Below are 121,896 nucleotides of genomic sequence, written 5' to 3' on the forward strand. Positions count from 1 at the left end.
ATGAAGATCCGTCACGTATAAACTACATCAACGTCATGATTGATATTTTTTCTTAATATTAATGATGTTGACTAAATTAGTACCTGTTCATTTCTACAAAAAATAGTTTGTAAATCAAATGTAAAATCGGATCGTGTGAATCTCCCCCCACCTATCGACTCCATTCAACTAACCTGAGCAAGTCGAAAGAAAATCGAATGAAAAATCGCATTGTGTGACCGCACCTTGATAAAAGAAATCTTCAATGGTCAAATTTTTGGACACTGGAATGAATTGATCGAATCTGACGCGCAAGGACTAAATGCAAATCATCAAATCAGAGACTTGTAAAGGGGCTGATCAACAAGAGATCGGAACAGACACATAAATTTCTTTTTAAAAGCTGTTTGATGTCCAATATATCAATATTTTGATCAATTGCACGATATTATTCCTGTTTGCCGAATACTTTAGTACTGTAGTGGAAGCGCAACGTGTGACGGATGCAAATAAATTTTACCATGTCATAATTTCTCGTTTTATTCCGTGTCTCACAAAGCTTTTTTATATTATCAAAATGTTTTTTGGTCTTTTTACGTATATGAAAGAAAATACAAATTGATAATAAAATTTCAGAGTGCATTCTGACAATATGCATGGATACGACAACACAACCAAAAAAACATCATTTTCGCTATAGCCAAGGGTTTTCGGTTCGCTTTGCTTCCCAGATTTGACATTAAAGCATTTGTTCTTCTGTACATGAGATCGTCTTCCAAATGTCTTGAAAATAATTAATATATACATGTAAGTTGTTTAAGAGAGGCATTTTTGCATTTTCGATAGCAATGGGTAGATGTAAATAAATTGAAAGTATTGAAATACGACGTACATCTATACGGACTCCAATGTTTCTCTTATACTAACAGGGCTTAACTAACCCTTTTTAGTACATAATTCTGTTGTCTTTCAATTGCAAGTTATAAATCGAAAAGATAGCAAAACTCCTAAATACTGCTCAAGATGTCACATTTCAAGTAAAGAGTAGTAATAAATTTGATGGCTTATTCTTTCTTGGTTATTCAAATCTTAAAATTGGGATTTTATTTGTTGTAAAAACTATTAAGACGTGGATGTAGAAAATTTTCAATTCCTGAATCAAGAAGCCATACAGATAAGTATCAATCTACAATGTAATGTCAAAGCATTCTAAAATGAAAAACCAGCCTATAATTGGGAGCAGTTATTTACTACATGAATGTTATCAACAGAAGACAACTGAGGCGTTCTGATGTTGTAAGAGGTTTGTTTAACGTCCCTTTGAAGGTTCTTTCACTCGTAATGAGATGCCACCACTTGCCGACTGAGGATAGCAAAGTGCTCTTTGGACCTATATAATCATACATACATACTTATCACTCAGAGTCATTGAGCAGTGAGTAATTTCAATGTTTTTCAAAAGACTGGTCGGAATGGTATTCAAACGTGGGAGGTAAGGCTCAACTCTCGCTCCGCGACTCTAAAGCAGACGCTTTAGCGCTTTAGATAACCATTGCGTCACCCGTGCAACGCGTTCAAAGTAAAAGACGCGTAGTGTTGGAATTCTTGTTTCTACATTCGTAGCGAAATGCACTAGAGATATCTGGAAATTGATTTTATTCAATAAAACGTAAAATAAATCAAGTCGTTAAATATTACATTTCCTTGCGGCCCATTTTAATAATTAAAAATTTCATAAATTCGCTACTTCACTTTTTCTCTGTTTACATAGATAAAAGTTTTCATCAGAATATAAAATACCATTAGGAATTAACGTTGTCTCTAGTTATATCTCATACGTTTGGCTCTAGTTTTTCATTGTAGTTTCAGAAAATTGGATTTTTTGTTTAAATATACATTTGGGAAAAAATTAAATATTGGACACTTTGATTTTGTTCAAGATAAAGCAATAAAAAACGATGTGTTGTAATTAACAAAAATAAAACAAGGTTTTGTAACCACTCGAAATTTAATTATACGAGTGCAGTGTGAAAGTTTAACAACTACAGTACAACCTCAACTCATTAAAACAAAAATTCGATACTGAACCCCAATTAATCTCCCCGCAATTGATGTTTTAGCTCTACTAATCAGATACCAGAAGAACTTACCCGAAAGTTCAAAATGTTCAAAATAATAATTCTCTTACAATTTTGGTTTGATTTAAATATAACTTGGCACATATGTATACTACACTGTACGCTAAGATACAATTGAAAATGATGCTGTGTATTGTTTTATATTTCGATGAACTATGTTGTCATGGTAACTATACATAGAAATTTCTGTAAAATACTTTACAAATGCTACTTTTCCAAAAGTTTTGGTCTGATTTCAATATAACTTGACACCCAAGTAGACTTCTACACTAAATTACAGAAATCGGTATGTAAGTTTTTAATTTCAATAAATGGTATTGCCATGTATTGTGGCTTCTAAAAATAGAAAGAACTTTATCCGGTAATAACCAATATTTGCCCCCTAAATCAAACTTTGATGGATATATATTTAATTAAGTTCTTAAACAGGGGAGTATATGCTGACTTCAAAGCACTGAATATTTTCATAAATAATGATGACATATGTACGTAATGACGTCACAAACATGACGTAAAATTCAGTTTTTTATGAATTTTACAGAAAAATGTACATATTTCGTCGATATTTTGAGTAAAAGTAACCGACCGCATGTGTGTTCAGGATCAGTATTTTGATATAATGTGTAGAATGATAATATCAATGAAATATGTCAATATTGTTCCCGAACAAACTTGCGCTCTATAAATTTAAAGCTAAAATTGTTGAAATTTTGTCCATTTTGTCCTCTTTCTGAAAAAGGATATAAAATCGGACTAGTTTGTGAAGTCATAAAATCAAAAATTGTGAATACACTGCTTTGACACTATAATATTTTCTGTTAATTCATATTTCTCATACAATTTATTGAATTCAGTACATTTCAAGAAGTTTTCAAAATTTGACTTTTGTAGGGGCAAATATATGCAATATACCACTATACCGCATATAGTTCTTTCTGTGAAATACTTTCAAAAAGCTACATTTCCTACAGTTTTGGTCTGATTTCAATTTTACTTGACATACAAGTAGACTACACTAAGATGCACAATTCTGTATATTTGGTTTTTGATTTCGATCAATGGTATAGTTGCCATGGATTCTAAAATTAAAAATTTTTGTGAAATACTTTCAAAATGCTACTCTTTCTTCAGTTTTAGACTGATTTCAATGTAACTTGGCACCCAAGCACATAATTCTATATCTGTTTTGGATTTTGATGAATAATATTTCCGTGGTAACTAAAAATAGAAATTTCTGTGAAATACTTTCAAAATGCTACTCTTCTTACAGTTTTGGTCTGATTTCAGTATACATGTATCTTGGCACATAGGCAGAAAACACTAAGATACATAGTTTTATTTAATGGTTTTTAATTTCGATGAACGGTGTTTTCGTGGCTTCTAAAAATAGAAAATTCTGTGAAATACTTTTAAAAAGCTATTCCTCTTACAGTTTTAGTCTGATTTTATTGTAACTTGGCTCACAAATAGACTACACTAAGAAACATAATTATGTGTATCGGTTTCTGATTTAGATGAAAGGATATTGGACATCAATCGACAAGTATGGTATTTTTTATCAGCCCTTCATCTTCAAAAAAGAATCGGACTTATGCAACCTATACCGATTACCTTAATTCAATCACTTAATCAAAATCTGCAGAATTATGGAAAACGTCCTTTTTATGAAAACATTAATTGCTTTCCCCCAAATCCCATTCGTTCAAAGAAGATTTATGTATTCTATTCCACATTACAAAAGAATAATTATGGTCTTAAATTAAAAATTGGGAAATTTGCTTTTATAAGAAACTTATATACAATAGACAGATTTACGACGTTTAATTTTCATGGCTATCAGCATTGTTTGCGATAAAGAACAAATTCTCTTTCATTTCAATAAAAAAATTCAATTAATTCTTACACACACTGTTCCGTTTTATAATTGCTTCACTTGAATGCAAAAGTACGGAATAAAACGGTATAAACATACACACATGTTAACAGCAGGAAAAAAGGCACATTCTGTAAATAATTATTCAACATATTTTGCTACTAAGAGGCAGATGTGTTTTAAAACGTGAAATATTAACTAAAGACGTTGTCGAAACTCACGGCTAAGTCCTTAATGTGTCTTCTCTATGCAGAATAGAATGTTTCTGAAAAAATGTATTAAACTATGGCATAGAGTATATTAAACCTTCCAGTAGCGGTTACTGTTAAAAATTGGTCCCAAGTCAGTAGATTTTAATTGTTATGATATTGGTTGTTGGTCTGATTTATTTTTTTTCACAATGAAATAGCTGCAGAACTGAAGCGTTGTTTTATATTTTAGTCCTTGACTATTTCTTATGGTCAAAGACTAAATATAAAATATAACACAACAGTTCTGCCGCTAATGGTGAACAAACAAAATAAACACGGGTCAAGTTTTCAAAACAAATTATCACTTACACCAAAACATTAGATGTTTCTAAAATCAAGCCGAGCTAAATTTTTTTATTATTAAAATATATTCCTAAAAATATCTTCCCAATGCGATGTCCTTAAGAATTAGATGATAAACTTGTTTTTAAAATTTGTCAGACCAAAAAAAAAAAAACCTATTTTTTGTTGTTTCTCTCATTCCTAAAAAAGGTGTTGGTCACTTAGACATTAACTTGACCAGTTTTGATAAAAAAAAAAAAATAAAAAAAAAAATAAAAAAAATATAAAAAACCAGTTACTACCTACCGGATCGTAGTCCTCAGTTTTATTACCGCTAAATCCATATGTTTCACTGCTATTATCCTTATATATAAAACTATAATTATAATCTTTTTTTGAAAATTCGATTAGAGAAAGATTCATTTTTACTATTCCAGAAATACAGATCTTTACGTCTCCAATATACTTGTCTGTCAATGTCTTTCTTATTCATGCGAGAGTCTTTAAAACATTGCTACAGATAATGCTCCCTACGATGATCGAACTGTAGCTTCAATGATTCAGAAGATTGTAGGATTGCATGATATATACGTCTCCAAGAGCTATCAATAGCTATGTATAAAAAATCTGTTTAACAAGAAATTCAACGTTTGTAGGAATAATACGTTTAATTATTGTATAGCACGACTCAAACATTTTCTCAAACGGTTATGGTAAGTGGGATTTAAATGTTACATCTAACGTTTAAATACCAATTAGATATCGTTATAGGCAATTATAAGTTTTAATTATAATTTTAATTATTAATTCAACAAATGACATGCATATCTCTTTGTATATATGTTTCAATTATAACGGTGTTGAACCCAATGAGATTTGATAATATGGAATTTTTAAATTTCTTGTTTGAATGTTGCAAAATTAATGTATCCGGTTTCAAATTGCACGCTTAACTGCTGGTAAATTTAAAATTTCTTGTTTGTTAATAATGCAGTACATTTACGAAGGTTATTTTTCAAGGTACAACAAATAAATGTTAAAAATTAATTAAGAAAATCACTGGACCCAGATAATTTATATGCGAGTGCTGATCTGTGGCAAAACATAACATCTACTTTTATAGCAATTATGAAGAAGTAGAGTTTCTTAATGGTGCGTGTAATAACAAAAAAATTCATTAATATATATATCAGTGCACGTACATCAACTAAATACTTGACTTTTTTTAAATTGTAATAATTTTGCTGTGATGGTTTGTTTATAGCTTATGATACTTAATTTAAATTTTGCTGATTAAGTTCTTTAGTTTATTATAGAGTTTTTAAAAAAAAAATTAATTGTTATTTACATGTTATCTATAATTGTTATTAATATTAATTAATCAAACTATCGTGTTATATGCTGTTATTTTTGTTTTACATACATATAATTTTGCAATATCCATTCAAGCCTTTTTTGGGATAAATTTTGGACTTCTAGATTTCATTCTAATGTTATTTTAGGAAAACAACACTTTTCCACCATTTTCAATGGCATTGTTCTTGATGAGGTGTATACTTTGTTGTCCTCTGCTATCGCGAAAGCGAGGGAACATTAAATCTCATTCGTCTGCCAGTCTGTAGTTCTGTCCGTTCGCCAAAAAATCCCCCCTTTAACCTTGGTCAGATCTTTTGAATGAGAAGAGATAGGGCTCTCATATTTAAGATGTGTATTATCTTTGAATAGAACTTTTTGTATACAGTATGATTTTGATGTTGTCCTTTAACTTACTTTTCAAAAACCTTTTCTATGACTTTTGATTGAAAAAATACGGTTTTAAAAATCTGCGTACTGCTTGTTACAATACATTTCTAAATGCACTATGATTTTTGATCTTGTGACCTTGTCCTTTAACTTTAAGTCTGACCTTATTTTCAAAATAAGTTAATTTTTCTTATAACTTTTGATTTAGAACAGAAAGGGTCTTCATATTTGACATGTGCATTTCATGTGACATGTTATTTCCGAGTATGCTATGATTTCTGACCCCTTGACCATTGCCTTCATCATTGACCTAACTTTGAAAATAATCAACTTCGGTGACGACTTCTGAATGATATAACCATGAAAGGGCGTTCATACTCCTACCCCATTTATTTAGTAGACATTTTACAAATAACGCCATGCCCAAGAACTACTTGCTTGATTTATCCCATAGATTGCAGATGTTCTTTTTGTATGGTGGCATGTTACTGCATCGTTCAAAAAATGTTTGGCTTACTTAAAAAATGTTTAATTTGATTTTGTTGAAATGATGTTTTACAGTATCTTTACTTTGTATGTTGTTTAAGGGACAATGCAGTTAATAGAACTACAGATAGGGCCATTATTTCTTTTTTCATGAAAATTTCTGTGCAAATTAAATATAAGAGATCTCAAGATTGACCTTAGTTTGGATTTAAGCCATTGCAAGTATGGTCTGTCAAATCTAATCAACATCATTTACGTTTTTGGTATAAATTGAAGGATAGCAGGGGACCTCTGCTATGAATATGATATCAATACATCGGGAGTAAGATATATTATTCTTGTCATCTTTTTTTGTTTCATCTTTGTTTTTTCATCCAACAATTTTATGAACCCAGAGTAATATGTTGCTACATTTCACCATGTCAATAGGAATAGTTGAAGGAAAAAGGGGAGGGGGCGAGGGACTGTTTTCCATAATACGTTCGATGAAAATTGATCCTTGTAAAACATGGCATGCCATAAGTATTAACGTTTATAGGAGTACTGGCAACGCATCCTCCAGAATATTAATAGTCCATGGATTTAAACCAATTGAAAGTAAATTCGGTTTGAAGTGGATTAAATATAAAGTACACTTAGAACAAAGATACCCTAATGTGTACAACTTTCCTGAACAACGTCCTTAAGGAAAAAAACGAGGCCTGTAATAATCTTTATTTCTATCTTAAAAGATGCCATTTCAGATTCATCAAATTTGTACTTCATCTTGAATAAATATACATGTAGTATGAATAAATCTATAATAAGCATTGAATTACACCAAAGCCATAAACATAAAAATCCCGAACCATACTATGACATGAATGCTATCAATCTCATAAAATTCGCCAATATCTCTATTAAATTGGTATCCATATAAATGAGATTGTCTGTTCCCATGATACGTTTCACTCAGACTGCATTCATCAAAGACATCAATATTGGCCACTTAGCACAAGACAAAAGAGAATCATATATTCTCATAATAAAAATTGACAAATTTTATACCAATTTATCTTATTTATACATCATGTAAATATAACAGGGCCAATTTTCACAGTATGAAATCTAGATTGTTTTCCTGAATGTTAAAATTAACGGCAAATTCGGCTTTTGGATGTAAAATAGTCTATTACCGAGATTAAACTGTGTATATTTATATTTTTTAATAAGGTATTTAACTGTCAATTTTTAGTTATACCATGGAGCGTAGATGCTTGAACACGAAATTCATGCAGGAAATGAAATATGGATATACATGTATGTGTAAAAATATTCCATATATGCAATTTGATCAAAGATCTTTTACCATAGATTATTCTCTACAGCAAATCTCTAGAAATGAAGCTGGTGGTCGACCAACTAATTGTGTCTTTAGATTAAAAGCCCATAAGCGCTTATAGCTACCCAAGAGATAATAATTATTACACTCGGTAAACAGATGTCATCGATATTATAAAGAAATATCCATTAAAGTGGCAGATATTACAAATTCCAAAGTTTTTCAAAAGCAGCATTAATAAAAAAAAAAGGAGTCTTCCGTCGAAAAATGACTATTGATCCTATTTTTTCAGTTGTAGTTCCAACACCTTAAGACAAGTAACCATAAATCACCAACATTAAGGTGGTGTTTCTCAGATGTTCTAATGTGCTCTGGGTAATAAGAAGCTTTTATCAGCCTAAGTCCATAAAAAAAACTGTAATAACATTAGAATCTTTCAAGAGAAAGATTATTTAGAGACCAATTAGTAGACAAGCAGATAAAAAATATAACCAACAGTGAACTTGTATTTTTTAAGGATAATTCAACATTTGATGAACAATCGCGAATGACTTGGACAATAATGTTTTGGCTTCATAAAGTAAAGCTCTGAGGAATACTAGTCAAATTAATAATTTGATTTATTTTAGATACAATTCTATTTTTAATCTTGATATCTACATGTGCGTGTATGCTACTAAAAAAATTAATTATGCTAACTACAGGAAATCCAGACAATACTCAGGGAATTAATTTATTTTAATTGAAAGGTCATTAAACTTTGATATTTTGAATTTGAATAGAAATATATGATTCATAATGGAGTAAGTACGTAAAGTCCCAGTAATATTGATGTTAACTGAATGATACGAATGATGAGAATATAATGCGAGAAATGCCACAGCAATGATCCAGTTTTAAAAAAAAATCGATCAAAATGATCACGTTTGCTCGTTGCAAGGAAATGGACTATAATCACACAAAATTATAGGTTTAATAGCCGATAATTTTTGTCTTTTTGACATAAACTTATTGGAATATTTGCTGCAAATGAGAAGTAGAGGACAAAATTGGACAGGAAAAAAATTAAATACATAAAAGCAGTGCGAAGCTGAGCATCCCCTCGAAAAAAAAAGCAGGTCCATAAATCAAGGCAGCATTGAACATTTATCCTGAAGCAAATAACGTAAATCTGCTAAACTCACCATGCCCCCCCCACAACAACAACAATAAGAAGTCTCTGTCGAGACTGTAGCTCTACTGGTTTGTACTTATCAAAAACCATTGCACTATTTTATGTATCTTTGTGTAGTCTACTTGTGTGTACAACGGCGTATTCGTGCCATTTTAACAATGTAGAATTTTTTTTAAAATCGTTTGTACGATTTATTAAACCGTTTGTACGATTTAATAAATCGTGTGTACAATTTAATAAATCATTTGTACAATTTAATAAATCGTTTGTACAATTTATTAAATCGCTTGTACAATTTAATAAATCGTTTGTACAATTTAAGAAAACGTTTGTACGATTTAATAAATTGTACAAACGATTTAATAAATTGTACAAACGATTTAACAAACAAATTGTACAAACGATTTAATAAATTGTACAAACGATTTACTAAATTGTACAAACAATTTATTAAATTGTACAAACGATTTAAAAAAAAAATTCTACATTGTTAAAATGGCACGAATACGTCGTCGTATGTGTGCCAACTTATTCTGAAATCTTAATTAAAAACCGATGCACTATTCTATGTATCTTAGTGTAGTCTACTTGTGTGCCAAGTAATACTGAAATCAGACCAAAACTGTAGAAGGAGTAGTGTTTTAAAGGAATTTCACAGAGAATTCTATTTTTAGTAACCATGGCAACATCGTTCACCAAAATCAAAAACCGATGCAATATTCTATGTATCTTAGTGTAGTCTACTTGTGTGCGAAGTTATATTGAAATCGGACCAAAACTGTAGAAGGAGTAGCGTTTTGAAGGAATTTCACAGAAAATTCTATTTTTAGTAACCATGGCAACACCGTTCATCGAAATCAAAAACAGATGTACTATTCCATGTATCTTAGTGTAGTCTACTTGTGTGCCAAGTAATATTGAAATCAGACTAAAATTGTAGGAGGAGTAGCGTTTTTAAAAATTGTTTACAGACGGACAGACAGACAGACGGACGGACGACGGACACCTTACTATCGCATAAGCTCTTCTGGTCTCTGACCAGTAGAGCTAAAAAACCGATGCACTATTCTATGTATTTTAGTGTAGTCTACTTGTGTGCCAAGTCATATTGAAATCGGACTAAAATTGTAGGAGGAGTAGCGTTTTGAAAAATTGTTTACAGACAGACGGACGGACGGACGCCGGACGCATTACTATCGCATAAGCTCTTCTGGTCTCTGACCAGTAGAGCTAACAACAACAACATGTATGTCCGCTCCAACTTCCTTATGAGAGGATTTTAAGCCTCAAATACTACTATGATTCAAACAGATTTTTTAAGAATAATTTAATTTTAGTTGTAACAAGTCATTTGATTGGGTGAAAGATATAATTCATACTGTATAACATAACTTGCCTACGTCACAATGAGTAACGTCAAAAACGTATTACTCCGCTTGACGTTTAAAATATATTTGTATATTTGAAGCCAATTTTCGGAGGAAAAATTGTCTCATTGTCTACACTGATATTAAATTATAAAGAATATAATGAAGCTTATTTCAACTTTTGTTATACGATATATTAACAGAATTTGGGGCAGTTTACCTTCTTTTGCTGTTTATGAAGCGTAAACTGCCCCAAGTTATGTTTTATTGAATAACAAAAGTTGAAATAAGCTTCATAACGTTTTATTTGCATGTTTTAAATAAGAATTGATTTGATTGATTGTAAACTATGTTATACGTCCCGTTGGAGAATTTTTCACTCGTGTAGAGACGTCACCATGCAGGTGATGGAGGGCCTCAAATTTTGACCTTTTTTTTATCATTCCTCGGCACTCAGTCAGGGCTATTTATCTTTATCGTGACGCAATTCGTGACACGGGATCTCGATTTTTAAGGTCTCATCCGGAGGATGGAATTGGAATTGTTTCCACACACACACACCTACAACCCCTTGAAAAAAAACCCTGGACTGTTTATATCCTTGATTCGTCAGCTAGTTGCAGAGGGGATACAGAACAGCCGCTGTGCAGATATGTCCGTTATACAGCTTTGGGCATTGTAAAAGGGCGAATCAATACAGTTTACTTTTCTTTACGTTATTTTTGATTTAACAAGATGATTGTATCATCAGAAAAAAACGAGATTTTTATTAAGACATTGCCATAACAATTGAAGTTCCCAACGCGAGGAGATGCTCCGTTTAGCGGTTTCCTTGTTTCTCATTAACTTGCCTTATTATAGAATTTTCGATACGTAGAACATGCTCTTGAATATCGAATCAACTTAGAGACATTGCAGATATGTTACTACTCACGTAAGGGAAGTTGAGAACGTCAACCGTAATATTTTGTTGTTAAATTTACATTAACGTCCCCTCTCAATGAAACTATTAATATCAGGCAGATTATTCAGACTATGTGGTGTCTTTTATTTCAAGTTCACAGGAATATATCGTGTCGACAAATGAATAGATGTAACTATTGTTTATTCAGTTAAGCATTTGAAAATATTTCGATATAACTAAATGTCGAATAAGAGGCAACGTTAAGTTTTTTGTTCTTCTCTTCATGCATAATTCGTTTAAAAAAAAAATCTGCTTCAAATGAACACGAACACAGTCAGTGTAATATTTGAATACACAATAAGATGAATAGGACAACGTTGGTCGTATCAAACACAACTTAATCCAGACAGTGATATGCAGACATGGCGGTGAAATACAAGGACAGATAACCTTATTACAGAAATGATCTCCAAAAACTACAAAAGAAGAATTTTTAAAGAAAAAATTAATTTTATATAAAATCAACGACAAAGTACTATATATAGTAATTAATTTTCCGTGTTTATTTTTAAAGCAGCTGTCTATCATGTCAAAAAACAGGATTTTAATTTTATACACGAGAAACGATTAAAATGCATACTTTTTTGATTCTGATGAATTCTTTCCAAAATAAATTCTTTTATGTTCCTCTGTTCTTATGCAAGACCAAAGCCAAATCAACTGAGCTAGTTTTTTGATGGATTAAAATTAAAATAACTACAGTAGTGAAAGTGAAAAAATGTCATTTATTGAAGTAAATGACGTAAAACAAAATAAAAACATATTATAAGGGGTTCAGGCAAGACTAGAAAAAACTTTGAAAGAATACAAAAATCTTTGGTAACATATTATGCAATCTGACCCCCTAAAATTACATTATATCATAAAGCACTGATATGCTTGTCGTCAAAAAAGGGTGGGTTAAAAGAAAATAAACGCCAAACAAATAAATATGAACACTAATACACGTACATATATAACAAATATAATATAAGACGGTGGAAGAAAGGGGGATAGATGGAGGGTTTTTCGATAAAAAATTTTCTTGTAAATTTGTGTGGCGTTCTCCTTTGATAAAAAGTAAAACAATGGTCACGTGATTAGGAGAAGCCACGCTGATTGGCTGTAAATTAAGACAATAAATTCTTTGACTTTTAAAGCATCCACATCTGGTTTATACCAATCCTATAATATATATTGTACAGTACATCCAACATTTCTCCTTCACTGCTCTCAATATTTTAGTGAGGTGTAAAGAAAGACAGGCTTTTTGAACGCCAAATTTCATTCCGAAGTGAAATGTGGTACAGTCGATACAGGGATCCTAGGTTTGCAAATTTTCAATCACTCCGCGTACAATATGCTTGGCTTGTTCAAATTCTTGAAAAGAAATACCAAAAATCGTTAAGTCCTGATCTTTCTAACATCAAACTTACGATTATACATGAGGTAATAATACAACATCTGTGTTAAAACAACAAATTAATGTAAGAATAACTTTAAAAAAAATATTTGTAGCAACAAAAATAAATCGAAAAGCTACAGTCGAGCCCTGAAATGAATAAAATATTTGAATTATGAATATATGACTAATCTATGACATATTCAAAGAAGAAAATCCTGGATGTTAAGCGTTAAAAAAAAATCTTTAGCAGCTGAGGTGTTAGACAACAATTTACAATGTATACACACGTTAAACGTTCCTTTTTTTCTTTTTATTGAATCGGAAGTTTGCACTAAAGATGACTTGGAATAAATCGTAGGTGTAAATCTTTATTTATTTATTTTGGCACAATTCTTTGTCTTGCAGTTTAATGATGTAGTAAATAGCAAAATTATTTGGATCAGTGAAAAAGAAATTAGAAACATTTTTAAAGTACTCATTTTTTTTATATTCAGTGATGTAAAAAAAATGATGGATCATTAAAAAAGTTACATGTATTTCAGATCGAAATATGGTTAGTAAGCATTAACTAGAAGGATGAGCAATTTGAGAAGACTGTGCTACACTAATGTCATCAATTGAAATGTAGAGATAATATACCGTTCTAAACTCAAACGCCTATTGAAACAATACAGATTGGAAGAAGAACATTTTACGGACATTTAAAAAAAACAGGGTTGGAATCAGGGGAGTCCTCTTATTCAATTTCTGTAAAGGAAAAAATCATAATTGATCGTGCCTCATTACTGTCGAACTTCATTTTTTTCCACATGACGAGATGTATTTATTTTGGAATCTGGTAAAAGATATAAACCCGGAAAATGCAGTTTTATTGTATCATCCCAAAACATTCTGCACATCTGCAATTTGTATTTTTTAACAACTGAATTATATTATTCCTCCCAAAAGGAATTAGAAGCTTGCAATATAAATCTTAATAGGGAACAAAACTCTTTTTGAGCTTTTGGTGCTCTTCGAAAAATAATGTACATCTAAAATTATACATTCTCAATGATATTGGAGTTTCTATGACAAAGTTACTTTATAAGCATGTGGCCGATTCGATATATAAAACAAACTATAAATGGTCAATTCAAATAGAATACATCAACATCATTTTTTTTCTTAAGAAAAAAATCGGAAAACAGAAAAATCCTTGGAGTCTGGCAAAAAGACCCTGAAAACAACATATCTGATCTCTCTTTTAAATTAACTAAAACTTGTCACAGCTACAAAGCTTTTACAGTGTACCTCGTCGAGCGTTAACATTTGAACATTTTTCAGCTTCTTGTCTGAAACCGCTAAACCGAATTCAACCAATTTTGGCATATAGCATTTATGGGTGATGGGGAACAAAAATTTCATAGTCCCTGCCCGCCTGGGGGATGAGCCCAAAACCACTAAAATAAGTGCAATCTTAAAAATCTTCTTTACTCTTGGACATCAAGCAGTATAACTGTTGGTATGATTCTAATCAGCACTGAGTCCTCTATCAAAATTGTGAAATTCATGGCCTCAGGGTCAGGAGTTCTAGTGCTAGGGCGGGGCTAATTAGGTTATATTGTAGAAATGCATTATTTCTTGGAAATTATTTTTTCTGCTCCTAGGCATTAATTAACCTAACTAACTGCATAGTGAAGTTGAATATGACTGCCTCTTCCAAAAGGGAGAGATCTTTTTTTCGAGTCAGCACCTACTGCGACACGGGACCTCAGTTTATACGGTCTTATCCGAAGGACCGGTCTCCACGTCCCACCCTCGACGTAAAGATCAACTCCTTATCTCGCGACTCTAGAACAGACGTTCTTACCATTACGCCACACGATCGACTGAGTTTATGTAGATTCAAATCTGTTCAAATCAAGACTCTTTGGGTAAGGTGGACCACACTGGACGGTCAAAGTTTTACATAAGAATGAATATGGAAGACCTTCAAAAATTTTCTTCTCAAGAAAAGCAGAGCCGTGATAAGTCAGTAATATTTATATGGAAGCATATGCAGGTGGTGTTGATTCAAATCTGTTCAAATCATGACCACCGAGGGTAGGGTGGGGGCACAATGGTCGATCAAAATTTTACATAGGTACATATTAAAATATTTCAAATGTGTATTTCTTGAGACAATACCTTTCTTTGAGTACCACCAAATTTGAATTTTTGACCTTGACCTTGGAATTTGACCCATTTTACAAAAAAATTCAAACTTTTACTTTGGCCGTATCTTTTGTACAGCAGATACCAGGACATTTATATTTCACATATGTATTCTTTGTGGAAAGACCTTTGATTACATGTAGATACCAACAATCTTGACCTTGGAAATTTCCGTACTTATGCCAAAACGTTAACCTTGGCAATAATTTTAAACAATAAGGGATAGGGCTTTCACACGTCACATATGTAATTCTTGTGAGAATACCCTTCATTGATTACCAAGAACTTTGACTTTGTGTTTGACATACTCTTAAAAAGCAAACCTTATCCATAACTTTTAAAGAGTTAGGGATGGTTCTTTCATATTTAAATCTTCTGACAAGACCTTTCATTTGATAGCAAGACTTTTGATTTTGGAGTTTGATCCATTTTTAACCTTGGTCATAACTTCTGAACGGTTAGGGCTTGGGCTTCCATACTTTACATATGTATTTTTGGCAAGACCTTTCATAGGATACCAATTACCTTGACTTTTGACCTTGATGATTTCCGTACTTATGTTAAATCTTTAATCTTTGACATAACTTTTGAACGCTAAGGGCTAGTGATCTCATACTTCACATATGTAATCCTTGTTATAAGACCACTCATTGGATAACAAGAACTTTTATTCTTTGACCTTGACGTTATACCTACTATAAAAAACCAAACATCGACCATAACTTTTTAAGGGTTAGGGCTAGTGTTTTCATACTTTACATATTTTATCCTTGTGACAAGACCTTTCATTTGAAATCAAGAACTTTTGACCTTGGAGTTTTCATCCTTTTAAATAAACCTTGCCCATGTAAACCTATGAACAATCGCGAATGACTTGGACAATAATGTTATGGCTTCATAAAGTAAAGCTCTGAGGAATACTAGTCAAATTAATAATTTGAATTATTTTAAATACAATTCTATTTGAAACTTGATATCTACATGTGCGTGTATGCTACTAAACCAGAAGTCTCTGTCGAGACTGAAGCTCTACTGGTTTGTACTATAGCAAAGGAAGACAAAAGTTCTTAAGCAGTTGGGAATTGAAACTACCACAGCAATAAAAAGAATTATGATTCTTGTTTAAGTCTCTTTATGTTCTTAGTGTAGTCTACTTGCATGCCACATTATATTATAATCAGACTTTAACTGCAGGAGGAGTAGCATTTTAACAGAAATTTCTATTTTCAGTTACCACGGCATCACAGTTCATTGAAATTAAAAACCGATATCCAGAATTATGTATCTTAGTGTTATCTACTTGTGTGCCAAGTTATATTGAAATCAGACCAAAACTGTAGGGAGAGTAGAATTTTGAAAGAATTTCACAGAAATTTCTATTTTTAGTAACCACGGCAACATCGTTCATCGAAATCAAAAACCAATACAAAGAATTATGTATCTTAGTGTAGTCTGCTTGTGTGCCAAGTTATATTGAAATCAGACCAAAACTGTAGGAGGAGTAGCATTTTGAAAGAATTTCACAGAAATTTCTATTTTTAGTAACCACGGCAACACCGTTCATCGAAATCAAAAACCGATTCACAGAATTCTGTATCTTAGTGTAGTCTACTTGCATGCCACATTATATTATAATCAGACATAAACTGCAGGAGGAGTAGTATTTTGAGAGTTTTTAACAGAAATTTCTCTTTTCAGTTACCACGGAAACACTGTTCATCGAAATCAAAAACCGATACACAGAATTATGTATCTTAGTGTAGTCTACTTGTGTGCCAAGTTATATTGAAATCAGAACAAAACTGTAGGAGGAGTAGCATTTTGAAAGAATTTCACAGAAATTTCTATTTTTAGTAACAACGCCAACACCGCTCATTGAAATCAAAAACCGATACACAGAATTATGTATCTTAATGTAGTCTGCTTGTGTGCCAAGTTATATTGAAATCAGACCAAAACTGTAGGAGGAGTAGCATTTTGAAAGAATTTTACAGAAATTTCTATTTTTAGTAACCACGGCAACACCGTTCATAAAATACAGAATTATGTATCTTAGTGTAGTCTACTTGTGTGCCAAGTTATATTGAAATCAGACCAAAACTGTAGGAGGAGTAGCATTTTAAAAAATTGTTTACAGACAGACGGACAGACAGGCAGACGGACGGACGACGGACGCATTACTATCGCATAAGCTCTTCTGGTCTCTGACCAGTAGAGCTAGAAATTAATTATGCTAACTAAAGGAAATCCAGACAATACTCAGGGAATTAATTTATTTTAATTGAAAAGTCATTAAACTTTGATATTTTGAATTTAAATAAAAATATATGATTCATAATGGAGTAAGTATGTAAAGTCCCAGTAATATTGATGTGAACTGAATGATACGAATGATGGGAATATAATGCGAGAAATGCCACAGCAATGATCCAGTTTTTTTAAAAAATCGAGCGAAATGATAACGTTTGCTCGTTGCAAGGAAATGGACTATAATCACACAAATTATATAGGCTAAATAATCGATAATTTTTGTCTTTTTGACATAAACTAATTGGAATATTTGCTGCAAATGTGAAGTTGAGGACAAAATTGACCAATTGTCAAATTTTATTCAACTAAGACATTATAATTTGGACAGCAAAAAAGACTAAACAAGAGCAGTGCAAAACGGATCCCCTTAAAAAAGAGCATATCTATAAATCAAGACAGCATTCTACATATATCCTGAAGCAAATTACTTTAATCTGTTAAACTCACCCTGCCCCCCCCCCCCCCCACACACACACAACAACAACAACATGTTTGTCCCCTCCAACTTCTTTTTGAGATGATTGTAAGCTTCAAACACTACTATGATTCCTACAGATTAAGAGTGAATAATTTAATTTTAGTTGTAACAAGTCATTTCATTGGGTAAAAGATATAATCCATTTTTTATAACTTAACTTGCCTACGTCACAATGAGTTACGTCAAAAACGTACGATATGCTGTATATTTGAAGCCCTTTTCCGGAGAAAAAAATTGTCTACACTGAAATTAAATTAAAAGGAATGAAGCTTATTTCAACTTAAGTTACAAGTATATACGATATAACATAACTTGGGGCAGTGTACGACTTTTTTTTATAAACCGCTTCGCTGTTTATTAAGCGTAAACTGCCCAAATTAAGTTATGCTATATTGTAAAACAAAGGTTGAAATAAGCTTCATTCCTTCAATAACGTTTTATCTGCATGTTTTCAATAAGAATTGATTTGATTGATTGTAAACTGTGCGGTTATATGTCCCGTTGGAGAATTTTTCACTCGTGTAGAGGCGCCACCATGCAGGTGATGAAGGGCCTCAAATTTTGACCTTTTTTTCTATCTTTCCTCGGCACGCAGAGCTGTTTATATCCTTGATTCGTCAACTACATGTAGTTGCAGAGGGGATACAGAATATCCGCTGTGCATATATGTCCGTTACACAGCTTTGGGCAAGAATTAAAGAGAGCCTTTAGAATATCAGTTCTCAGCTTCCACGTACTTAAGTGGCATTGTAAAAGGGCGAATCAATATAGTTTACTTTTCCTAGCGTTATTTTTAATTTAAGGGCAGATGATACAAACAAACTTTTGTCAAAAATTTTGAAAATAACGACTTGGTCATGTTTTAATGAATAAAATGAATATGTTTCACCGCGTAGTTTTTAAATTTTTATTCAAAGTTGTGCAAAAATGGAATTTGAAGTGAAAAATATTTGTATAGAATAATAAGGATGGTTTCAGAAGGGTAGAATTTGAACGTCACAGAAAGTTTACAATTTCTTTATATTCTAGAAATTTATTATTTGCATTATTTACAATGAAATTATGTCAAAAAATATATACCAATCCAGGCATCCATATTTTTGTTTGTATCATCTGTCCTTAATAAGATGATTTTTTCATCAGAAAAAAAAATTGAAATTTTTTTCTGCCGTATTAAGACATTGCCATTACAATTGAAGTTCCCGCCGCGAGGAGATGCTCCGCTTGTTTCTCAATACCTTGCCTCTTTATAGAATTTTCGATTCGTAGAACATGGTCTTGAATTTTGAATCAACTTGGAGATATTGCAGATATATTACTACAGGAATAAGGGAAGTTGAAAACGTCAACTAGTAAAAGTTTATTGTTAGATTAACATTAACGTCCTCTCTTAATAAACTATCTAAATATCAGGCAGACGATTCAGGCTGTGTTTTGTCTTTTATTTCAAGTTCACAGGGATATATCGTGTCGACAAATGAAGAGATGTAACTATTGTTTATTCAGTTAAACATTTGAAAATATTTCGATATATCTTAATGTCGAATTAAAGGCCACGTTAAGTTTTTTCTCTTCTCTTCCATGCATAATTCGTTTTAAAAAATTCTGCTTCAAATGAACACAAACACAGTCGGTGTAATATTTGAATATACAATAAGATGAATACGGACACCGTTGGGTGTATCAAACACAATTTAGTCCAAACAGTGACATTCAGACATAACGGTGAAATACAATGGACAGATAACCCTATTACAGAAATGATCTCCGAAAACTACAAAAGAAGAATTTTTAAAGAAAAACCAATTTTGTATAAAACCAATGACAGGTACTATATATAGTAATTAATTTTCCGTTTTTTTGTTTTTGTTTTTTTTTTTTTTTGTTTTTGTTTTTTTTTTTGTTTTGGTCCATGATGCTAAAAAACAGGATTTTAACTTTATACATGAGGAACGATTAAAATGCATACATTTTTGATTCTTGTGGATTCTTTCTAAAACTAATTCTTGGAGTTTTAAAGCATCCACATCTGCTTTATACCACTCCTGTAATATATATAAGTACAGTACATCTGACATTCTCCTTCACTGCTCTCAATATTTTAGTGAGGTGTAAAGAAAGACAGGCTTTTTGAACGCCAAATTTTATTCCGAAGTGAAATGTATGGCGATATAGAGATCCGATGTTTGCATATTTTCAATCACACCGCGTACAATATGCTTGTTTAAATTCTTAAAAAGAAATACCAAAAAAAAAACGATTAAAACTGATCTGACTTATTCATTTAAGAATAACTTTAAAAAATATTTGTAACAACAAAAATAAATCGAATAGCTATACAGTGTAACCCTGAAACAAATAAAATATTTGATTTATAAATATATGACAATTTACAATGTATACGCAAGTTAAACGTTCCTTTTTTTCTTTTAATTAAATCGGAAGATTACACTAAAAATTACTGGGAATAACGCCGCAGGTGTAAATCTTTATTTATTTTGGCACAAGTCTTTGTCTTGCAGTTTAATGATGTAATACGAGTAAAGTGCAAAATTATTTGGATCAATGAAATAAAAATATTAGAGACATTTTATAGTACACATTTTATTTTATTGCCATTTCAAAAAAAATATTCATTGATTTAAAAAAAAAATGATGTTGGTTAATAACGTTACAAGTATTTAAGATTGAATTATGGTTAGTAAGCATGAATCGTTTTTATAGAGCTAGAAGGAGAAACACTGTGAGAAGACTTTGCTACACTAATGTGATAATATAAAAATATAGAGATAATATTTAGTAATAATCAAGCTCAAAAGCCTATTAAAACAATGCGGATTGGAAGGAGAGGACATATGAATTTTTCTAAATACAAGGAATGGGATCAGGTGCCACACAGGAGTAAGTCATCTTATTCAGTTTCTGCAGAGAAAAAAATCATAATTGATTGTGCCTCATAACCGTTGAAATTCAATAATGAATTATTATTGCGTATTATTATTTTTTTTAATTTTGTATGGCAGTCATCATTTAAACCTATAAACATCTAGCTTATATATGAGCATGACCGGCCAAAAAAAATGTAAAATTCACTACATTTTGTTTCCATGAGTACATGAATGTTCAAAAGCAACCTTCAATGAATTGTTTGAGATTCATTACTTTCGGCTTCAAGTGCTCAACACATTGTTTGGCGTATTGCATGCTATAATTATGCAACATGGAATTTATCTCAGAATTTTTTTCTCTTAACACCCAATAAGCAATCTCTCCACAGAAATAAAGCAAACAATGTGATTTGTTGTCTACAAAATTTCCCCCAAAAATTACTTTTTCTCGAAGTATAGGATTCATGTCATCTTGCAGATTAATCATTTTATAAACCGAAATATTTGCCTAGGGTAATGAAATAATCAAATCCGTATACATTTGTTAGCAACGCAGTTTTAAGGGGAATGAAAATAAATATACTTGTGGCCAATTACTATGAGAAAATTAAACGTCAGATATTTACAGTTCCTCCATGTCTAACGGGCTGCAATAGCAAGCATCCGGTGTCACCTATGAAGAAGTCAACGATATTGAAAAGAAAATAAGAGCAAGGGTCAATTTAGTAGAAGAGGAGTGTCTATCGAACAATTAGTCATACTACTAGAATTAATGTATGATACTGTAAGATGGGTACTTTTGTAACTTCTTAACATGGACGGTAATTTTGAAGCAGATTCATAAATATAGCATCGTGTTGATGTACCCGAGTAATTTTAAGTGTTTAAAATAGAAGATGACTTTCAAAGCCATTAGGGCTTTATTTGTATCAAAGTGAAAAGAATCCAAAATGACGGAATTACTGAAGACTAAAACAAAGATCATTGTGCTTCTTTTTTCTAAAAAAAAAAACCCAGAGAATAAGAGAAATACTAGTTATGTTCTCCAGTGTAATTTTGCAAGTTCACTGAAGCTAGTTTTTTTTTTTGCTCATACTTATAACAATATATAGTTAATATCATATCCATATAAAAGTAACACAAAAAACAGATCTGATGGATAAATTTGTCATTTATTATACATGTATAAACAACAAAAGAAAATCAAAAGATAAATCAGTCTTACACCACTCTTACACAATACATTACTAAAAAGTTATGTGTAAATACAAAACATTAGTTAATCTCCCCAAATATATCAAATTACATTAAGAATATCCAAATTAACAATCAAGTATCCTAGTAGCATAAGTTCACATAATGAATTATGGTGAGAAACTTTGGATTTTACTTGCATGTTTTAATTAAAACTGTTATTATCTATTATACGGGTCAAATAATTTCGTGTCTTATATCCATTTTAGCTCTTAAGTATATCCTACAATGTTTGATTTAGGATAATCATACTGTAGATTTCCAAATTTCGCAGCACTTTTTTTTCGCGAGAAAATTGTTAACTCTTTATTGGCGAGTCTAATTTTTTTAGGAATTGTGGTAAGTTCTCTATATTATTTTAAAGATAAATAATTTCCGCGAAAATGATATGTTTATTAATTTTCGACCAAACTAATAACGCGAAAATAAAGTTCTTGTTTATTGAGAATGATTTACAGATTTTTTATTTATTAAAAGCTTACTTGTCTATTAAAACCTCAGCTTAAAATTCTTTTTTTTTAAACTGATAATTACATTAATTAAAAAATTAATTATAAGTAATGAAAATAATATCTTTAATTCAACAAGGGATACTTTCTTCTCCAAGGCACCTAATCCCACCTCTGGAATTTCAAAAGGTCCATGTTTTATGTTTTGTTCACATATTTGTATTGTTTATTTATCTTTTAAGATCGACCACGGATCATTATCTTCATCTTTTACATCATAATACATGTATAATTAATAATTAAATAATTAATAAATTAAAAAAGAATAATGATAAGATGCAGTGCCCCTAGTTTCCAGGGTTTTTTTTTTCATGTCGATAATTTTTGTTTGAAATTGAACCCATTTCGTTTCAAAATATTTATATCTTTATTAATGATTATAGACATGTACCGACCTTTTCATAGATGAAGATTTTTTTTTTAACTCTACAAGCATTAAATTTCAAGCTTAAATGCTTCTCCTGAATCACTTTAAATTCCTTACTGATGAAAATAACTTATTGCATGGCTAATTTTTGATCAATTCTGATAAGTTTTGCCTTTATGATGTCGTATATGAAAGAACTCATAAGAAACTCCTGAATTTGTAAATGTATTTTGTAATCTCCCTTTCTTTCGTAAGAGACCATTTTTTTTTAAAACATCAATTAAAATTGTTATATTTAAAGATATTTTGTGTCAAGATAGGTTTGAAAAAGCCAAGGGGTGTTCAACAAGTCAAATACATAAATAGATAGTAAGTGAGAGGAAATAGGGGTATAATAATATGTCGGTAAACCTAATTATAAAATAAGAGTATGTGACAGTCCTGGCAGGTCCTATAGCCTCCTTCAACCTGATGAATATAGTACCTGTATTGATAAAGTTAACATGAAGAATACAACTTCTTATGATTATGACCAGCTTCTACCCTATGAAAGTTACATGTATGAAGACTACAATGCTATCGAAATATTTTATCAATATGTGAAGACTTGGAAAAAATATATTGATGGACATTTGTATTTTATATTTGGAATACTGACAGTGTTTTCAAACTTCGGACTAATTTACGGAATAGTCGATCGGAAGAGCGTCGCTCCTACGACAATACTATTGCTTTGTCTAGCAGTGTCCATTTCCGTGAGCTGCCTGTCTATATTACCGACTTCCGTGTTTCTGATGGTGTGGGGGAACGAGATCGGGAATCCCCCAGACTGGTGGTGTAGCGTGTTTGGTATAGCGGACACGATAGACGACATTGCCGTGGCATTCAGTAACTGGACAACCGTCAGTCTTGCTGTGCAGAGGTGCATTGTTGTACTGCAACCTTTTAAAGCTGCTACTTTGCTTACGGTGAAGCGTGTGCTGATAACACAATTTTGTATTTTTACTGCGTGTGTTGTTCTACAAATTTATTCATGGGTAACATTGGATTTACTAAATGCAGAAATAACTACATTTGGATTGACATATTATTCATGTCTTTTCAATTTTCGAAAAGATTTGCCTCTTACATCGTCTAGAAAAGCAAATTTTATCAATGAATTGGCAAAACATGCATTGCAGTATGTGTTTCCGTGTCTAATTTTGATAGTATCTACAATCATACTTCTTTATAGGTTATATAAGGACCAACCATTAATGAAAGGATTTTCAGATTCATGGATCGGCGGATCTAAAATGAAAAACACTCGTGTGACAAAAATAACCAAATTTGTTTTGGTGACCTTGATGCTGTTTCTAATCAATCAAGTACTATACACTGCCATATTCAGTATTTATATGCACGAATTTCTCTTCGATGAAGTAATAATTTCAGAGGAAACTGATTCAATCCTTCAAACATTTTTAAATCTTGTTAACCTCATTACTTATCAAGCAATCTTTTGGATATTTGTGTTCATGAGTGAACGGTTTCGTCGAGCCATTAAAATGCGATTTAATAACGTCTCACTGAAGAAATGTCCATCACACTGTGTGCACCTACCAAGTTAAGACGACTGGGTGGTTGTGGCCATTTAAGACAAATATTTATATCCTTTAGAAGAAGATCGTCATATAAAGATATAACAAATTCATTGCCAAATGATGTTTAGACAGGTAAAAATGTCAGATCTAAAATAAAATCAGTTATATCTGATGGTTTATATGTTGATCGATCCCAGCCTCCTTAATTCAATGGTTTAGAATACTTAGTACAATTAATGTATGTACATATATCGACAAATATGTAGGAAGATTGATATGATTTTTTTACGGACAGGGTGTTGTCGTTTAGGTAATTTTCGTCGATTTAAATAACCTTAAATTCGTTATTTTACTGAACCAAAAAATGAAATAAAAGACTTAAAATGAAAAATGGAAACGTTGAAAAAAATGCTTGCAATTAAATGCATGGAACCAAAGGATATAGCAGATATATTCAGTACCAATTAGATTATGCAAATAATGAATACCAAATGGCGTGTTTTATGATTTTCTTGAAGCTAGAGGGAAATAAAAACCCGTTGTCCTGCAGAGCCAGTAAGGGACAACTAACAGGAATGAGAATCAAGACTGACATTTTTTTAAATGTCCTAAAATCTTAGAAGTAATAACTTTTGCATCTATTAAAAAGTATTTTTAGGTCATATTTACAAAAAAAAAACTGCCTTAAAGAAGAGATAAAACCTGTGTACTTAGATCCTTAACTGGCCTTATACAGAGAGAAAGACGGGACTAATTACTAGTATCCACTAAATCCTTTAATGGTTTTTAATTTGTCTGATATTTGAAAAAAAGAGTAGAAACGGTGAATTAGGATCCTAAGTTGACACAAGCATAACCTGCCTGACATATGATAAAGAAACTTTAAGGTAGAACAAGTCTGCTTGGATCATACACTGACATGTCTGACTGAGAAAAATTCAACAGAGACAGTCAAAATCCGTTTTACGAGGGTTGATCCAAAAGTAATGTCACAGTGTCCATATCTTTTATATTTGGCGTCTTAATATCAAATACAATATACCAAAAGATGCACAAATATAAATCTAATTAACACTGAAATTTGAATTTAATAAAAATAAATGTTTATTTGAATTTATTTTATAGATGTTTGAATTATAGAGCATTGGATGTGTCGCCGCGTCACAACGGAACGTCACTTTTTAAAGTTTTTTTTTTCTTAGAATGAAAAAGACAAACACATTAAAAAGATTCTAAAAAAGCACCTAATCTCCCAATATCTTAAGACACAATTCTCGTCATTTTCTAGTCTTTAATTGAAAATTAAATGACGGCATTGGTATTGGTGATCATCAACATTGTTGTTTTACTCTCACTGTGAATTAAACAAAGGGATTTTTGAAATGGGAAAAAAAAAAACGCCTCAACGAGTTGTAATGCATTTTTGCTTCAAATAGGGGAATCATCACAAGCGACACTTATGTTTCTTAATCATATTAATCTATATTTTAATATAACTTGGCACACAAGCAGACTACACTACGATACATCAAATATTGCATCGGTTTTTGATTTCGATGAACGGTGTTGCCATGGTTACTAAAAATAAAATTTCTGTGAAATTTCTTTATAATGCTACTTTTTTTTTTTACAGTTTTGGTCTGATTTCAATATTATAACTTGGCATGCGAGTAGACTACACTAAGATTCATAAAATAGTGCATCGGTTTTTGATTTTGATGAACGGTGTTGCCATGGTTACTAAAAATAGTATTTTCTGTGAAATTCCTTTAAAACGCAACTCCTTCTACAGTTTTGGTCTGATTTCAATATTACTTGGCACACAAGTAGACTGCACTTAGATACATATAATAGTGCATTGGTTTTTGATTTCGATGAACGGTGTTGTCATGGTAACTAAAAATAGAATTTTCTGTGAAATTCTTTTAAAACGCTACTCCTTCCACGGTTTGGTCTGATTTCAATTTTACTTGGCACACAAGTAAACTACACCAAGATACATAAAATAGTGCATCAGTTTTTGATTTCGGTGAACAGTGTTGCCATTGTTACTAACCAGAAGTCTCTGTCGAGACTGAAGCTCTACTGGTTTGTACTTATAGCAAAGGAAGAGAAAAGTACTTTTAAAAGCGAGACTTAACAACAGCAATAAATAGAATAATGATCCTTGATTATGTCTCCTTATGTTCTTAGTGTAGTCTAATTGCATGCCACATTATATTATAATCAGACTAAAACTTAGCTGCAGATCTGTAGCTCTCCGAAAAAAATTATTGATAGACCGGAGAGCTACAGTGCCACCCATTGAAAAAACTGTATATTTATTGCGCACCAAAAAGTGCACTCGGTTCTTGATTAATTCTTCCAAATTCTTACCTCAATTGCTAAAAAAGGAAGATTTTTAAAAAATTCTTTCTCCTCTATCAAGTATTCTCGTAGTTGACATCTAAACGAAGCATATTGGACCGAATTATCTTTGAAACCAAAATGGCAGTATAAATAAGCGAAATGGTCTATGATTACAATATCAGGGTTAGGAGGACTATTAACAACAATTATGAGGAATGTTTGGTTCTGGAATCAGCAAAAGAATATGTAAGGAACATACGGTTAGTAATATTTTGAGTTCACAATTTTAAAAACATTGAGAAATAAATCGAGAACCGAGCGCACTTTTTCGTGCGCAATAAATATAATAGTTTTTTCAATGGGTGGCTCTGTAGCTCTCCGGTCTATTCAATATATTTTTTGGAGAGCTACAGAACTGCAGCTAACTAAAACTGTATTTGGAGTACTAAACATTTTGAGAGCATTTAACAGAAATTTCTATTTTTAGTAACCAAGGTAATAATGTTCATCGAAGTCAAAAACCAATATACAGAATTGTGCATCTTAGTGTAGTCTACTTGTCAGGCAAGTTATATTGAAATCAGACTTAACCTGTAGGAGACGTAGCATTTTGAAAGAATTTCACAGAAATTTCTATTTTTAGTAACAACGGCAACACCATTCATCAAAATCAAAAACGGATATACAGAATTATGTACCTTAGTAGTCTACTTGTGTGCCAGGATATATTAAAAACTGACCAAAACTGTAGAAGGCGTAGCATTTTGAAAGATTTTCACCGAAATTTCTATTATTATTAACCACGGCAAAACCGTTCATCGAAATCAAAAACCGATACACAGAATTATGTATCTTAGTGTAGTTTAGTGTGCCAAGTTATATTGAAATCAGACCAAATCTGTAGGATTAGTAGCATTTTAAAAGAATTTCACAGAAATTTCTATTTTTAGTAACAACGGCATTAACACCATTCATCAAAATCAAAAACCAATATGCAGAATTGTGTATCTTAGTGTCATCTACTTGTTTGCAAAGTTATACTGAAATCAAACCAAAACTGTAGGAATAGCATTTTGAAAGAATTTCACAGAAATTTCTATTTTTAGTAACCACGGCAACACCATTCATCGAAATCAAAAACCGATACACAGAATTATGTATCTTAGTGTAGTTTTGTGTGCCAAGTTATAATGAAATCAGACCAAATCTGTAGGAGTAGTAGCATTTTGAAAGAATTTCACAGAAATTTCTATTTTTAGTAACCACGGCAACACCGCTTATCAAAATCAAAAACGGATATACAGAATTATGTGTCTTAGTAAAGTCTACTTGTTTGCCAAGAAATATTGAAATCGGACCAAAACTGTAGGAAGAGTAGCAATTTGAAAGAATTTCACAGAAATTTCTATTTTTAGAAACCACGGCAACACCGTTCACCGAAATCAAAAACCGATACACAGAATTATGTATCTTAGTGTAGTCTACTTGTGTGCCAAATTATATTGAAATCAGACCAAAATTGTAGGAGGAGTATCATTTAGAAAAATTGTTTATGGACGGACGGACGCCAGACGCATTACTATCGCAGTAGTAGCAAGTTTTGGTCTGATGGCAATGACTTCTTTTCTCATCCTTTGTTAGAAGTACAAACCAGTAGAGCTACGGTCTCGACAGAGACTTCTGGTTAAGTTTGTCTGATGCTACTGTTAAAAAAATTGACAGAGGGCTTTATTATGAAAAGAGTGAGTGTATAATGATACCAAAAATTTTTAAAGAAAGGGAAATTGGTGAAAGTGTTTGAAAATCACAAATATTTTTTAATGAAACGAAGGGGAAACGCTTAAAAGTATGACGGTGCTTATCTGTTATATTCAAGTGTGGCGACTATCATAAACGCACATTGTTTAAAATACGATATTTTGGAAGGTAAACACGATATTCCTTTGAATTTTGCAGGAAACTAAGAAATCCGGCCCATACTTCACCGATGGAGTAACTTTGGGTAACGGGTGTGCATTGACCTTAAGCCATGTTTGTAGGTCAAAGGTCAAAGTCATAGCAGATTTGTATGAACATTCTTGCTCGAAGCATATTTTCTCTCCTATAAGTCCCATGTTGCTCATAATTCACTCACAGGGTGCCTTTGGTCAGTGAATGTGCAGTGACCTTCACCCACGGAGTGCTTTTGGGTAACCGGTGTGCAGTGATCTTGAACCATATTTCAAGATCAAGGTCATAGCTGAATTATATGAAAAATTCTTGTCCGGAGCATATCTTCTCTCTCCTTGGCCCAATCTGGCTCATACTTCACCCACAGAGTGCCTTTTTGGTAAAGGGTGTGCAGAGACCTTGAGCAAAGTTTTAAGGTCAAGTGTCAGGGTCAAATATAGCCTTTTTTGTTTAAATTCTTGTCTGGAGCATATATTCACTTGGCCTAATCTGACCCATACTTCACAAACAGAGTGCCTTTTGGGTAAATGATGTTCAGTGACCTTGAACCATGTTTCAAAGGTTAAGGTCATAGCAAATTTCTATGAAAAATCCTTGTTCGGAGCATATCTTCTCTCCCCTTAGTCCAATTAGGGTCATACTTCACTCACAGAGTGCCATAGGGTGAAGTGTTTGCAGTGACCTTGCATCATGTTACTAGATCAAAGGTTAAGACCATAGCAGAATTATGTGAAAATTCTTGATCGGAGCATATTTTCTCTCCTATTAGTCGGATGTTGCTCATACTTCACTTTACAGAGTGCCTTTGGTCAGTGAATGTGCAGTGACCTTGAACAAATTTCCTAGGTCAAGGGTCAAGGTAAAAAAAGCCTCTCATTTTAAAGTCTTTGTTCGCTGCATAATTTCTTTCCCTTAAGTCCACTCAGTCTCAAACAAATTGACTGGGTATGGAACATTTGTGATTTCCTTCCATATTATGATAGAGGATATGCAACAATTTTCATAGAGGATACATTTCTAAAAAAAATATTGTATTATTTTTCAGGGAGTAATACTTTTTGTCCCCTTTAATCTCAAACACCTTCAAAATAAACCCTTTTAAGCTATGTTACATTTTGAAGTTCATTGCTAAAAGCGGGGCCCTTTGAGATGGCCACGCTCGAATAATTATGTCATTTTACAGTATTGCAGAAGTTGTGAGGGTGCTTTGTTGAATAAGTTTTTCTGTCTGTAATGATAAGTTATGGAATTATGTTGCTGTCATCTTATATATTTAACAAAACTTCAAAATGTTCACTTTAATAAATGCATTTATTTAAAAACAACTTTAGAGAATGGTATGATATTTTCAAATTATTTCAATAAATATGTCTTCTCAACAATTTTAGAAAGAAAATAAAATATCACCGACGAAAACCAAAGTTCCGTGACGAAGCTTAAAAACAATAAATCTGTACTTAGCTGCACGTGTATTGTGTAATTGGTATCTTTTTATGATCATTATCAAATTTAAAGACTGGTTTCACTAAAAAACACAAAACATTGGCAAACTGACCATTAGGATAGAAGGGAGAACCGTTGGAATGGTGATATCTGTACCACGTTTTACTCATTTCTATTTTAGTGTTTAATTGTCCTTGATATTACTTTTAGAAATTAACAACCAGTTTCAAAACCCATTTAAAAACATTTTTTCTATTATAGGCTGTGCGTCATTTTCATCGCCAATTTATCACAATTTGAAAGTTTTGGACAAAATTTAACTAGACCGGAAATGACCTTAATCTTCGACTGAGGCCAAAATTTCGCGTCAGACCAGGTTAAATGCGTGTTAAATTGTCCCGAAATAATCTTAGAAACACGAAAACAAACAATTTCAATCGTATGAAAATGATAAGAAATCGGTGCTCATGACAGTCTAATATTAGCTCGCAAGTAATCTGAATCATCCTTAAAGCGGTGCACTTACGTGCAAAACTAGTATAGTTTTTTTTAATTTAGCCCCCTTCTTGGTCTTATCATTTCAGTAAAATCCGTAGCACTGAGTATCCTGATCCCCCCAACAAGGTCTGTGCTATTTTTAATACTTAATTTACTCACACATACACGTTTAAGTGTGGAAAGTATCATAAAATACCCATAAATTATCCCTATTTATTAATTTCATATGGATCTTAATTCACTGTAAAATTTTATATTACAGTTTGTCCTCTTATACTTCATTTTATTTAACGACAAAAATGCTTACCACTGTGTGTATTTTTTTTTTTAGAAGCCATTTCAAAAACTTCGCGAAATACTAACTGTATCACAATTCAAATCATCCGCCAAGAATTCTTGGGTTTTTTTTCCAATAATCTATGAAAGTCAACGATGAACAAGTTGTCTAAAATCGGCGAAACTCTTAACTTCCGGCCGAGGAAATGTGATTTGCAGAGAAATGTTGGAAAACGCGTGCTTGCAGCGAACATACTGCAAGATTCAGCCCGATTAGATTTTATTTCAATAAATCAGAGCTTCTGATGTCTGAGAAAGACCCGATTTTGGCGAGAAATTCTCGTTATTAGCCAGAAAATGCCCCTAAGCGGATTCTAACATCGAGGCTAGTTTCCTGCCTTGTTTTGTTCATAGTATAGTAGATATATTTTTTTAACAATTAAGATGGGGAGTGCCTATGTTTTTTACCATAGATTAAAGAAATTATTTATTGTATGCATTTGTTCTTTAAAACTTAAAAAAATATTCGGTGAAGTTTTGTTCAGTGTATACATGCGGTATTACCCGATTCCCCTGTAGAAAAAGCCACAAAACTTTATCTATCTATACAGCGTTATCAACATAACTAAATTAAACCTTATCACTGAAAGGTCATGGAATTAGCCTAACGGAAATGGTAAGGTTGGACATTTACATTGTTTCTATACTCACCTTAATTTTCGCTGGAAGAATTTAAAATTTTCATAGATGATGAAAAAATCTCTACCTAATGATAAAACACTTGAACTTGAAGAGAAATGTTTTTGTTACATTTATGCAATTGGTTAAACAATGAATCATTAATATAAATAACAGAGTGTTGCAGAGACACAGATACTTTAAAGAGGAGAAACGCAATATATTGTCTCGGCTCAAGACTTTTTTAGAGGAAAGAATTCTTTTGAGTGTGTTATAAATAAAATGGTTCTGATACACGGTGGCAGAAAGATGGCATGGATTTTAATTGTCTGCGACAGAGCAATTCAAGTTGATAACTTTTCTTTGTTACGTAACTGTAAGTGTTTATTTCCAGCATGACATAAATATATTTGAACAGAATGCTTCCGCAATTAATCATTTTTATGTAATATTCATTATGTGAATGCTGTGTGCTGCATACATATCAGCAAGAACAGGAAAAATAAATTATCCTTTTAGTTTATTTTTTGAAATTTTTATTGAAGAAAAATGGATCATACTTGAGATTTAAACTCGAGGATTTTACAATGCATAAAATTGATCTATTGTAGATAATAAATGTATACAATGTAAATTTTGCACAGCAGTTCGAGTAAAGTAATTTGTGAGGTAGACGAGAGACAAATTAACTTAATTATGTAATACATTATTTTAGAATACTATTCAATGCAGAATAATTTGATTTAAGAGGAAATTACTCCTCGATCCAAACTGCGTTCCCGAATCATTTAAACAAAGCACAAAATTTAAGTAATATACAAATTGACACTGATTGTAAGAATGAAATGGTTTGCTGGGAATAAGCAGACTTCTAAGGAATGCTCGCAATTACATCTTGTATACGTCCTCAGCGAATAGTGTACCAGGTCGACGGGGTATGCTTACTTCTCCACAGCACTTTATTCCAACTTTGATGTTTTTAAAAACACATCAGTCTGTGCTCTGCTTCCAATGCGTATCGTTTCAATTAAAATTTTAACTTGCTTAGCGTTAACGTTCTTATTATGTTCCCCAAACGGAGTTTGGGAACATATTGTTTTTACTCGGTTTCTTACTATTATTATGTTCCCCAAACGAAGTTGGGGAACATATTGTTTTTACTCTGTTTCTTATTATTATTATTATTTTTCTTCTTCTTCTTCTTCCTGGAACTTTTTTGTCCGGGAATGATCTTGTAAACTGTTCGTCCGATGTAGGTAAAACCTTTTTAGGGTTAGTAGACATGTTATGTAGATTTGCGGAATCAAGGTCATTTTGCGTGCACGTGCTTGCAAGAGCGTGCACGTGCAACACGTGAAATGACCAATATAATAGATATAGCCACAACTGTTCTATTTTTAGATGAAATGCTTTGAAACTCATCATGTGAGGATATATTAGTAGTATAGACATGACGACATGGTGAAAATAGCAAGATCTCACGCGCATGCACGTGCACTTCGCTCTGATTGGCTGCAACTAAAGTCTCAATATCTTTCTTGTTTTTTGACGAAATCCTTTGAAATTTTGAACATAGCCATGTATTAGGATATCCTACAACTTGAAATAAAGCAATTATCATGAAAACACGTGCATGCAAATGCGCTGCAATCTGATTGGCTGAAACTTCAAACAGCTATAACTCCCTTGGTTGTCAACCAAACAGGATGGGATTTGGAACATAAATAGATATAATGGACTTCTACAAGTAGGTATGGTCACCATGCACATGCAAACACGTGCGTGTACATGTGCTGCAATCTGATTGGCTGAAACTTTAAACAGCTATAACTCCCTCGGTTTTCAACCAAACAGGATGGGATTTGGAACATAGATAGATATAATGGACTTCTACAAGTAGGTATGGTCACCATGCACATGCAAACACGTGCGTGTACATGTGCTGCAATCTGATTGGCTGAAACTTTAAACAGCTATAACTCCCTTAGTTTTCACCCAAACGGGGTGGAATTTAGAACATAGATAGATGTGATGGACTTCTACAAGAAGGTATGGTCACCATGCTCAGGTATGCACGTGCGTGCACGTGAAATGAGTAAAATCAAACATACACTTGAATGAGAGTATTTTTTAAATAATTTTGGATTAAATACTTTAATATTCAGTGTATTAAAAATATAGATTATGTAGACAAGATGATATGGTCATGATGCAAACGCATTCACATGTGCACGCGTGCAATGCTTAAGATTAAATGATTTTTGTACACTTCTTTGTAAATGTTGTTAAAATCTCAGATGCATAGAGTTTGTCTTATTTAATGAAGCTTACAGGGAATATAGCACCAAAAGGGAATTGGGGAGCGTTTGGGGAACATCTGTAACGGTCCCCGTTACAATTAGCACTAGTTATTAAGGTCTTCCGTCTCCAACGGAAGACCTTCTTGTTTTCGTTCGGTTTCTTTTTGATATTATTATTATTATTCTTCCAACCGATTTTGTGCAAGCGATTTCTCAGAGATGGCTCGTCCGATTTCTACCAAACTTTCAGATCTGAAAGATATTCAATTGATCTTGATAGGTTTTTTTCCTTTTTGATTATCTCACTTCCGGTCGTGAGATATGGACGATTTTCTGATTTTCAGAGGGTCGGCTTGTCCGGGAAACTCCTCCGAAACGACTTAAGATATGGACTTGAGATTTTTAGGGAAAATAGAGGAAGGTTTGGTGAGTTGTAATTGGGTCTCCAAATCTTTCTAGCGCAAAAGGCACCGAAGTTCGGTAGGGCCGAAAAAATGTCTCAGAAATATCTCACAAAATTTGACGCATTTTGTCTCATATCTTCACTCCTGTTCATAATTTGTTAAAACATATTGAAGACAAAATATTCAATATCGCAAGACCTTTCATTTGATATAAAAAAAATAGGGCTGACCCTTCAAATTAGGGGCTAAGAGGGGCCAAAAGTTTTTTATCTATAACTCTCTAATGATCAATTCTTTGTTATACATTATTGATCAAAAGTATTCATCTGAACAATTAGATTATAACTATCTAAGTTGTTTGAAAATTGGCTTATCTGAATTCTAGATATTAATATTTGAAAATCTGAAGCGGGCCCCAGATGGCGGCTGTCTTTGTCAATTCCGCCATTTCGCAATTGGGGTTTATGGAGGCAGCTGAGCGTTTGATTAAACCATTCTGACATACGAATGCATGAAATGTAAACAAAACTACTTGGACTTTCACGTAGTAGTACGTTGCAATTCAGTGTGGATCTTAACACTTAATTTCCGTTTCACTACTTAAGTGTAACTGGGCTAGATACGATATATGTAATGTGTACAAAGACTTTTTAAACGTCGAAATAAAATAAAGGCGATAAGAACGTTTTATTTATTTTATTTCATAAAAGTTCAAAGAAAATGCGCGAATATTTACTCCTGGCGTTTGGCGCAAATTATTAATAGTGACCCGCCTTTTATGATTCTTAGACAGGTGTACTGTTGCAAAAGTATACACACAAGTATATTTAGAGCAGTACTCCCAAAAGCTTAATGGTTTGCGCGTTGGGGATAAAACAGAAAAAGGCGACATGGGTTCAATCCTCTTTGCGACCAAAATTTTGAATCTTTTTCTGTGATATTCATGGCATAAGTAAAGGCCCCTATTTGCTGACTTAACGTATAATCAGTTTCTTGATTTGATAAAGAAGAAATTAAATATCTTTGAATGTCTTAGAACTTTCGCAAGCGTAGGTTCAACGTTTTCTTAAACACTAAAAAATATTCATTTCATTTTCTCATAAATAGGCTGCGCGGGTAATACACATGGTGCCAATGTGCAGGTAAGGTCTTCCCCGTGATGGGCAATGGACCTGTAGAAAACCTTCTCTGGTTCTGCAGAGTCGAGTTTTTAGCAAATAAAATGTATGAAAATGCACGAATATTTACTCGTGGCGTTTGGCGCATATTATTGATAGTGACCCGCCTTTTATGATTCTTAGACAGGTGTACTGTTGCAAAAGTATACACACAAGTATATTTAGAGCAGTACTCCCAAAAGCTTTATGGTTTGCGCGTTGGGGATAAAACAGAAAAAGGCGACATGGGTTCAATCCTCTTTGCGACCAAAATTTTGAATCACTTTTCAGCTCGATTATACGAGATTTTTTTTCCTGAATCGGACGGAAGACCTCTCGTTGCTAGCAACGAGATCGTTTCTAGTTATTATTCTTATTTGTTCTCCGGTACTTTTTTTGTCCGCGAGTGTTCTCAGAAACTGTTCACCCAACTGAGCTAAAACCTTTTTAGGGTTAATAGGTGTGTAGTGTAGGTGTGCGGAACGAAGGTCATTTTGCGCGCATACGCCTGCACGTGCGTGCGCGTGAAATGAGTGAATTGACTGATATACTTAGTATAGCTATAACTTTTACATTTTTTGATGAAATGCTTTGAAACTCATCATATAAGGATATATTAATAGTGTTAATAATATGACGCTGTCAAATTAGCAAGAACTCACGCGCATGCACGTGCGCTGCAATCTGATTGGCTGAAACAAAAATCTCAATATCTCTTTTGTTTTTCGACGAAATGCTATGAAATTTTAAACATTGTCATGAATTAGGATATCCTACAACATAATATAGAAAAAAATTCATGAAATCACGCGCATGCACGTGCGCTGCAATCTGATTGGCTGAAACTTTAAATGGCTATATTTCCTTTGTTTTTTGACGAAATGCTTTGAAATTTAAAACATAGTCATGCATTAGGATATCCTGCAATATGATATACAAAAAAATCATGAAATCACGCGCATGCACGTGTGCTGCAATCTGATTGGCTGAAACTTTAAATGGCTACATCTCCTTTGTTTTTTGACAAAATGCTTTGAAATTTAAAGCATAGTCATGCATTAGGATATCCTGCAATATGATATACAAAAAATTTCAAGAAATCACGCGCATGCACGTGTGCTGCAATCTGATTGGCTGAAACTTTAAAAGGCTATATCTCCTTTGTTTTTTGACGAAATGCTTTGAAATCTAAATCATAGTCATGCATTAGGATATTCTACAATATGATTTTGAAGAAAAAAAATTGAAATCACGTAGATGCACGTGTGCTGCAATCTGATTGGCTGAAACTTGAAATGGCTATTATTCCCTTGGTTTTCAACCAAACAGGATTGGATTTAGAACATAAATAGATATAAGAGCTTCCTACAAGAAGGTATGGTAATCATGCACGTGCATGCACGCGCGTGCATTTGGAATGAATACACTTGAATGAGTGATTTTTAATACTTTTGGACTAAATGCTTTAATATATAACGTATATTTAAATATATAGAAAGTGTAGACAAGATTATATGATCACTACGCACGTGCATTCACATGGGCACGCGTGCAATGTTAAAATTTGAATATAATTGGTATCCTTTTGGGAAAACGTTGTAAACTAAAAAATGCACAGATGTTGTCCTATTTAATAAAGCTTACAGGGAATATGGCACCAAAAGGGAGTTGGGGAGCGTTTGGGGAACATCTGTAACGGTTCCCGTTACAATTAGCACTAGTTATTATTATTCTTTTTTTTCTTCTTTGTTCTCCGGTACTTTTTTTGTCCGCGAGTGTTCTCAGAAACTGTTCACCCAACTGAGCTAAAACCTTTTTAGGGTTAATAGGTGTGTAGTGTAGGTGTGCGGAACGAAGGTCATTTTGCGCGCATACGCATGCACGTGCGGGCGCGTGAAATGAGTGAAATGGCGGATATACTTTATATAGCCATAACGTTAACATTTTTTGATGAAATACTTTAAAACTCATTATATGAGGATATATTAATAGTGTAGATAATATGACACTGTCAAATTAGCACGAACTCACGCGCATGCACGTGCGCTTCGCTCTGATTGGCTGAAACAAAAATCTCAATATTCTTTCTGTTTTTTGACGAAATGCTATGAAATTTAAAATATAGGCATACTTTATGATGTACTACAATATGATTTATAACAATTTACATGTAAACACGCGCATGCACGTGCGCTGCAATCTGATTGGCTTAAACTTAAAATGGCTATAACTTCCTTGTTTTTCAACCAAACAGGATGGGATTTAGAACATAGACAAACATAACAGACTCCTACAAGAAGATATGGTCGACATGCACATGCATGCACGTGCGTGCACGTGAAATGAGTAAAATTACAAATACACTAAATTAAAACGTATTTTTTAATTCTTTTGGATAAAACGCTATAATTTCTAGTATATAAATAGTGTAGACAAGATGATATGGTCATTACGCACATGCATTCAAATGCACACGCGTGCAATGCATAAATCTGAATATACTTAATATACTTCTGGGAAAACAGTGTTATAGTCTAAAAGGCATAGAGTTCGTCTTATTTAATGAAGCTTACAGGGATTAAGGCACCAAAAGGGAGTTGGGGAGCGTTTGGGGAACATCTGTAACGGTTCCCGTTACAATTAGCCCTAGTTTCCCATTGCATTCCAGGCCTATTTTTTGTTTATTTATTTTTTGGTAGTCTGGGTTTTTAAAAATTATTTATAACAAGAGGCCCAGGGGCCACATCGCTCACTTTAGTTCTGGCTATGTAATTTACTAAAAGCAAAAATCAGTTAAGTATTGAAAAAATTAAATAATAAAGTGGGTTCAAGTGGGGTCATGATTTGAACAAACTTGAATCTACACCACATGAGGATGCTTCCATATAATTATGACCAATGATGGCTTTGCAACTGTTCTTGAGAAGATTTTAAAAATTTTCCCTATGTATTCCTATGTTAAAATTTGAACCCTGACCCATCATCATGGCCCCACCCTACCCCTTAGGTCATGACATGAACAAACTTGAATCTGCACTACCTGAGGAAGCTTCCACATGACTTTCATCTTTCCTGGCCAACTAGTTCTTGAGAAGATTTTTAAAAGATTTTCCCTATGTATTCCTATGTTAAACTTTGACCCCTCCAATCATGGCCCTACCATACCACTGGGGGTCATGATTTGAACAAACTTGAATCTACACTACCAGAGGATGCTTTCACATGAGTTTCATTTTCCCTGGCCCAGTGGTTCTTGAGAAGAAGATTTTTAAAGATATTCCCTGTGTATTCCTATGTTAAACTTTGACCCCCATTGTGGCCCAATCTTACCCCCGGGGTCATTATTTGAACAAACTTGAATCTACACTACCAGAGGATGCTTCCACATGAGTTTCATCTTTCCTAGCCAAGTGGTTCTTGAGAAGAAGATTTTTAAAACATGCCATTAATTTTTCATTAATTCATAATTATGTCCCCTTGGAAAAAGGCTTGGCCCTTCATTTTAACAAACTTGAATCCCCTATACCCAAGGAATAGGCCAAGGATACTTTGTTGCAAGTTTGGTTGAAATTTGCCCAGTGGTTCTTGAGAAGAAGATGAAAATGTGAAAAGTTTACGACGACAAACAACGACGACAGACAACGGACAAATTTTGATATAGCTCACTTGAGCCTTCGGCTCAGGTGAGCTAAAAATGGAATATGGCATGTGTACATATTAAAATATCCGTCTTAAAAAAACAATTCCCGTTGCGAAATTATTGATTTTTTTAAATAAAATAAAAATACAAATAAAGTGGGCGATTATCCATGTAAGAACTAAGCAAAAGAAGGACAATCCAAGTGTAAATGTATACAAACGACTATAAGCTAGAATGGACTTTTTCTATAAACCTTTTTTCGATTTATAATTTTTTATAACTTGGATCTAAAGAAATGAATTACAGACTTTGCCAAGCAGGAAACGCATATGAATATGTAAACACAAACTGTTCTTTAGCTCTTGTATTTTAAGATCTGAAGATTTAAAGCAAATATAATAATGATTTCTTAAATTTTAATGTTTTCATTTGTCTAGATTCTGACATCAGTTTTTACACTATTTTTCTTTGCCTACTTGAAGCCATGCGGAGGTAAGAAAATAAAAACTTTCCATGTAATTATTTATATTCATGTACATTGAATTAAGCTTTCTGTGCGTAAGAAAAGAGTCTAAATCTAAGTGTCATCAACCATTTTACAACTAATTTTACTAGTCATGAGCTCGTTAACAATTTGAAAATTGTAAATTAGTGAAAGAAACATGAGATGTACATGTACGGAAGATCAGCTAGTTTCAATGTAGAAAAAAAATCACGTGTTGACATGGTGAGATGTTGGAAAAAAGGGATATGGATATGCTGTTGTTACATGATTTGAACAGAAAATGAATACAAAACAAGAGTTGGAACATTTATACACATATTAAGATACAGAAAGTAAAGCTTTATGACAAACGAGATGACTTTAACTTTTCAGTCGTAAACTTCCATTTTATGCAGCAATTTCGTTATTCCCCGTTTATGACAACGAGCACACGGCGGGTTTGACCGGTCGGCAGGGGATATTCCTGCCTCCATGGCACCTGATCCCACTTCTGATGTTTTAGAGGTCCGTATTTGCTCTGTTCCTGTTTTTTTTAATTATTATTTATTGGACTTTGAGGTTGTATACCGTTATCCATATATTTTATTGTTCTTTTGAATGATCTTTTGTTGTCGTATTTTGGATTACTTTTTTAATAAGAACGGTTGAGCTTTTTTTATTTTTATTTTTTGACTACGGAATATCCGTCTCTTTAATCAATATTTGGGGCTTACTACAGGTGTCATCCGTCAGGGGATGCTCACTCCCCCTAGGCACCTGATCTCACCTCTGAAATTTCCAGGAGTTCGTGTTTTATGCATTGTTCTTAGTTTGTTTACTGCTGATCTCACCTCTGAAATTTACAGGAGTTCGTGCTTTATGCATTGTTCATAATTTGTTTACTGTTTTCATTGATAACTGTTAGATAATTTCATTTTAAAATGTGAGACATTCACTTCACATTCATTTCACATTTATGCAAGCGCTGAACGTAATTTTCGCATTTTCTGTTTTTATTAAACTTGAAATTATCAAGGAAAGTTGGCTTTGTTATTTAGTCCAAATTAAAAATTACTTTTGTTTCCCCTATCGCGACCGACCCAATTAAATCGCGCCGACTGAAAAGATTTTTTAGATAAGATGATTCAAAAAAAAATTTTTATTGTCAACCAAGTGTTATAAAATACAATTTCATCAAAATCAGTTTATATCAGAACGTCCGACATTGTTCTACTGTGATTTTCAAGCATTTGATGGAAACAAAATAGCGCCCAGATGTGATTACAGAGAAGTAGTTCATAACACAACGGCGATGTCTCAATCTTACATGCCTTTAGCTAGAATCCTTCACTCTTTAAACAATTTGAATAAAGGACGTTAAACAACGAACAAACAATTCTGTCTGTTGAATTTCAGGTACGTAATACATGGAAAGGCCAGCCTCATGAGCAGATGAGGGGTCCACCTTGTGAACACATCATTCTTTCACTGCATTTTATTTGAGTTTTGATCTAATAAACAATTCATCTATGTTCCCATGTTTACTATATGCCATTATGGAATCATAGGAGCTGTTGTAAATATGTCTGCATATTCATCCTAATAAATATTATTCAGTTCTTCTTTTTCATGCCTTTATTTACGGGTTAAATTTCACGACTATGACATTGTTTTATAACCCTAGAATTTTAATCATTTGTAGAATCGGTCTGGTTCATTTAAATATTGTTTAAATACTTTTTCCAAATAGTTTTAAAATAATAAGTTAGCTTCCTGAGACGTCCAGTGTATTTTTTTCTTTAATTAGGCCCTTGAAGATTGGTTGTTTCTTTGCTTTTGATCCCTTCGAGATTTGTTGGGACGACATTTGAACATTTCCCCATTGCTCCAAATTTAGACGTCCTACGCACTTTTTTGCCATTAACTTGATTAAGCAGTGGGGATCTTTTTGAATCAGCATACAACAACGCATCTGCGACACTGGAATAAGTTTTTATGGTCCCTTCTGAAGGACCGTTTTCAATGTTCCTCATTGGTATTTGAACCTGCGACTTAAAATTAGCAACTTACGTCTTAACTCCAAAGCAAAATGCTCTACAACCACGGCATATCTCATGGCCCTCAAAAAGTACACAGACTTTTTTTATTCGATTTATATAAATGTACTCTGGCGTGAGATATTTCATAAGTTCATCTAAATTACAGTTGTAAATTAATTAATCGTAAATTTTGCTTTTAAATGGCATATGTATGATACTTAGCATTTTGTTCACAATCGCTTTCTTTCGTACTTTTCTTACTTATAAATATAATTTTCCATTAAATTTTAGAATGTATTTTCAAAGCTACTGTCAGAAAATAAAATCGTTTACCTACCGACCGACCCAACTTGAGAATTTAGGGTCGGGTTAGGGGAAACAAAGATATTTTTAATTCCGGCCTAATAGCTATGGTCCTAATAAAGTCAAAATTATTTTTCAATCATAGAATTTTCAAATTTCCCAGCTTTCTGATTTGATATACCTGTAACAATAAAAGTACGAACGGATTTTTAGCTTCAAAATGTCATGATGACATCAACAACTTTTAATATTTGAGGATTAAAAATGTATCAAAGAATTTGAATCCCCCCATATGTTTCAACATTCGAGAGCCATGGCTTTAAGCACTGCCAATAATTTAGTTATTTAATTAGTATATGTAAGTGTACTTAAAGGTACTTATGTAATATGTTTTTATTCCCGTTTTGTTTTCCAGGAATTCTAGCCGTCTGCAAAAAGAATTCACAGTTCTTGTGCAATGATGAACAACCGACATTCCTTGTGGGCGCCAATCAGGCGTGGTTTAACTACGCCACGGGAGACTTCGGAAACCGTCTGTATTTTACTGTCTCCATGATCCCTCTTAAAGCGTATCTTACCGGACTTAAAGCGGCTGGCGGAAATTCCATCAGTTTGTTTTATTTTCTTCCATTCATTTCTCTCTTTCCCTCTCTCTCTCTGTTTTAATTTTTTTAGCTCACCTGAGCCGAAGGCTCAAGTGAGCTTTTCTGATCACATTTTGTCCGTCGTCCGTCCGTCTGTCTGTCTGTCTGTCTGTCCGCCTGTAAACTTTTCACATTTTCGACTTCTTCTCAAGAACCACTGGGCCAATTTTGACCAAACTTGGTACAAAGCATCCTTGGGTGAAGGGGAATTTAAGGTATTAGGGGTGTAATGGCCATGACCTTGAATATGACCTAATTAAGCATAGTTATAATGAACAACACTTTCGGCAATATTTCCCTTAGTTTCATGCAATTTTGTCCATACATATTTCTTATGTGCTCATTAATGTAACTGTACCCTCTCGCCAGTGGTGCACCCTTAATAGACAAAGGGTAGAGATGTAATTTTTCTAGTAAGCCAGAGAACAGTTTAATGTTTCATGTATTCATCTGTGAAAGTAAGCCCTAGGATTGTAGACATTCAATTTTTTTTAGTTCAGAGTCATCAGATGTGATATATGAATACTTGTAATCGAGAGAACTTGTCTGCTTTCAGTGAAAATTTTAGCAATATTGTTATAAAACCGTTTATATTATTCTGCCATAGAAAATTATGGTAGGGATGATCAATAAGAAAACATAGAAAATTTTGTGTGACATGTATTTGTGATAATATAACCACAAAAAAGAATTATTCTATCCACAATATTTATCTATATTCTACATCAGAGTGATGTACCCCCTAAAAATGTAAGCCATTATTTTTTTTGGTTCATGGTATAGGGTAGGTTGTAATGAAATAACTAATGAGCTTGAGCATATATAAACAAAAGATGATTGTCATACTAAACTCAATTCAGATTAGATTCATTTGCTCAGAAAATTGACCTCTTCTCACACTGACCTTGACCTAGATAGGGTTTACAAAATAAACTACATTTTTGCAGTTCCCATGTGTATAAAGTTCTTAATAGTTTTTATTTACTTTACAATGAAGGCTAAAATATATCTGACAGATCGCAAAACACTGATCAAAGGGTTTTAAAAACGATATTGTGCCTCACATATATTATAAATTAACAAAATATGCATAAATAAATATGTTGACCCACCCCCCCCCCCCCCCGTTTCTGACGCGGCTAAACTCATTCAAAAAATAAATAAATAAAAAACCCACACAGATAAAATTCACCCTGACCTTACCCAGAATATTTTTTTGTTCTCATAACTGATATAATTTTTTTTGTTAAAGTTCTAAACATATGATTACATTATTTTTACTGATCGATCTATTTAGATCATCTCAGATATTTCACGTACATGTGTGATAACATCATTACATGGATAATTGAACGTGACATTAATTTATGTTGCATGAGTATCTAGATATTTTAAGTCTGTTTTTTCAATTATTTTTCAAGAAACCATCAATATTTCAAAAATCCTGAGAATCATTTAGCACGGCCACAGGTTTGCACAATTCCAGAATATTACATTATGTAGAGATTATATGTACACAACATCTGTCGATTTATTGCAGATTCCACAATACACGCCATGCTATTAATATTGTAACATACATTATTCTCTCAAACAGTTAGCTGATACTAAGAGAATCACAAAATTACAATGAAAAGTTACTTCGTTTGTTTTTTCGAAATCGGTGCTATTTTTAGAAGTTGGAAAAACCCTTGTAATGTGTATATGAAGATAACATCGTTTTAACTGCATATTTTGCCAACCCAAATTATAGTATGGTGTTTTCTATTTAATATCATATCAATTCTTTCCTTTGATTAGTTATAATCTGTTCCTTTGGTGTATGTTTTATGATAGCGTCCTAGGCCGTCTTGACGACGCGCCATTTTTGTTTACGAAGATAGATGTTCCGAGAACTGCCGATGTCAAACACCTCGGCATTTTAACCGGAAGTGGCCTATTACACCGCTAAATCCTTAAATTGTTAAAATGAAGGGACATATCCCCTCGCAAGGGGAGATAATCAAGAAAAGACAAAAATAGGGTGGGGTCATTAAAAAATCTTCTTCTCAAGAACCACTGGGCCAGAAAAGCTGAAACTTATGTGAAAGCATCCTAGGGTAGTGTAAATAATAAATTGTTCAAATCATGACCCCCGGGGGAAGGGCGGGGCCACAATGGGGAATCAAAGTTTTACATAGAAATATATAGGAAAAATCTTTGAAAATCTTCTTCTCAAGAACTACTGGGCTAGAAAAGCTGAAACTTACGTGAAAGCATCCTAGGGTAGTGTAGATATTAAATTGTTCAAATCATGACCCCCGGGGGAAGGGCGGGGCCACAATGGGGAATCAAAGTTTTACATAGAAATATATAGGAAAAATCTTGGAAAATCTTCTTCTCAAGAACTACTGGGCTAGAAAAGCTGAAACTTACGTGAAAGCATCCTAGGGTAGTGTAGATATTAAATTGTTCAAATCATGACCCCCCGGGGGAAGGGCGGGGCCACACTGGGGAATCAAAGTTTTACATAGAAATATATAGGAAAAATCTTTGAAAATCTTCTTCTCAAGAACTACTGGGCCAGAAAAGCTGAAACTTATGTGGAAGCATCCTAGGGTAGTGTAGATATTAAATTGTAAAAATCATGACCCCCGGGGGAAGGGCGGGGCCACAATGGGGAATCAAAGTTTTACATAGAAATATATAGGAAAAATCTTGGAAAATCTTCTTCTCAAGAACTACTGGGCCAGAAAAGCTGAAACTTATGTGGAAGCATCCTGGGATAGTGTAGATTCTAAATTGTAAAAATAATGACCCACGGGGGTAGGGCGTGGCCACAATGGGGAATCAAAGTTTTACATAGAAATATATAGGAAAAATCTTGGAAAATCTATCTCTTAAAAACCACTGTGCCAGAAAAGTTGAAACTTATGTGGAAGCATTCTTGGGTAGTGTAGATTCTAAATTGTTCAAATCATGACCCCCGGGGAAAGAGCGAGGCCACAATGGGGAATCAAAGTTTTACATAGAAATATATAGGAAAAATCTTTGAAAATCTTCATCTCAAGAACCACTGGGCCAGAAAAGCTGAAACTTAAGTGGAAGCATCCTGGTATAGTGTAGATTCTAAATTAAATCATGACCCCCGGGGGAAGGGTGGGGCCACAATTGGTAATCAAAGTTTTACATAGAAATATATTGTAAAAATCTTTAAAAATCTTCTTCTCAAGAACCACCGGGCCAGAAAAGTTGAAACTTATGTGGAAGCATTCTTGGGTAATGTAGATTTTAAATTGTTCAAATCATGACCCCCAGATCAAGGGTGGAGCCACAATGGGGGGATCAAAGTTTTACATAAAAATATAAAGGAAAAATCTCTGAAAATCTTCTTCTCAAGAACCACTGGGCCAGAAAAGCTGAAACTTATTTGCACATGGAAGGATCCTGGGGTAGTTGATTTCAAAATGTCTTAATTATGATCAGTGGGGTAGGGTGGGGATACATAATGTATTACAAGGGGGAAATCTGGTAAAGAACAGAATGGTCAAAGCTTCTCAGGTGAGCGATGTGGCCCATAGGCCTCTTGTTAGTTTTGCAAGTACTGAAGCTTTATTATCAATTCAATTCTAGACACTTTAGGGGGCCGACTATAGTTTTCTTTGCGCAATATTTCGCGCATCATAGTAAATTGAAGCGTATTTACTGTTTTTATGCAACTCTTTTCGCTGAATTATTAAAATTAAACAAAATTAAGAAATTATAGGTATAAAAATGTAATTACAATTTCATATAACTGATTTTTTAATCGATTTTGCAATTGATAGGTAAGTTGACGTCGCTACAGTGTGTTTTTGACGTTGTGTTAATCTGTAGCTCTTAAAGAAAGGGGTAATAAAAATATTATTACAGAAAAAAAGTAATAAACATACGCTCTTGAAATTTAAAACAAAGAAATTTTAGAATATCTCCAAAATTTTTATTATGTTTTTTTTGTGAATCCATTGTTTACGTCATAATTTGTAGTACTTTATAAAAATAGTAAAATTTGCTAATTTTTTTTTTTTTGCATTTTGAGATGCCCCCTCTGTTAACAAGACGGTAGAATTTTGTGTTTCTTACATATATTGTATAATATAGTATTACTCATAAAATATAGTTTTAACAAAATGTCTATTGTAGTATTTGTATAATTTGCTTTAAAGTGCTAAAAATTGGCATTTTTCTCTATAATCCTATAGTATATGTACCTGTATTTTGAGACGGTCCCTCAAAAATACCTGGACGGTATATATCCCGCAAACTTTGCATGCAGACTGAAGTTAATGTAAGTTATATATGGTATAAAAATGAAGAGATTTGCAATTGTAGTTTTCACACAATAAAACTATAATCGGCCCCCTTAAGCAAACGGAATTTCGATCGACATCTTTTCAGGGTATAACTATGTGTTACACATTAATATTTATTACATGTAGCTGTGCCACTCTTTTAGGGTTGTTCCTCCATATTGAGGGACAAGGAACCCCACTCTTCGGACCCGGGGGTATTGTCACGGGGACAGATCTTCAGCAGTCACTGATACCAGAACTGATGGAGTACTTGAAATTCGCTCACATGAACCAGATCTTTGTGTTTATTTGTCTGTGGAATGGGGCTTTTGTAACCCCCGTCAACAACGAAAGGCTCCAGGGCTTGATTAAGGATGAAATAAAATTGCAGAGCTACATAACAACAGCCCTTACACCGATAGTAAGGATTACATTTTATCAATTTATTTTTTATTGTTTCTGTGTTTGTTGTTTAACGTCCCTCTCAAGAACTGCCCACTCGTATGGATACGCCACCCCTTGTCGGTCTTTTTCGTGCCAGCAAAAGCTTCAGTCGCATGCTTGATGTGTGGTGCAGTGGTTAGAGTCTGATCTAATGTCGAAAAGTAAGGAGTTGATCCTTACGTCGCGGGTTCGAATTACACTGCGGGGCGTGGAGACTTGTCCTTCTGATGAGACCGTTTAAACCGAAGTTCCATGTCGCAGTAGGTGCTGGCACGAAAAAGACCCCTCACTGCTCAAGTGTCCGTAAACTTTTGTCGAGTATAGGTCAGAATGCGATAAATCTTCTTACACAACTGTGTGTCTTTGAGTTGCTTATTCATGGGTTGAATTACTTCAACAAAAAATATTTTATAATAATATCATGTTATTAGGTGACAGCTGTAATGAATGAGCCTGCCTTGGCAGGGTGGGACATTATCAATCAGCCTGAAGGGGTGATGAAGAGGAATGTGTCGGATAAGAATCCCTGTTGGGATAACACGTTTCTGGAACTGAAGGCCTCGGGTAGAGCTATTGGCTGGGCCAAAGAACTGTACACACCTAAGGAAATCCAAAGGTACTTTTATTCTTCATCGCAAATTGCTAGATTCGTGTAAATTAAACAACTGAAAAATTTACTGAAAAGGGTCGTCAAAAATGTGCATCTAAAAAGCCATTGATAAAGAATTCAGAACATATAAATTATTTTTTTAAAGATTCATCAATCTTCAAGCGTCTGCAATTCGTAAACTTTACAAAGCCCAGCAAAAGGAGCCGTTAATTACTGCCAGTTCCTTCAACATCATCACTAACACCTTCCAGTGGAACTGTAAAAACCTGTACCATGACTACTGTTTGAACATCTCAGGGGGCGCTGATGACGTATGTGGATCTAGAAACGTCATAGGATTAATCTTCACCATTCAGTTAACTAACTAAACGGCTACAGAAGGATCTGGAATGGTTCATTAAATGGCCGGGCTCGGTCATTCAGTCACATTCCAGTAGACTTCAGTTATCTTTCGGTAGAATTTCAGTTGACTGAATTGGCAGAAAGGTTCATCCTGTGCATTAAGTCAGCTACACAGTACATGCTGTGGATTCATGTACTTTCCGAAAAATCGGCATAGAAATTAAACTGAAAAAAATGTGCCAAAATATACTAGTATGTCATTCCTGTTATGCTTGAAGAATATAATACTATTTTCTCATCACCCCTAGTGGTTTCGAATTCGTAAGATAATTTCGTCCTTTTAGACTTAGAATTGAATGCTTACTTCAAACCTACTAGAGTATTTAGTAAGTGTTTTACGTTTTACAAACTTTATCTCTATTATGTTACATGTTCGTGTAGCTTGAGAAAGGCGCCTTTGCGCGACAGAGGCAACTTTTGTTGCAATTTTTAAGCCAACTATTTGTTTTACTCTTGTTTTTTATGAAATGGCTCTATTGCTAAATTGATTCTAATTTCCCCAGACGCATGGTCAGAACCCGTAATAAAGTGAACATTTACTCAAATTAAAAAAAAATAAAAAGAGGGGCGGTAGTGGGGAAAGAGTGTTGGGAGGAAGGGAGAGAGTGTTGAGAGGAAGGGAAAGAGTGGGGGAGGGAGGGAGAGAGAGAGTGGGGTTGGAAGGGGGAGATTGGGAAGTAAGGGAAAGATAAAGGGAGGAAAAGAGAGAGATAGTGGGAAGAATGGGAGAAAAAGTGGGGTGAAGGGGAGGAAGATATAGTGAGAAGGACGGGAAAAAAGTGCGGTGGAAGGGAGAGAGAAGTGGAGGAAGATAGAGATAAGCGAAGGATGGGGAAAAAAAGTGGGTTGGAAGGGAGGGAGAGAGAGATTGGGAAGGAAGGGAGACAGAGGAGGAAAAGAGTGTATTGAAAAACAGGGAAAAAGAAGGGGAATGTATATTATTGTGCGTTCATATTTGACACGACATGCCATGAATAATGGCATCCCATTTACTAAGACACCGAAAGCAGAGGACCACAGTTCTTTGAATCTGCTTGCATTGGTTCAGTTTATGAGCACTTCTGACCCTGCCGTCCAATAACTTCTTATTTCTATTTACTAACAGCAACCTCTTCAAATGATTACATTTTATAGACTGGTGTGTAAAATTCAGTCTTTTTCAGGGCTATTTGAGTTTCTGGTCTACACATTCCTTTGATATCAAAAGCGAAGGGCGTTATGATGATTGGGCACCATTCAATGTAAATATGACTAACTTCAATGATTTAGAATTTGACATTTGGAAAAAAAAAATCATACTTTTGAATTCATGTACATTTCTCAATACCCCTGTCCATGAACATACAGCACTATTACACGGAATACCACATGGGTGGCGATCACCTACCTCCCAGACCACTGGTCATTGCAGGATTTAATGAGAAACGAGGGCGCCCCCACTCCAAATGGGATATCGTTAAACAGTTTAACCACCTTTATTCCAATGGTTATTCGGGTAAGTGATAGGTATTATGGGTTTAATTTTATTTTATTTTGTCAAGTTTGACGAGAAGCATGAACAAATGAACTAGGAGACTTATTGTTCAAAGAACAATAAGAGGTCTTTCCACCTTTTGAATTTCAATTTCATTTATAATTTATCTCTTTATGATTAAATTTCATAAAAAGGAAACCAGGAATGGCTTAAAAGAAGAAAAAAAATAAAAACTAAAAATTTTTCAGGTGAATTTGACCTTTGATCTTCAAATCATATTCAAGGTCAAAGGTCAAGGGTCACATTGTAATTAACCTCATGTCTCTATGACTTATAGTTTTAAAGTTATAAGGTTGAATAGTAAGCACAAAAGCATTAAAGGGCAGTAACTCATTCAAGGAGTCACCAGATCCTATTGCGCTTAAACATAAAAGTTTTGCCTCAAGTCCCATCAGACATTAGAGCAGTTTTCATGTCTTTTCGATTTCCGGTTTTGGAGCAATAGCAAATAAAATGTTTTTTGCACAAAGGGCAATAACTTTTAATAGGGTCAATCTTAAGGGACAAGAATGAAATGTTTGAAACAGTTTTAAGAGTACATATTAATGATGCATAGACATTAAACATATGTTGAAAGACAAAAGAGATATAAAAAGAACTAAATTTCTCAGTTTTGGAATGACCTTGACCTTTGACCTTTACATGAATTTTAAGCTCAAAGGTCAATGAATCTTATGCAGTTGGGCGCATGTCTCTACACCTTCTCGTTTTGAAAATTTTTTATTATTTGTAAAATTCAAAAAGTTTCAGGGGCAATAACTCATTGAAGGGGTCACCGAAGACTTTCACAATGAATAGATTCCAGAGTCCTCTCAATTAGTCGAAGACTTTAGTGAAGGTTTCATATTTCTACGGTTTACGGTTATGAAGTAGTAGCGATAACAAGGTTTTTCGCACAAAGGGCGATAACTTTAAATGGGGTCAATCTTACGGAATACGAATTTTACCTTTTAAATAGTTTTAAGAGAACATATTAATAATGCTAAGACAGTTTGTATATGCTAAGCGACAAAAAAGATATAAAAAGAGCTTAATTTCTGAAATTTGGAATGACCTTGACCTTTGACCTTTGCAATAATTTCATGACCAAATGTCAATGAATCTTATGCAGTTGGTCCCATGTCTCTATCACTTCTCGTTTTGAAAATTTTCAATTATTTGTAAAATTCAAAAAGTTTCAGGGGCAATAATTCATTGAAGGGGTCACCGAAGACTTTCGCAATGAATAGATTCCAGAGTGCTCTCAATGAGTCGAAGACTTTAGTGAAGGTTTCATATTTCTACGGTTTACGGTTTCGAAGGAGTAGCGATAACAAGGTTTTACATAAAAGGGGCAAGAACTCCGTAAGGGGTCATAGGTCATATACGTTGGGTTGTTTTTCGAAATAACTTTTAATATCCAATATCATGAACTAAAAGGTTTTTCGATAAGTCTTTCGGTTCAAAAGTCCATAGCGGAAAAATAATAATAATAATAATAATAAACAGAAGCATTTCAAGAGGTCTTTCCACAGAAAGGTGGAAAGACCTAACTATGTATAATATAAGGAATTATAAAAATGTTCATGTTGAAAATATGTACTAGTAGTCGAGCAATGTAAAATTATGCATTCGGATATAATAATTTACATAAATTTATTCGTGAAATATAATGCACATGACATTATACATGTTTTCAGGAACTTAAGTTATTTTACTTCAAAAATTGAGCTCATTTCTTTCACAGGTGGTTGGACATGGCAAATGAACGCACAGGGGTCCGACACGGATGACTGGATAACACAGGCGAAAGGGATTAGTTCCCTGAGAGGAAAATTTGGGATAACCGTGGGAAGCTTCGGTGCTCTAAGCAGTCCCCTGGGATCGTTAATTCCCAAGGATATTAATATTACAGCTAATCCCATTGGAAAATAAATATTTAGATTTCTCTTTTTAATACGAATATCTTAATATATTATCGCGATTTCCCTATTCCGATATGCTGGTACGCACAGTAAGATTTGTATTAATACTTGTTTTAGATTTAAAAATGATTGTATGAAAAAAATGTCATCGTTTATTAATAATCTCAAAAGATATTTAAAATTTTGTACTACACTGTAGGTGTGCTCCAACTTTTGTAGCTCACCTGAGCTAAAAGCAAAAGTGAGCTTTTAAGATCCTCTTTTGTCCGTCTAGCTGTCCGTCTGTGTTAAAACTTTTCTCATCTTCAACTTCTTCTCAAAGAACCAATGGGCCGATTTTAAGTAAAGTTAATGTAAAGCACCCTTGGGTAGCAGGGTGTTCATTTAAAAAGAATCAAGGGCCACCCCCACCACCACGGGAGTAATCCAGAAAATACAAAAATAGTGTGTCAATCTTTTCATCCACTGGGCCAGAAAAGCTGAAAATTATATGGAAACATCTTAGGGAGTATCGATTCTAAATTTTTCAAATCAGGACCCATGGGGATACGTGGGGCCACAATAGGGAATCCAAGTTTTATATTTTAATATAATAAAAAGTCTTCTCAAAAATCACTGGGATAGAAATGCTGAAACTTTTATAGAAGCATCTGACAGGGATCAATATTTTTTTTGTCTATTCCATCATTCTGGGATAGAGTGCATGTAAATTCTAAATTGTAGAAGTCAAAACTCCTGGAAAAGGGTGAAGGGGGGGGGGGGGGGTTGGTGTGTGGCCGTAGTGGGGATTCAAAGTTTTTTGAAATGATGAAAAAGTCTTTCAAAATCTTTTCCAGAACTACAAAAGTTACTCATTAGTATCTTGAAAGATCATCTTTTGGTATCGAATGATGTAGAAGATTATGAATTCAAAGCTTTTCCAATAAATTGCAGTATGGACCATTCTATGCACCATTTCTATGAATAGTCAATTATATTTTAGATTATTCTGAGGTCTCAGTTTCGTTTGATAGGCAGCTTTGGTATTATAGTGACATTGTGCAGACGATACAATCTGAAACCAATTCGACAAAATCTTCAGAATTTGAAGTTCTTCAATGCTATGTTTACAAATAATTGTAAAATTGTGTTCAAATAATACTGAAGCCTTTAATTATGAAGATGTGTTTGTGAAACACTTAATCCGAGATTCCTCTGACTCTAACCCCCGCTTTTATATTGTGACTTGTGCGGGGGAGAGTCAGAGCGGAGACCATATTGAAAAGTGGGAATTCAGCGACACCAGCTGGTGTCGCAACTCGGCCTACCTTTTACAGCTTTATTTCGCGGAGCTAACTCCCGAGACGCGAGAAATCGGTAGAAAAATTATTCTCCTGCTTGTAAATCGTCATTAATACGATGCTTTCGCCGTTTAAACGGCCCTATCACCGGCAAATGAAGCATCACTTGAATTAGGTCGCCTCCTCGCCATTCGACTGCTTTGCGCATGACGTCAGCACACAAATACACAAAATTCCAATCGGTTTGAAAGTAACACGTGCTCAAAACACGTGTGGACCTTTCGGGAAATGATGCAAGTGTTGTGAAAAAATACATTAAACAACATAATGATGTTTCATTTATTTATTGATAAGGAAAGCAACTGTCAAAATCGACTTCTGTGTTAATATGAGGTTAAAAAACAGCAATAACACCAAACATGATATTTTCACGTGATAGTTTGTTTGCGTTTTTGTGTGTGACGTCATGCGCAAGGCAGTCGAATGGCGAGGAGACGACCTAATCCAAGTGATGCTTCATTTGTCGGTGATAGGGCCGTTTAAACGGCAAAAGCATCGTATTAATGACGATTTACAAGTAGGAGAATAATTTTTCTACGATATCTCGCGTCTCGGGAGTTAGCTCTGCGAAATAAAGTTGTAAAAGGTAGGCTGAGTTGCGACACCAGCTGGTGTCGCTGCATTCCCACTTTTCAATATGGCCTCCGCTCTGACTCTCCCCCGCACAAGTCACAATATAAAAGTAGGGTTAGAGTCAGAGGAATCTCGGATTATGAAATACTATGCCCCCGATAGTAACACAATTCTGGAGTGGGACGTAGACTGAAGTGGTATACAACTGTACACCTACTTTAGACAGCGCAATAGTTATGGGCTAGGTTGAAGTTGACAACAGACAGACAGACAGGACAAAACATTATACCCTCGGAATCCGGGGACATCAAACAATGTATGGATGGTAAGATTCGACATTTGTGTATGATGGAAATGCAGTTTCAGAAAATATTTAATTTATACTACAAACCATGTACGGGTTATCTACCATAATAATTCTTAGCTTCCATACTTGTGGTACTATATTATAAAATTCCTTTGATTGTGAAATAGTTGACCATATTTGACCACTTGTAGCTAAACGTGAAATAATTACATAAGTTTTATCAGAGATACTTATACGGTTAAGACACATAATAGTCACGATTTAGACGTTATTTCCTACCTCGATACTCTACTCCGAAATACTCAGAATGCTGATTCCGTGCCTGTTTCTATTTCTTTGTATGCTTAAAGGTAATATAAAAGATTTATTTTGTTTAAAATATTTGCATTGAATTATGAAGTCTTTTATATACGTTTAGAATACTGCTAAACTTACATTTATCAGTTCAATATTCTCTCGGTTACTGTTCTTTCAAATGATTAGATATGTCAAATCTGACGGCACTGTCATTTTATTACATTTGCTCATTAGTTGCCGTTCTTTATCTAAATTTTATACTAAAACTTTCTTTGCAAGTTTAAATTTGAAACTTTCTGTTTACTTTTCCTATCGAAAGCACAATCTCAAGTTAGTCACATAAGCATAATGCAGTAAATATACGCAATTGAATTATACAATGTTTGTAAATTGTTGTTAATTTTGCTTAAAATAAATTACATGGACATCATTGCACAAAATATTCTATCCAATTTTTCCTCAACTACCTTAATATGAAAATGAAATTTGGTCGATCTTTACAAATGCATGTATGCGGTGATTACAGGGAGATATTGTCTTCCAAATGCGCTGATTACAGGGAGATATTGTCTTCCAAAACTAAGTGTAGATAAGATAGAAGGGGTTAGTTAGTTTTATGGATTGGGTGAGATTGTATTTCGACTTTCATACATACTGTTGTTAATGAGATCCTTTATTTTATTTTTAGCTCACCTGAGCTTTTCTGATCACATTTTGTCTGTAGTCCGTCTGTCTGAATTTTTCACATTTTCGACTTCTTCTCAAGAACCACTGGGCCAATTTTAACCAAACTTACCACAAAGCATCCCTTGGTAAAGGGGGTTCAAGTTTGTTCAAATGAAGGGCCAAGCCCTCTTCCAAGGGGAGATAATTATGAATTAATGAAAAAATAATGGTATCTTTTAAAAATCTTCTCCAGAATCATTGGGCCAGGAAAGATGAAACTCATGTGGAAGCATTCTCAGGTAGTGTAGATTTAAGTTTGTTCAAATCATGACCCGCGGGGGTAGGGCGCGGCCACAATGGCTGATCAAAGTTTTACATAGGAATATATAGGAAAAATCTTTTAAAATCTTCTTCTCTAGAATCATTGGGTCAGGAAAGATGAAACTCATGTGGAAGAATCCTCAGGTAGTGTACATTCAAGTTTGTTCAAAGCATGACCCCTGTGGGTAGGGCGGGGCCACAATGGCTGATCAAACTTTAAGTTTAACAGGAAAATATAGGGAAAATCTTCTTCTCCAGAACCTTTGGGCCAGAAAAGATGAAAATCAGACGGAAGTATTCTCAGGTAGTGTAGATTCAAGTCTGTTCAAATTATGACAACTGGGGTTAGGGTGTGGCCACAATGAGGAAAGTTTTGCATATATAATATATAAAGAATATATAGTAAAAGATCTTCTCCAGAACAGAATAGTTTTGTTTAGTCAAATTGACATGTAAGTATCTGCAAGTAGTGAAGATTTAAATTAATTCAAATAATGTCCTGGGTTGGGGTTTGTCAGGGGTTGCAATGGGAGATCGAGTAATATGTTGGAAACATCTTTTTAAAAATCTTCTTTTCAAGTATGGCAAAATTATACATGTATGCTTTATTGATATAGTGACATTCTCAAATAATAGAAAATTCAAATCCCCCTACCCCAACAAGTAAGCTTTTCAATACTATGCTGATTTGTGTTTTTTTAACTAGCCCGTGTGCCCAGGTGAGCGATGTGGCCCATGGGCCTCTGTTTTTTATTGGGACAGGTTCCCTCTGCGACTTTCATGATCCCTGTCAAAATCACAAATGCCAAGTTGGCCAGAAAGCTGTATGGAACATATTCAAAGGATCATGTGACTGTAAGCCCCCCTCTCTCTTTGTCTGTCTATAGCAATCTGATTAAAATCAGATCCTTTGATCCGCTCACATAGACCTTGAGTAGCGATCTATGTGAGCGGATCAAAGGATCTGATTTTAATCAGATTGTGTCTATAGAATCTCTCTCTCTCTCTCTGTCTCTCTCTCTCTCTCTCTATAATCAATAACCCTTGTGTTTTAAGGAATCGCTGTGTTGTTTGGCAAATTTTTAGATAAACAGCATATGAGCTTTAAAACTTTTCATAAAAAAATGATGCTCATATTTCTAGAGAGAGAAATTAAGAATTGAATTTGAACTTTTAAGACATGTAGTTTTGCCGGTGCATAAATGCATTTTCAACGAAAAACTATGTTTAACAGAACCTTTTTGAAGGATATATAATTTCTCCCTTCAAAGGCTACTGCACAGGCAACAGGGGTTGTAGCTATCTAGGATGCCCACATCCATACTGCACGCAGTTCTTTGGTATATTTTCCACTTGCCACTGTGGAGGTAGGTCAATGGTGCACTAGGGTATGGAAAATTAAATTATATTCTTTTATACGATTTCATGTGCAGTTTTCTTTTCAAGCATTGCGTGTCACAGCTGATTCCTCAAAGGACATTTTTTCCCAGTCCGTTTTAATTTTGTTCGAAAATTGTATCCGTTACTTCATTATAAGTTTTTGATATCAAATTAAATAGAATTGAAATTTCACAAGCTATTCTATCTTCGTGTGCTGTATAAAACACAAAACTCACACTTTGGTGGTAGAGTTCCTGTATTATTATTAAATGTTCTCGCTTTCAATTTTTTGACAGAATGTACAACGGACAGACATTGTAAATGTGGAGTTGGGGAGACGGGGAAATGTAACATAGACTATCGACATCATCCCACTCACTTCTGTGAATGTCTGGGTAGGTAAAAATCAAAACACACACTGTCATAAATACTACTTTTCCTCATGGTAATGGGACAATAATTTGGTTCTGAAGAGGTCAGTTTTGGCAGAATTTGGAAATAAATAATGAGTCCTCAAAAGTTTGAAAATAAGACCATACCATACATCCATTATTCTGATGATTTGGTCATTTGGTTTTTTCACAAATATTCGCATATTTTTCATAGGACCAAGTTCCTCTACTGTTAGAACTACCCCACCCACAACCAAAACCACCCCAACAACTACCAAGACCACTCCAACCACAACCAAATCTACCACCGCTTTACCACTGGTAAGACTAGAATGTCACGACCATAAAATCGGTGTGATAGAGGCCATTGCAGAAAATGTGCATGTACAGGACCACAAAGCAGCAGTATGTCCAAACAACAAACACGAATCCTCCGAGGCTTATATCATCAACAAATGTAATACAACGAGAAGAAGCCACTGGAGAAAGGGTTCTTCTGTAAGCTTACGTCCATTTGGTATTTTATCACTGTAAACAAGGGAATTTACGCCCCAGTTTCATTTTCGCCCCTTTTCGTCCTACTCGCAGACTGATGAATTTTTAAAACGGGATGACTTCGAAGGATATAATTTCTGAAACAGATATGTGACTGGGCAAACGCTGTTTCAAAAAAGAAAATACACGGGATAACCTTGTATATATTTGTGTTCTTAGTAAACTAAAAATCATTTAGAAGCCTGAGAAGATCAACTAAATATCTCATCGATAAATTATACAATCTCATTGCCAATAAAACGGTCTTTATTTTGTTATTCAGTTAATGTATAAGAACTGAAATAGGCAAAAATTTAATTGCAGATTAAAACTGAGTGTGAGAAAGGCCATCGCATAACTCCTTACACACCTATTTCTACATTTCTTCGCAGTGGAGAAAACATTGCGGGTTTCTTCATCAGTTGCAATAAACAAGGCTTTAAGGTAAATAATATTATACATTGTATATTTTTAAAGCTAAAGGGTACTAAAATATAAATATATGGAATTACTAGTTTCATGTGAAATGGATTCAGATTGTTTCAAAAAGCATCGTTTATTATTCAAAAATTCTCATTATGGTACGTCACAAACAATCTGCTTTTTATAATTACTGAAATATTTCGAAAATATATTAACTTTAGTTAATAAGTGCAATTTGTAGTTATGAAGTTGATATGACTTTAAATTAACTTTAATTTCCAACAGTTAATAACGTAAACTTCAATTGAGAATATTAATTTTATTAAAAAAAAAAGTAATGAAATGCAGGGTTTTCATATTTTCCCTAGTATCATGGAAAGACAATTAAACAATATATCCTTAACACTAATTGAACTGAATGACAAAACCAAAGAAAAGTGATTTACTAAATTAACCTGTAAACAGTACAGAGCACAGCATGATGATATGGAGTGCATAAGAAAAGTGTGTGACTAGTTGACAAGCGATGCTTATTCCTCTATAGCACCTGATTCAGTCTCCTGGGTTTCAGGGGCACGCGGTGATTTCTAAAGTCAAAATTGGTAGAAAACAATGGCCTTACAATTAGTAGGAATCATGATAGGCAAAATAGGTTGTATCTGCCAACAAGATCATTATAAGTATAGAAATTTAAAATGGTGACTGAAAAATATTCCTGAAAGCCCGTGTTATCAATTTATTTGCCAGTATCCTGCTTCGGTTCATAATTTGAATGAAACTAAAATATCATTAAACAATGCATATAAACATTTGCTTTTAAAAAATAGGATATGCTAATCAGCTTAAAAGAAGCTTGTGCGAGATTTTGAATCTGCTAACTTTTAAACTTTTACATTTTCAAAAATGGTTATTTTTTATTTTCCAGATGGCCGCGCAGTCCTGCACAGACGCGCCGATGGTTACTAACGTTACCCAGTTCACCATTCCCCATCTGACCGATTTTTACACTATTTTATTACCAACTCAAGCTTGAATTGAACAAAAATCACACTGAATCATAATGCACATTTCATTAAAGTTTTTTTTAAAGTCTTACAATGTGTTAAAAATTAATTTTGAAAGAATTAACAGATTGTTAATTATAATAGCTAGAGTGTTCCAAGGAACGCATTTGTCGCCTGCTTTTAGCTTCTTTAAAGATGTAACTGAATCTAAGAGTGGTCGGCTATTTATATGCTACTAAGCAATCCATATACAGTACTTTTAAAAATCTAGCATGAATGTTCATAAATGCACAAAAAACATCCAAACATAGTATAAGACTGCGATTGAGTACGTCAATAAAAAAAAAATATGATTCTCAAACCTCAAATGAATAATTAAGTTGAAATCATTATCAATATTTATCATTTTATACATATTTTTTTAATATGTGTTTCAAAGTCTTCCTTCCAAATTGTCGCTCTATATGTTCCGTTCTGGGATCCCGATCCCAGTGTATTTTCATAATATTTAAATATCAGTTTGTGTGGCTACTGAATAACATACAGTTTCAACGAACAGTATTATGAGCTCATAAACATGTATGCATGATAATTATCAACACCCGCCAAAAAGATTCAAAAGTCTTAAGTTGAAACTAACTTGCCAGAGTATTCTTTTTAAAGCAGGTCAAAGGTCAAGTGAACTGTAACGCTGGTATTTTTCACTTTTATAACAATCAGTACACATGCTAAAATAGCATAGAATTGCCCCCCTTCAATGTCAAAAATATGCTGTACATTGGAACGTTTAACTTTTAGTAAAGTAGGTCAAAGGACAAGGTCAAGGATCACGAGGTCGGGAACCATGATACTAGTATATTACACATGCCATAGTGGCAAGCAATAAATGTGCAGCATTCCTGAGATACAAGGTGTGACAGACGGACAGACGCCGGGTACAGTGATCCATTAGTGCTCTGCTCCGCGGGGACACATATCAGAAAGGTTCGTTAAATTCTGCATTTTTTGTATTTATAGCGTTACAAATAGGATTCTGTACAAATTTCAGTCCAGAAAAATCCAGTCCTTATTAATGCCATTATAATAAAAACACCTGTGGAAAACTTAATGTATTTTTTGAGGGTTTTCTCCAAATTTCGTAGACAAGTATTGTTTACGAACCTGCTGCCATATATTAATGAATCTTTGTACAAAGATAATAACATCACTAACAAATAAATTTATGAACAAGTATGCATTGCCCACAAAATGAACCCTATTCAACTGATGCACTTCAATGTCTGGTGTGAGAAGGTGGCGCAGTACCAAAAAGTTGCAATTAAAAATCGGTATAATATATTTTAAATCCTTCGGAAAAGTGAATAGAATACTCATCTGCACTGTTGACACTGATTTGGTGGTCCTGACTGTGTTTGTTGTTCAAATTTTGAACAGACAGACCTATGGTTAGCCTTTGGAACTGAAGACAATTTCCGTCACTTGGAAGCACATATAATTGCACGTGGCCTTGGCCCCAGAAGGGCTGTAGCACTTCCAATGTTTAATGCGCTGACCGGATGTAACACAGTTTCCAGCTTTGTTGGGCATTACAAAACTGCATGGAAAATGTGAAAAGTCCTAACCGAGCTCACTGATACACATCTTAAATTAGTTTGTGCGCCAACTAACATACCTAGCAAAGTTATGCAAGCCATTGAAAGAATTTGTCATCCTTCTCTATGAAGGAACCGGTGCATGACATAAACCAAGAATGACAAAAGGTATACGCAAGGAAACTGAATGTGAAACAATAAAAAGCCAACTATGGCAGCTCTAGCAGAATATGTAAGACGATCAAGCAACCTATACCGGGGGGGGGGGGGGCATGTATGGGGACAGACACTGCTACCGAATCCATTACTGCCCTCCCCTATCAACTGGGGCTGGAATATGACAGAGGATGGACTGTATGACCCAAAATGTTCCACACTGTCAGAAGCCTCCTAAGTCTCTTTTGAGCCAGTAAGATGCAACTGTGACTTGAAAAAAAGGAATGAAAGTCAAAAGAGTGTAGTTGCAAATCTCAGATATCATTGACAAGTGTACTAGCATGTGTTGATGTGAAAGAGCTTGCTGCAAGTCAGTATGAACTATGAATAACTTTCTCAGTGCTTTAATTGTGGTCGCCTGATGCTTAATAGTACATACAATTAAAACTATTGGTACTGTGAGCAATGAGCTCACTAAATGATACCCCCGCCTCTCATATGATTGTAACCAGGGTTATGTATTAATGTCAATGCTTATATTTACTTGCGCTGCGTATATGTGAGAATGTGGTATGAAAGACTTAGTATGAATGAGGTAGTAATTATTTTTAGACACTAGACGGACAGTCACATGACTTTATTCTATTCACCAAATTCCCGCTTTCACGCACTAACATCGGACACTCTTAGCCTAGCCGTTGATCGAGTTAGATGTCTATATCATACAGATAGTAATATTTGTGAATTCTTGTGTGTGTTTCGGTAAGAAATATATTCTAAAGTAAAGTCTATTATGGTTTAATTATCTGTCTAAATGTCTATGTGTCGTCTATATGTTTTGTGTAACTGCAGGTTTGAATTCTACGTTTAATAAAATATTGAACCTGTACCAGACATAGTCGATTTCTGGTAATCTACTACTGGCTACATGATGGTTATAATGACAAAGTACCTGTTTTGCTCTTGGAGATCCGAAATAAGTGTCAGATCGAAAAGTAAAATATCGAATAGCGGGTTATTTTAGCGGGGTGCTAATTTTGGCTCATTTTGGTGTTTTAATGATAGTCCGCTAAAATTTTGATCGCTAAAATTGTCATACTCTTCTTAGTGTCCATCTGCAAACAGCTGAAACCCTGTGTCCGTTAAAATAAATTACGCCAAAATATTGGCATACCTTTGAGCAGGCAAAACGCCAAATTTTACACCCGCCAAGAAAACCCGCTATACGGTAAGAGGTGCACAATTTCATCATGTAAAACACAATCTGTGAAAGTTTTATTAAATTTTGTCCAGTGGTATAGGAGGAGTTGCAGATAAGAGATGGGTACCCTTCAATACTAGAGAAAAAATGGTAGTGTCAATGTTTCGCTGTGGAAAACCCAAAATATGTGTCCGATCAAAAAGTAAAATAGGAGGTGCACAATGGCATTATATAACAAAGATTCTATGAAAGTCTCATCAAATTTCATTCAGCGGTATAAGAGGAGTTGCGGATAAGAGATAGGTTCCCCGAAGCGTAACAGACAGACGGACGGACATAACGATTACTATATACCCTCCCGCTTTTCAGGCGGGGGTATAATGAAAATTTCTCAAAGGGACATAAAGCTCCCAAATATTCAAATCATAGAGAACGTTTAACATGCACGTCTATTTTGGGACAATACTTGTATTTGGACCAAGAAAGAAGCTTGCAAATGTTCAAGCAACAACCATCTCAATCTTCAATGGAGAATGATGTAGCGTTCCGTGAAGACCAAGCTGATCGTAGGATAAAATTTTCACCTAGATGAGATGGCGCACAGCTATAATAGATGTTTTACGCATGGTTGTTATATCCGGTCTTCCATATTTAACGTCGCCCGCGTGGCGCAGTAGTAAGAGCGACTTCTCTAGAGTTGTGAAGTAAAGGGATAATCCCTTCGTCGCGGGTTCGAATCCCACTTTGGGACGTGGAAACCAGTTCTTAGGATGAGACCATATAAACTGAGGTCCCCTGTCGCAGTAGATGCTTGCACGATACAGAATGGCCCTGAGTGCCGTGTTAAGAGCAAAATTTGCAGCTCTCCACCAGGAAGTAGTGGCGTCTCCATATGAGAAATGATATGTTTTCAGTTTCTTTTTTAATCTTTTTGTCAGACCTGCATGTCATGCATATAAGGCATATTATTTAAAGGTACTTGGACACAGATTTGAAGTTATTATTTTCTCTATAATATTACGACTTATATATTTTAATAGCATTTCACACAAAAATTAATTAAAAATCTTATTTCGTTTAAAAGATATTGAAATTTCAATTTTTTCGGCGGGTTTGATTGACATATCCTTGCACTCTCACAAATTTAATTTTATTCTTAATCCTTAGGAAAAGTGGCAATCTCGTTTTGTATAAATGAAAAATATTAATACTATAATCCAGAAAATTCAGAGTAGACACGTTCGAAAGCAAAACAAACACACAGTATATTGTCAGTCCGTGCAGTTGTGGTAAGCAGACTGTGGCGATTGAACGCACCCGGTGAATTCTAAATATAAACAATAACAGAACTCGAGCCCTGTTTACAAAAACTGTGTACATAACACGTGTGTGCTCGATTTGCTAAACTCTGTACGCATCTGTTAGTTCGGAATGACGATACTTGTGAAGGTGTTTTGCTTTCTAACATTTCGACTCTGAATAAAATTATTTTTCTTGATAAAAGTATTAATATTTCTCATTAAAACACATCAAAATTGCCACTTTTCCTAAGGATTAAGAATAAAGTCAAAATTTGTGAAAGTGCAAGGATGTGTCAATCAAACCCGCCAAAAAGTTTAAAGTTTTAATAACTTTTAAATGAAATAAGATTTTTAGTTAATTTTTGTGTGAAATGCTATTAAAATATATAATTCATGATATTATACAGAAAAAATGAGAAAATATTAACTTCAAATCTGTGTCCAAGTACCTTTAAGAAACGAATTTAATTTTTGAAGATTCATGAGGTTATGAACTACGACGCTTCACGCCGGCATATTTCATGAAGCGCGTTCGCGCTTCATGATATATATGCCGGCGTGAAGCTGTGTAGTTCATATACCTCATGAATCTTTAAAAAATTAAATTCATTTTTTTATATTTACATTGTTTTTCTGATGACTTGCCATAACTTTACGCCGTTCAACTGTCATTTTTAAAACAAAACAGTGTGCACTATATTTTTGGACTTTTTGACGTCAAGACGTAACAATGGAGATATTCATGCTTATTCGTGGTACATACCTAATGTAGTTCACGATAAAATATACTGCATTTTATTTTGTAAAGAATCATAGGGGAAATTTAATGGAAATGTAAATATTAAGGAATGTTTTTAAGTTTTATGTGAGTTATTGGTGTGTGAATCACACAGACTTGTCACGTAGGCATATTTCATGAAGTGCGCTAGCACTTCATGAAAAATATGCTTACGTGCAAGTCTGTGTGATTCTCACACCAATAATTCACACTAAACTTAAAAACATTCCTTATATTTACATTTTACATGTTTGGAAGTAACTAAAATATACTTATTATTTGAATTTCTCGCTGCTCTATATCGTTGCATTTTTACTAACGTTTCTGCAGTCTCATTGTGACGTCACGTTAACGCACGTTTCTCCGTGTATATTTCTACGCGTGAGTATACACGAAAATGGTATTCAAATCACTTCACTATTTGCTTAGCAGAAAAACACCGCTAATGTAAATATATCTAAATGACAAAGTTTATGAGCAGAATATATCTAGTAGCATTTTTGCTTGTTATATCCAAAAACGAGCTTATCTGTATAAAAAGGCAACTTGTTAAATTTTAAGGTCACCTGAGTAAACTCAGGTGACCTATTGCTATCTGTTTTCGTCCGTCGTCGTGCGTTGTGCGTTAACATTTGAACATTTTCAGCTTCTTCTCTGCAACCACTGAACCAATTTCAACCAAATTTGGCACAAAGCATCTATGGGTGAAGGGGAACAAAAATTGTGAATTTCATGATCCCTGCCCCCCAGGAGCCTGAGGGGTGGGGCCAAAACCACTAAAATTAATGCAATCTTTAAAAATCTTCTTCTTTACTCCTGGGCATCAAGCAGTCAAACTGTTTGCATGATTGTAATCAGCAATGAGTCCTCTACCAAAATTGTGAAATTCATGGCCCTGGGGTCAGGGGTTCTAGTGCTAGGGTGGGGCTAAATAAGTAGGTAGTGAAAATGCATTATTTCTTTGAAAATCTTCTTCTCTGCTCCTGGGTATTAAATAAACTAACTAAGTACATAGTTATGATGAGCAAGAGTGCCTCTACCAAAATTGTGAATTTTATGGCCCCAGGGTCAGGGGTTCTGGTGTTAGGGTGGGGCTCTATTGATTATATAGTGAAAATAAGGAATTCTTTGAAAATCTTCTTCTCTGCTCCTGGGTATTAAATAAACTAACTAAGTGCCTAGTTATGCTGAGCAAGAGTGCCTCTACCAAAATTGTGAATTGTATGGCCCCAGGATTAGGGGTTCTGGTATTAGGGGGGGGGGGGGGGCTCTATTGATTATGTAGTGAAAATACATGAATTCTTTGAAAATCTTCTTCTCTGCTCCTGGGTATTAAATACACTAACTAAGTGCATAGTTATGATGAGCAAGAGTGCCTCTACCAAAATTGTGAATTTTATGGCCCCAGGGTCAGGGGTTCTAGTGCTATGGCGGGGCTGTATAGATTATGTAGTTAAAATACATGAATTCTTTGAAAATCTTCTCTGCTCCTGGGTATTAAATAAACTAACTAAGTGCATAGTTATGATGAACAAGAGTGCCTCAACCAAAATTGTGAATTTTATGGCCCCAGAGTCAGGGGTTCTGGTGTTAGGGTGGGGCTCTATTGATTATATAGTGAAAATACAGGAATCCTTTGAAAATCTTCTTCATTGCTCCTGGGTATTAAATAAACTAACTAAGTGCATAGTTATGATGAGCAAGAGTGCCTCTAGCAAAATTATGAATTTTATGGCCCCAGGGTCAGGGGTTTTGGTGTTAGGGCGGGGCTCTATAGATTATATAGTGAAAATTCATTTAATCTTTAAAAATTTTCTTCTCTGCTCTAGGGTATTAAGCAGATGAACTACCTATATAGTTATGATCTACAAGGGCCCTAATCTTCCAGAATTGTGAATTTCAGGGCCCCAGGGTCAGGGGTACCATGGGGGGGGGGTGTACTTATATACTGAAAATGAATGAATGGTTTGAAATCTGCTCCTTGGTATTAATCAAATATCAAGGCCTAAGGGTCAGGGGTTCATGTGTGGTAGGGGCACTACTGATTATTGCTGAATATAACTGATTAGTTGAAATGCATTTTTGTTCCCCTACCTTGTGTATGGGTATTAAGTAAACAAACTAAGCAACTGCTAAGTGTATTGTTATGATGAATTAAATTTAATTACTGGAAAGTTGTTGCATAATGCTCAGGTGACCTATAAGGCCCATGGGCCTCTTGTATAAAACGAACTTGATACTAGTTATACCCCCCGCTTGAAAAGCGGGAGGGTAAATAGTAATCGGTATGTCCGTCCGTCCGTCTGTTACGCTTTGGGGTACCAATCTCGTATCCGCAACTCCTCTCAAACCACTGCATGAAATTTGATGAAACTTTCCCATAATCTTTATTACACATTGCCATTGTGCACCTCCTTTTTTATTTTTTGATCTGACACATATTTTGGGTTGTCCAACAGCAAAACATGGACACTGCCATTTTATATCTATATGGGAGGCGGGGGCTATCATTTAGTGAGCTCATTGCTCACAGTACCTCTAGTATTTAGAACTACATACTGAACACGTTGCAGTCCTTGATGATAATTCCGTTACGTGTGAATCGGTTCTGAAAATTTGTCACCGGTTTTTATCGAAATGCATAAGAATTTATTATTGGAACACCACGATAAGGATCATTGGTTGTCGGATTTTTATATAACCGATCACGAGGTAATTCATGCTAGAAGAATTGTTATTCCACGGGCAATTAAGATGAAGGCGATTTTCATCATACTTTTTATGCTGATGAGCTGCATGTTTGCAAGTATTTATTTATTTATTTTTGTTTTATTTGTGTTAAGAGGAAAGAAATGATTATTTAAAATATAGTTTCAGAAATGATGTTTTTAAATTTTTTTTTTTAAAAGTGCCAGAAGTTTTGTTTTCTTTAAATTAGGTTCTTTCTTATTAAATTTCAACTTCTGTTCGAGTGAGAACTGACTTTGAATTAAGCAATAAAGTTTTCCTGGATGTGAAACAAAACATTAAAGAAAAGAAATTCAAATGTCTAAGTTCCTTAGAAGAGGAGCAAAGGTGGATTCAGTGCCGACCTGACCTCCGCCTCTATTTGAAAATGCGTTTCTTTAACTTCACTGTCTATTCAGTAGAGTATGCCGTTCGATAACATTCTTCTAAACATAACATACTTCTAAACGTGGGATAAAATATTTTGCTTAACGGGCGAATCCAGTTAATTATCGCACGTTTCAAACTATCGTTGGTGTCCCTGGCATACTCTACTAACTAGACAGCGATTCCTTATAATTCCATTTCATTGTGAAATAAAACTGTAAATTTAAATATATATTAATAGACAAATTTCACGAGGCCTCCCATGTCAATTTTAATAGTCCTCACACGCTGACGTCAAACACAAGCGCAGTCGCACAAGATTTACATGCATATTTGGCCTCGATAGCGTCATTTGAACACAAAGACAAATGCACGAGATATACATGCATTTAAGGGGAGATTTCTTAAAGCGGAAAGAGCATTAGTGTGGTTCCCAATGATATAAAGAATTATTAAAGCTTATATAGCAAAATTTTAAAGACTGACATTTTTATGAGTGCATTTCAAAAGAATTCTTGAACTGCCCACACCATCTCTTACTAGTTCCCCCAGTTAGAAGCTTGTGTTGACGCATGTGTAGGCAAAGATACTACATGTTCATATTTTCCAATACTGCTGAAAAGGCCTTCCTCAGTTAGACGGGGAAATTTTAAAAGTGAGACAGCACTTTCTGGTATTTTTAAGAATGCATAGCAGGAATGTGAAAAAAATTCCTTATCCAAGTAAAAATAATTGAGTTTTGTTTTTTAAAACAATTGTACAATTCTACTCATTTTCAGATTTGCTCTCTCGGTATAAAAGGGGACCTTATAAAGATCATTAAATTACTTACAAATGTATTATTTCGAATCAATTACTAGTACTTCGCGGGTTCCATTGTTCGGGCGGACGCAGAGAACCTGTAGTTCTTCAAATGAGACTATATAATAATAAATCGAGGCCCTTTGATTGCTGGCACGAAAAAGATCCCTCACTGCTCAGTGGCAGCAAGCGCCGATTATAGGACAAATTTGCAGCTCGCAAACGGCAAGCGGTGGCGTCTCCAAATGAATGAAAATTCTCGAGATGGACGTTAAACAAACGAAAGGGAATGGGATTTAGGGGTAGAAGGCACAGCCTATTTCATTCTTTCCACTATTTCTGACAGCATGAATGACTTTAAATACAAATATAGATATTGATTACGTATTATGTTAATTACGTATTCCAGGTCTTTTCCAGGTGGTTGTCGCAGTGATAGTGATTGCAGCTCCGAGTGTCAAGAGGGCCTTCATCCACACTGTTCTAACTATCATCATAAATCATCGTGCCATTGTTATGGTATAGTTGATGGATTCATCATTTCATTGTTACTGTATAATCTCAGGAGTCTGAAGTCTTTATGGTCCAAAAAAAAAAATCCGGAAAAAAATTTCTACCCTCAATTAAAAAGAACACTAGAATGGCAACGTGTTATGGGGGGACCCACCTAAACAAATAGATATGGGCTTGGTCAGAAAAATCTAGCAACTAAATAAGTATCCGGAGTGTTTGTGTTATTTATTCAAGTTGAAAAATCCAATCCCCGGATACTGAATTAGTTGCGAGATTTTTCTGGCCAAGCCTAGATCAATTTGCTTAGATGGGGTCCCCCCATAACACGTTGCCATCCTGATGTTTTTTTCCGACGATAAAAATTCTCCTGTGGCATAATAAATGCATTCATTGTGTCATTGTTACGATATAATTAATGTGTTTATTATGTCATTGTTATTATTGCATTCATGATCATGTCATTGTTACGATATACTAAAGGAATTCATCATGTCATTTTACGGTATATTTATTGCATTCATCATCATGTCATTGTTACGGTATAACTAATGCATTCATCATGTCATTGTTACGGTATAACTAATGCATTCAACATGTCATTGTTACGGTATAACTAATGCATTCATCATGTCATTGTTACGGTATAACTAATGCATTCAACATGTCATTCTAACTGTAGAATTAATGGATTCATCTTGTAATTGTTTGGATAAAATAAATGCATTCATCATCATGTCATTATATAACGGTATTATTAATTAATGCATTCATCATGTCGCTGTTAAGATATTATTAATGGATTCATCATGTCATGTTATGTTTGGTTAATTTTATGGTACGGAGACTACATGCAGTATGCTGAAAATTATTTCTTAATGTATGTCCTTTTTATGTATGTAGAAGTTTCATACGATCAGAAAATAATTTTTATGCGCTGGGGCGTATATTGTTTTTGTCCTGTCTGTTTGTCTGCAAACCTTCGCCATAACTTTTGAACCATGAAAGATAGTGACTTAATATTCAACATGCATACAATAAGCTCTTTCAAATGACACCGAGGTCAATGACGTTGTGACCTATATGCTAAAAATAGTTTTTTTGTACCTTCGCCATATCTTTTGAACCATAAGAGATAGAGACTTCATATTTTTCAAATTATTGTAATTATGAAAAATATACTCCACTAATCAACATCTTTAAAATGACATCAAGGTCAATGACCTTATGACCTTGACTGTGACCTATATATGTATGCTAAAAAAGAGCTTTTTTCGAACTTTGTTGCCATTGGGCGCATGGTGTTTCACAAACACATCTTGTTAAACACTTATTCTTGATATGCTCCAGTATGTACAGAAGATAGCCACTGTCCTTGCAAAGAAGGAGAAACAGGCAAATGTTTGAAGGATGACGGCCACCATCGATATTGCCAATGTCAGGGTATGTAAGAAAAAACTAGAACATTCAATCTTTATAAGATGTATTTCCACCATTCGTGGGAGGATAGTGATCATGATGTCTGTCTCTCCGTCCGTTCGTCTGTTACGCTTTAGGGTACCCATCTCTTATCAGCAATTTCTCTTTTACCACTGAAAATTTAATGAATCTTTGTTATAAAGTGCCATTGTGCGCATCCTATTTAACTTGTTGATCGGACATATATTTCGGGTTTCCCAGAACAAAACATCAGCACGGCCATTTTTTTCTATGATTATTAAATAGTACCCATCTCTTATCCGCAACTCCTCCTAGAAAACACCTGTCGACAGATTCTTTATTACATAATGTCATTGTAAACTTCCTTTTACTTTTTGATTTGACACTTATTTCGGGTCTCCCAATGCAAAACATGGACTTTGCAATTATTACCATATGGGAGGCGGGAGTATCATTTAATGAGGTCATTGCTCACAGTAGCTGTAGTTAAACTTTTATTTCATTTTTCATATTTCTTAGATATCACAGCAAAGACTTTGCCTTTATTTTTTCAGCCCCCAGCTGTTCAGTAAACCGTGATTGTCAATGTCATGAAAACGGAAAACATCCCTACTGCTCCGACCATCTCCATGTTTGTCATTGTTACGGTAGTATAAATATTAACTTATTATAGAAGTGTTACATGTAACGTTATCCATTTGAATGAGGAACTTTTTGATAGTCCTTAACACCCTCTAAATTAATAGGTCTTATGGATAAATGATACCCATTTACAGGTATGGTCATTGTTGTTGAAAGAATTTTTTTATGACTTCAGTAGTGATATCAGAGACATATATATGTCTCTGGTGATATATATCAAAATATTTACATTTGCTGTGTTTTTCTAGAAAGACAACTGTGAAATTGATTCGAAAACCATTTTCGTGTATACTCACGCATAGAAATATACACGGAGAAACGTGCGTTAACGTGACGGTCACAATGAGGCTGCAGCGACGTTAGTTAAAATGCAACGATATAGGGCAGCGAGAAATTCAAAAATTGAGTATTATATTGCAGTTGTTCCAAACCTGTAAAATGTAAATATAAGGAATGTTTTTAAGTTTTGTGTGAGTTATTCACACAGCAATAACTCACACAAAACTTATTAAAAACATTCCTTAATTATATGCAACAAAAATTATTTGTAAAAATAGACTATAATGCCCATAAAATATATACTGTATGTATAAAAAATTCTTACAAACTTAAAGAGTGAAAATCTAACTCTGGAATTGTCAATTTTCTATATGAGTTAACAGAGAAAGTAGGCACAAAATTTCCTCATTTAAGTGAGTTTTTAGATGTTGTTGAACATTTAAATAGACAGCAGGAATTTTATTTAGGACCCTTCAGCTCATTACAGTATATTTTGCATATTGTTTTCTCCATAATTTTTTATTTGAGTTAAGTATCAGGATAAAATATAGGTCAAATTTGTCTTTATACACTGGATACATATTAATGTGTTTAACCCTCGCTTGAAAAGCGGGAGGGTATATAGTAATCGGTATGTCCATCCGTCTGTCTGTTTCGCTTTGGGGTACCCATCTCTTATCCGCAATCCTCTCATACCACTGAATGAAATTTGATGAAACTTTTACAGAATCTTTGTGACATATTGCCATTGTGCACCTCCAATTTTACTTTTTGATCCGACACATATTTTGGGTTTCCCACAGCAAAACATGGACACCGCAATTCTATTTATATGGGAGGCGGGGTATCATTTAGTGAGCTCATTGCTCACAGTACCTCTAGCTTTTATTGCATTTATTATTAGTGTAAAGGAAGGCTGCATATAGGCGTTTCATAGTTTCCGCATTGTTTAAATTTTAATAAATAATGTAATACGCTAAGAAAGGTATTCTTAAATTTAATTTGCTGCACAAGTCCTAAGGATTTCCTTATTTTATGAGACTTTGAGGGCACTTAACCCAGACACAGGATGAAACTCTGCCATTCACTTAGCTCATAGGCGTCAAAACGGGGGATGGGACTTAGCTACTCTACTTTTTTTTTGCAAAGATGGACATAATATAGAGATTGAACATTGGGACGTAATTTTAGAGCCCCCCACTTTCAACATGCACGTTCTACTTTTGGTCAAGAAAAGGTACATATTTTAAAGATTCCTGGATCCGCCACTGTGAATGGTTTATGTTCATTCTTCGGGACTGTGCATTTGTTCTTATTAACTTTACACAAGTATCGATTTTTTTTTTACAGCAATAGTTTCACTCCTTGAAATATTCTACTTTTAATTATCTTTTTTTTCTCAAGCATAATTATAATCTATGTCTTTATTTTGACCCAGACTGCACCAGAGACAGTCACTGCCATTGCAAAGCAGGAGAAAGTGGGAGTTGTGAAAGAGACCGTAGTGATCACCATCTATACTGCCATTGTCACGGTATGTCAATTGTAGAAAGTAAATATTACGTATCGTACGATATATGTGCGATAAGAAGAATATTAATTTTCAAGAAACTTCTTCTCAAATTAGGGATTTTATTTTATATTTTGACAAAAAAGAATTTGGGACATACTTTAAAAATTGCAAAGATTAAGATCAAAATTTTAAACATTCTGTATATGTAAAAGACCTTAATTTGCATGTTAAATTAAAAACCATTAATTTGAAATTCTGCTTGAAAAATAAATTTTTGTATTACTATTTTCCTACACGGGCCTTTATTCATTTTTAGGTCGAAAAATCAAGGCCAGTAATATATATATATATATATATATATATATATATATATATATATATATATATATATATATATATATATATATATATATATATATATATATATATATATATATATATATATTGCAAAAAAGGTTTTCCATGTAATATCTCTAGTCTTTGTGGGTTTTTTTTCTTTCACTGAAGTAATAATTCCTTGTGACTTTAATGACACTCGTATTGATTTTAAGGTCAAAGATCAAGGTCAGAAAATGGTTTCCAGATGATAATTTAAATTAAATTTCTTTTTTTGAAAAATAAAATATCATATCATCAGTCCCAGTGACTAAAAGTTCTCCATTCAGGTCAAATTCCCCATGTGTAAAATATTTTCATGGTCTTATCGTTGGCTAATGTGACTTTAAAAAAGAGGTCTATCGATTTTGAAATCAATTAAAGATTTAAAGACTAAGGTCAGATGATTATATGAATGCATATTTTCAGGTTGAAGTATTTAAGTTAGTCTTAGTTTTGTTGTTGGGTCTCCTTACTTCCTTTTTCTAATAGTAGTCAAATATATTTATCTCATACGTGTGGGGGATACAGCCCATTAGATAAACTTATGTTTTATCCACGGGTAGTTGCTTTATCAGTAGCACTTCCGGTTTTGACACGATCCCTCGCTTCAAGATTTTACTTTATTGAAACTTATTTGTGGAAATTATTGCCGTTATAAAATGAATAATAAAGAGCAATAATGTCGTTAAAAGCAAGAAAAAGACTCTTATTTGTCAAAGAAGTGTCTTATTAATCAAGGAACCTGTATTGACTACTTAAGGTCTTTCCACCCTTACAATTTTAATGGTTAAAAGTACAAAAATTAAATTTATTTTCATTTAATCAAGTTTTAATTTTATATATCAAATAAATTATTTCCAAAAATGTATAGGTCGCCATATTATTTAAGATGGTAGACGTAAATAAACAGAAGCATATGTCAACATAAAAAATCGTACATTTTTTTGTAAACAATATCATAAATATTATGTAAAAACTGAATCTACATCTACATCTACATATTACAGCGTTCCATCAAACCTGATGATTATACGCTGGCCCTGCGCAAACGGACCTCTAGATTTTAATTATAAAACGTATGTGAAAAAAAGAAAAAAAAACAACTAAGTGCCATAGAAGGTATAAATAAACCTAATGCAATGAAAAACAATTTACAAAGTTGTGCATGAAAAATGTGTATTTACATTGTGTTCTACTTGTTTTTATAAATATAAGAGTTATGGGATATAGCTTGGGACCAGAGTTCTGAACTGGTCCAGAGAGGCCGCTGCCACCACTGAGTGTGGGAGAGAATTCCACAAGGCTACTGTATGGGGAAAGAAGCTAAATTTATAATAATCTGTTCGTGTACTGAAGGTCTGAAAGTGAAGAGGACTACTATTACGTGTAATGGTCGTTGTCTGGGGTACTAAATAAAGGTTTTGATCTATAGCCACTAATTTGTGTGTAATTTCAAATAACATTATAAGTCTACATATATTTCTTCTATTGTCTAATGCTGGCCAATTTAGATGATGTTACATATCTGAGACACTGCTAGTATTGTGGTATCTATGTGTGACATATCTTGCAGCTCGTCTTTGAACATTTTCTAGTTTATCTTTAAGTTTTTTTGTATGAGGTGCCCAAACTGAAGAACAGTATTAGAGGTTAGACCTGACCATTGATTTATATGCCAAAGATTTTGTTTCTTCATTTTTTATCTGCAAATTTCTTTTTAGAAAACTCAGTATCTTATTGGCCTTAGAAGTTATATTATTAATATGCGGTTCCCAGGACATGTTGTAGGATAATGTTACCCCTAAATATTTTGCTGTCTTTATAGATTCTAATGTGTGTCCTTTCAGATTATAGGTATATTTTACTGGTGTGCGAGATCTGGTAATACTAAGTGAATTACATTTTTGAGGATGAAATTGCATTCCCCAGATATGTTCCCTATTAGCTAACGAGTCAAGATCTTTTTGAAGAATTACACAGTCATTTTGATTATGAATGGGTCGATACAAGATACAGTCATCGGCAAAGAGCCTTGTATTTGATGTAACAGAAGATGGTAGATCATTTATAAAAATTAAAAATAGAAGGGGCCCAAGGACTGACCCTTGAGGAACCCCGCTGACCACAGGCATTGGACTAGATACCTCACCATCAAGGACAACCTGTTGTACTCTTTTGCTGAGAAAAGCAGAGACCCACCTCCAGGTGTTACCACGTATTCCATAGTTATCCAACTTTCTCAGCAACTTCTGGTGAGGCACCTTATCGAATGCCTTTGAGAAGTCCAGTATAATCAAATCAGTTTGAGTGTTTGAGTGTAAATTTTCCAATAATTCATGGCTAAGAGTAAGTAGCTGAGTTTCGCAACTTCTCTTAGCTCTAAATCCATGTTGGCAATCTACTAAAATATCATATTGATCTAAATGGTTCAAAACGTTGCTGACAACTATATGTTCTAGAATTTTACAACAAATGCATGTTAATGAGACAGGTCTATAATTACTAGCCAAATATTTTCCCCCTATTTGAATATAGGAATCAAATACATAATTATGATGCTGAAAGTTCCTAAATACTTGCTACTTGAAAGATACTTTTCCAAAAGTGTTAGAGGCCATCTTTTTTCAATGCCAACACCAATTTTTTAAATTAACCTTTAGACTAGAATTTATGCCGCACATTTAACTTTTTTAAACTGCAAAATTGTATAAGTAAGGTATATTAAAATAAAATTATGCTTGATTCTGATTTAAAACAAAGTGTTTATAACTTGTAAGCAGTATCACTTCTCAATGGCACCTGATTCCACCTCTAACATATGAAGGTTCCGTTCTTTTCTCTGCTCTTAGTATATATTGTTTCACGGACTTCTAAGCTTGACTTCTGTTCATTAAATCTCCATATTCATTATATATTATATATATATATAGCTACCACCTCAACTTCAACCACTACCACTTCGACCACTCCCAGTTCAACAACTACCATTCTACCACCGGTGCAATTAAAATGTAGCAACCACAAAATCAGTATCATCGAATCCATTGCTGAAAATGTACATGTCGAGGATAACAGGGCAGCACTGTGTCCCAGCAATAGTAAACACCAATCATCTGACGCCTACGTCATCAACAAATGTAACTCTACAGAAAGGGCTTCCTGGATGCGGGGTCCGTCGGTGGGTAGTGCAAGGATGAATATTTAACATATATACTGAGGATCTAACCTGCGTTATTTCGGTTTCTATAATTTAACGGAATTTAAATTTGCATTTGCTCTTTTTCTTTCTTTCGCGAATATTTTTCGCCTTTCTCTTTATAATATTATTATTTTGTTTTCGTTTACAACGTTTCTTTAGCGAATTATTTTTGATAATGCTGTTAATCATTGAAAAAAATACTTTTTAGGCTTAATTAGATGCTACATTTTCAATCATACATTATATCGATGCGAATGATTATTCAGAATCAAATATTGAAAAAAATGTGCATATTTTTATTTCACAGGTGAAATCATCATGTAAATCAATTCTACCATACACACCTATATCTACTTTCTTTGACAATAAAATAAATATGGCGGGTTTTTTCATCGACTGCACTGACACAGGAACTGAATTAAAGGTATATATATGTAACCCAGTTATTACTAACAATATAGAGTTTTGTGTATCTTACTTTGAAAATTAATATTTGGCTTAACAATTGTTAAAGTCATTAAAATATCTAGCATTTTAAACAAAGATACAATTGTCATCAGAAGTTTACTCTATTTTATCAAAGTTTCAAAATTGCAACATTATTGTAAATAAAATAAATTGTCAAACATTTTGCTACATGCAGAGAAAATGCGTTACTTTCATTTCTCTATGGTAATTCCTTCAGGAAGTTTCATTCAGAATTAAAAAGGCATTTTTGTTATTTAAGAACTTGCACCATTGTTGCAGTGTTTTCATAAAATCCTCTTTATAAGCGTTCCATTTTAGATTTATATATATCAATTTATTTACCATTTGGAAATCAATACCGGTATATATTTTATTTTTACTTGTAAACTGTTGCAAAACACAAGTTTGCATAAGCATTCAATAGTAAATGTCCATATACGAGAGTTGTTCGAAAAGTTCGCGGACAACTGTCATATCTTTTTTATTTGACGTCATATGTTATCCAAATTTGGTAGAAATATTTTTACAATAAATCCAAATGATCATGATTTTATGGATTTGTAGTTATTTTTTTCCAAGATAAATATGTTGACATGCAAGATAGTTATGTCAACATGCAACATAAATATGTTGACATGCAAGAAAATTGCAATCAAATAAGTATTATGAAAAAATCTTCAAAAATCTCAAAATGCCCACATGTGACATCCAAATTCTAAATGCTACTTATTTATGTTAACATGCAAGATAAATATGTTGACATGCAACTTATTTATGTCGACATGCAACTTATTTATGTTGACATGCAACTTATTTATGTCGACATGCAACTTATATATGTTAACATGCAACTTATTTATGTCGACATGCAACTTATTTATGTCGACATGCAACTTGGTTATGTTGACATGCGAGATAAATATGTTGACATGCAACTTATAAGTTGCATGTCGACATAAATATGTCGCATGTTTACATAAATAAGTTGCATGTCAACATATTTATCTTGCATGGCAACATAACTAAGTTGCATGCCAACATAAATATGTCACATGTTTACATAAATAAGTTGCATGTCGACATAAACAAGTTGCATGTCGACATAAATAAGTTGCATGTCAACATAAATAAGTTGCATGTCGACATAAATAAGTTGCATGTCAACATAAATAAGTTGCATGTTAACATAAATAAGTAGCATTTAGCATGTTGGATGTCACATGTGGGCGATATTTGAGATTTTTGAAGATTTTTTTAATAATACTTATTTGATTGCAATTTCTTGCATGTCAACATATTTATGTTGCATGTTGACATAACTACCTTGCATGTCAACATATTTATCTTGCATGTCGACATATTTGATAGAAAAATAACTTGCACACAAGGGGCAGAAATATGCCACCATATGATTTGTATTATTTTTTTCCAAAATATTACGATTCATTCAAAACTTATCTAGATTTTAAAAATGCAAAAATCGGATCGCGGAGCAGGTCAAAATTCAGTATGTTACAGACGATACACTGTATAATGTTTGTAGTCGTATTCTCTAAAATGGAGCAAAAACGAAGAACAACAAAACGATAACGTTTTAGAACGTCACGGACAGCAGATAACGATGCAATTTGGTGTTTTTCTCAGGAAAATCCCTGAATGAACTCTGAAAATTTTGAAGGAATCAAGAAAAAATGTCACGAGCGAGTTGTGCATATGTGTATAAACAGTACAAGCATTATATCAGTGGCATAGACTCTGTATCGAATGAGAATAATCGGTGAAGCTACGATTTAAGGATTTCAATCCCTAATGGTACCAAATTCTCTACCCTTAAATGTCCGTCAAGTACACAATACTCTGATATTATATTAAAGCATTTTATAGTGGAAAAGGATTGTCCACGAGACATTTTCAAAATGTTCATTAATTAAGCAGTAGATAATTTACAAAGATTGCATTGAAGTCTATGGGGAAAAGCGTTTTTTCAAAATAAAATTTCAAATAATTTGAATATCAATAAATCCTGTGGTGGAAAGATGCATTGAAATATTATAAATAGAATGATAATTGAAAACAATTTTTTTACCAGACAAATTTTTTTTAATTGATTTTTTTTTATTAATTAAAAAAGGGGAGAAAACTCTTACCAAAATTCAAGGTCATGAATTAGGACACATCCCACTAAACATACTTATAGTAATAAATGGGAAGCATGTCTAAATAAACTGAGTATACAATGCCTACATATCTGTTATGTCTTCAATTTCATTGAATTTCTTCCTATTAGGGATTGAAGACCTTAACTGTAAAAATCTGAACAAAAACTCTCAAAAGTTGGAACGTCAAGGAAAGACATGGGCGCTTTAGAGTTGCGTATCCTGTGAAACTAGAGTTAAGTGTGCTCCGTGGGTACAAAACGTTGATTTTAAAATGAAGTAAATTGATTTCTGTTAAATTGAATGGTATGAAACTTCACACATCAACAAAACAAATATTTTTACATATTATATTGTGCTTAGTTTAAATTTCTAGTGAGTAATATAACGAAGATTGACATCGCCCACGAACTTTTCGAACAACCCTAGGCCTCGTATATACATTAAACTCTGATAATACTGCAAATGACAAGATGACAAGTCAGACTTTAAGTCTTTTACCCTTTTATCGCATATCATAATGAGTAATTTAAGAATACGAGGTGGCATTAAATCATGTCTCATACAGCATGTTTTTATTAATATATGATGATAATTTTATTTCTTTCTGTACACTAGATCGCAGCCCAGACCTGTAGCGATGCCCCAATGATCTGGACGCTGGATGAAACGACCACTCCTACCATGTCAGATTTTTACACCATTAACCAACATGCGTAGCGATTTTGAATTTACAAATTTTACAAATTTTAATAAATATTTAATTGGAAAATGTTTGATTTTTTTTATGAAAAATATTCTGTAAAGATTTTCTGGTTGAAATGGTTCTCATTAGGAACAAGACAAGATCATGTTCGTTGTAACCTTAAATGTTAGGAAAATGCCATTTAAACTTACGTGTTAAGAGTAATGAAAACGAAAAAAAAAACATTTTTTGCAAAGGTATTCCAGCTTCTTGCAAGTTCTATTTTCCATTATTAGGGACAAATTATGAAAAGATATTACATGTAAAATTGCAATTTGGAGACGGGAAGCAGTTTATTTAGCAGTTTATTAATAAGCCATTTATTAAGTATACGCAAGCAGTGTTTTTTCTGTTGATTATTTACACTGTTATTTATATGATTTATAGTTAAATTTTGTAAGGTATAAATGGAAGTCGAGCCTTTTTGACATAATAGCTGTAAGCAGGCGCGGATCCAGAAATTTTTCCCAGGGTGGGGTCCACCCCTGTCAAAAAAAAAATTTCAACCCAGAAATTTCTTAACAAGCAAAAAAAAAAAAAAACGTAAAGTCGCCAAAAGTTCAAATCCTATTTGGGGGGGGGGGGGGGGGGGGGAGGGGGTGTGGGCGATGACTTTTTAATGCTTCAAAATCTTTAACTTTTCAGACCACTTTAATACAAATTCACATTTACCAGGGGGGTCTGCGTTTCCTGAGGGGGGTCCAAGTTAACTTTTTCCTTGCTTATGTATATAAATTTAATAACCTTGAAATTCCAGGGGGGTCCTGACCCCCCCCGACCCCCCCCCCCCCCCCTCTGGATCCGCGCATGTGTAAACTGTTTTCTTTTTCAATGGAACCTAGTAAGGTTTTCAAAAAAATTGATAGTGCATTGCCTTTGGTAATCTGCAAATTTATTTGGTTTTAAAAAGATTCTCATTGTACACTTATGCAATCTGAAGTATAAAAAATATGTAGCTTTATTTTAATTGAAAATAAAGCCAATTTGAATTCTTGTGGGAACAAATTCTAAAGTCCGAGAAAATTTCGACGGCTTTAGAATATCAAATAAACGATTTAAATTTGATAGATTTGGAGTAATCCTGTGACTGAAGGGAGAAAGATTATTTTAATTATCAGTCAAGAATTCATAAACTCTAACAGAAAGATATCAATTTAAAGATGAGAGGAATAAATCTTAAATGTTTATTAAGTGAGGTAATCATATTACAAATTATTAAAAAAATGTCTTCCATAAAAAAAAAACAACAAAATGAAGAGGTAAAATCTACGATAAAATATGTTTTGGAGTACATATAAATTTTAAAAGTTGTATATCCCATAAGTACCATTAAATCCTAAGTACCATTAAATCGGCTTTTTAATTTTGGATACAAACTATAGAGCCAGTTTTCATAAGGGAAGGGCATACTTTTCCTTACAAATAAGTTCTTTTACTAGATAAAGACGTTAATGGTTATCTAACAACAAAACTTATGATAAATTTGATGACTTTAAAAGTCATTTTGTAAGTTCTAAAATCGATACAATGACCTTGTCAGCAAATACAATTTATCATTAAATAAGTCAAATGCTGACTGACTTTTTTTCCATACTTATAGTTAACCCCTTTGGTCTATTTACACACTGAATTTTCCAAGGTTTTTTCCCATTTATTTCCCGATCATGACAAGGAGCACACGGCTGGTGTGATTGGTCGGCAGGGGATGCTCACTCCTCCATGGGACCTGATCCCACCTCTGATGTTTTGGAGGTCCGTGTTTGCTCCTCTCCTATTTTGTGATGTTTAATGGACTTTTGAGCTTGATTATACTGTTTATCATCTCTCCACCTATTTCATTCATGTATATTAATTTTGTGATTTGCTTTAGTAAAAGCTAATAACAACAATAATTCTCTTAATTTGGTCAGATAAGAATAAGTTATCGAATACTAAAAATAGCTCCAATCCGTGTGTCCAAATTTTTACCTTGGTCGCAACATTGACCTGGAAGATTTGACAGATTTTAAATACATTTATCCGGCAATAGTATAAGATTTACAATACTTTCTTTTTATAAAATTAATATTTCTTAATATCACCAATACACATATTTGAAGATATTTATACAGAATATATTTATGGTGAGAATAACATTACCATTACATTTATTTCTCGAACAGTGTTGATAACACAATACTGGTATTCCATATCGTGACCTTAACTCTTTATACAAAAGTCTCAAGTAATCTAATATACAACATAACCACGAGGATAAGAAACTTGTCTAAGAATACCAGAATGAGGATGATACTTTTTAACCTTTTCTTTCTTTTTTTCAGTACATTTGCAGGTACAGTTTTAATCTAGTTTCTAATTTAGTTTTAGTTTTATCCTTTTTCAATTCATGCTATGTACATGTAAGAAAGTTGCTTGTCAAGAAAAAATTACAGTAAAACTAGTGAATAATATACGTATATAGAACGGATCAATTTATATAATGCAAAAGTAAAGAATCAGCTTGAAGTCAATTAGATGTTTTTAAACATTCTATAATATTAAAAGTTTAATTACTGAGTTGTGATTGATTTTTTAATGGTAGGTTAATTGTTCTCTACTTTTGTGCTAGTATTTTAATCACATTATTATTAATAAGACAAAAGGTATCCATGCATGATCTTAATGTAAGGTTCTTTCTAAAATGTCAAAGTCAAGACGAAACATTAAATATGTTGTCATCTGGATTTCTTCGAACTCTATTGTCCTGGGAAGTTTTTTGTTGTCTTCCATTCGTTTATCCGAAACGTCGTTATAAACATTTACCAGGTATGTACATGTATATATCTGTAAAATCGTCATCTGTATTAAATTTTCTCTCTTCCTAGGCAAAGGACTTGCAATAATACTTTTGCTACAAGTTCTGTTTCAGACAGTGTACTTAAATATTTGGTTATAAGTTATCCTGACTAAAATTTACCCCAGTGGCAATGTTCTCTAGCAAGCGACACAACGTAATACATGAATTATACTTATTTGCTATCTTTGACCTGACTAAGTTATTCCTATACATGGAGAAATCTAAATTGAGAAAGGCGTGTGTATTATTAACATAAAATATTTTTATGATTGTGTTTTAATATATTAGGATAAAAGTAATGATCAACAAGCTAGATAAAAATTATCTAATCTTTTTTTGAAATGTCAGAAACTTAATTTCCCTTCGAATTGCATGAATTTGGTGAGTATTTTATATGCATTTGTTCGCTATATTTTTATTCAAAAAATATGCCAACAATAGGGACAGGGCTTGCAGAATGCTTTAAAATCTCTTGAGCCGATTGATAATTCTTATAGAATTGTATTTTGTCGGTGTTTATTTTTGCTGACTTGCAATTATTTGCTTATTCATTGTTTGTAATTTTTGAGCAATAACAAAGTTTTTGTAAGCTTTTCAACATATTTTTGCTTATTTGTAAAGAAAGTCTTTTACACTCTGTAACTTGGAATTTATAGTTCACTAATTATATCCAAGTTTCCAAGCTTTCTACATCTATTATCATCCAAGTTTTTTTTTTATCATGAAGCGAGTGTACCTGCATCTATATTTTGCATATCATTTACATAATGCACACTCAGTTTCACTGATTTTGAATTACAATGGAAAAACTCAGAAGTAATATATTGCTTCCTAAGTAATGGAAGTTGACGACTGTAAAGTTAAAGTCATCACATTTATCATAGAGCTTGGTTGTTAACGTATTTGCACTTAAAATATCCAAGTATGAAACAGATGTGTCAGACTCTGTGGTATCTTTTATCTCAAGCTCACATGGATATATCGTATCGACATAAGAATGGAAGTTACCATTGCTAATTGACAATACGTCGTCAATACGTCTAAATGTGGAGTTGAAGGCCACAGGTAGTGTTTTCTTCTTTTCAGGCATAAGATTGTGCACAAATCTGCCTCATATGAATACATAAATAGATCGGTTAATAACGAGGCGCAATTAGTACCCATGGGAATTCCAATATATTGTCGGAAGACCTGGTCTCCAAAAACCACAGATATTGTCTATCAGAAACTCAAGCATCTTTTTTATGACAACTTCAGAGTACTTGTGTGTATAACTGTTTTTAACAAAATAATTTTGCAAATGATGAGGTAAGTAAATTTACAAGTTCCATTTTTAGGACACCTGAGTAACTCAGGTGACCTATTGCTACCCGTTTTCGTCTGTCGTCGTGTATCGTGCGTCGTGTGTTAACATTTGAACATTTTCAGCTTCTTCTCTGAAACCACTAAACCAATTTCAACCAAATTTGGTATACAGCATTTATGGGTGAAGGGGAACAAAAATTATGAATTTTATCGTCCCCGCCCCCCTTAGGCCTGAGGGGTGGGGCCAAAACCACTAAAATTATTGCAATCTTTAAAAATCTTCTTCTTTAGTCCTGGACATCAAGCAGGCAAACTGTTGGCATGAATGTAATGAGCATTGAGTCCTCTACCAAAATTGTGAAATTCATGGCCCCAGGGTCAGGGGTTCTAGTGCTAGGGCGGGGCTATATAGAGTATATAGTGAAAATGCATTATTTCTTTGAAAATCTTCTTCTCTGCTCCTAGGTATTAAGTAAACTAACTAAGTACATAGTAATATTGAGCAAGAGTGCCTCTTACAGAATTGTGAATTTTATGGCCCCAGGGTAAGGGGTTCTGGTGTTAGGGCGGGGCTCTATTGATTATATAGTGAAAATGCATTTATTCTTTGAAAATCTTCTTCTCTGCTTCTGGGTAGTAAATAAACTAACTAAGTACATAGTTATGATGAGCAAGAGTGCCTCTTCCAAAATAGTGAATTTAATGACTCCAGGATCAGGGGTTCCGATGTTAGGGTGGGCTCTATTGATTATATAGTGAAAATACATTAATTCTTTGAAAATCAATTTCTTTGCTCCTAGGTTTTATGCCAATGATCCAAGTATATATATTTATGATGAAGAAAAGTGCATCTAGCAAAATAGTTATTTTTTATGCCCCCCATGGGTCGGGGGGGGGGTTTACATAGTCTGAATATAAATTAATGCTTTGAAATCTGCTCTTTGGTATTAATCAACCATTTTATGATAAAATTTGCAAAATTTTGAAATAATTGTCCCCAGGATCAGTGGTTCTTTGGGATGAGGTGCACAACTGGTGATAAAGTGGAAGTGCATTTTCTCTTTGTTACTCTGATCTACCTCTGGGTATTAAGTAAATAGAGTAAGCATCCTAAGTTTATAATTATGATTAGCAATAGTGCCTCTTCCAAAATTATGAATTGTGAATTTCATGGCCTCTGGTTTAAAACACTAACCAAATTTAATTGTTTGAAAGTTGTTACCAATACCCAGGTGACCTATAAGGCCCCTTGGCTTCTTGTTTTTATTGAAATAGCAGCTGTCAATGATATAAAAAAGCCTAGACTTTAAATTATCGTGTGGAATGGTTGTGTATAAAGTCGTAAATTTTCAAGCTATTGATTTTGGTAAAACCTTATGATTTCAAATTGTCAAAAAGTTCTTTGGAATAACTGCAATTTTACTAACCTGTATAACTATTTACATTTTCCTCTTAAGCAAGTTTGTTTTGCTATCTGTATTAAAACATAAATATTTTTGCTCAGTTGTTTGTAAACATGAAAAACTTTTTTGTTCAGTTACGTACATGTGAACGTCATGACTACTTTTTGTCCAGTTGCCTGTTAACATGATTTTATTCTTTGTCCAGTTGCCTGTGGACATGGTTTAAATTTTTGTTCAGTGGCCTTTTAACCTGATTTTAATATTTGTTCATTTGCCTGTTAACATGATTTTAAATTTTTGTTCATTTGCCTGTTAACATGATTTTATTTTTTGTCCAGTTGCCTGTGGACATGATTTAGATTTTTGTTCAGTGGCCTTTTAACATGATTTTAATTTTTGTTCATTTGCCTGTTAACATAATTTTAATTTTTTATTCAGTTGCTTGTAGACATAACAGTGAGTGTATTAGTTGGTGTCACAACGACCAAGCAGAATGTTCTCATGGCCATTGTAGTAATTGTCATGGTAATGTGTTATAAATTTATACGAAATGTAATTATATTATGTGGCTTCTTTTTCTAAGTATAATTTGATGATTAAAGGACAAAAATTATGGGTTAACGATACTCGTTTTTCATTCTAAGCTGTTAATAAAAATAAGACTTAATTAATTGATATGTTTTCGCTCTAAAATTGAGGAATTCGGAGAATTTTAACCTACATGTAAAGACCACGTACACATACAATGTCCAATTTTATTTCAGAAAAATAAGCTTCTTATAAATGGAACCATTAGTATTTGATTACATAAATTATGATTTGTTCAAATAAATCCACAGAAAACTACATAAAATATATTAGAATGTATAAATGTCACTTAGAATTTGTTCGAATGTACTGTAGATCACTAAATTTTCGCGACACCTTATTTTTGCGAGATAGTCATTGACTCTTGATTAGCGAGACAAAATTTTCGCGAATTGAGGTTTTTGCTCTATATAATCTAAAGGAATACTAATATACACGAGAATTAAATTTTCGTGAGCTTTTTGTTTCGCGTAATTACGCCAAAATAAAGTTCTCGCGAATAAAAAGTGATTTACAGTATTCGATATTTGTTTCAGGTGGTTCACAGTCTGAGTGCTCAACTGACGACGATTGTAAAAGCCACTGCAGCGACGGAAAACATCCATACTGTTCACACTTTTTTGGAACTCGTTGCCAATGTTTTGGTAAGGTACATGTTTATACGGTCCTGCTTTTATCAAGCTCTTTTTAGCAAAATAACCCTGATTTGATTTTAGACCAACAATTGATTTAAAAATTATTCAGATACGTAGGCTGATAAACTTTTGTTATTTATTTTGTGATGGGTATCTAATAATATATCAATTTAAAGTGAAGGGTTTTATGCCTGTAACAAAAAATTTTTATATTTTACATTTCCATTAGTTTATTTGTGGAAAATAAAATAAAAGCCAAATCTATTATCTTTACTACAGACTGCACAGATGATAGTCACTGCAGCTGCCCACCTGGACAGATAGGAAAATGTCATAAAGAGGTGACATACGTCAATTTCCATATCACTAGTCACATCTGCGAATGTCAGGGTAGGTACACGTCAGTAGTCATTTCTGTCAATGTCAGGGTAGGTACATGTCAGTAGTCACTTCTGTCAATGTCGGTGTAGGTACCTGTCACTAGTGTCACTTCAGTCAGTCAGCGTAAGAACATGTCACTAGTCAATTCTGTCAATGTCAGCGTAAGAACATGTCACTAGTCACTTCTGTCAATGTCAGGGTAGGTACATGTCACTAGTCACCTCTGTCAATGTCAGGGTAGGTACATGTCACTAGTCACCTCTGTCAATGTCAATGTCAGCAGTCACTTTTGCCTATATACCATGGAAGGTACATTTTAGTAGTCACTCGAATGATCAGTCAATAACAGGGTAGGTACATGTCAGTAGTTACTTATGTCAATGCCATGGTAGATACACGTCAATAGTAACTTTTACCAGTGTCAGGGCGCATGTGTGCATGTCACTTAAGTCATTTTAGGGTTGTTACATATCATTTGTCACTTTTATCAATATCATGCGAGAGAAAGGTTCATGGAAGGGAGTTACCGCCAAAAGTCTATGTATCTTGCAATTCCTTTTATTCTTATCTTGTCTACATCTTTATTCGTTGTTATTTTTGTAACTATATGTCACTTTATTGTTTTCATATTCGCCTTTATTTCACACTTTGAACTTTTTTATTCTTCATATTGTCCCACTGCTATGCTGCTTCAAACTTGTAAATTCGTTTTTCTTTCTTTTAAATTGTTAAAGTTTAAGGCAGAAAATTGAAAAATTTCGAATAACCCGGCCCGGGTTTGCCTACCTAATTTTTCCAACAATATAAAATTCATCTTTGATTTTTGTAATATTGCTCAAAGAATTTGTAAACTACCTCCAAAATATAAACAGGTCAAACTATCACTTCCGCACCGACAACAACTGCTTTACCATCTGCACCACTGGCTTGTAAGGACATAAAAATCAGTGTTATAGAATCCATCGCAGAAAATATTCACGTGGAGGACAGCAGAGCATCACTGTGCTCCGGAAGTAATAAACACCAATCTTCTGAAGCTTACGTCATCCACAAATGTAACGCCACTGAAAGGACTTCCTGGATGAAGGGTCTGTCGGTAGGAAATATACATATCATAATGATAAAATTATTTTTAATCTAATCTTCATCATGCATGTAGGTGTTCTCATATTACTTGTAAGGTTCATTTCATAATTGAGAAATTTAACACCAGGTGAAATCTGACTGTTTGACCATTCCTGCCTACACACCTATTTCGACATTTTCCGGCCAAAACGATATGTCAGGCTTTTTTGTCCAGTGCACTGACTCTGGTCATGGATTAAAGGTACGTGATGTCATTAATCTACTGACTTAAGGTATACATTTACTCAGATGACTAAAAATTCCACTGATAAGAACGAAAAACCATCTATTGTACATTATACACCTATGATTCTTGTGTTAAATTTCAATTTCAAATAACTAGGTCAATGACCTCGTTTTCATGGTAGTGGACCCTGAGTATTTTTCGGGAAATACCTCAATTTTTCACACTGTAACCATTGTTTTCTTCACTCACAAAATATTACAAGCAAAAAAACTCTTTAAATAATGAAATATTATAGCAATGGAACAGAGTTGCTCTATATAAAGAAATGAGTAGAGTTTGGGCCATAAACGTGATAATTATTACAGTCCGAATTTCCTCTGTCATTTTTATATTTTTTTCCTATTTTTAATCAAATATTACAAAAATCTGACTGATAAGAACTCTAAATGATTTATACCCTGCGGTTACTTGTGTTGCCCTTATTCTCATGGTATTAACATTATATGGGGTCAATGATCAAATTATTGAGAAATGTTGTCTGGAGTGGTTTTTGTACATATTTTTGAGTTTCTTTATTTCATAGCATTCATTTATTTGAAATAATTCATGAGCTTAAACACATATAATATTTGCAAAATGATGTCTTAAAAAACATAATATTATAACCTTTACTTTGTGATTAATATTGCAAGAAATAAAAATTTTGACAAAAATTAAAAAATTAAAAATTTAGTCCGAATTTCCTCTGTGTAGCCATTCATTGAGTTTTGTTCCTGTATATTTTCTTCAAGTACTAACATATTAAATTTTTAAATTGATATTGAGATAAAACTTAGTTATTTTATCCATTTAGAACAATTTTTGATTTAAAATATTATATTTTATAAAATTTCTTTTCTGATTTCTGAAACCTGAGTAAACGTCATCCTTAAACCTGTTTTAACACCTTACCAAAATCAGGCCAAAGGATCATGATCGAGACAGACTTAGACTTAAGTGAAACCTTCAGTCACCTGTAAAATGTTTACTTACTGAGCAAGCCTCTAAATTTACAGATCCACATAAACTTTTTAAATTCAACAAATTTTTAACCAAAAGAAAGACTTTGACTTAAACTTGAGATGTTTCATGATCTGGAGCCTTGACTATAAGAGGAAGTAACACAGTTTTCTAGCACAAAGCCTTATTTTTCATATAACAATCACTGGTAAATGATTACCATTAATTAAAATGATAATGATAAAACACTACATATTTCTCCCTATTTGTCGAAACATTCAAAGCAGGATCTCTACACTTTGCTTGAAAAGTCAATCAAGGGCTTAGTTTCTGTATATAAAATTACATTTAGTAAAGAATAAGTTTACAATTTCGAGAATTTCTGTGCTCTATATTCATTCTAGGTAAAAAGTTGAAGTCTAGTCGTGTTGATGTCCATTTATTGATTTAGAACAATGTACTGCTGATAATTATTGAACCCATCTTGATAGAATTAAATTATTATTCTACCCGTATATTTTAAAATAAATTTTATATTTTACAAACTATTTGTTTCAGATTGCAGCCCAGACATGCTCTCATACCCCCATGATCCTTACATTGAATGATACCACTACACCCAGGATGTCCGATTTCTTCACCATTTTGCAACATCTGTAACATCATTGTAATTGTGAAATTATGCAAAATAAAATAAACCAGAAGTCTCTGTCGAGACTGAAGCTCTACTGGTTTGTACTTATAGCAAAGGAAGAGGAAAGTACTTAAAATATGAAAATTTGCACAGGCAAAAAAGAGAATAATGATCCTTGAATAAGTCTCTTTAAAGTCTACTTGCAAGCCACATTATATTATAGTCAGACTAAAACTGTATTTGAAGTAGCAAATGAGAGTAACAGAAATTGCTATCTTTATTAACCAAGGTAATAATGTTCATTGGAGTCAAAAACGGATATAAAGAAATGTACCTTAGTGTAGTCTACTTGAGTGCCAAGTTATATTGAAATCATACCAAAACTGTAGGAGGAATAGCATTTTGAAAGAATTTCACAGAAATATTTTTGGTAACAACGCCAACACCGTTCGTCGAAATCAAAAACCGATACACAGAATTATGTATCTTAGTGTAGTCTACTTGTGTGCCAAGTTATATTGAAATCAGACCAAATTTGTACGAGGAGTAGCATTTTGAAAGAATTTCACAGAAATTTCTATTTTTAGTAACAATGCCAACACCGTTCGTTGAAATCAAAAACCGATATACAGAATTATATACTGTAGTCTACTTGTGTGCCAAGTTATATTGAAGTCAGACCAAAACTGTAGGAGGAGTAGCATTTTGAAAGAATTTCACAGAAATTTCTATTTTTAGTAACCACGGCAACACCGTTCATCGAAATCAAAAACCGATGCACAGAATTATGTAACTTAGTGTAGTCTATTTGTTTGCCAAGTTATATTAAATCATACCAAATTTGTGAGGATAGCATTTTGAAAGAATTTCACAGAAATTTCTATTTTTAGTAACAACGCCAACATCGTTCGTTGAAATCAAAAACCGATACACAGAATTATGTATCTTAGTGTAGTCTACTTGTGTGCCAAGTTATATTGATGTCAGACCAAAACTGTAGGAGGAGTAGCATTTTGAAAGAATTTCACAGAAATTTCTATTTTTAGTAACAACGCCAACACCGTTCGTCGAAATCAAAAACCGATACACAGAATTATGTATCTTAGTGTAGTCTACTTATATGCCAAGTTATATTGAAATCAGATCAAAACTGTAGGAGGAGTAGCATTTTGAAAAATTGTTTACAGACAGACAGACAGACAGACGGACAGACGGACGGACGCCGGACGCATTACTATGCTCTTTCCTACCAGTAGACTAAAAAAGTATCATAGAAATATATAAAAACCCGAAGCAAAGTCATGAGAATGCGTTACTGTTACCAGGAAAAATACTTTGACTTGACTGTTCAATATATATTTATTTTCCATGATTGTTTTGTATTGTACATTAAGAAATTTAAAGTCGTGAATAATTTTTTTATTGGTACATCATTTACATATAATATATAATGATTGATGAACATAGAAGAAAAGCGAATGCAACAAATTTCATGTTTTCCCACAAAGATCAATAAAAACCCGCCATATCACCAGAAAACGCGATCCAATGGTTCAAATTTTCAAAAATGTGGTTAAAAAAACTCTTGTTTATTACAACTTCATAACTATCTGCAAAAATAGAAGCTCAGAAGCAGAGAAGACTTTCGGACAATTTAAGAAAACTAATCGATCCCCACCCAAATAACAGAGCCCCTGACTCTGGAGCCATGCTAATCACAGTTTTTGGAGATTCAATATTGGTCATAAGATCAAAACAACACACTATGTATGCTTGATTAATGCACATGGACAAAGACGAAAATTTAAAGAATAATGCATTTTCATTTATTAATATGACAAGCCCTGCCTAAGAAGAATAATTAATCCTTGGCACAGGGGCTATGAATTTCAAATTTTTAAGAAGAATCCTTGCTTATCTTAACAATGCACTGTGTGTATCTGTTCAGGAATAAAAAGGAGAATTTCATCAAATAATCAATCAATTCAACCTTTCCCTAATACAAAAAGTATTGGCTTAGGAGCATTTAAATTCAAAGTTAGGCTTTTGATATGATGAGGTGCATGTCATATAAATTATTCATTTAAAGTTACGTTCCCATGATAATGATTGAAGTCTATGACAAAGACGTTATTATACCACACGCAACAAATTGCGTGAGGTATAATGTTTTTGACCTGTCCGTCAGTCAGTCAGTCACAGTGTCAGTCAGTCCTGTTTTTTTCAGCACAACTTCTCATAAACTGCTGCAAAGTATTTCGTCAAACTTTGCAGATATTTAGGACACAATGTGTAGATGTGCATATTACCAAGAAAATTCCAATTCCTTTATTTTTTCCGGGAATTTCTGCACTTTTTAACTTAGATCTTTGGCCATACCTTGAATATAGAGATGAACAGTTTGTCAGCGCAACTCCTCTTAAATCACTGCACAGAATTTCGTCAAACTTTGTAGATGTTTAGGACACAATATTTAGATGTGAATATTACCAAGAAATTCTGATTCCTTTATTTTTTCCGGGAATTTCCACACTTTTCAATTAGATTTTTTTGGCCATACCTTGAATACAGAGATGAACAGTTTGTCAGGAACGCTCTTTTCAAGCCGCTTCACAGAATTTCGTCAAACTTTGCAGGTATTTAGGACACAATGTGTAGTTGTGCAGCATATTACCAGGAAGTTCCGATTCCGTTTTTTTTTCCGGGAATTTCCGCACTTTTTAACTTAGGCATTTGGCCATACCTTGAATATAGAGATGAACAGTTTGTCAGCGCAACTCCTCATAAACCGCTGCACAGAATTTCGTCAAACTTTGCAGGTATTTAGGACACAATGTGTAGACGTGCATATTACCAGGAAATTCCGATTCCATTATTTTTTCCGGGAATTTCCGCACTTTTTAACTTAGGCATTTGGCCATACCTTGAATATAGAGATGAACAGTTTGTCAGCGCAATTTCTCTTAAACCGCTGCACAAAATTTTGTCAAACTTTGCAGATATTTAGGACACAATGTGTAGATGTGCTTATTACTGGGAAATTCCGATTCCTGACATTTTTTTCGGATTTTCAGCACTTTGAGTTTTGAGGGAGCGTGGGGTATGTGAGCTTGTTCACTTTTTCATTAATTTTTAAGAAATCTAGACTACACAGACCAGTAGGGAACTATTTATCTCAGAATGTTTGTTGTATTTGGTCTGAATAAGTCTTATTTATAGGAATTCTCTGTATTTGGAACCACAGCGCGATAAGATTTCTTGACCATGACATACCTATTGACACTTAGGCGTTAGAAAAAGACAGAGAAGTGTGACACAATTTACTAGAATGAGGATTATAGTAATTTTACTGAATGTTACTCTCTTCAGCCAGTTTGCAGGTGCAGTATCATTTTAAATATTTCAATATTAATAGTATTTAATAATATTAATTGATTTCAATATCTATCGTTTTTTTAAATATAATATATTATATAAAGTTTTATTACCATTGACGTCAATTGTCGAAATGAAAAACTAATGTGTTTTGTTTCAATGCAAATTTTGACCTTTACGAGAACCTTAATATTTATAAAAAAAATCTCTCTTTGTCTCTTCCTCTCTCTCTCTCTCTCTCTCTCTCTTTCACACACATTTTTATAATAAATAACATTTTAAACCAAATAATTCATTTTAGCTCACCCAAGCCAAAGGCTCAAGTGAGCTTTTCGTATCGAAAAGGTTCCGGCATCCGTCTGTCGTCTGTAAATTTTTCTTATTTTCGACTTCTCAAGAATCACTGGGTAAAAATCAATCAAACTTGCCACAAAAAATTGGTTGAAGGGGCTTGAAATCTGTTCACAAGTACATTGTAGTGCAACACTCTCTTTCAAGGGAAATAATAAAGAATTCTTTAAAAATGTATCTTTTAAAATTTTTTTTTCATAAAGCACTGGGCTAGAGAAGAAGAAACGTATGTGAAATTTTCATACTACATACTGCTGTATTCAAGTTTGTTCACATATTGTTCATACATGTGCCATCGGGGGTAGTATTTGGGCAACAAGAGAGAGTCGAAGTTTTATACAGGATTACATGTATATAGGAATTAAATGTCTTTAAAAAATTTTTCTCGAACAACAGAGCCATGATTAGTCATGTAATAATAGAAGTATCCTTAGGTTATGTAGATTCAATTTTTTTTTCCAGTCATGACCCCTGGGAGTAGGACAGGGCCACAACAGGGGAAGGGGGTCAAAATTAATTATCGGAATATATAGAAAATATCTTTTAAATCTTATTTTCAACAACAGCTTAAGCTGTTTTAGTCATATTATTATAGAAGTATCCTCGGGTTGTGTAGATTCAAGTTTTATCAAATCATGACCCTAGGGTGGGTTATTCTGTTTGTATGGAATATTTTCTTTTACGGGCAATCTAATGAGATATCTGGGAAAAAAACTGGAAAACTTTTGCAATGAAAATCAATACTATCGGTACTTTTCCTCTGGCCTCATGATTTTTTTTATTTTAGGTCAATAGGTCAGAGTCGGATATTTATACATTGCAAAAAGGGTTCCTTGTTGACAGTTTTAATTTTTTTTTCTTAAGACATTAAAGAGAACTAAAAACAACTTAAATTTTTATATTATGACTTTTAAGTATATTGCTATTGGTTTTGGGTCAAAGGAGTATGGCATATCTTTTAAATCTCTTGAGTGAAACATATGGAGAACAGTATTCAAGATCAAAAATCCATAAAACAATACAAAATAGGAGCAGAGCAAACACGGACTTCCAAAACATCAGAGATGGTATCAGGTGCCGCCCGGTCTCACCAGCCGTGTGCTCCTTGTCATGATCGGGTAAACAACGGAAAAACCGTCGTCAATTCAGTGTATAAAAAAACTAACAGTATGTCAGTCAGCAAAAATCCATAAAACAATAATGTATATAAAACTAACAATAGCAAAAATCCATAAAACAATAATGTATATAAAACTAACAATATGTCAGTCAGCAAAAATCCATAAAACAATAATGTATATAAAACTAACAATATGTCAGTCAGCAAAAATCCATAAAACAATAATGTATATAAAACTAACAATATATCAGTCAGCATTTGACTCAATGATAAATTGCATTTGTTGACAAGGTCATTGTATGGACCATAGAACATACGAAATTGTTAGAAATTGTTCATACGTAGAGCATGCTCTTGGGTATCGAATCAACTGAGATACATAAACCCCGTATGCAGATGGTAAAGGTACATTGCTGCACAAGCAAGGGAAGCTGATGATTGAAAGCCAATGTCATCACGCCCACCACTAGAGCTTGGCCGCAAGATCACCAATTACGTCTAAGTCTTGAGCCCTGTTTAAGATGCATTCTATTTTGTCGTATATTATGCTTATTAAATCTTTGTTTCAGTAGAAAAATTAAACATTATATATTTACTAAAAACATTGCTGACGTAAAGATATTTAAATTGTAAACAATGTTAATGAGTTATAAAATATTTAATAATAATATATTTAAGTTTCTTTTAGTTGCGTGTTGGCATGACAACGAATGCAGCCCTTGGTGCAAACATGAACAACACCCAAAGTGCTTCTACGGATTTTGTCAATGCCATGGTAACTTATTTATGTATATTTTATTCGATATTCAAATAAATATCGATTATATGCAATCGAATCGTATCTTGTCAACACATGCAATAGTAGTTTTAAAGAACATACAACATGTATCAACTTGGCAACAAGTAACCACTATAACTGAGCATGGAAATGACTGATCTAAAATTCGAATCGACAAAGAGACTTCAGCTTTTAATAAATCTTAGACTCATCTTTTTTTTTAAAAAATTCACTGATCGATGACCAAAGCTATTCATTTAGAGTCGAGCCTTTAGTAATAAATGTTCATGTTCTGTTGCAGTATGTTTGATCGACAGCCATTGTTCCTGTAAAGCAGACGAGGTTCCAAAATGTCTGCCCGACCACCTCTTCCACTATCACTACTGCAAATGTCAAGGTAAGCTGCTACTCCCTTTTTAATTACACATTTGAAAATTATATGCAAAAAATATTGTTTTCGATTAAGTAAGCTACAAATTAGTAAAAAAAAAACCTTATACGTAAGTTTTAAAAAATCAGTGTTTTGAGAAGAAATATGTATGAAAATATTTTTACCAATATGAATGCTATGAAAACCTGACCGACAAGCTTACTTAATAGATTACTCGAGTCAAAAGTACATGTCAAGTTGTTCTGTTCTAACTGGTTTTCTTAGATATCATATAGGAAGCAATTATTAAGTGTAGTTATCATATTGAAAAAAAATGTTCATAACGCATAAATAACAATTGTGTAATTAAAAAAAAGCTGTAAGCTTGTAAAGTATTTGTCTAAGTGTACAGCCCAAAGTTCCAACACTATTGCCTCTACGACTACTTCGACAACTACGACTTCTACCACTAAAACCACTTTGCCCACCACCCCTTTACCATTGGTTCCATTGGAATGTAAGCACCACAAAGTCAGTGTCATTGAATCCATCGCAGAAAATATACACGTGGAAGACAACAGAGCAGCACTGTGTCCCAGCAATAATAAACACCAATCATCTGAAGCCTACGTCATCAACAAATGTAACGCTACAGAAAGGTTCTCCTGGATGCAAGGGTTATCGGTATATATGAATTTACATACAAGTAAAAGTTTTTCCTTTTTCCTGTGAAAATATATGTTATTTATGTAAATGAATAAACATATTTTAGGCGAACCTTTGAAACAAGATTCTGAATTCACTCTTAGAAATAGATTGACTGATTCACATTCTGCAAAAAGGATATAATTTTTCTTCTCTGTTTGAAAAGTGGATAAATGATTGAATTCATTTCAGATTTTGAAAAATGGAATTTATCGTCATGTTTTTATTTTTTCTTAAAATGTACCCTTTAATTAATATCTGTTCTACTATACTTACACATGTTTTAAAGAGTAATTTGACTAAATGAATAAAATATGGAATAAATTTATATTGGGACCGGATTGTTTTCCATTACACTGGGGAAAATACATACCTTTAGACAATTAAAATTTAGACATATTATTAAAATCTTTTTGATTTGTAAATGATAAAGATTTCTTTTTACAGTTAAAGACATGGTGTAAAACTGTAGAACGTTACACACCTATCTCAACATTTCTTGAAAATAGCAACGACGTGGCTGGCTTTTTCATTGGTTGCAGTGACTCACTTGATGTGTTGCAGGTTTGTCTAATATTCTATTTAACTAACTCGACCGTTCATGTGATCTTGCTAAGTCTAATTTAGCAATGAATATGTTTTGTAAATACTTTCCATGCAGCAGGAGATAGATCACGCTTGATTTAAAGATACGCTGGTTTTCACAATTTCTGTACGGCATGCAAATCTTGAACTTTTATTCTCATTTTCAGTTCCAAATTTCAGTTTCGAATCCTTAATGACTGCATATTTAGTTCAAATCCTTAATGACTGCATATTCAATTACCAACAAAAACATCTTGTGCTTCCTTAAGTGGCCCTTAAAATGTTGTCTTGACATGGAAGTGCTTTTCAAATTCTACATTTAAATAATAAACATATTTGCAAAAAGTTAGTTACATGTATATTTTTGGAAAAAATCAACTGAACTTGGTCATTTTTACTAGGTCACCTGAGTAAACTCAGGTGACCTATTGCTATCTGTTTTCGTCCGTCGTCGTGCGTTGTGCGTTAACATTTGAACATTTTCTGCTTCTTCTCTGCAACTACTGAACCAATTTCAACCAAATTTGGCATATAGCATCTATGGGTAAAGGGGAACAAAAACTGTGAATTTCATGGTCCCTGCCCCCCTGGGGCCTGAGGGGTGGGGCCAAAACCACTAAAATTAATGCATTCTTTAAAAATCTTCTTCTTTACTCCTGGACATCAAGCAGTCAAACTGTTTGCATGATTGTAATCAGCAGTAAGTCCTCTACTAAAATTGTGAAATTCATGGCCCTGGAGTCAGGAGTTCTAGTGCTAGGGCGGGGCTAAATAAGTATGTAGTGAAAATGCATTATTTCTTTGAAAATCTTCTTCTCTGCTCCTAGGTATTAAATAAACCAACTAAGTGCATAGTTATGATGAGCAAAAGTGCCTCTACCAAAATTGTGAATTTTATGGCCCCAGGGTCAGGGGTTCTGGTGTTAGGGCGGGGCTCTATTGATTATATAGTGAAAATACATGAATTCTTTGAAAATCTTCTTCTCTGCTCTTGGGTATTAAATAAACTAACTAAGTGCATAGTTATGATGAGCAAGAGTGCCTCTACCAAAATTGTGAATTTTATGGCCCCAGGGTCAGGGGTTCTGGTGTTAGGGCGGGGCTCTATTGATTATATAGTGAAAATACATGAATTCTTTGAAAATTTTCTTCTCTGCTCCTAGGAATTAAATAAACTAACTAAGTACATAGTTATGATGAGCAAGAATGTCTCTTCCAAAAATCGTGAATTTTATAGCCCCAGGGTCAGGGGTTCTGGTGTTAGGGCGGGGCTCTATTGATTATAAAGTGAAAATACATTAAATCTTTGAAAATTTTCTTCTCTGCTCCAGGGTATTAAGCAGATGAACTACCTTTATAGTTATGATGGACAAGGGCCCTAATCTTCCAGAACTGTGAATTTTAAGGCCCCAGGGTCAGGGGTACCATAGAGGGGGGGGGGGCTGTACTTATATACTGAAAATGAATGAATGGTTTGAAATCTGCTCCTTGGTATTAATCAAATATCAAGGCCTAAGGGTTAGAGGCTCATGTGTGGTAGGGGCACTACTGATTATTGCTGAATATTACTGATTAGTTGAAATGCATTTTTTGTTCCCCTACCCTGCGTATGGGTATTAAGTAAACAAACTAAGCAACTGCTAAGTGTATTGTTATGATGATCAATGGTGCCTCTTTCAAAATTATGAATGCCATAGCATCTGGTTTAAAACATGAATCAAATGCAATCACTGGAATGTTGTTGCATAATGCTCAGGTGACCTATAAGGCCCATGGGCCTCTTGTTTGGCTTAAATTTTGATATAAGCAAAATTGAATTTCCATTTATTAATAATTTTTCGTTATTTGGGACATAATACTTATGTTCACATGGTGATCAAGAATCTTTGATATTATGTTGAAGGAAAACAAAATTAAAATGTATATGATTTACATTAAATCTTTTATATTTGATATGTACAGTTTTTTTCCCTTCAAGCTTGGTTATTTCAAGTAATAACTGTATTTACAGAAATATTTATTTATAAGCATTCTGAAGAACATTTACTATTTATTATTATGCTGTATTTAAGTTAATGACTCTTTCTTTTAACCGGTGCCTCTATTGTAGATTGCTGCCCAGACGTGTAGTGAACCTCCAATGATCTTTACCCTAGACGAAACAACCACTCCCCGTATGTCGGATTTCTATACCATACAGCAGTGGAAACCATCTTAACAAAATCTCAGTTGTAGTGAAAAAATATGTAATTATAGTACAAATAATTTATTACAAGGTTTTTTTTTTAAATATTTTTTTCATATGTATTTATGTATATTTTTGCGTAAGCGTCTCGATTGTAAATTTCACCACCATAACAGTAAAGATTTTTAATTAAATAACAATATACTATGCCTGAAAATACATCAACCAAAATACATGCACTGAGACCTTTGGGGGGGAGGACTGTGAATTGACCCTTCTAATTTAAATTTACTTGGTTTAGTACCTTTACGTCCGGATACAAGTTTGTAATGTAATGCCAGTAAAGTTATAAACAAATATCTTTTGAGTTTTATATTTATGAACCCTATTCTTGATTTGATGACTATAGTAAGCATGATCAATCTCAACCCTGACGTTTGATCAACTACCAAAGATTGTTGGTTCTTGCAATTGGCGTCATATTGAGAAATACAGTGACAAAAATGAAAGTAATGGAGAATGTACAAGCATACCGAGGGATTGTTTGGAAAACTCATAACAAGGACTGGTATGAGTAAATGTAACCATAAAGGCTACACATTTTTATATGTAAAAATAAATGGTGTAAAATAAGGCGAATGATACATTCAATGTCTTTCATCTTTCAGACATAAGTTGTAGATATATGGAAGAAGTTGTAGAAATTCATGTCATCGTACCTATTGACCTAAAGTATAGAACAAATTAAAAATCTTAAGATAACAAACAACGATCCATCTAAAATATCTACAACCAAATACAAATCTGTGAACAAGTTATTGGTATTAAACACTGGGAATTCCAGAGGTAGGATCAGATGCCTAGGAAGAGGAAGCATTACTTATTGATCGAATATATTTCCTAAGCATGCATGCATACATTATCATAATTTCTGTGTTATGCAGACTACTTGTGCAATATTATAAAGGAAACTTTTACGCAGGTTATCTTATCTCGCGTGCACACGACATAAGAAAGAATTGGGATTTTATATTACAAGACGAAGACAAAATGATGTTTATATTTATCGCTTTGACTGTTCTTCATTTCAACATATTTGCAGGTAAAGTAATATTTTGAGATCTCTTATAAAATCACATTAAAGACAAGTTTTCTGTAAAGATACATTAATTAAAAATTATCGTCATTTTTGAAGAATAAGCCTACAATTGGACCACGCAAATTACCCTCAAAGATTTTGTGTTAATATGTTAAATTTCCTAGAAATTATTTAGAAATGTTGATCATTTTTAATATAATTCCCAGCGATGCACTGTATTTAATAGAGTTTTGAAGTTATGGTCTATTAGTACAGTTTCTGAGATTATTATTATTTTATATTTTAATCTACATTTCATGACAATGGAGCTTAAAGCATATAAAAAGTGCCTTGTATGATCCTAAATGCATTGTAAAATAATTTTCTTTGATAAATCTTTTAACAGAAGCTCAATTTGGGCCTATGGGGAATTTTCGTAAGTGAAAACTTCAAAATAATTTATTAAACTATAAAGATTGGCTCGGTTTTTTGTTAACTTCTAGTGTCATGCCTTGATTTGCTATATAGCAAATCCTTTTGGAGATTGAAAGACATTTTCTGTGAATGCTCGTTACTGTACATGTTCTGGTAGTGGTGATTTTGAAGATTTTAGTTTTCTGTTGTCATGTTTTAGGCATTAGTTTTAATGTTATCCGTTTTCGAAAATGGGCAAAACTTATAAAGATATAAACAATTTGATGGTTAATCAATACATTTCAATTATTTATATATATTTTAAGAAAATTTAAACAAAATAAATCGGGATATATGTTGATGAAAATATTATGTAGGTTATAGGGTAGTTCTTCTTGTGTTGCTTTAAATTAGGATTCGTGCTTTAAGAAAAACATTCTTTTTTGTTAAATATTTATTACATTTATAAGTACATGTAACTTTTGTAACCTACGTAATGCCAATTTCGGGAAAAGGATAACATTTCTCAAATGATTGTTCCTATCAATGAATTTCATATTTATTTTAATATAAATTGTTTTTCATTTGTTGTGTATTATCTTTATGAAAGATGGAAAATCAACATTTAATATTGAATCTGTAACCGTATTGTTAAAGTTTTAATGTCTTCTCATTTAATTTTTTTTATTTTTAGAAATATTTGATATAAAGAACCTTGGATCTTTAAATTCATCTGGTTCTGTCCATTCGCGCTTATTCAAAATTATGTCTTAATTTTTTAGGTATGTGTAGACAGGACAGTGATTGTACTTCTTTGTGTCACCACCAAGCACACTGTTCGCATGGTCACTGTGACTGTTTGGGTAATAAAAACAGACACTTAAAAAACACAGATGACAAGGTTTAATTTACATTCATAAGTTTCATAACGGTAATCAGTGAACAAGTTTATCTTTTAAAAAAGATAGGTGAGCTAGCGCCGTAGCAATTTTTAAAAACAGACAGGAGGATCCCTGATCAAGTGATTTATTTTGCTGAATTCTTTAATTTTTATCGAGGCTGGAGAGTGATAAAGTCATAATTGTTTTGTTAAGTGTATTTCATTGACACATAGGTAAAGAAACGAGGGGGGGGGGGGGTGTTGTGTTGTCCTATTGGAGTTTCGGCGCAACGGAACATTTATGACCTTTACTGGAGAGGGGGGAAACTCTTTATAATATGGAGACGATGCCGATTGAGGCATTGTATGAGCTGGTTTAAGAGTAGAATTTCTTGGCAATGTAGCAAAGAAAATACAGGGGAGTTTAAATGAATACAGAAAATAACCCAGGGTGTATGTTGTATAAAGAAATCCAGAGAGTTCCGAAGATGTGAAGCAGCTTGGTCCTTTGGGTCATCTTTGTCAAGAAATGTTTGGTTAGAAGCCATACACATCAGATATTTTTTATATAAATAATGAAATTATTCGTTTTTTAGCGTAAATTCTCGTTTCTGGAATTTGTTAAGATTGGCTGAATTGACCAATCAGAAATTAGAGTCTATCTTTGGTTGTGCTTAGACGTAAAAACACCTCCCTTGTCTTTGTTTATGTAATAGGGTTCTTGGAATGACAACATCGTTTTTTTGGTTTAGTTGATTTTATTAGTAGTACAAGTATAAGTAGTAGTAGACCCTGTAATAACAATAACAATTATCAGACAAGATAAAAAATATGTACAACTGCAATATAGTATTTGTTATCATTACAAATTCATACTTTATAGTTCATATTCTCTTTGTATTAAATTTATATAGAAATAATTACCACTTCTTTATCACAGATCAATTCATCATAAAAATAATTCCTTTGACAATTTAGTAATTTAAAATAAAAGAAAATCATAATAATTTATCATAATCATTATCTGATCTTAAATAATTCAGAATCAAATAATCTTACTGAACATTTACAGAAATACAATTTCATGCATTGGACTGAATACAAATGAAATTCAATTCAACACAAAATGTAAACATGCAAGACAAATACTGAAAATAAAGTTCTGTCAACACATACATATAATAGAACAACACAAACATAAAACACATAGATTACCTTCAATGTGGTCAAAAGGTCTTGATATTACATACTACCACATATGTATACAGATGCATGTCAGTCCTAGAAAGAATGCATAAAAATGAGTAATCTCCCTTAGCTGATATAAAAATCTTTAATAATGATAACTGATTAATTTAATGAAAAATACCTATGCTTTAAATTGGAAAGATTATTTAAATTATATGAAATAAAAGATAAAATTCCTATTTTTATGATAAATAGCATTATAGATATACAAGTTATTTATAAAACTAGTTTTACAACTTTACACTTATTTATTCATTTCACTCAGTCCTACATATATACAATTTCATGACTGAATTAGAGTGAAATGTCAGATAAAATATTTATGTTTCTCATTTACACAAGTACACAAACTCTCAAACTTTCACTCACCATTCTAACACCTTTTTCACTCATTTTCACACAAAATCAAAATCACAATCATACAAAATAATATAACAACAGACCTGAGATCCTTGAAATACACCCTCGATGAAAATGTAGATGAAGTGAACAACTGAACACCCAAAATAGTAAACTCAGGGAATCACCAAGATAAACATGAACACCCTGTCCTCTTGGACACAAAGACTTTGTCGCATATGCTAGCAGAGGATTAACGAAGTCAGAGGCTAGATACCCCCCCCCCCCCCCCACATAAATTAGAATCCCTTGCCATGAAATGGGCCATTTGCGACAAATTTAAGGATTACCTATATGGACAGGATTTTACTGTGCTGACGGATAGCAACCCTATGACGTATGTGCTAACGACAGCCAAACTAGACGCCACAGGACACCGATGGCTTGCCGCATTGTCAGCATTTAATTTTAATATCCTATACAGACCAGGAAAGAAGAACAATGATGCTGATGGACTTACAGTAAAACTCGTTTAGTACGAACACGGATATAGCGAATTCACGGATTTAGCGAAGTTTTTCTGGGTCCCCGGTAAAATTCTTAACAAATCGTTGTAAAATTTTACGGTTATATTGAACTCTGATATACGAATTTACGGATATAGCGAACCCATTTTGAGTCCCGATGAGATTAAATATAATAAAATTTATATCTTTTATAACGAACTTTCAAAGATCTTAAAATTTGCTAAATTGAACTGACTTTATTTTCTTGTAGCATTTGTATATAAAATTCAATTCATAATAAAACCTTAGTTATCGACGGTATGTTTTGTAATATTTGCTTCCCTAACATATTTGGTAGTAATACTTGAAGGAAAACATTCATATTGAGAACTCGCTATAAATGTTTATGCGAATTCGTTATACGGATATAACGAATTGCGGATATAGCGAATTAAATTCACAGGTCCCCAGGACTTCGCTATAACCGAGTTTTACTGTAGTAGAATTCCACCACCTGTTAACATGGAGTCAATTTCCTTAGATTCAGTCAAGGCCATCTGCAACTCTAGGATTTCTGGACCTTACATAGAAAACTTGTCAACAACAGTAAATATGGAAGATGAAGGAACAATTACATTAGACAAAGAGATCATAGATTGGACAAAAGCACAGAACGTAGACCCAGAATTACACAAGATCATCAATTTTGTGAAGTTAGGCAGAAAACCAATAGTTGCAGAAATTGGACCATCACCTTACATCAGACAATTTCATCACCTCAAATCTACAATGAGGAAATCAAGAAACAGCTAGTTCTACCATCAGATCATATAAATACAGTTTTGAGAGCGTTACACAATGATATGGGCCACCCTGGAAAAGATAGAACATTGTCATTAATACGAGAAAGATTTTACTGGCCAGGAATAGGCAGAGATGTAGAGGATTGGTTACGTTCATGTGGGAGATGTGTTAAAAGAAAAACACCACTGAATCAAAGAGCTCCACTTATAAACATCGAGACTTATTTTCCCTTACAACTCGTGTGTATGGATTTCCTGAGCCTGGAAAAATCTAAAGGAGGACAGGAGAACATACTCATCATTACAGACCATTTTACTCGCTATGCTCAAGCCATTCCAACTCACAATCAGACGGCCAAAACAACAGCAAGAGCCTTATTTGAAAACTCTATAGTACATTATGGGATACCAGAAAGAATACACTCGGATCAAGGGACCAACTTCGAAAGTGCCATCATCAAAGAACTTTGCATTTTGACAGGAATGAAGAAATCTAGGACAACCAGTTACCATCCAATGGGAAATGGCATGTGCGAAAGATTTAACAGAACACTTTTAAATATGTTAGGAACTTTGGAAAAAGAGAAGAAAAATGATTGGAAGTCGTATGTACCATCACTCGTTCATGCCTACAATTGTCCCAAACATGAAACAACAGGAGTATCACCATATTTTCTAATGTTTGGAAGGAATCCGAGATTACCAATAGATATTGCATTTGGAATTAGAAAAGAGAATCAGGATTGCAAGACGAAGTACATCAGTGAATTGAGAGAAAGGCTTGCGAGCGCATATGAATTAGCAGAGAAGAATGTAAAGGAGGCACAAAAGAGCCAAAAGACAACTATGACAGTAAGGCTAGAGGAATATCTTTACAAAAAGGAGACAGAGTTTTAGTAAAAATTTTAGCATTTGAGGGAAAACACAAAATTTCAGACAAATGTGAGGATACACCATACATAATAATTGACCAACCCAACAAAGACATTCCAGTATTCACAGTTATGAGAGAAGACGGATTAGGAAGGAAAAGAAACTTAAACCGGAACTTACTGTTACCCATTGGTTTTATAGCCGAGACCACAGATTTTCCACCGCAGGACACAAAACCCATTCCTAAGCCAAGAACCAGGCTGACAAGAAAGAAAGAGATCACAGAAAGAGAGAATTTAGTGACTGATTCCCAATCTATAGATGATTCTTCTTCTGACGATGAGACATATGAGATTAAAACAGTCAAGACCAGAAAATTTTTCAAGAAGGATGAGAAGGATAATGCTGATCAGCAGGTTGTACCAGAACAACACCAGGTTATACCAGAGACACCACAGGTTATACTGGAGAATGAGGAAATTGTGCAAGAAAATCAGGAAGTGGTACAAGAGAAGAGACAGAAACAGCAGATGTTCAGGAAGAGGTACCCTTACCTGAAACATCAGAACCAGTACCATTGAGAAGATCACAGAGGGTAAGAAAACCACCAAAGTGGTATTCTTCAGATAAGTATATCACAAAGGCAATGGTGCAGTCACCATTGGAAGAGAAAATCAATTGTATACAAAGTCTTCTTTCCAATACGGATTTATTTTCAGGGATGGAAAAAGATGTCGCAGCAACTATTCTTAACATCATCGACCATGGTTAGCATGACGAGGACGTCATTTGCCACCTGGGGGGAATATGTGGTAAACTGTAAATATTTAAAAAGAGTGTATAGTTTTAGTATTTTAGAATTTTTCATTTATTTGACGTGCATATTATTATTTTTGTCTGCTAGATAATTTTGATATGATTATTTCCAGGAATTTATTTAATTTAACTCATTTATATTTCAGCAGTTTATTATTCATTTAAGGTATATGGTCATACCAGTTCTACCCAAAAATAAATCTACCCACAAAGAGATTTCCCTCCAAAATCTTGACCAATGAAATCTCATTGTCAGGTCACTTCATAGGTCACTGACCTATCAAAGTTTATAGCTATAAGTAAGTATAAGGGAAAATTTCTAAATAATTCTAAAGCTTCTAAAGTATAATATACCTTAAATAAATAATAAACTGCTGAAATATAAATGAGTTGAATTAAATAAATTCCTGGAAATAATCATATCAAAATTATTTAGCAGACAAAAATAATAATATGCATGTCAAATAAATGAAAAATTCTAAAATACTAAAACTATACACTCTTTTTAAATATTTACACTTAACCACATTTAGAACAATCAGATAATGACTCGGACTTTTCCGTCAGAAAAAAAAACCCGTAAAATTTGAAGTATTACAAATATGTTATTATCTTTAATGTGTACGCTACACAATAAATAATATCATCTGTTTTATGCATATTAAATCAGATGACTTTATTTTACGGGAAAAAGATATTAATTTTTTGGTCGGGATCGGCCTGCGGCCTTGGGTATATATAAGTCGGAAGGCTCGGGATCAACATTCTTTTCATCAACTTGCTGGATACAGAGTAGGTTGAATATTTCTTTGTCAAGTTTTTTCATAATATTTGTAAGAAATTTTTTGCATCGGTCTTAAATATAGTTAGATTTTGGTTAATGGATAATAAAGTTTGTATGTTCTTAATACTATTTTAATCCAGCGTATATATTTTATCTGGATTGTGCTGGATTTACAGCCCGATTAAATGTGACACGACAGCCATTTTAAATATATTGTTTCTAAATTTGCCCGTAGCAAATTCCTCAAAAAAGTTTGTATCTGGTGAACTACAATTAGTAATTTTTTTTGCTTGTTATTTACTCTAACGAGCGGAAATGCCTCCCAAAAATAAGACTAAGAGGAATTGCAGACTGAGAGACAACGAGGGGAAAGCATCAAGGTCAAAGAGGTCAAGACAAGAGCGACCAGCTGTAGCGGTTGACGATAATCATACAGTACAGGAACCAGGTCCTTCAGGAAGCATCGCCGCCCAAGAGAATGTAGTTGGTGCCAGAATGTCAAACTCTCCCCCACTGGCCCCAGCACCTGTGCCTGCTTTGGCCATTGAATCTCAATCAGGTACAAGCATTGGTGATGAGAATCAATATGTTTATAGCATTCATTCACTATTGGCTAGCAATGTCTCTAACTCGTTGAAGTCTAAAATCATTAGTTCAGCATACATAGATTAGTTTGTTGCTTGATAACACTTCCCTGACAGAAAATATTTTTTAATGAAAAAGGGGAGTTGGTCACAAGAGAGGTTGTTAAACCTAGCAATAAGATTCAAAATATCAGTAGATGGACAGAGGCATTCTTAGTTTATGCTAGCATTTATGCTTCAGCCCACCCAGAATCTTATCAGGGTTTGCTGAAATATTTACATGACATAAGACTCGGGGCATCAAGATGTGGGGAGGGGGATTTGGGATGGAAGAAATATGACGAGCAGTTTCGACTTCGCCGCAGTATCGATCCCACCATAGATTGGTCTAAAGTAGACTATGAGTTATGGTTGATGTTTATGTCATCATCCCCACAATCTAAACTAACAATTAAACCAAACAGCCCAGCTACAACAAGTGCTATAATTTCAACTTCAAGGGTCATTGTGACAGACCTTCTTGCCAGTACATGCACAAGTGTATTAAATGTTCTGGGAGTCATCCGCAATATTTGTGCCCTCAATCTAATTATGTTGGGAAGTCCACAATTTACCCAAGGGGACCACTGCAGGGGCAACCCCAAGTTAGACCCCTTATGTCACACCCAACCCAAACCCCAAGACCACAAAGGTATATGGGCCCTAGGAAATTCCCCTATTAATGTTGAAAAGTTAAGTGAATATTTGCAACCATATCCAGACAAATATGCTGCTAATTATATAAGAAATGGGTTTTCAAAGGGTTTTGAAATAAATTATACAGGCCCAAGGTGTCACGTGTTTTCAAAAAATCTTAAGTCTGCAAGTGAACACAATGATGAGTTGATGGATAAGATAAGTAAGGAAATAAAGCTTGGCCGAATCATGGGTCCTTTTGATCAACTTCCAATTTCTAACCTTCATATTTCGCCAGTTGGCATTGTCCCTAAATCTGATGGAGGGTTGCGAATGATTACCCATTTATCCTATCCTAGTTCCCAGGGGATCACCGACTTTATAGACCCAGATTTATGTACAGTGCAGTAGTCAATATGATCGCAAATTTTGGAAGGGGCGCATTGATAGGTAAGATGGATGTTGAAAGTGCTTTTCGTTTAGTTCCAATCAATCCAGGGGATTTCGACTTGTTAGGTTTCTCTGTAGATGGATTATATTACATAGATAAATGCCTTCCCATGGGTTGTTCCATTAGTTGCAGAATTTGGGAAACATTTGCAACTTTTCAACACTGGCTTACTCAGTTCAAGTCTGGATTGAATACATTAGATCATTATTTAGACGATTTCCTTTTTGCAGGTAGGTCTGGTAGTGGTGAATGTGAAATTCTAATGTCTACTTTTAGTTACATAGCTGGGGATTTAGGGGTACCACTAGCCCATGAGAAAACTTCTGGTCCAACGACAAAATTAATATTTCTAGGTTTCGAAATTGATACACTAGAGATGACAATTAAGATCCCAGAAACAAAGTTAGAAATCCTGAAGAGTCTTATTGGAAATTTTTTTAGATAAGGAAAAAGTTACACTGCAAGAAATGCAGTCTTTAGTTGGAATGCTCAATTTTTTCTCAAAGGCAATCAGATCTAGTAGAGCTTTTTATTCGAAGAATGTATGATGCATTTAGTGGAGTTTTCAAGCCACATCATCATATTAGATTATCAGTTGGAATTAAAAGTGACCTTAGAATGTGGCTGGTGTTCTTGAACCATTTCAGTGGGGTAGCATATTTTCCTAATACTGTATGGGAAGATTCTAGCATTTAACAGTTATTTACAGATAGTGCAGGTTCAGGTCCTTTAGGTTGTGGGGGTTACTTTAGTGGAAGTTGGTTTTTTCTCCAATGGCCAAAACACTGAAACAACCAAGAAATTTTGAGAGACATGGCTTTTCTTGAGCTCATACCAGTAGTTTTAGCAATAGAGATATGGGGACCTAGGTTGCTACATAAAAAAGTCCAGTTTCATGTTGATAACCTTTCACTAGTTAGTGTCATCAATACCCAATCTTCCAAGTCCAAAAGAGTTATGGAATTGGTAAGACATTTGGTTCTTAGACTGATAATCAACAATGTTATATTTAGGGCAAATCACATTGGTAGCTTGGATAACAAAATTGCAGATTCTATTTCTCGCAAACAGTGGTTCCGCTTCAAGACGTTGGCACCAGTGGCAAGCACCAGACCAGACCCTCTTCCAGTAGAATTAGTCAACATGATTTACAGATTCAAATGAATAAATTGCTAGATGCTTCAATCTCTGAAAACACTAAGACAACATACGAAACAGGACAAAATTCATTTTATAATTTCCGGAAAGAATTTGGGTACGAAATTTCATGGCCCCCACCTCTTAGGGATGTTGTTCACTTTGTTGCTTATCTGTCACTTAAGAAGTGTCCCTATGCTTTTCTAAATCTTATCTATCTTCTATTAGTTTTCAATGCAAAATCCACAATTGGGTTGATGAAACAAAGAACTTTCTGGTTGTAAAGGTTCTTGAGGGTATGAGAAGAACTGGTAGGTCTGTAGATGCAAGGCTACCTATAACCTTGCAGTTGCTTACTAAAGTTGTTAGGGTTTTACCGAGCATTTGTAGCGATAGTTATGAAACAAAATTGTTCAGAGCTGCTTATATATTAGCCTTCTTTGGTTTTCTCAGAATAGGGAAATTCACATTGTCTACTGGTAATAGTGTTCATATAATTTTACAAGTGACTGATGTTCAATTTGAAGCTAATTACTCCAAGGTTTTTGTACACATAAGAATGTCAAAATGTGATCAGGATAGAAAGGGGGTTTCTTTAGCCATTGAAAAAAGTGGGGGAATCCTGTGTCCAGTAGCAAGTTTGATATATTATCTTGCAGTAAGACCAAAAATTGAAGGGCCATTATTTATCCACTGTGGAAAAAAATCCCCTTACCAGGTACATTATCAGTTCTCTTCGGTTTTGAAAAAATCACTTCAGTTTTGGGGGGGGGGGGTTCAGGGACATTATAGGACCCATTCATTTCGTATCGGGGCAGCCACTGCAGCATTTGAATCGGGTTGTTCACAAGATGTCATAATGGAAGCAGGGCGTTGGAAATCTAGGGCATACAAATCATACATATGTTGTCCTATTGGGCAGATGTTGGGGGCAAATAAGTTGTAATTTTGTAAATATAACAACAATCATTCAAATTATTGCATAAATTTGTAGAGGTCCCTGAAGTTAAAGTCTGGTGTGTGGGCTCCTCTATTATTAAGAATGCAATGATGGCATCAGTATGCAGACTGGGGGGAACAAATCTTGGATTGGATAGATTGAAAATAAATATCTGGTGGCAGGGATATTCAGGTTTTAATTTTTTGAGACTTTAAAAAAGGTTTTTTTCTGACAGATTACGAGGAATCCCCAGACTTTTTGGTTATTCACTGTGGGGCAAACGACATAGGGTAATTGATCTGTATACTCTAATTGAGAAAATTAAATCCCATCTAAAGATTATTAAGACTTGTTTTCCACATTCTACACTTGTTTGGTCACAGATGCTGCCACGAAATAAATGGAGGTACTCGGGGGGACAATAAAGCAATGGAGCGATCCCGTCTTAAGGCCAATAGGGTAGCTGCTTCATTAGTTCTAGAGTTGGGGGGTTGTTACATAAAGTAGCCTGATTTATTGAAAAACGTGTCACAATTTCTGTTGCCAGATGGAGTACACCACAATGACCTAGGAAATAAACTCTTTCTACATAATATCCAAGGGTGGTTAGAATTTTTCCTGTCAAAACAAGGCAATGTGTATCCTTAAACAAAACATAAAGAACATTGGTCCGTGGGGGCTTTTTTGTCAGTTGCTTGGGTGCTTCCCCCATGTGTGGGATGACCGCGAACTTTCCTTTGGTTGTTCGCTGTCATGTGGCGTTTGCGCACACCAAAGCAACTGAGGCCTACATAAACTTTGTATTGTTGTGAAGTTTTCACCATTGAACAGTGAAGGGGGTTGAAGTGTTGAACCATTTTATATGTAAAATATTTGCTGATATGTTGATATAATTTGTTTTGTGCTTGAATTGTGCATATAACTAATTACACTTAAATAAGTAACCACCCGCGGTTTACCCGGGGTGGTCGTTTTTGAACATATGACTTGTTTGTGTTGATGAATTTTGTTGAATTTTTGTGGGTTTGCCCAAAAGTTGTGTGTATTAATTGGCATCCCACAAAATACTATGCCACGGCCAATGTTCGCCAAAATAAAGGTTAAAACAAACATCTTGTTTTCATTTCCCTGTATAAATAATATCATCTATTTTATGCATATAAAATCAGATGACTTTAATTTACGGGAAAAAGGTATTAATTTTTTGGTCGGGATCGGCCTGCGGCCTTGGGTATATATAAGTCGGAAAGCTCGGGATCAACATTCTTTTCATCAACTTGCTGAATACAGAGTAGGTTGAATATTTCTTTGTCAAGTTTTTTCATAATATTTGTAAGAAATTTTTTGCATCGGTATTAAATATCCCACCCACCCATTCCCTTAATTTGGAGTTTAAATGATTGCATATTTGGTTCTTGGTGTTGGCTTTTCCTTTGTATTTTACAGAATCCGTTGCACTGGATGTCGTCTTAACGAAATGTGGCATAACCTGTAGAGGAGCGGCGTTTGCGCACACCAAAGCAACTGAGGCCTACATAAACTTTGTATTGTTGTGAAGTTTTCACCATTGAACTGTGAAGGGGTTGAAGTGTTGAACCATTTTATATGTAAAATATATGTTTTGTGCTTGAATTGTGCATATAACTAATTACACTCAAATAAGTAACCTTAAATAAGTAACCACCCGCGGTTTACCCGGGGTGGTCATTTTTGAACATATTACTTGTTTGTGTTGATGAATTTTGTTGAATTTGTGTGGGTTTGCCCAAAAGTTGTGTGTATTAATTGGCATCCCACAAAATACTATGCCACGGCCAATGTTCGCCAAAATAAAGGTTAAAACAAACATCTTGTTGTCATTTCCCTGTATAAATAAACATGGTTATTTAATGCTACAACGTGGTACAAACGAAATAGTTATCATACTGTCTATCTATAGTAATTTTCCCAGAATGCACGACCGTGAAGCCGAGCATGCGTATTCAAGAAATTTGGACTAACGTAGTTGCTAGCGCTCGAGAGCGCTAGCAATGATTGGAAAGTCTCATTTCCCCCGCACTTGTTTCCGTTAAAGAGTTCAATAGCCAACAGACATATCATCCATCAACATCACTAATCCTAGTATACAGTGGGTTACAGTGGAAACAAAGAGATATTTGTATCAACTATGGGTAGTAACTGTATCAAAACATTCCAGTTTTAAAAATTCGGCATGATAGATAGACACGCTTGGACAGACATGACGGATACAATTCTCGTATGCTATTTTGTTCTTTGCACCCCAATCAATAAGCGAGTCTGAACTCGCTTGTTTTGGTTTGAAGATAAGCAATTTGTATATGGTATATATGTATCAGGCACGTAGCATCGTTTTTGAAAGTGGAGGGGGGGGGGCAACCAGAGAAAATTTTAAAATTTTTTTACCTTACCTGTAAAAGTTGACAAGCAAACCAAAAAAAAAAAAAGAAAATTGCCCAAACTCGAAAATCCTTTTTCGTGGGTGTTGGGGGGGGGGGGGGGGGGAGTGGGGGTTAGTGGCTAACTTTTTTCAAGGCCCACTTCCTTTCACTTCCAACTTTTTCTGCATAAAACATTTTCCTTCATATCACTATGCTGTGGTAAGAAGTGGGGGGCCAACCAACCTTTCAATGGACATTTTCAATAGTAAAAGTATAGTTGGGAAAAAAAGGGGGGGCCCCCCCCCCCCCCCCCCCCCCCCCCCCCCCCCCCCCCCCCGTTGCTACGTGCCTGTTTATAATTGTATTTCACTCTGAAACCTACAGCCCTTTATTTGGATAAATGCACTCTTCAAATTCATGCTGAAATTTTCATGTCTATTGATATTAAATGGACTTAAATTGTTAATTATGTTTTTGGGAGAAAACTAAATTTTTGCCTTTATTGCTTTAATGTTTGTGCTTGTTGGGGAGTTTCACTTTATTATTATACTCAAAAAATGAAAACTTTATATGCGATTCTTTCCTATATGAAACGAACAAAATAAAGCTAGGTAAGATAAAATGTATTCTAACTTTGCCTGTTTAATATTCCAGCTATGACACATATCTGTTCATCTGATAATGACTGTAGCAGCCATTGCCACCACGGAGAACATCCTCATTGCTCACATTACGGAGGGATGTCTTCTTGTCATTGTTATGGTAATGTACAAAATTCAAGTGCTGAATACTCTAAACAGGAAGTTAAGTTCAATGTATTGAATTAGAAGTAATGATGTTCTCTAAAGTTAAGTAGTGATTCTACAATTAATACTGGTGTTTAGACTTCATTTTCAACATAAGAACAAAGTATACGCAGTCTGAAATACCAATGTAACAGGTATACATGTATCTATTTATGTATTTATTTGTCTTAAAAAAGGATCATATCCAAAGTTAAGCAGCTTGTTGAATTATATTTTATAAATCTGGTTTCAGTGCAACAAATTTAATCATTATATACAAACTTCTGCAGTCGACAATTGTGACAAGTTGAATTAGAATGTAATGATACGTTTTTTCTACCTTCAATCGAAGTCCTTCTTTTTCGGTGTTCAATTTTCTTGATAAATCAAATCTACATCGTATACTTTCTTATCCTTATGCTGTCTTTAAAATATCAACCCTCATGTTGATCACGGAGAGCTCTTATTTAAAAATAAAGAACAAAAAATAACTTATTTCCTTTTCTTTTCTTCAGAATGTTTAACAGATAATGAGTGTGTTTGCCAACTTGGGGAGACAGGAGTGTGTCATAAAGGATTCACCTTTGGTGTCTTCCGAACTCATTACTGCCAATGTCTGGGTAGGTAGGAGTGTGATCCACTGCAATGTACATGTAATTAACACCAATGTATATCTCAAATTCAGTTGTTTAATAATCGTTCATAACTTTCACCTTGACTGAAAACTTCCCGGAAATCAGGTAGACATTAAATTAAATAAGTATATGCAAGTAAGTTATACCTCTGCAACGCCTTGGGGGCAGTGAGGGTTATCCTGAAGTTATCATTTATATTCTATTCCATTTTAAACAGATTAAGCTCAGTTTTAGCTCACTTGAGTCGTTGTTTGTCGTCGTCGTCGTTGTTGGCATTGTTGTCGTTGTTGTTATAAACTTTTAACATTTTCATCTTCTTCTCAAGAACCAAAGGGCCAATTTCAACCAAACTTGCTACAAAGTATCCTTGGGTAAGAGGGATTCAATTTTGTTCAAATGAAGGGCCACACCATCTTCCAAGGGGAGATAATTATGAATTTGTGAAAAATTAATGGCATTTTTAAAAAGAACCACTGTGCCAGAAACGATGAAACTCATGTGGAATCATCCTCTGCTAGTGTTGATATAAATTTGAGCAAATCATGATCCTCGGGGGTAAGGTGGGACCACAATGGCCGATCAAAGTTTTACATAGCAATATGTAGGAAAAATCTGTTAAAAAAATCTTCTTCTCAAGAACCATTGAGGCAGGAAAGAGGAATCTCATGTGAAATCAACCTCAGGTAGTGTAGATATAAATTTGTTCAATTCATGACCCCTGGGGGTAGGGTGGGGCCACAATGGCCGATCAATTTTTACATAGGAATATATAGGAAAAATCTTCTCAAGATCCATAGGGACATGGAAGATGAGACTTATCTTGTATCATCCTCAGGTAGTGTAAATTCAAGTTTGTCCCAATCATGATTAGGTAGGGTGGGCCACAATGGCTGATCAAAGTTTTCATATGACATATAGGAAAAATCTTCTTGAGTTTTAAAAGCTTCTTCTCAAGTACTGCAAAGCTGTGATTAGTGATATTTATATGGAAGCATCCTCAGGTAGTGTAGCTTCTGGTTTGTTCAAATCATACCCCCAGGGATTGGATGGGGGCACTAGAAAGCCAAGCGAGACAATCTGACAGACAGGTTCAGAAATAAGTAATTATTAAGTTTTAGTGTAACTGGTTTAAACCTAGCTCAGGCCAATTTTACCCAATGGCTGAATGTTACAAATATGACTTAATTAATGTAAATACCCAAGCAAATATAGCATAAAAGATACTAGTAAGTTTTAAGTTGTCAGTTTTGAGAAATGTTTGTGTATATAGTTCAAAGTACAACTACTAAAGCTTCTACCACCACTTCCACTACAACCATTTCCACGACCTTACCGTTGGTTCCTTTGGAATGTAAGCACCACAAGATCAGTATTATCGCATCCATCGCAGAAAATGTACATGTCGAGGACAACAGAGCAGCACTTTGCCCCAGTAATAATAAACACCAATCATCTGACGCCTACGTCATCAACAAATGTAACTCCACGGAAAGGACTTCCTGGATGCGGGGTTTATCGGTAGAGTATTTTTTAGACGAGGAAGTCTTGAATTTTCTTTTTTGAATATGTGACTTTGATAATGAATTTGATAATTGGAGATAGCATATGTGTTTCCCCTCATGTCTGTCATTAGTGTTGAAAGCAAAATTACACCGATATTGGAGATGTAAAAATTTTTAGAAGTCTAAATTCTAAATATAATTATTATACATTTGAGTGATGAATATACGGATTGAAACATAAAACAAGTTATACATTTGATCTGTATATCATTTCGAAGAGGCTATAATTTCTTACAAGTCAAAACTGCTGTGTATTTAGCTTTTTGATTTCTTTAAACTATTTTTTAATGCTGAACCTCTTATTAAACTTTTTAAATTTTCGTAATTATTCTTAAAATCTGCAAGGAATACAGTTCAAATTTACATTTATATAACCTTAGTTTGTAAGTGTCGTTCATGATGATTGTCGGGGATACATTTTTACAGGTAAAATCTTCCTGTAAAAGTATTCAGCCGTACACGCCTGTTGCAACTTTCTTCCAAAATAGTAATGATTTAGCAGGGTTTCTCATTGGTTGTACTAATTCTGGAGATGGCTTTGAGGTAAGTGCAATATTAATAAGGTATTGACCTCCTCTGTCAGTATAGCCCTCAAAATATAAATAAAACATTTTAAACCAGTATCGAGCCTTCCAGATTTTTTTCTTTACAAAAACCCTCGCTTAATAAATCAAAATTATGCATTGTTCAAAACTGCCACGAAATTTTCCTTTACATTACATGTATCTGGTTCTCCTACTTAAGTATTCTTCAAATACAATTTATTTTTCAAGCGACTTATCACGGTGTAATATGAATAATCATTGAGAGGAGTCTTATTTGTACAAATTCATTTAATTGTTATGTTTTTATTCAATCAAAGTAAAAGAATAAGAATATTAGAAATTTAGATAAATGCGGACTTATAAAAACGCTTCTTGTCTGTTTTTTAGTATTATTTCCTATGTCAAAGAGGTTGTTTTTTGTTCTATCGAAGGATATTTTATCTTTTTACATGTCTTTTTTCCATTTTGATTTTAATAGAACAATAGAAAACCACATTTTCACAAATGAGTTATCAGAATTGGTTTTAACAATTTTTTTACGAAAAGAGAGTTTTGACTGAAGGACATGGACTCAAAATTAAGTGCATAGTCTTATAAATTTTAAAGAAAGGATAATCTTCGGAAAAATTTGAAAATTTTGGTATTTTTCAAAATAGATTCCTCTTTACATTTACATGCACTTACATTAATTCACAAAGAATATAAGTTACCAGCACTTGACTTACTTCCTTTATTCCTGTTCACTCCTTGGGGAGCATAGGGCCGCAACCACACCGCGCCAATGGACTCTGTTTTGAGCTATCGATCCTTTTTAGTTGGGTCCAGGTAAATCCAGCTTCTTTTGCTTCCATTTCTATAGATCTCCTCTAGGTTTGCCTTGGTCTCCCAACCCTCCTCTTTCCTTGTGAATTCCAATCCGGAGCTTGTTTAGTTGTGTGTTGTTTGAGGGTTTGCGTAAGGTGTGTCCTATCCAATCCCATTTTCACTTTTGGATGTAAATATCTATTGGATTTTGGTTGGTTCTCTCCCATAGGCTGTTGTTTAGTATGGTATCAGGCCATCTGATGTTAAGGATATGGCGGAGACATTTGTTAATAAAAGACTGTAATTTGCTGTTAATTGTTTTCGTAACTTTCCAGGTCTCGGAACCATACAAAAGAACTGCTTTAACATTTGTATTAAAATCCTGATTTTGCTGTTGATGGAGAGAGCTTTTAGAATTTCAGATTTGTCTGAGGGTGTGGAAAGCATGTCTTGCCTTATTAATTTTGCTTCTGACGTCATCATCTGCTCCACCATCCTTGTTTACCCAAGATAGGTGAATCTGTCAGTTTCTTTGATGTTCTCCCCATTTAACTGAACTGGTGTCTCTTGTTTGTTATTAATTCTTATACCTCGGTTTCCTTGGTATTTATTTTAAGGCCAGTCTTTTGGGCTTCTGACGCCAATCTTGAAAGTTTTACGAGCGTCTCGTAGCTTGTGCGGGAGCAGGTCAATGTTATCTGCAAAATCCAGGTCCTCTAGCTGTTTTGTGAAGGTTCACTGGATTCCATTTTTACTGCCCTTTGTTGTTTCCTGCATGATCCAGTCAATGACTATCAGAAATATGGTATATACCCGCACTCAAGGTCAAGATCTAGTAAATGACTTTAGACTAAATTTTTGGTGCTAGATCCATTATGACGTCATAATCAATTTCAACTTTCTTTTTCCCGTACTTTACGGCTTAAGCAGAATTATGTAGAAAATAGGGTATTTTCATGACATTCAATAAGAAATGATATGAAAAGTAAACCGGATACCTATATTAAATTTGATAAAATTTTAAAGAAGAGGCCATGAACAAACAAATTACCGTTTTCTGAGAGACTGTAGGCAATCTGGATACATTTCCTTTGTCGAATATAATAAAACTCCCATATTCATGACTGGTTTTCTTAATTTTGCATTGAAAACGACAGTTTAAAATACAGTTTTTCATCTTGTTTACCTACAAAATTATGCCCCGAAACACCTTATTTGACCAAGCTAAAGTTGTTAAGTATCAATAAAAGAAATTATTTCTCAAATTTGATAAATCTGTAGGCACCTTTCATTTACTAGATCTTGACCTTAACAATGTGAAATTATTTGCTTTAATGAGAAAAAGTCATTCAAAAACTATTTAATTGAAATTTTATGAATTGTATTTTTCATTCAAATGGGACATTTTTCCAAAACAAAAAAAAAACACAAAACTTTATGAAATTGAATTCCTGAAACATGTGGAGTTAACGAACAGCGTTTGATCTCTCAAATCCATCAAATACCGGTATTAGTGTTTAAATCCTCGGGACTTATGTTAAACAACATAAAATCAATCAATAGAAATTTTTCATGCGTAGAAGATGTTCTTCCATATCGAATCAACTGAACGACCTCGAATGTACTACATAGACGCCATGACACCCCCCCCCCCCTTTCACAAACTTTGAAATAAATGTTGGAAGACCTCTTGTCTGTGGAGTATGAAGTTTAACTTTATTGAATGTAATGATATTACCTAAAATATACAAATGAAGAGACTTCTAACCCCTCCAATTCTATATTCAAATGAAGAGGAAATGTATAAATTTTTAACATTCGTTGATGTTAATACATTCGAGGTTGTTTTTCCGACATCTGACGGAAAGACCAGAGGTGATGCGATTGTGTATGCAGGTGACAAAATATAAGTAAGGGAAGTAGACAATTGAAAGGTTAAAGTCATCACGTTTATCATAAAGTTTTGTTGTTAGATAACAATTAACATCTTTTTCTCGTAAAATATCCAAATATGAAACAGATGTGTCAGACTCTGTGGTATCTTTTATTACAAGCTCACAAGGATATATCGTGTATACAAAAAATGAAAATATAATACGCGTCGATATATAAAGTGTTGTGTTTTCTTTTCTTTTTTATACGTTTTTCCCATAAATATTATACATGTATCTACATGTACATACATGTAATATATTAATATTTTTATACAAAACTGATTGCTAATAATTTCAATTTCCGTGTATGCATTTTTAGCTAAAGATAAACTTCCCTCGATAAAAATCATATAAATTTACATTACTTTTAAAATTTTCATTTTCTAATGTATTTACTTTTGTCTATTTTAGAAACATACAATTATACCTTTAGAGTTCCTTTGTAGACAGTCAGTTTACAAATACACTAGCATGCACTGATTGGCAATTGAAAATTACTAATGAGTGAAAGGTACACCTGTTGTAGATTGCTGCCCAGACATGTAGTGAGCCCCCAATGATCTTTACCCTGAATGGAACAACCACTCCTCGTATGTCGGATTTCTACACCATACAGCAGTGGAAACCAATGTAACGGATTTTCTTTGTATTTTAAATACATTCTTGTCTTTTTGTCTGTCTTACCTTTTTGGGGGGATATAAGGATGAACTATAGCAACTCTTCTTTCTAAGATCCATAGTTATTCACAAAAATTTTAATTGCAACCATTTATGAAACATAACCTTTAACGTGAAGAAAAATATTATCTATTAAGGTTTTAATATACTTGTACTTTTAAGTGAAACAAGATTGTTTGATTGAGGCAAAAGGAAAAACTGTTTTTCCTAATGCTGCAATCATGTTTTTACGTCAATGCTACTTTATTTGAATTTTAATATTTGCTGAAACTAAAATAACAAATTATATACATATATACAATTCATACACATATAATAACCTTGACTTGGGGTAAAAGTTAGGACAAACTGAAATCTTTTTATGATTGTATGAACCCCATTTTTCCTATTTCCAAGACGATTTTGATTAAGACTCTTCTCTGACTATCTTTTATGTTTAAAAGGGGATTAAATGATTAGGAGAATAATTAATCTAAATTTTGAGGTCTTTCCTTTATAAAATGAATAATAAAACGCACATATTTTTAAACATTTCATTTAAATATACAGTTGTATGTATAATTACAATGTCATGAGTATAAAACTATTGCTGATTGTTTATCATTAAGAAAAACTTATGAAAGAATATCTGAAAACACGATACACTTGAAAAAATGATCCAAATACTGTTTTATTCTATGCCCTACAAAGTAGATGTACATATATACATTATCCTCGACCTAAGCACCTTATATCATAATATATTATAAAAAATGTACATGAATAGTAAACTGATAGAAGTGTGTATCATTTTTGTGACATTCTTATTACTTTTACTCTAAATAATTGAGGTATCCTCAACTAAACAAATAATTCACATTCATCAGATTTGGTGATAAGTCGCTGGAAAAATGTTAAATTTGAAGAAAAAACCCTGGAAGAAACACTATAAAAAGAAGAGAAATTAATACTGGTCTTGTGAACTACATAATGTGAATTACAAATGAAAAATTTCTTGATATGATAAAAAGAAGAAAATTCGAAGGATAATCGAAGCTCAAGTAAGATTTTTTAACACCTGCGAACGTTTAATATACCTATTTGCCAAATTTTGAACTTTCACAGGAAAATGAGATGATTAATTTGTTGTTCAGCATACAGGTATTGAGTTGCCAACAGCATGTAAGGATTTACTAGTTATAATAGGATAATAGCTTCAACAGTTTCGTTTAATGTCGTCATTTTTAAGATCTAAAGTCGATACAGTGACCTTGTCATCAAATGCATTCATGAAGTCAAATTCCGACTGATGCTTGCATACTTATTGTGAAGCCGTTATACATGTATACACATTACACACTAAAAATTTGACGGATTTTACGTTATTTCTCGATCATGACAAGGAGCACACGGCGGGTGTGACCGCTCGGCAGAGGATGCTCACTCCTCTATGGCACCTGATCCCACCCTGATGTTTTGGAGATCCGTGTTTGCTCTGCTTCTATTTTGTATTGTTTCATGAACTTTTGAGCTTGAACACTGTTTGTTATCTCCATATATTTAATTAAGAGTTTTTAAGCAAGTTTCTTTTCTGAGAAAAACAGTTTAAATGTAGCTTCTGAAGCATAATTGGTAATAAGATAAGAGAATATTGTCACTTTAACCCTTCCACATGAATGATAGTTGTAAAAATTGATAATAATAGTGAATGATATGATAGTGAATACATTGTCCTTTTATCACATTCATACAATGTTCACAATTCATACCTAGGAGTTTAATTTTTCAATTATATAAAAGGCTTTTTCTTAAATCAATTGTGCGGTATACACTTGTAAATGTACTTCAAACATTACTACGTGCATTTACTTATATCATGCTTAACATACTTCTAAGTCTAAAAATTGTCAACAAAGCCTTGTACATTTAAAAAAAAAATGTTTTAATAGGATTTTGAAAAAAAAAAAGTAGGTCATGGTTTTTATTGGATGACCCATTTAATTGAGATAGATCAAGTAGATAATCCAACTATATCGGACCTACAATGACTAATCACTTATCA

General features: G+C 33.8%; 6 protein-coding genes and 1 pseudogene across 10 annotated transcripts in view; 6 read left to right on the forward strand and 1 right to left on the reverse strand.

Annotated features, from left to right (window-relative positions):
• LOC134245616 (cardioacceleratory peptide receptor-like) overlaps nt 1-5,062 on the reverse strand; it is a 21,095-nt gene extending 16,033 nt beyond the window's left edge. The window contains exon 1 of the mRNA XM_062727879.1: nt 4,830-5,062. Within this exon, the coding sequence (XP_062583863.1) occupies nt 4,830-4,946 (117 nt within the window). The 5' untranslated portion in view covers nt 4,947-5,062. The remainder of the gene's footprint in view (nt 1-4,829) is intronic.
• An 18,693-nt stretch (nt 5,063-23,755) lies between these two features.
• On the forward strand, nt 23,756-51,943 carry LOC134245627 (mannan endo-1,4-beta-mannosidase-like). The gene is made up of 9 exons (XM_062727891.1): nt 23,756-23,863; nt 39,677-39,731; nt 42,481-42,675; nt 47,184-47,440; nt 47,895-48,079; nt 48,219-48,384; nt 49,639-49,716; nt 49,823-49,970; nt 51,736-51,943. The coding sequence occupies exons 1-9, from the start codon at nt 23,756-23,758 to the stop codon at nt 51,921-51,923; spliced, it is 1,380 nt and encodes a 459-aa protein (XP_062583875.1). The 3' UTR covers nt 51,924-51,943.
• Nucleotides 51,944-55,242: 3,299 nt separating this feature from the next.
• Nucleotides 55,243-59,225, forward strand: LOC134245617 (uncharacterized). 3 transcript variants are annotated; one of them, XM_062727882.1, is made up of 7 exons: nt 55,243-55,395; nt 56,180-56,272; nt 56,689-56,784; nt 57,094-57,192; nt 57,404-57,687; nt 58,048-58,167; nt 59,072-59,225. In XM_062727882.1, the coding sequence occupies exons 1-7, from the start codon at nt 55,323-55,325 to the stop codon at nt 59,177-59,179; spliced, it is 873 nt and encodes a 290-aa protein (XP_062583866.1). In that variant the 5' UTR covers nt 55,243-55,322; the 3' UTR covers nt 59,180-59,225. The 3 variants fall into 3 exon arrangements, with proteins under 3 accessions (XP_062583866.1, XP_062583865.1, XP_062583864.1); XM_062727881.1 differs by lacking the exon at nt 55,243-55,395 and having other exon boundaries at nt 55,729-56,272; nt 57,094-57,196; nt 57,411-57,687; XM_062727880.1 differs by lacking the exon at nt 55,243-55,395 and having other exon boundaries at nt 55,729-56,272.
• Nucleotides 59,226-66,935: 7,710 nt separating this feature from the next.
• LOC134245633 (uncharacterized) lies at nt 66,936-99,045 on the forward strand. 3 transcript variants are annotated; one of them, XM_062727899.1, is made up of 8 exons: nt 66,936-66,984; nt 68,514-68,612; nt 69,954-70,046; nt 70,598-70,690; nt 72,403-72,498; nt 75,786-76,033; nt 76,362-76,478; nt 98,911-99,045. In XM_062727899.1, exons 1-8 carry the CDS (start codon nt 66,960-66,962, stop codon nt 99,016-99,018), a joined length of 879 nt encoding a protein of 292 aa, XP_062583883.1. In that variant the 5' UTR covers nt 66,936-66,959; the 3' UTR covers nt 99,019-99,045. The 3 variants fall into 3 exon arrangements, with proteins under 3 accessions (XP_062583883.1, XP_062583881.1, XP_062583884.1); XM_062727897.1 differs by lacking the exon at nt 76,362-76,478 and adding an exon at nt 96,663-96,779; XM_062727900.1 differs by lacking the exons at nt 66,936-66,984; nt 68,514-68,612; nt 69,954-70,046; ... (2 more) ...; nt 75,786-76,033; nt 76,362-76,478 and adding exons at nt 92,772-92,896; nt 95,051-95,137; nt 95,442-95,537; nt 95,923-96,194; nt 96,663-96,779.
• Nucleotides 82,616-89,553, forward strand: LOC134245611 (uncharacterized; the record flags this gene model as incomplete). Its single annotated transcript, XM_062727878.1, has 7 exons — nt 82,616-82,640; nt 85,406-85,492; nt 86,092-86,199; nt 86,470-86,580; nt 87,444-87,667; nt 87,785-87,898; nt 89,441-89,553. Coding segments are annotated over 7 exons (771 nt in total), but the record flags the coding sequence as incomplete, so codon positions are not given.
• A 935-nt stretch (nt 99,046-99,980) lies between the features above and the next one.
• Nucleotides 99,981-119,849, forward strand: LOC134245634 (uncharacterized). The gene is made up of 8 exons (XM_062727901.1): nt 99,981-100,087; nt 100,470-100,499; nt 101,260-101,340; nt 113,567-113,674; nt 114,213-114,317; nt 115,603-115,850; nt 116,321-116,437; nt 119,704-119,849. Exons 1-8 carry the CDS (start codon nt 100,036-100,038, stop codon nt 119,809-119,811), a joined length of 849 nt encoding a protein of 282 aa, XP_062583885.1. The 5' UTR covers nt 99,981-100,035; the 3' UTR covers nt 119,812-119,849.
• On the forward strand, nt 107,017-110,938 carry LOC134245625 (uncharacterized; annotated as a pseudogene).
• Nucleotides 119,850-121,896: the final 2,047 nt, after the last annotated feature.

This window comes from Saccostrea cucullata, unplaced genomic scaffold, assembly GCF_032062105.1.
Source record: "Saccostrea cucullata isolate Sc308-1 unplaced genomic scaffold, CSIRO_AGI_Scuc_v1 ctg181, whole genome shotgun sequence".
NCBI lineage: Eukaryota > Metazoa > Mollusca > Bivalvia > Ostreida > Ostreidae > Saccostrea > Saccostrea cuccullata.

Coding starts and splice junctions, on each gene's coding strand:
- LOC134245627 (XM_062727891.1), top strand. CDS start 23,756: ATGGTGTGGGGGAACGAGATCGGGAATCCCCCAGACTGGTGGTGTAGC. Junction 47,441..47,894: donor CAACAGCCCTTACACCGATA/GTAAGGATTACA, acceptor TCATGTTATTAG/GTGACAGCTGTAATGAATGA. Junction 49,971..51,735: donor TTATTCCAATGGTTATTCGG/GTAAGTGATAGG, acceptor TTTCTTTCACAG/GTGGTTGGACATGGCAAATG.
- LOC134245634 (XM_062727901.1), top strand. CDS start 100,036: ATGATGTTTATATTTATCGCTTTGACTGTTCTTCATTTCAACATATTT. Junction 101,341..113,566: donor TGGTCACTGTGACTGTTTGG/GTAATAAAAACA, acceptor TTAATATTCCAG/CTATGACACATATCTGTTCA. Junction 114,318..115,602: donor TCATTACTGCCAATGTCTGG/GTAGGTAGGAGT, acceptor TTGTGTATATAG/TTCAAAGTACAACTACTAAA.
- LOC134245633 (XM_062727899.1), top strand. CDS start 66,960: ATGCTGATGAGCTGCATGTTTGCAA. Junction 70,047..70,597: donor TCGATATTGCCAATGTCAGG/GTATGTAAGAAA, acceptor TTATTTTTTCAG/CCCCCAGCTGTTCAGTAAAC. Junction 72,499..75,785: donor TCTATACTGCCATTGTCACG/GTATGTCAATTG, acceptor ATATATATATAG/CTACCACCTCAACTTCAACC.
- LOC134245617 (XM_062727880.1), top strand. CDS start 56,098: ATGCTGATTTGTGTTTTTTTAACTAGCCCGTGTGCCCAGGTGAGCGAT. Junction 56,785..57,093: donor TTCCACTTGCCACTGTGGAG/GTAGGTCAATGG, acceptor ATTTTTTGACAG/AATGTACAACGGACAGACAT. Junction 57,688..58,047: donor ACTGGAGAAAGGGTTCTTCT/GTAAGCTTACGT, acceptor ATTTAATTGCAG/ATTAAAACTGAGTGTGAGAA.